Below are 123511 nucleotides of genomic sequence, written 5' to 3'. Positions count from 1 at the left end.
TCTCAAGGTCGCACTGCACTCCGAGAGAGCATCCGACCACCACAACCAGAAGAATAACGAGTCGAAGGAGACGAACAACACAACTATACAACAACAACAAAAAAACACAAATCACTTCGAGACCGTGGTGGAGTCCACATAACACTTTCGGTTTCATTTTCGATTCATTCAAAGCTCGAAATGAGATTTCCAGAAGTTAAGTAAAGTTAAGGTAAATTAGTAAACATGATTTCCTGCCGTGTGGAGTGCTCCACGCACGTTTACACACGCTCGTAAACAATTGTGCAGCGTGGCCGGCGTGTGTAGGTCTAGGTCAGTTAGAGGATCGTCATTCGCCGTTTGTCGTTGTTTGTTGTCGCTCGATCGTCGCGGCGCAAACAAGATAGCGACGAGCGCGCACACGACCGAGCGACATTTACATTAACATAACATCGCATCGTGAATGAGCGTGTATGTTGATTAACATTTGTCATACGTCGGTTCAACACTTTTGTTATTAATCACATACACACACATACATATACAATTTGTTGCATGACCTACGACAATGCGTGTTTGTATTGACTGAGTCTGATGTTGTGTTTCTTTATATTATTTTATTTGTTTTCGCCGCGTTCATAATGTAATCGCGTTTTTATTTTCGAGCGCTCGCTGCTGCGCTCATCCTTATTGATCTGAGACATGACTGAGTCGAGAAAAAAAAAACGAAGGCGTAAAAACGAAACCGGTGTATTGGACTCTCCAACTCGCAACTCACAAGTAAGTATAATACACCACTACTACTTAAGTGCGTTGCGTTTGCGACCTACGACAACGTTACAGCGCATTCACGAATTGTTATTGTTGCATTTTCGGACACACAATAAAACAATCGCGAGCGTGCGTCACAGCAATTGCATCACATAATTATTGTCTCAGTTTTGTCTCTCGGATTATTTCGACGTTGTTGATTGCTTTTTTCGAATGTCTGCGGTTGTGAAAATTATTAATATTATATGCATATTGCTCTTATTTTCGTAGAATATTTGTTTGTGCAGTATTTTCGACTTTATTGTTAATCAGTAGAAATTAATGCAATAATTGTCTGGCGAATTACTAATAAAACACTATATTTAGCTTAAAATTCCAATGCAGATAACATAATTGCAACATAATATTGTTATTTTGTCTTGATTTTATCACAATATTGTTGTTTGGTGTTGTTTAATAGTAGAAAAATAAGGTTATGACTGTCAAAATTAAGATCTGCGCTTCTTTGACATTTCCTAACCTCCAAAACCACAAATTTGGGAAAAAGGAAGAGTTTTTGAATGTTTACAAGTATAATAAACAGAATCTTTCTGTTTGTGTGTTTGGTACTCTTGGCATTGACGTGCGTGCATGCCGGTCGTCCTTTTTGCCTCTTTCCCGAATTGCCCCCCGAGCAGAATGAACATTAAACGTTCGCCGGTTTGTTGCTTTAACCTTGCAGGCTCGATGTGCGTTTATTTCGCGTTTACATGCACTCGTACTCGCATGCGATCGAATTGAATTCGTGCAGGCATCACACGAGATGCACACTCCAAGATGGATGATACGTGTGTAATCGTTATCACTTATTAGGAACTTGCTTCTGCACAACATGCAGCAGCAGCAGGTTTTCGCAATTTTTCTATCAGCGCATCGTTGTTATAGGCTGGGTTATATCTAAGATTAGGCTAGATTTGCAATTTGCAACTCGATACAGTTTCTTCGCGTCGCCGTGGTCGCTAATTATCCGCGTTGGGTTTCCTACTTCTCTCCAGCGCATGTTAATTTGCCGCATTAAACGGCATTCGTAATGACCGTCCGCGAAATAAAATAAAACATCAATTTGCGCAGCCAGCAGAAGCCTCTCTCCATCCGCCGCATCTAGTGCTGCATGTTGCATTGTACGTGGCTGTCTTTTATTTCATGCGTATTGATGAGTTTTGATATTTCGATGGCGTGTAGATGGTGCCGTTCGTCTCTCTTGCTGCGCGCAGGCTCATCCCACTTGACCACTTTAATGATTGATCCGCAATCATTACGTACGGATGGATGCTTCGTATAATGCACACACGTCCGTCCAGCAGGATGCAGAAATATTCATATCTTGTGTGTTGCGCCGTTTCTATCGGGCAGGAGGCATGAGAGATGGATGGAGCGAGGCATGAATTAAAATTGGAAAAATGCTTAATAACGAGTCGAGAGGGACTTCTGTGCCTCACACAAACATACCGAGTGTTACATTCTCCACTAGAATCTAAATCATCAAAATAAAATTTTGCCTTGTATACGAAAGGGTTATAATAAGTCGTAATAAGTTCAGTTCGTGCGTTCGGTAGTCAAGTCTTCGAGTTGGCTGGCGTTTCATCGTAATGGGATGCTCGCTGTCAGCCGGCTAAATGCACGTTACTTTGTTACTTTAGTGACTATTATAACCAGTAAGGAGCTACCATAGTGACTGCGAATCTAATTCAGCTGTTTCATATGTGTCACTGTCAATTGAACACTGAAACATTCAAACAAATTTATTTTTCTATAAAATAAAAATTGTTTATCTTTTCCACGCAAATTCCGTAGTGTGACTAATTCAATTTATTAATTAACACCGTTCCGCACGCTTATTTTCGCTAGTTGTAAATCAGAATCCGCACGTATTTCGCGCATTGATGGCTACAGATCAGACGAACCGTAATTGTTTGCGGTTGGACTCCGCCCGCAGATTTCTCGGTGCATCAATGGGAAAAGCAACGAAAATGATCAAAAACAACCGAAAAAAAAAACGTGGTCAGACATCGACTGCGGTTTTCACGCATTACGATTCTTCATTTCGCAGGGAAATAAACTTTAAGCTGTAAACCGTTAAGTGCAATTTTTCGCGCATATTTTCAAATGTTCCTATGATTAGGTGTGTAACAAGGCGCATAAAGCTGTAATAATTAACTATGGTGCTTTAGTCGTGCATAGTTAAATAGTTGAACATCTTGAACACTTAGCAATTAGTACTAGTTGAAGTTGCATGCTAAAACTTGACGAACTTTTGTGCTGCGAGTGCGAAAGAGAAAAACGCATGCCATTCAGCGGTTAAAACCAATAAAAACCCATCGTTCAATACGCGAATGCACGAGTAATTTAATAATTTTGCGGTGCAATTTGTTCATTCATAGATTTGCAATGCGTATAGTTTCGTAGTAAATCGTAGAGTAGTGTAAAGTGATAAATAAAAACATGGCGGATGTTTAGCGCAATGAATTCGTTTTGTTTCGAGGATAATTCTTGTTATTCGGCCGGCGTTTGCAAATTTGTGGCCTTGGAGCTCCGCGCACACTGCGTCCGGTTTCTTTCCGATGGCCAGCCTCTCTCAGCGTCGGAGAATTATTATACGTGGGTCGCGGGTAGACGCCTGTGCCTGACCGCTAGCCCCCGCCGCCGATGGGGACCGGCGATAAATCAACGCGACCTTCGCGCCGACCGCACACCGGTGCATGTTCGAATTTACGCGAAATGCACTGCGCACAAATTAGGTTAAGACTGCTTAAGTAGATTTTGATGATCGATGCCGGGACGCTTTAGACAGGCCAGTCCCAGACTAGGGTTTATGCTCGGCGTGTTTTTGCGCGCGGCGGCTGTTAACGGGATTGATAGATAGGAGCATTAGACGCCCGAAGGCGACGTTTTCCCGATGACGTAAAGAGAGCTGCGCTACGCGTGCTAGCCGGTCATCGACACTGCTATGAGTCGTGGGGGATGAGGGTCTGTCGCCGCCCCCCACAACCCGCGATGCATGCGCTCGCTCGTTTATACCTTCGAAAAATGGCATGCGATATCGGTTTGATAGACAACGGCTCGCCTGGGGTTCAGCGGGTGGTGCATACGTGCAGCTGAAAAGAAAAAGAAGCAACCGAACGAACGGTCAGTTTGGATGTGTTCGGATGGACAGCAGCGCTATGGAAGCGCGGGTTGAGGGCGGGTGCAGGAGGCGGCGCGCCGGGAAATTCTTTCCGTCTTTTTTCGCGAAGCACACGAATTCGGTGCGGGTGCATTCGTGCTCGGTCGCCAACCCAAGTCCTCCGCCGGCGCTGCCACCGCCGCCTCCGCCTCCGCGCGCTCGGCACGGTCGATATACGTGTGTAGTGACAGTAGTTTTTTTTCCTCCTCGGAGCGCTGCACACGATAATTTTTCATTCCCCGGGTTTCGGCCCGCATGCACATGCACACACAGCTCAGACCGGCGAGAAGGCGACGTTGCCGCCGCCGACGCCGACGCATCGATTTTTACCGCGCGCGCTGCTCCCCGCCGCGGGGTGTCAATATGCGAACAGAACTGCAACACAAGCCGGGGCTCAAGCAACTCTTCTTTTCCGCGCTCTTTTACTCCCCGGCCCCAGTCGTTACCTCACCCCCCTGCCGCCGCACCGCCGCCGGCGTCGATGCACCTGATCCGTATCGAACATGCACAGGCGCCGCTGCACTCTCCAGCCATCGCTCAACATCTGAGTGCTGATCCCTATTATTCATCGTCATGTCATACCACACTCTATGCATCCAGGCATCATTTTTCATAATTGCGCATATCAACCGCCCGCCGCAACCGGCGTTATTGGCAAAGTCTTAAACTTTGCGGCTGTGGCCGGTGTCATTGTCCCGCTTTTGTACACACACATTTCGCGACGTGCGCTGCAATGTTAATGAACTACGGGCGCGTAACCGCAACGTGCGTGTACCGACGTCGTCGCCGACCAACCCCTCTCGCCCGTCCCCTCCGCCGCCGCTCGCGTGGTGCGTATTACGCGTCGCGTTCGCTGTGATTCACTTTTAAATAGTCCGGCGTCGGTACGCGCCGCGCAAAATTTTGCGCCGGCTAGGGCTGCGTATTTTTAGGCGCGCGCGAGGTCGACAATCGCGACTGCCAGCCAAGACCAAGGGGGCCAAGGGGCATCGTCGTGTGTAACTAACTATAGATGAACGCACTCACCAGCAGCACGCATTCGTAATTTATGTTTTTTTTTTTTTCATTCTCGTTTCCCTTTTCATCACAATCCACCCGACGTAAAATAGTGATGATAACTTTTTGCCGATTATTAGCCAGATTTAAGTTACATTTTAGTGCCGGTTCAATCCACTCGGTGAACCTTAAATGCGTATCGAATAACGCGCGGCTGGCATTGTTTACGTGACGAAAAATCCAGAAATGCGCATCGAGCGTCAGGCAAATGAGCAACGACGCAACCGAACGCATGGTCGCGGTCGGGTTGTTATTGTTTGGACTTTAGGGTACCCGTCTGGCGACGTGCGGGGGAGTGTGCAGCCAGTGCACAGCGGCAGCATAGTCTGGTAAAGTTCGCGCGGCGGTGCGGTGCGGGAAGGGGGCCGAGGAAGGGTTATGCTGCGCGCCGGCTTGCGGAGGAACTCGAAACCCTTGAGAAGGTCGCGGAGATTGCACGTCGCGATTGGATTTTCGAAGCGGCGGGCTGCACTCTCTCGCATCTTCAAGACTTCCATGTCTAGCCTTGCTGGCTAAAAAGCTTACAAGAGAAAAAGAACGCCAATTGTGTCGTTCATGTCGTTTATATGTGAAAGCGCAGCGCTGACGCGTTCTTCAATGAAATGACATTATTAACGATTTTTTCCCTTCATGTCAAATATCAAAAAATAAAATATTTGAAAGTTTGTTGGTTTTGATGTGACTTTTGAGAAAAGTGTTGAGGATCAAGTAAAAGTGAGAACAATTAGAAGGGAAATCGAATTAGAGGCGAAGTTGAGCCGGCACGGTGCGGCTCGCTGGCGGCGGCACGTTTCCCGGTTCAATCTCAATGTCTCGGCGGCGGCGAGAGTAAGCGGACGCGGTCGTTTTGTATCTTATTTGCTTCTGATGTTGAGGGTGGAAATTGTGTCAAAGTTTCGTTGCAAGTAGTGCGTAGGTCAGCAGCCTAACGGCAGCCGGCATTGCGTTACTCCGACGGCGGCGACGGCGGCAGCGGCGGTGGTGGCGATCATGTAAGACAAGGAGAAGCTAGCTGCATTCGGTCCTTTCAACTCGAAAGTCGCGCGTCGAGTGCACCACAGTCTGCGCAGACGGAAAAAGGAGGCGGTCAAAGTGTGTGCGCGAGTGAGACGGCGGCGGCGAAGGCGGGGGTGGGTTGTATAGTTCGGATAGCGGAAGGTTTTTTGTGATAACGTGTGATATTGATTCGGGTGCAGCCGGGGCCGGGCGCGCGCTCTCACTTCCCACTGCATGTGCATCGCGTCCGTCGCGGGCTGCTGCTGCTGCCGCGCCGCCCCGCCGCCCCGCTTCCTCTTCTTCGTTCCACGCCGTCGTTCATCTCGCGCCGCGCCGGAGAGGACCGAGAGAGAGTCTCGCGGGCCGCCGAATCGGACGGACGGACGGATCATGTCGCGGTCGCCGCGTCGCGAGCCAGTCGTGCAGCGAGCCTGAGCCACCACCAGCCAGCAGCCTGGAAGCGGGAACACACCACACACGCAAGAAGCGCACCGGCGCGCGCGGGCCGAACGGAAAACCACCCAAGCACGCGGGAAAAACTCGTACTAAACCACACACCAACTACCACCCCCTACGATTCAGAAACAAAGAACAGTTCGTACACTTCTTTGCACCGACTTGCATCATTTCGGAGTGAAACTATTTCAAAAGTGTTTGGCGTGAAGTTGTGCGGTTGCAACTAAATGGAGTTGCGTGTGCCGAGTGCGGACGAGTCCTCGCGCAGTGCGTTGAGGCAGGACAGTGTACGGTGTGTGAGTGTGTAAGGCAGTGCCATGTGGTGCGTGAAGTGACGCCGCCGCGCGTACGCACCGACGCACCCGCACGCAACAGGAGCGCGTGGGCCACGCGGTCGTCGCCGCCGTCGCCGCCGCCGCCACCCCCGCTGCTTCATTCACGCGCGCCCTACCAGTCATGGCGATCAACTTTTCGGCGTCGTTCGCCGCATGTCTGGCCGCCGGCCTCAAGGTGCCCAGACAGATCATGTACTGCATTTCCCAAGGTAAACGTCTTTGTGCTGAACATTTCCTGCATACACAACGACCACCCCAAGAAGGAAAACAAGTCGATGAAGAAACACGTCGAATTTTGCGCGACCAATTTATTTTCACATGTTTGAGAACAAAGAAATGAAAAAAGAAAGAGCGCGCGCGGTGGTTCGATAATAAATTTCCCGGAGCGTTCGCTGCTGCTTTTTTTCTCTCGTTTGGCGCGCGCTCACTTGTCTTCCTGCAGTTTTTCCGACGGGCGTTTGTTCGCTCGATGTTGTTTTTCCTAGCTTCGCGCCCGATCGCCGCCGGAGTCTCGCAATCGTGTTGTTTTGCTGGCCGCGCGCTGACGTGCAATTTTTCGATGTAGATCTCGGGGTAGATAGCGCAAAAATTCGCCCCCAAAACTCAAGACGGGGGAGGGGCTTGCATGCACATGCGATTTGCAAATTTGCATTACATTTTTTATCGCCTGCAACGAAATTATTTTACATTTCATTATTATGCTGAAACTCAGCATGAATATAATTAAATTATTTTGTGCACAAAATTCGATCGAAAATTGAGCGAATTTAGCACATTTTGTTAATGAGTCAAATGTGTGCGCGCGCGATACCAGCCGCGCTGTGCCGTTTTCTCGAATTGTTTTGTTAATGGGTGTAAAAGCGAGTTCAGTAGGTTCTTCTCGCGGTTGGCTCGACGGGGCAAAAGAACCTTGAGTCTCAGTGTTGGGCGCGGGCAGTCGGGCACGAACCCGGCGACGAGATTCGCTCCGCGGTCCAAACGCGACGCGGCGACGCGACGACTCGCCGAACCTGGACCAGCACCAACGCCGCCGGCCGCTGCAGTCTGGCCGCGATGACTAAACCTTGACCTTGCGTCTACTAATCTTCCACAATATATATTTTTTATCCGTCGCTCCGTCGCGCTCGATCCCACATACAACCGCACCATGCATGTGTGGCGCGGATGGCCCAGACCGGCCCAGACGGTGCGCGGTCGGACCTGCCGAACGCTGGCACACACTCGAAAACTGGTTATTCATGGTTTAATCGCGCGCCGCATATGCATGCTCACACAATGCAGCCGCGGCAAAACGATGCGCCCTCCGCGCGCGCCAGCGGCCGGCCAACGCACGTGATTGATAGAATTCTTTCGTGCGCCGGGCATTCCAATAATAACCTAACTCAACAAAACTTACTTTTACTTTCGGAGCCTGCGTCTCGCTGCCCGAGATGAAATAAAACTGGTTTTTGTTTTCGGGTTCATTTCGTTTTCATTGCGGTGCACATTCCTTTTATTTCCAACTACCGGATTGTTTTATGATTCGATTATAACCAAACTTCTGTTGTTCAAAATTCTAGGCAACCCAGTTTACATGAAATGCTACCGTAGAAATGATGAACACTTTCGAATTAAAATCAAACCAAAACAAGTGCGTTTTTCATGTAGATATCGCAAATTTACACAGTAATTCTCCGATAAAATCCTGACCTTTTTGAAATTTTAATGCAGCAATGATAATATAATGATGATGATAAACTTTAACTTGCAAACACACAAAAAGTCGAGATTCGACTTTGACTTCCTGAAATATTTTTACACATCGGCGATAAAATGCACGCGTCTCCTAAAAATAAAACATTTCCAGATTCGAGCGCACCGTACGTTCTCTACAAAGACGGCATTGATCGCACGCAGATGCAGTGGGGCTCGCAGGAGAGCTACGCCACCAATCTTGCCGCCCACCAACAGCAGCAACAGCAACAAGCCGCCGCACAACAGCAACAGCAGCAACAACAACAGCAACAAGCGCAGCAAGCACCTCCGCAACAGCAGACAGCTTCCGGCGCGGCCAGTCCACAACAATCCCTGAATCCCGCCAATGTTCCCCTGGGTGTTGAAGCCGATACAGTTGCACCACGTGACCAAAGCTTACCCTCACCGGCGCCATCTCCTTATCCCGCTACACAAGCAGAGAGCCGAGATGATGATCTCCCCAATGATCAACCGTCAATGGATATGGACACCCGGCCGGCGTCCCAATGTTTCCCACCTTCCGATATTAACCAACAGAGTTATCAACAGTATGCTCGTGCACCTCCACCGCCAAGCGCACCGCCTCCCATGCCGCCACACATGCTCGGCGCCGGTAGCTTCTCAGCGTTACACTATCTTAAACAACCCGGAGTTATGGCACTCACGTCCCTCGGTTCCGACGGGCCGCAGTTGGATCAGTACAATAACATGCAAGACATCCGGTCCGCTGCGGCCGCTGCTGCGGCAGCAGCATCCCTTCCGGACGTTATACAACAGCAGCAACAACAACAGCAAAACGGCATGAAGAACTCTTCTAAAGGATTGGGCAATGAGCTGAGGCTGTTTAAATGTCTCACCTGCGGGAAAGACTTCAAGCAGAAGAGTACTCTGCTGCAGCATGAGCGTATTCATACCGACAGCCGTCCCTACGGCTGTCCCGAGTGCGGTAAACGCTTCCGTCAGCAATCACATCTCACGCAGCATCTGAGAATTCACGCCAACGAGAAGCCCTATGCGTGCGTCTACTGCGAGCGGACCTTTCGCCAGCGCGCCATTCTCAACCAACACTTGCGCATTCACTCCGGTGAGAAGCCGTACGAGTGTCCGGAGTGCGGGAAGCACTTCCGACAGAAGGCCATCCTCAACCAGCACGTCCGCACACACCAAGGCGAGCGCCCCCTAACTTCGCTACTCTTTTTTTTCAATCCGAGAAAAAAGGGCGGCCACTCTTACCTTCAGCCCGCAAAATTTTTACGAAATTTCACTTTTACTGTTTTAAAGTTGATTCCTGGCGTTTAGGGTTTGTGCCGAACGGGCGGTTAGAGTTTGGTCGTAACCTAAACTAAGACCATGCATGATATTTACTCCCACAAGCAACTAACCAACACGTTATTTGTTATATTACTAACGGTATATTCTTTGTTTTGTTGTTTCTACAGATGTAAGCCCTCACCTGGTGTTTAAAAATGGTATTCACCCAACGCTGTGGCCGCAGGATGTTCCCTTCCCGCCTGATGAAGGTAAGGAAGAAGTGGCGTCGACGTACGGAGACGGCGACTCGCAAACGGACCGCGGCTGCTTTTCACCGAACAGCGTCACCGGCAACCTTCAGTACCCGTCGTACTTCAAAGACCAGAAAGGCATGAGCCATTCCGTCTTCGGCACATCGCCCAATTTCGGCGCCCTTCACTATCTGAAGCAACAACAGGGCAATGGCAAAGGACTTCCGGACGTGATACAACACGGCCGCTCCGCCGGCATGCCGCTGTACGTGCGTTGTCCCATCTGTCAAAAGGAGTTCAAACAAAAGTCGACGCTCCTACAGCATGGCTGCATACATATCGAGTCGCGTCCGTACCCTTGCCCTGAGTGCGGCAAGCGTTTCCGACAGCAGTCGCACCTCACGCAGCATCTGCGTATCCACACGAATGAGAAACCCTATGGTTGTGTGTACTGTGGTAGGAATTTCAGGCAGAGGACGATCCTCAACCAACATCTGCGCATCCACACAGGCGAGAAACCGTATAAATGCCAGCAGTGCGGTAAGGACTTCAGACAGAAAGCTATTCTAGACCAGCATACCAGGACGCATCAGGGGGATCGACCGTTTTGTTGTCCGATGCCCAATTGCCGCAGGAGGTTCGCCACCGAACCGGAGGTGAAGAAACACATCGATAATCACATGAACCCGCACACGTCCAAGTCGAGACGCGAGTCCGCCGAGTCCAAACTGAACGTGAATAACAACAGTTCGACGCCCGGTGGTGGCAATGGTGGTGGTAACAATAACGTCCCTACAGGCAATGGCGCGAGCGTTGGCGGTACTTTAGGTGGTGCATTGAATATCGGACGTGGGGCACTCACACCAAGCGCCGTCATCAAACCAGAATTGTACTTCCCGCAGTGCTACGCACCTGGTTTCAATCCTCCGACGAGTCTGGCGCAGTTCCCTTCCGGTACGCCAGAGTTCAAGCCACCGAATGGGGCTCTGCCTGCGCAGTGACCGACTGCCGGTGGTGGTTGACGACAACACATCGATTAGACGAAGCAACACAACATAACGAAAGATTCGAAACAAAAGAAACGAGGGGAAACAAAAGAAACGCAAACAAAACACATAAAAATGAAAGGTAAATAATAACGAACAAACAAAAAACACTATCGTCGACAAAGGGGATGAAAGAATGATAAAAACAGTCACAAATCAAGAAAAGCTCGCTAGCATAGAAAACAATGGCGAATCTTTATTCTGTGTTATCTTTTATTTACTTGACGGCCGATATTTGTTTGTTTTTTTTTGATTAATTAGCCCCCGGAAAGCAACGCAATACTATTTTTACACATTATCGAACGCGAGCAAAGAGTTTGCAAAACTTTGATTTGCGCACACGTTCTAGATTAGTGGATTTTTAAACGTTTTTTAACGAATACGATTTTATTGTTTTTAGTTTTTAACGCGGTTGTACGAGATGAATACATGATGAATAATATGCCCAAAATGTGATCTCTTAAATGTAATATTTGTAATAATCGAGTAAGTTTTAATACGGGATGCAGGCCCCCCGGGTGTGGAATTCACCTTAAAACAAATGGAAATTTTAAATTAAATTTAACCCCCAAAAAGTAATCTCTCATAACCTCACTAAATTCGACGCGCGAAAATGATCTCATGATATGCAGCTCAAATGTTTTTCAATTGAACTTGGGGAGAGGTACAAGACGGTACTTAAATTTTTGTTTTGAACAAACGATACGATTTTACAAAGTACATATATTACTACTTATTGTGCAATTAAATACGATGATACGTTACACAATCAAAACAACAAAAACAAACTTATGAAATAAGTCTAAAAATTGCGCGCGGCCCCTCGTTGAATGTATTTTACACGAACAGACAAGATATGAACACATAAATCGTATACGATTAATTTTTATAAATGTAAATGGATATTTAACGGTTGATTATTGCGTGTGTAGGCGGGGATAAAGTGACACTTTTTCGGTTTTTCGACAGACGAGTGAATTTCCAAAGCGTATACATAAACGAAAGACGATTTATATATAAAAATTATATATAAATATATTTAAACACGTAAATTACGAGAATTATGAATGTAGTCCAATACGACTGTAAGGCACATAAGACACACACGTCTGAATTAATTTTTATCTCATAGTTTATTTTTTATTTTTTAATGCAACTTATTAATTGTCTCGATTTCTCTCTGTTTTTTTTACATAGTACTTGTAAATTTACCCTATACATATTATGCATATTGATTTTTGATTATTATTTGATAACTTTTTTTGTAAAACCTATATTTAGCCGTTAATTAATGATGGTGTGAAACGATATTATTTGTTTTGTTTTTCTTTTTAATTTTCTTTTTCTGCACTTTTTTCGATTTCTTAGCGATACACACACACAGCAATTATACGACGTAAAAGGTAATATTTTAAATGGTTACTGTTTTGCGGATAAACCAGAAACAAACGATTGATAGCGTTATTTTTCTATAAATGTTACGCAGTGAGCAAATCTTTGATCACGACGCCATTTTCTTATTAATGTTTAACTAAATAATCACTGATTCTTCACCAAGCTAATAACAAGAGAGTCTTCCGGTGGTTTTAAACTTTTATTTTTGCAACAATTCGCAATAAAAAATAACTAATTCCCAACTGGGAATTATTAAAAACACTTTTATTTTGTTTGTATATACATGGTTAAAGCATAGAAAAGCAATTTTCGTGTACTAGTGCAAAAATAGACATTTTGTACTAGTGTGAAGTCTTCAACATAGATGGTTTAATTTAATTTCATGTTAGTAATTTAAAAATAGCCAATTTGCCGCCGTCGCCGCAATAGCAATTACAGTGTCTTCCATAAACTGCATAAATAGTTAACGTAACGAAGCAGATACAAATGCAAATACTACAATACTTGAATTTATATTTACAATAAACAGTTGCCAGATGACAGATACAGATTTAATTGTTCCGCTATTACCGATACCGGCTATTTTGTTGACAAGTTTACAGATTTTACAAGAGGTAGCATAAACAGAATCAATTGCCATAAACAATAAGACAGACGTTGTGCGTGTGTCATTTGTTTGTTACATACATAAATAGGAAACGAAACAATGGATTAAAGATAGAAATAGAAATAACCACAGCGCCATCGGGAGACTACTCGCTACTGAAAACTGATAATTAAACAAACTTGTAAGCTTTGCAATCCCTCCAAAGCAGTCTTACTAACATTTTCCGTTTTTTTTTTAACTATAAATTTCGACTTTTAAGATATTTAACACGTTTTTAAATTATTTCTTTAGTTGTTTATCAAAATTGTATAAAATTTCAAAATTGGAAGTAAAACAATTAAATTGGAGCTAAAAGACTTATCGAATCGTGATAGCATTTAACTTTAATTATTTTTAATTATAATAAAAAATGCGGTTAAGGAATATGTATTTACTCTTTGGATATTTGGCAAGGATGAAGAATATGGGTCTAAACCAGAATAAAACAATGTTTTTTTTAGTTATTAAAACATTTAAACACTAAAATTTAAAATTTTAGATTAGATTTTAAATTAATTGAAACAGAAACTTTTAATTCTTATTAAAATTGCTGCCTAAATGCTTTTAAACTCGTTTTTTGTTCGAAATTTATCTGGTTTATGACACTTTGACTCTTCCTATGTCAAAATATGATTTCTAAATGTTTGAATAAATTGTCCTAGACAACCCAACACAGAGAAACAGGTAATCTTCGCAGAAGATCAGTTCTCATAACATTTTTCATCGATCATTAAAATCTACGGAAATCTAAGCATTAAAATAACTTACAATCTAAGAATAAGCTGCAAGCTATAAGTATACATAAAGTGAATAAGTGAAAGAATACTTATTATTAATAACAAATTGCAATTATTTCTACTATATCTATGTACATAATATACATAATATTATATTCATATACATACATTTAAAGATAATTATAATTGACAACTACAACTAACGATTGATCACACGCATTTAAGATTACAAAAAATACATGTACACACACATTCACACACACAAAATTACTATACCTAAAATAAACAAATTCGTCGCATATATTATACGAATATATACGATTTACATTACGAGATTTAAACGTTCAAAAATAACAAGAGATACGATGATGATGCGTGACACAAAGACAAAGTGATTATGAAACGTGTGCAATGCAAAATGATGCTGATATACAGTGTGAGAAACGAATAGAGTTAGGTTTTAGGTACGGATAAGGAGAGATAAAAGATTGCTTTCTATCATGTTGTTATCCGTATTGTTTCATTTATACACGCAGGACATTACAAGAAGTCACTAGGAAAATCAAATTTTAATGGTAGTTCTTGTAACGCTCTGTATAAATGTGGAAATTGATAAATTGACAAAGCAAGCGTTCGGATATTGCTTCGAGTTGTGTGAGTTTTTCGTTTCTCTTTAGTTCAGTATGGAAAATTTAAAATTAACATTCGGATTTTACCTTCTCATTCATATTCTTATTCTTAAATCTTGTTATACTTTGACTGCGCGTAAACGAATTTATTAATCTCTCATATTTTTACACAATACAAGATAATAAACGTATTGCAACAAACTACAAGTGCCATAGAATCTTAAGACGTTTGATTTTCTACAATTGTTGTTTCTGCAATATTTTAACGATGAATACGAAACGAACAAACATTAATAGTTGATTAAATGAATAAATAGCGCGAACGCGAGTAAATATTGAACAGATTCTTAACTCAGCGGTGTAGGTGAAGTAAAAGTGAGTAAAATTATGAGTTTTGTTTATTTTATGTTTATTTTTGCGTAATTTATTGGTAATAATATAATCTAAGGTTATAAACCGTTGTTCTTCACTTATACCATATTATAAAATTAGTTTCCAATGCATAACACGTATTTTGGCAGTAAGTTTGGCGAACATAACTAAAAAAACAAAAACCTTTCGAATGTATACGAGTGTATACGAAAATTCATACGAATCATACGATTAACGACGGTCGCAATTATGATCAGCTGTGAAACCTATCATTTTCTTGCCATTTTCGAACATTCGAAGGAAGATTGTTTGTGATATATTCGACGACGTGCGATTGTTCCGATGTTCGTTTGTGTTCTAATAAACCGCTAGCGCTTGTTTTTCTGGTAGTGGCGGTGGCGAGCGGTGCGAGGAAAAGTGTTTTTACAACTTGCAACAATGTTTTTTCAAGACGCGCGCGGCACCGTTTTCCTTTGCGCTATTTTCCGCGTTTCTGTTATTCTTGCTCCCGCGCGCGCGTTTCTCCGCAGATGGAAATTGGTTCGACGTAAAAACGCAAAGAAAACACCGACATAAAACGAAAGGAGCGCCAGGGAAAATGTAAAGAAAAGTGCTGGGAAACTCGAATAAAACGCGATGAAAAACAACACCGACAAGCGCCAACTAGGCGAGCTGAGCGTGTGTGTGTGTGTGAACGAAATAGGAAAAGCGGAAAAGGGGTTGTTGTCATACGGTCGGTGCTGTCGCCCCGTGTCGTCTATTTGTTGTTGTTCGCGCTTGTAAAACATAAAAACATAAAATTGCGAAAGGAGCGAAAGCAAAAATGCGCATGGCATTTTCGCCGCTTGGGGAGGACGCGCAAAGCCGGAAAATTCGCGCGTCGGTATCGAAGAAGTGAAGAAAACGAACACACGGACCTCGGAGCACCGCAAATCGGAACACGTGGGAAAACCGTTCGAAGGAATAAATAAAATGTAAATAAATAAGACTGGCGTATAACTTTGACAGGGTTGTTGTTCTAGGAACTAAGAAAATAAGCAAACAAACGAGACGAGAAACGAAAATGTAAAAATGAGTGTCTGAATGAGACAAAATTAAATATAATAAATATAATGCAATTTGTTTAATTCAGACACTTGAAAAATGGCAAGATTCTTATTAAAAAAGAAATCAAAAGAAACTATTGTAAAACAATTTATTTTTGGATGAAAGGTAAGAAAGCAACAAAAAAAGTAAATTCACTGAAAAAACACTAATACTATTATCTTATCATTTAACTTCTCTTCTATCTGTTTTATTATAACTTATTGCATAAACCGCGCTCATTTGTTTCGTGCGGTTTGCCACCAGAGTTACAAAACTAACCAATTACAAATAAACAATAAACAGAGAATAGCTTTTACATATTTAACTACTACATACAACAGAACAGTGAACCTCAACACGTTGCCATTAACTCTACCGAATGTTACTAAATGCTCAAATACAATATTTATTATTACAAGAATAACAATTAACAATAGGTGCGTTACATACATACATACAGATGAATACAGTTTTATAATTGATAAAATGCAAATATACGAATACCAAGGACCGTCTACGAACTGGAAATGTTATCGTTAACAATTCGAAGGCGGGTCATTTTATATTTTCCATGTATGTTTGCTCAAGAGTACAAATAATACACTTGAATTTAATTAAAACGGCGGAAACGAAATTTTTAACTTCTTCAAACTTGACATGTTATCTGATTGATGTTTTTCAATGCTCAAATATCCTTAAACAAAATGTGTACTACTTAATTTACGATGTTTGATTGAATGTAATTTGTTTAAAATTGAACACGAAAAGAAAACACTGTTTGCGATATGATTTCCGATCGATTTGTAAGATTACGATTTCGGCGATCGTACGCTGTGAGGATGATTGCTGATTACGATGATGATGATGATGATCGCGGTGAAGGCGAAGTGGATCATGTGGCGATGGTGATAAATTATGAATACGTGGAGATGAATATGATGATTTTGAATCTCTTTGTAATATCGCATATTTAAAAAATAAATATGAATGTATTTGTTAATTTACTGTCCTATGTGAAATCCTACTAAAATTTATCCTGTGGCAACATAACGTTGTTTTTGCATTGTTGGAATTATGGATTTAGGTAGTGGTGATATTATTAAATAATTACGAAGTTTAATTGTGAACGATTGCCGTATATTCAAAAATGAGAGTTTTCGGAAGTATGTCTGTTCGATTTGATGGCTCGAAACGAACTAACTACATACAACTCTGTATGTCAAAGTTACTCTAGTTGTAGACTCAGCATCTTGTCATATTTGATTTAAGCGGTCTACACTGCCCTTTATTATACCTAGATTTATGACTCTTAGCTTGATTATATTTTCTCTACTTCCTCGAAATAAGAAAAACCTTCTACATGGCACCAAATATTACCCACAAACAGAAAACTTAATACGTGAGAGAATGAATTTTGTCGACGAACTCAAACTTCAACATGCATGTTTTGGTCTTTTAATGCCTTATATTGCATCTTTGTAGCGAGTTTAAAGTGTTTAAACTATTGGTAATGGTTTAATATTAAATGAACTCGCATTGTAGTGGACGTAAAGGTAGGTTACGAGCACCAAAATATTCCTAAGACGATTTTAATGGAGTGCATTGACAGTGATGTGACAATTAACGTTGGTTTATGGGCGTTTAGAACATCCTCCTGAGTTTAGCACTGCATGCTTATTAAGAACCTGCAGCACCTGTAATATGCACAACAGTTTTGTCTTAATAATTTTAATATTCGTATTGTGGTATGTTATATTTATTACGAATAGAACAATAATAAACATAAATTTATCTTCTTCGTTGAATTTTTTAAATAAAATTAAAGTCATGTTTTCTTCTAGTGTCAAAAATTAAACATAATTCTAAATTGTCTAAAAGTAAATTTATATTGTTATGGAATCGGCTATTATTTATATTTATTACCAATTGCATATTCACATTTCTTCTACATTGATTGATGATTGCATATCATATCAATCATTGTGTTTTTATTTTTATGTTGTGTTTCTATTTCTTTGCAAATTGAATTGTAATGTATTATAAACTTCATATAAATCATAAAATCGGAATCTATAAATGCGACAGAATTTTTTTATGTGCTATTGATCAAAACGTTTTTCTTCTTCACAACTATTATAATTAATTATTCGGAGTTATATCGCTGCTGAACTCATACAAAATTGCCATGTATGTAATCACCGTTCCAAACATCTAAAAAGTGAGAAAATACTATTTAAATATTTAGTATGTGTTTTCAGGCAATACTGTATGCAACCCAAGATGCATTACATGTTGCTTCCTGACACCTCAGGGTGGTGATACCAGCATTTTTACCCTTATATCTAGTTTTAAATAAAAGAAAAAAGAAAATTTGTTCCTAGACTATTTATCTCACGCACAAACAAATTAATTAAGAAATCAGGCAAGTGCATCAATTTGTCAATAATTTACCTAAACTATAAGCACACTGTTAATTTGTTGCTTCTTGATACAGATTACTAAAACTTAGCGTGCATACGTCTACTATATCGAAGCACCTTGTTATTTAGGTTTATTTTTCTTTTTTCTTTTCTACTTACCGAAGCAAAAAACTGATAATCGATAACGAACCATTTGTTGTAACTGTAAAACTGCACATCGACGGGGAAGCGCAGTTCGCCGACGACCTGCACACGAAAACGGGTTTATTAAATTAATTAAGCGCGTAATTAATTAATCAACTAATAATCCGCTTTATCTGCGTTGACGTTGTGCATATGCTAACATCCGCACAAGAAATGCAAGAAGTGAGGACTTAATTAATAAACTCAACAACGACGTACGAAATTTAATTATGCATTTACAATATTCTAATAATATTGAGTGCATGTAATTCCTAAGCGAACAGCTATATCTCTTTAAATATCATGCTTGAATAGTTGAATACAAAAGAGACTTACAACGTAATTTTCCGGCCTTGCCAAGATGGCGGCACATTTGTCTGCTTGATATTTACATTGTGGTGGTTTCGCCACTAAAATGGCCAGTTTTAAGCCATGTAAAAACATCCCAGGCAGGCATCGAGAGAAATCTGTCACTTTTGTACTCGGATTCTCTATCCAAACTTTACAGAACATATATGCATCGAATGTGGTCCATAAAAAGACGAAAATTATTATAGCTGACACATTGATGCGATGATGTCGATCTAACTTGTAGGCGTATGCACTTAACCGCAAAAAACGATGCCTTTTGATATTTGTAACTTGCCTTACGGTGTTCTTGTTATTTTGTTCGTAATAATATTGATTTTCTTCCATATCCTCAATAAGTCGCTTGTATCCTTCCTCCAGTAGCTGCATCCGTTCGTAATATACCAACGCATCCAGAAAAGAAACCATTTCAATAAACGTTTCGATTGCAAAGTTGCTCAGTCGTGAGTACCAACTTATATGCACTTTATAATTAATGTAAAATAAAAATACAACAATCATCAACAGAAATAAAGACTTTCCAACATTTTTTACTTTGTTATTGTGATTATTTGATCTTTGAGTAGCGTTAAGATTATTTATGAGTGCGACTATTTTGTAACGTCCAGTATAGTTTTTGATGGTTTGCGTGCATATGATGATTGTTGTCAATGCTGAATTCGCAAAATATATATAATTTTTCAGTGTCAATGATCGATTTGGGTTTTCTGCAAGAAACTTACTTCTTGCTTTGTAAATTCGGTTATAAAACGATAAAATACAAAACATAAATAATAAAGTAAACAAATGCAAACGATGCCATTTTGAATTTCGTACAGTAGCAGTTGATTTGAAATCATATGGCGAAAATCCGAATAATTTTGACAACAAGTGCATTAAATCAACGCGTTGAGAACACATGATATATTCTGCAAGTAAAAGTGAAATTTACTTAAATATTTTACTTAGTTGTTTGGTTATTGATGTAATTGGACCGGAAATTGGATATTTCTTATTTATTCTAAGTTATAATGCTAACAAAATTGGTATTTATTTGGCTGATTATTTATGTAATGTTATTTAACATCAGTCCTTCTCAAAGGACTTATAACTGAGTAAACCGATTAAAATATATACTATACTATAGTATAGTCCAGTCCAGTAAACATGAAATAATTTCATTGCTTATTTGTATGCTTGAAAACAGGACCAAGTTTGTTTATACTTTATTGTGCTCGAATAGCATAATCCTATCTATATATTAATTTGAGGAGAGAAATTTTAAAAATTTTTCAAATTATAAAATTTCTGTTGCTGAACATAATGCTAAATATTATATTATTTTATAAAGTAAAATAAACCTATTAGATATTTTAAGTATTATTTATTATGAATTACAAATTGATTTTGACTTGGTGTAATAATATAAACTTGTATTTATCGCTGAGTGTGTGGATTTAAACAAATGCACTGATAACCAACTCACAAGTCACCTTCCTTTGTGCATTTGCTGCATCAGCACCCCGATACGAAGCAGGTTTGTACATATACAACGCGCTGTAGATTCTACAGACAGTTCAACCAAGTCCGTTTTTGAGGTCGGATAGTCCGGGTGTTATTGTCACGTTTACAATGATATTACTCGGTAAAGTGTACGCTGATACGGTTAATTGTTAAATGCAATTCAAACAAATGTTTATTTGCGAATACTAATGAACACAGGACGTCATGAAAGATTTAATAAATATAAAATATTATGTGCAAACTGATTAAACAAAAGACAACCATATTCCAGAAGAAAATCGGTCGAATTCCAGTGCAACAAGGATCCAAATATTACAAACATGGATGAATTTTTGAGAATGGCACAAGAAATTGAACTCACAAACTAAATGATTTAATAGTATCTACTTTACGGTACGATAACCATTCTTTCATCAGATTGTAAGTATAGAATTTCTTTTCATTTAATTTTAATCATTTTCATTTTTCATTTTGTGTTGTTGTTGTTGTGATTGCAATTTTAGCACTTTCGGTCGCGTTTATATATTATTTACCTCATGAAATTAAATTATTTGAAATTTCCATCAGATAGAGAATTTTTCAATTTACCATAATCTATCTTGCTTGATAATCTATCAACCTTTCGACCTTTTACTGTATCTGATAGAGAATTTTCCAATCTTTCATAATCAACAATTCGTTAGTAGCTATCGCTTTTAGTTTAAGAGATATTAATTATCAAAAATCGTCAAAAAAGTATCAAGCACCCCCTTGGCCATTTTTCTTAAGAATTGAAATTTCATTTCACAGACTTCCGTTTTAACTATCCTACCTGATAGAGAATAGTCCGTAGATTAAGACGCTGCGATCAGATCCTATTTATCTCTTTTAGTTTACGAGATATTCGCGATTGAATAAAATGGGCAAAAATTGAGAAATGTCACTTTTGAGCACTTCTAGTCGCGTATTTCGACCTCTTACTGTAGGAAATATAATTATGTTATATTTTTATCTGATAGAGAATTTTCCAATCTTTCATAATCAACAGTTCGTTCGTAGCTATCGCTTTTAGTTTAAGAGATATTAATTATCAAAAATCGTCGAAAAAAGTATCAAGCACCCCCTTGGCAATTTCTTCTTCAGAATTAAAATTTTATCTCTCAGATTTCAGTTTTAACTAACCTATCTGATAGAGAATAGTCCGTAGATTAAGACGCTGCGATCAGATCCTATTTATCTCTTTTAGTTTACGAGATATTCGCGATTGAATAAAATGGGCAAAAATTTTTTGGGATTTTTGGGATTTTGAACCTGATCCATGCATAACACAAATACCATTCTTCGTCAGATTGTAAGTATTGAATTTCTTTATCATTTTCATAGATAACTTGTGTAATTATCACACGAATTGACCCTAAAAATTGCATTTTTGTGTTCCAAATGACTAATTTTTGATGATTTTAGGGATTTTGCACCTGATCTATGCATCGCACAAAAACCATTCTTCTAACGGATTGTGAGTATTGAATTTCTTAATCATTTTCATAGATAACCTGTGTATTTATCTCACGAATTGACCTTAAAAATTGAATTTTTGTGTTGCAAAGGACTAATTTTTGATGATTTTAGGGATTTTGCACCAGATTCTTGCATCGTACGGAAACCATTCTTTCATCAGATTGTAAGTATTGAATTTCTTTATTATTTTCATACATAACTTTTGTGATTATCTCACGAATTGACCCTAAAAATTGCATTTTTGTATTGCAAAGGACTAATTTTTGATGATTTTAGGGATTTTGCACCAGATCCCTGCATCGTACGGAAACCATTCTTTCACCAGATTGTAGGTATTTAATTTCTTTATCATTTTCATAAAAAGCTTTTGTAATTATCTCACAAATTGACCCTAAAAATTGCATTTTTGTGTTGCGAAGGACTAATTTTTTATAGTTTTAGGGATTTTGCGCCTGATGTCTGCATCGTACAAGGACCATTTTTGTACCAAATTATAGGTATTTAATTTCTTTATTATTTCCATAAATAACTTTTGTAATTATCTCACAAATTGACCCTAAAAATTGCATATTTGTGTTGCAAAGGACTAATTTTTTATAGTTTTAGGGATTTTGCGCCTGATGTCTGCATCGTACATGGACCATTTTTATACCAGATTGTAGGTATTTAATTTCCTTATCATTTGCATAAATAACTTTTGCAATTATCTCACAAATTGACCCTAAAAATTGAATTTTTGTGTTGCGAAGGACTAATTTTTAATCGTTTTAGAGATTTTGCGCCTGATCTCTGCATCGTACAAGGACCATTTTTTCACCAGATTGTAGGTATTTAATTTCTTTATCATTTTCATACATACCTTTTGTGATTATCTCACGAGTTAACCCTAAAAATTGCATTTTTGTGTTGCGAAGGACTTATTTTTTATAGTTTTAGGGATTTTGCACCTGATGTCTGTATCTTACAAGGACCATTTTTGTAGCAGATTGTAGGTATTTAATTTCTTTATTATTTCCATAAATAACTTTTGTAATTATCTCGCAAATTGACCCTAAAAATTGCATTCTTGTGTTGCAAAGGACTAATTTTTTATAGTTTTAGGGATTTTGCGCCTGATCTCTGCATCATACAAGGACCATTTTTTCACCAGATTTTAGGTATTTAATTTCCTTATCATTTGCATAAATAACTTTTGCAATTATCTCACAAATTGACCCTAAAAATTGCATTTTTGTGTTGCGAAGGACTAATTTTTAATAGTTTTAGAGATTTTGCGCCTGATCTCTGCATCTTACAAGAACCATTTTTTCACCAGATTGTAGGTATTTAATTTCTTTATCATTTTCATAGATAACTTTTGTAATTATCTCTCGAATTGACCCTAAAAATTGCATTTTTGTATTGCAAAGGACTAATTTTTGATGATTTTAGGGATTTTGCACCAGATCCCTGCATCGTACGGAAACCATTCTTTCACCAGATTGTAGGTATTTAATTTCTTTATCATTTTCATAAAAAGCTTTTGTAATTATCTCACAAATTGACCCTAAAAATTGCATATTTGTGTTGCAAAGGACTAATTTTTTATAGTTTTAGGGATTTTGCGCCTGATGTCTGCATCGTACATGGACCATTTTTATACCAGATTGTAGGTATTTAATTTCCTTATCATTTTCATAAATAACTTTTGCAATTATCTCACAAATTGACCCTAAAAATTGCATTTTTGTGTTGCGAAGTACTAATTTTTAATAGTTTTAGAGATTTTGCGCCTGATCTCTGCATCGTACAAGGACCATTTTTTCACCAGATTGTAGGTATTTAATTTCTTTATCATTTGCATAAATAACTTTTGCAATTATCTCACAAATTGACCCTAAAAATTGCATTTTTGTGTTGCGAAGGACTAATTTTTAATAGTTTTAGAGATTTTGCGCCTGATCTCTGCATCGTACAAGGACCATTTTTTCACCAGATTGTAGGTATTTAATTTCTTTATCATTTGCATAAATAACTTTTGTAATTATCTCACAAATTAAACCTAAAAATTGCATTTTTGTGTTGCGAAGGACTAATTTTTTATAGTTTTAGGGATTTTGCACCTGATGTCTGCATCGTGCAAGGACCATTTTTGTAGCAGATTGTAGGTATTTAGTTTCCTTATCATTTGCATAAATAACTTTTGCAATTATCTCATAAATTGACCCTAAATATTGCATTTTTGTGTTGCGAAGGACTAATTTTTTATAGTTTTAGGGATTTTGCGCCTGATGTCTGCATCGTACATGGACCATTTTTATACCAGATTGTAGGTATTTAGTTTCCTTATCATTTGCATAAATAACTTTTGCAATTATCTCATAAATTGACCCTAAATATTGCATTTTTGTGTTGTGAAGGACTAATTTTTTATAGTTTTAGGGATTTTGCGCCTGATCTCTGCATCATACAAGAACCATTTTTTAACAGATTGTAAGTATTTAATTTCTTTATCATTTTCATCCATAACTTTTTTATTTATCTCAAAAATTGACCCTAAAAATTGCATTTTTGTGTTCCAAATGACTAATTTTTGATGATTTTAGGGATTTGGCACCTGATCTATGCATCGCACAAAAACCATTCTTTCATCACATTGTAAGTGTTAAATTTCTTTATCATTTTCATAGATAACTTCGGTGATTAGCTCACGAATTGACTCGAAAAAATGAAAGCCTGGCAAATGTTATCTAGTTACTACCAGAATTTGAAAAATAATTGAAATATGTACATTTATAATTATATAATAACTATATAAATATGAATTGTCCGTTAGTCGCACTAATAGTAAACTGAATTGTTTTTAAAAATTTTATTTGCTTCCGAAAATGGTCTTCATCTTGCAATTAATTAGCTGTAGTTGGAAGCGCCGTAGAAATACTGCCTAGTGTGCTAGCTGTGACAATATTACACTGTTATCCAGGTATAGTTTAGATAGAAGAATATTTGTATGCATGTAAACAATGAGCCAATAGCAACACCGCGTGGTCGTTTCAGAGCGCGCATTCAGTTCCATTCCAGTTGCCGAGCGAACCACGCGTGTTCATCGCGACTAGTTTTATTTCTCCCTATTATAAGTTGATCGTAAATCGATTTGTATTCAATAAGCAATCGACGACATTTATTAGAATTGCGCGTGAACGGAATTTCGCCAGATAATAAGCACGAGTGAACTACTGTCGGCCGTCGGAGATTATTTTTCGCGTGTGGATTATACTGTACTCGTGTTGGCCTGCATGTGCACGGCGTGCATGCCGTCGGCTGTCGGTTATCGCCCACAATAACTTTAATTTGTTTAATTCGAATAAGTAGACAACGGATGTGCCCAGAGAAGAAGTTTACACTTCCAACAGCCTTGGAGTTCCGAATATTCATCGCAGAAGAGTTGCAAATGTGCGCATATTGTAAGGCAAGTGTTCCGCGGCATTTATTATTTGTCGATATTTTTCTATATAAAAACTGTTTGTATTTGTAAATGTTGTCAATAAAATAAACTTAATATAAATGAATATCAAATTCATATTTGTTTATGGTATCCTCTTTGCCGTTTTCAGTATATGAGCGTTTCACACATATCGATATAGATATACGAGTACGCGTGGAACGAGTGCAACACAGCTAAGGCTTGTGTTGTTGTTTTTAAAAACATGATAAAAATAGAAACATAAATAGAAGAATCAAATATTAATGATAAAAGCACTCGGTGGTCGAGTGGAGACGTGCACCTGTTGGCATGCTAGCAGACACGGATCGAATCTCAGGTATAGAAGGCATTTTTCTCAAATATAAAAATATCAGGTGTAATTTGGGTTGCATATATGAATTGCAACGAAATACAAGTGAAGGCAATATGAGAAATAAGAAAGCAGCAAGTGGAGAAACGGAGAACAGAGAAATAGAAGAAGAAGGAGTAGTAGAGAAGATAGAAAGAAGAGAACAAATAGTAGAGTAGAGAAGAGGAGGAGATAGAAGAAAGAGCAACAGGAGTAGATCAGATTTTTAAATTTTTTGGCCCGTGTCGTTAGACAGTCTAAGGTCGCTCTCCCAGAGCGCCGAAGGCGCTCTGGTCGATCGCCCACTGCTTCGATGCGTCCATTGCTCCCGGCCCATCCTACAGCTACGATGTCTCTGCGCTTCATCCCCGAAATTATCAGGCATATCAACAATTTTTATGGTGGGGGATCACCCCCAGAGAGAGGGAACTCCTTATAAGGACAATCCTTATAAGGTCTTGTTCAAATATTTCTAAGTTTTAAGTCGCCTCAGGAGAGGTGACACTTAAAAATATTCTTACAAGTTCTGACCTGTAGCTGAAATGAAAGAAGGAGCACACAAATCACACAAGATACCTTAACAATTTTTATAGTGGGGATCATCCCCTGAGAGAGGGAACTCTCTTAGAGACCTGTTCCTGAAATGATAGAAGGGGTACATTCAAAGCATAAGACATAATATTTCTTAACACTTCTTTATTATAATATTCATAAAATTCAAAACTTGAATACACAATTCTTACAAAATACATGTCGACATTTTGAAACAAGTCTTACAACTAGCATACGCCGGTAAATACAGACAAGTACGACAGGAACCGAAATTCACAAAGGAAAACACATAGCAGTCCCAAGTGTTCTCATCTTACGTAAAACAACTCTACAGGGTGTTAAAAGAGCAATATTATTAAAAAAAAAACTATTCAAAGATCAAACAGGAAAACATATATTCACTACTGTGGAAAATTTATATACAGGGTGTTTCAAAAAGAAAGTACTAAAATTTTATAGAAAAAATCACAGTGCAAGTAAAAACATATACAGAGCGTTACAAAAAGATATTATTTTAAAATAAAACCAAAAGTGCAAGAAGAAAAAACATATGTCATAGCCACCTTTTATGTGAGCGCACAGAAAACTAATATACAGGGTGTCACAACAAAGCACTACATTACAAAAGAAACTTCCAAGTAAGACGAAAAACATTCGAAAACAATAAACTGTTCTTATATCGAAAGCTAGAAGAACAAACATACAGGGTGTTACGAAAAGTAAATTACTATATTTATAAATACAATCACAAGTAGGTACTAAAAGCACACTAAAAGAAAAACACGTAGGAACAACAAATTTGGTCATTTTTCATTCAAACGCAAGAAAAGTAATTTTGCGCCCCAATCTTTAGAGTGTCGCACACGCAAACGCGGAAGGATATTGAAATCGTGTTTTACAAATAATATACAAGCATCAATTAATTGTGACTGCTAAACGCGTTAAAGCTAGTATAGAATTAATATTACAAAAAGAAGAATGTGAGCTGAACCATCCATGAAAACCATTTTCAACATCGAGACCGTTAACGCAGCCGACGCGACAATTTTGAGTTATAATCGTACGCTCGGTTAAAGACAAAATGTGGCAATGCATTAATAATATTTACAAACATGCTAATATAGCGGGCAGGTCAAGAAAGTACTGAAACAGAAAGAACACGGGTGTTAGAAATCGCACTATGCTGAGCACACTGAGGAGAATTAAGTCCATTCTGTCGGTTAATGGTCTTGCATTGCAAACGATATTTTGAAAGACAATGGACCGATCTTTGCGAGCAAATAGACATGCATAATTGCAAGTGAAATCCGGTCGGGTACCTATATACGTTAATTACACTCACTCAAAATAACAATTGTAAACATATTTTCATTTCTACTTCTCGGCATCGGAATAATCCATTTGCCGACGGGTCACAAACACTCAAATGAAGGCACAAGTTTTATAATTATTTCACGCACAATTCGCATCGTTAGAAGAGCACTAAACACGATTATTGTCATTAAGTGCCCGTATTTATGCCGATTTATAACAATAAAACTAATGCAATTAAGTTACTTTAAATGAAAGAAGGAAAGTGACGAGCCACGTGTAGATAAGAACAGACTGAAGCGTTCGAACATTCGTAGCGCTAGCGCAGCATAGAGCTGGTTCAACGCGATAAAAAAGTTGTTTATACACAAACCCCGATAACCGTGAATTGCATCGAAACATCTTTCGACCGAAAATAATTGTATGGTATAAATTCGACCTTGTCTTTCAAGCAAAATTAATTTTATCGAATTAGTTTGACCCTGTCTTTCGACCAAATTAAGAAAACTAGTGAAATAAATAGCTAATTCGATTGGTCATTTAAAGGCACATCTGCGGAGTTTAAAAGGTCAAAAAGGAGCATACATTGAAAAGGGACTCTATCATATGACAGTAAAATATCCTAAATTGTTCAATTATTACAGGAGATACCGACTGTTTTCCATTCCCATTTTTAGAACTTTAACAGAAATATCAAATTTTAACCCGCATTTTAAAGCACTTTCCAAGGATTTAAAGGAACGAGCAGGTACAGACGTTATAAAGAAACTGTAAAACTATCATAGGAACTCTAAATAATCTAAAATTTTCAATTGCTGCAAGAGATATGGGTCGTTTTACACGCCTACTTTTCGAAGTTCAAATAGGCAATTTCGAGTTTAAATAGGCAAAAAGCTGCGGATGTTATAAAGGGAGTCTTAAACTATTATAGTACCATAGGACAGCATTAGTTGTTCCCTTGTTACCGGCTGTTTTCCACTCCCACTTTTATAACTGTTGAAGTAATATTAAATTTTGACCGATATTGTGCTTAAAGGGACGGGAAGGTACACAGATTACAAACGAATTCTTAAACTCTCAAATTTAGACTCTAAATTGTTCCATTACTACTAGAGATACGAGCCACCCATCCACACCTACAGAAGTTTTAAGCAAATATTTCGACGGACATTTCAGAACTCTTCCAGAAGATGTAAACGTAAAATAACATAGATTTTAGAAAATTGCACCTGAAAACACGGCGCACCTTTATTGAATTACTTATATGCATAATCTACAACTTCTTTTTACGTTTGCTGCTTGCCCTCGCACCAATTTACACACACAACGCACCACGCTTGCGTTCAGCGCGCCCGCATTGATCAACAATAACAATCGAATCGGCTAATTAATGAAACATCCGATTCACGATCAATTAACATTAACAAAACAATCGATTCATGGTAGTGTTGTTAATTGTTCCGCATAGTCGCGCATGTATTCTTTGACGTATGTTTTTTGGCAATGTTCAAGTTGAAAAAAATGGCACTCACTTTAATTCTCTTGGTAACGCTCAACTTAAAAAAAGTGCCGCTTTGTTCAATGACTTAGAGTCGATTAGAAGTACACATTACACGTGTTGTTAATTTTTGGGGACTCGTCATGACTAGTGTGTGACTTTGTACATTAGTTATTGCGTGTTTTACACATATGTAAATGTATATTGATCTCACGTCGTAGCGCCCTCTTTGTACATGATATTCGCATGTGAGATATACGAGAACGAGTCTTATATAAAAAAGAAGTAGATTCTCTCACTAAATATTTCCACTACTACGAAACTTACTAACGATAAGAAGATACACATTTTGTTGCGTCATGTCGAAAAACTATCAAACTATCGAAACTCAAGTCTACATGCTATAAAGGGAAGAAATGAGGGTGAATGCCACGTCACTTTGAGAATAATCCAAGCTTAAGGGGATGAATTGGTCTGGACTGCAGTAATTGTAGAGAACGCCATCATTCGGCGGCCGCCACCTCCTGGGGTGTAGGAATTGCTGGTGTGATGGGTAATGTAGTCGGCGCAGCGGTTGCATCTGATTCAGGAGTCTCTTCGTTTTGCTGCTTTTCAAATTCCTTCTTAAAGTTTTCGATATCTTCTTGGCTGTAACACACAATGCATTAAAAGACCGTTCGAACAATAAATTTAGTATGTATTGAGCGAATGATGAAAAAAAGGACATGATCTTGAAATGTTGTTGATTCTACTCGTAGGCAAGGTCAATATACAGGAATACATAAATGCACATTGCGGGGAACTGCATAGACTTGACGAAAATGCTCGTCTTCAGAACTAAAAACCCGATACTCTAAAATATATCGCGGCAGCAACCAAAAACTCACCTGATCTGAACGAAGAGAATTCCATTGATGACATTCAACATATCCAGAACTGAGCCCATCGATGGCGGCTGAATTTGAATTGGAGGAAGCGATGCACCATTCTTTCCAGTATAAATCTCGTTCATCTTCTTCTGCAAGACGACAGCTTGGTGCGTGAGATGTTTGAGGCATTCGGATGATTCCTTAGTCTTTTCATGCGAATCACCCAACTGTTGCTTGTAGATAGCATAAGCTTCCTTTTCATTAATCAACGCCGTTCTAAAGTTGCCCATGCAGCTCTGTGTCCGTGCTACTAGATGGTAACTCACCGCAACTTTCAGAGACTTGGCACCAAAATATTTAATATTCAAAGCTAGCGCCTTCTCCAAGAATCTTAGCGACAATTCATACTCGCCCACAGCGTGCAAGATCAAACTGATATTGCTATCCAAAAGTGCCACTTCCGGATGATTTTCACCTGCGACAATCAGTGCTAAATACCTAGCACGATACAGGAGTTTTAACGCAGTACTGACTTGACTGTTAGCAAAACAGTATAAAGCCAGATGCAAATACTCAGTTATAGTGTACGGATGATCAATGCCATTAACACGCTCAGACATTAACACGGCTTTCTGTTGATAGGCCATCGCCTCGGCGTGATCACCCATGATATAATTCAGTCTGGCAATCATACGCAAACACTGCGAGATCTCAGGGTGCATCGCGCCGTAAACATTGTTTAACAAATTCAACGCCTCATTAATCAACTCGTAACCATCCTTGAGATAACCTGCTTGAATCTTATTCTGACCCGTGGTGTAAAAATTAAACGCGTCAGTTGCTCTGGGATTAATATGCTTAACAATTGGGAAAATGTTGACAATATCTTCCTCATAGAAAATCTGCTTATTTTTCGATTCGAAGTTGTAGTCTCTCAACAAGATTTGCACACCTGTTTTAAGGCAGAATGAGCGCAACATTGAAGCTTTTTGCAGGGTGTATACTTCAAGTGTGCTTTCAATATCATGTGATGTAAGGTCGTAATCAAAGTAGGCTTTGAGTTCTTGTTTGAGCGAAATCCACAGCGATTTCTGTGTCATCATAGCCCATTCATTACTATCAACACACTGGAGCGGATTGTTGCGGCCTTTGCGCTTGTTGCGTTTTTTGTTATTCTTCGATTGAAATTCGTCTACGCTGCCTTGAAGAGGATTGGCAAGTGCACCCGAATATAAGAGACAGTTGAGAAAATGTGCGATCGCCACTGAAAGGTTCATCATTTCGGCGCCTTGCAAGAAAGTTGTGAAAAGATGCTTCACAGAGCGCATAATAATTTCGTTCACGGCAATGCTGTGTAGATATTCGAGTTGCTTCACCTTCGAAAGTAAATTGCATACTTTACCAAGATAACGAATGTTGATTCCGCGATTATGTAAAGTTTCGGAAAGTGTGGCGCCATCCATGGGGGCGGAAGAGTGATCCAAACAATCGCGGATAAACGTCGGAATCTGCACTGTAAGCAGAAATTCGGCTGCTTCTTTAACCAATTGCCGCTGTTTGGCAAGCGGGGGGTCAACATCATCGCAGTGGCGGATGCCGGGCGAGTAAACATCCGGATTGAAGCGGATGTCAAACTCGGTGTCTTTCAAGGAGCCAACTGCCATTGACGCTGTCTTGACAATGTTTTTGGTGCTTTCTTCCACTTCACTATTGTCTGTAATACTTTCGACAATCTTTTTAGCTTCATCCGCTTCAATCTGTTTAGTTGCCTTTTCATCCTTTGCGTCTTTTTGTGCTTCGGCGTTGACTTCATTTTTCGCGTCTTTATTGTCAACTGACTCTGGCTTTGTCTCGCCATTTTCGGTAAGGGCTTTTGACTTATTGTTATTCCCTTCGTTATTCTTACGCTGATTCAGCTGCTGTAGGTGGAAGGCGGCGTATTTGATGAACATCATGTATCGCGAGTCGGCAAAAGCGTCAATCAATTCTTGACGCAAGCAGCACAACTTGTGTTTGTGCTCGATCGGAAAACCTAGCAGCTTCACTTCTTTGTTTAGATCTTCATCAACTATAAATTGAAAAAAATATATATAAATGTCATGTTTCTGAACTATCAAAAGTATTTAAATATCTTACGTTTTAAAAAGTTAACATCTGGCGGGAAAGTCCTCAACAAATCCAGGATATAATGCCGTCCATCATTACCGATAATACCCTTGCACTCCACACTCGAACATAGTTCAATCGACTCATCCTTATCGTTCTTCACATGATGCGGCAGAATCCTCAACTGCTGCCCAGCTTTATTCAACAGTTCCAAGTATTTCGGATGCGAGAGAACCGTTTTGCCGAAATCAATCGAACCGTAAACAACAGATTGTTCCTGCTCACGCTCCAAAATACCCGGTATAATACTCTGCGCTGTCACGCGATATCCACGATAATCTATGACGACTGTGCCCAGAGTATACAAACCAGGCAGGTCAACCGCGCTGTACACTCGGACACCTTGCAGATCATTTCTCTATACAAATAAACATAGAATAATAAATTATATTCAAGATTAAATATCTGCACATACCGGTGCCACAAACGCAGCAGCATCACCTCCCAGCTCCTTATAATGATCACGCACGTCAAAACCAAGCGAGAAAAAGATATTGTTCCAGATAAACATCTGCATCTTAGCTTCCTCGCCGGGATTAATGGCCATCACGTTACCGTCAATCACGGCCATGGCACCTCTAGTTGCAGCGGCCACAAAATCGCTGTGGACTTTAAAAATAGCGCGTTCGCGCAGCAAACGCTCGGGCAGTGTTTTGCGTGGCAGTTCGCGCGTAGTCTGCAGTTCTTCGTTCCAGTCGCGGGTTTGACCCGGGATGTGTTCTTCATAGCCCAGTTTCGATGAGAAGGCTAACAAATAAAAATGATTAATTTCACCTGATAACAAAATGAGTCAATAAATAAATACTCACTATCTTCCGCTCGAATAGCATCTACAGTATGTTCCATAGTAGGAGCCGTCCAAGCATACAACTGATACGGCGTAGCAACACGTTCAAATGGATGTCGTTGATTACGCTTCTTTTGGAGAACGCCAAAGTGCCGCTTGAACATCGGGCTGACCTGACTCAACAGCTCAATCAACGAATGACACAAATGACTTGGCGATGACGGTTTCGGATTAAAGTCTTCATCCGATGACTGGTTGATATAGAAACCTCTGGAGCACGCTGAGATATGATAGTGCTTCTCTTCGAGAGTAACAACGTATAAATACATGAGATCGCCATGTATCTTACGGTTGCCTGGCGGTGGATTCCATGCAGAAGTTGTCAGTACTTTTACGCACTGTGGAGCTTTCTGTTCCTTGTTGATTGGCTGTAGTGCCGACAACGGCCTCTCCTTGCTATCAGGCATGATGTACTCTGGCGGAGTACAATCCACGCTCTCAGCTCGCATCTTCTTCTTTTCGAGAATATCGCCCTGCGTGATTGTGTTGAGGAAGCTGAGCGAGTTGCATTCGACGCCATTATACGCATCGGCCGGATCAAGACTCTTGAGTAAGTCACGCACGTGTCGAACATGGATGCGTGCTTCGCGCATCGTGTACGGTTCTTCAACGACCTTGATCGTTGATCCTTCCTTTAAACCTTCCACATTTTTCAACTCCGCGAAATTGTCCAAAGTGTTGCCGTCCAGTTGTAGTGAGAAACACGTGCGATGGCATGTGTCTTCGCGATCCATTAGAAGCTGGTGGATTTCTTGTACTAATTCCATACTAGACACTTGAATATCAAATGGTTCCATTCCAGGGCAAACGATTTTTACAGAAAAACCGACATCTTGGATGAAAATGACTTCGTCTTTAGTTTTACCCTCTGACTCGGATTCGTCTTTCTCTTTCTCTTCGACGTCGTTAGCAACTTTTGTTTCCTTGCTATCTGGATCCGCATGCCCATTTTGTTCTGTCTTAATGACATTTTCCTTCATTTCTGAAAAAACAAAACATAACACATGTTTTGTAAATAAAACAAATTCTAGTTTTCAAATTATATTTCGCGTACGGTCGGTTGCATATAGTTGCATTCAACTTTGCACACATTCCAATAAGTACAAAGTCCATGCTTTTGCCATGCATGTTTTCCAACTTAGAAATACTTTACAAACTCAATAAAAACAAGTAGTGTCTTTTAAGAACCAGACTAATAATATAAATCAAGATTTTATGTAACATAATGCGGCCGAGTGTCTGCCTCTCTCTGTTGGGGTCCAAGTTCAAAGATAAATGTTTGTCAGTTAATTAACAAGTTGCGGTGCTTTCTAAGCAACACTAAGGGTGTCTGTCCACGCCCAATATGCAAGACACTCAGACGCGTACCCGTCCAGATGCCATCTCCGAAATAAACTCCGCGGAAATTATTTTAAAATCGGCATCATCGGCACCATCCGATTGGCTGCGATTGAGGTTAACACGCGTTACGTAATGCAAGGTCGCAAAGCGCGTTGGAAGATTTACGCTGCCGTTAAAGAAGCTTGTCGGTGCAAAAGGTTTGTAATAATAAGGGTTGGCTGTGGTGGCACTTACCGTCAGCCTGTTGTTTAGTGTCTTTCGGCTGATTCTCGCTGTCGGCGTCGCGCTGCTTGCGCTCCTGAGCCATGACACAGTCTTGCTGCAACACTGCAGCACTATCCAATGACGTCGCGAGTTCCCTGAAGATCACTGGCGTCTTTACCCTTGGCTAATAGCCACTGATCAAACTCCAACACGGGATGAATCAGGCTAGGAGAACGCGTGCGGCGCGATTTCAACTGGTAGGGCGAACCGCTGCAGGAACAGCGAGCATTTTCTCTAAGCACGTGCTTCCCTCGGACGGTCTCTCCCACTAGTATTCGTTGATCTTCTGCGCATGCGCTTTGGCACAGCGCAATGCGCACTACTCTACCGGTTTCAAATAATTGTGGACAATTTAAATTTACTATCAATTAAGGCTGAAATCAAACTTATTGTATTGCATAAGTATCACACTTAGAAATTTTCTCAAAACCTATTTAATAAATCAGATACAGCGATGTTTTGGCGCGCACAAAAGTTCCATCAATTGCCATATAAGTTAATATTTTATTCCGTAGATGGCGCCAGCAATTACAACAATAGTTAAATTAATCTTTAGAAAATATATAAAAGTGAAGAATTAGTAGACTTGTCGCATCAATGCAGTGTAAGAGTATGCCGCTCGTAAAATCTAAAAAAACACAAACAATTAAACTTAATACTAATAACAAATATTAAATATTGATAAATTTACACTAATTGCGGCTGATGTAGACATATAAAAAAATGCTCCAATATTTAACAATAATGGCTTTTGAGATCTCATCATAACAAACTGGAAATCTTTCTTAAATTCTTCATCGTAATTGTACCAATCACTGCAGATAATTGTTTCTGCTATATTTTGGCTCTAAAAATGAAATTAAGTTACAAAATAAAAGTAAGTATGGTTACAGCGTACTTCTAAAAGAATTTCATTGGCATGCCAGTAAAATAACATCATTTGGATTAGTATTCCTGCTAAATATTCAACGGCCGAGAACATCATGAGTTTTTCATTACCAAACTAAAATTATGAGTGTTTAAACTTGCTTCAATAAATTTCAAAGATATAGGTAGGTATTACGAAGAGAACTCGAAGAACTGACGCTCCGATTTGTGCAGAACAAATGAAGAAATCGATTAGCATAAGGAAATTCATAGCTTGGTCCAGATTATATACAAAACTAGAACCAAATTAATATATGCTACACAAAATACACGACAAAAATAGTTCAATATTGTTAACCTTAAAATTATAAATTAAAACAATACCTGATAATAGTTTTATGTAACATTATGCATTTGTTAACAACAAGTCTCATTGCTTGTCGTTGACTCATCCAGCCATTCACTGCCATAGTTGCTTTAACATGATTAGTAATATTTTCAATTTTATACTTCAAAATTTCTAAATTCATCAGCGCAAAAGTCATAAAACTCCACAAGAAAGCATCCGGAGCAACAGTTATAGTAGCCCCATAAGTCCCACCCATAAATTGAATAAAATACGCAATCCAATAATGATTTCTCCAATCAAACGGAAACCAAGAACCAAATATCAACGTTCGTTGATAAATCTCGTTTTCATCGCGCTCAGAATAAATCCAATCGAGATAATTCAAAGCAGGGTTAACAAACCACAAAACAATCGTAAAACTCCAAGAAATAGAATCAAAATCGACAATTTCTGATTGTAACTTCGATATTTCTCAAATATTGTCTTCATTGTCTCGTCTTCTCCTTCAAGGATGACTTTTTCAACAGCGCGTACATCGTGTACCAAATATTTGATACGTGGAGCCATGAGTGTAAAAAATTTAATACAACTGCTAATGTATAACAGAGTTACAGAGAGATTTTCGATGAGATGCGAGTAGCGCTTTTCCATGTAGACGATAGGAATCTCGATGATTTCGGAGAGATTGAAGCAGAGGAAAAATATAAGCACAGCGTATTTGTATGCGGTATAGCAGCGACGTTTTAGGGGTGTTGTGAACTCAACGTGAGCTAGGCCCAAGACAAATAGACCCCACATTGCTGCACGCATGTGCTGGTCTTTGATAATTGCCATTTTGTAAGCAAAGTGATTATTACTGCGAGGTATACAGGTTAAAGAGCAGCAGATAGTGCTTGGGGCTGTTATAGGCGCGTCATGGCGGCACAAATTCAATTAAAAATAAATTGAACTGTTGTAAAGTCAAAGGAATCTGATCAGTTCACATATCAAATTTTAAAATCAGTGTGATTCAGTTGGTTTATTGAATATTTCATTGTGACTTTATTGATTTTTCCTAAATTTTTATGATTTTCATGTAAAGACGTGTTCGTTAATGAGAAAAAACATTAATTAATCATTTAATTTGTTTTTTCAAGAGACATCTTTGCATTCAATAAATAATATTTAATTTTGATTTCCACGCAGTATATTAGTACTAAAAATTATAAATTAAATCAAAATATGTTAATTTCGGAAATATTATATGTGTAACATGTTACAAAATATGTCAACATCAACAGTTCCTTTTTAGTGGTAACGATCGTTTCGTAACTATTGGCATAACATGAAATAATATCAAACGCACTTCTGAATAGGTGCAAAACACAAAGTAAATGTAATTAATTGCACACAAATATAATTTATCATAAAGTGCTTAAAAATATAAAAATAATTTCCCACATACTTCATACATTTAAAATCATACAGCCTAATATTAATTTTTTTAATATTAAATCTTTCAAAATCTCGTTTAACTGTACGCTTGACGCATCAAAGCAACATACGAATACGCCGCTTGTAAAACCTGAAATTCAATTACACAATTATTCTGCACTTCAATTTTAAAACACGTCTGTCAACTCACCGAAAGTGCAGTTGTAGTAGACATCGCATAAAATGGTCCAACATTCAAAGTCAATGGTTTTTGCGCTCGCAACATAACAAATTGCAATGATTTTTGTACATTTAACGGATACGAATAGACTTGTCCTTCCCAAATTGCAATAGACACATCTAAACTCTACAAAACACAAATTTTACAATACTAACTATACAATAAACATAGTACAAATACTTACTTCAAGAATTATTTCATTTGCATGCCAATAAAACAAAAATAACTGCCCCATTATACTTGACAAATATTGAAGACTAGAAACCTGTGCAATGCCAAATCCACTCTAAAAACAAAAATTCACAGAAACTTTTTTTGTTGCGCAGAAATTCTCCGCAATTTCGAAATACTTACGACGATAACTTGAATTCCAACCACGCTAATTAACATGGAGCAAATTGCAAAATCCATCAGCATCAACGGCTTCATCAAGTCGTCTACATCCGTTACGTAACTGTTAATATAAAATTACATAACAACATAACGCATATATGATATTATACCAACATACTTGATAATAATTTGATGTAAAATGATACATTTCTTCATGCAATGGTTAACGGCTTCATCACTGCTCATTTTACTCTTGTCCATTAGCGCCAGAGCATGTTTACCTAAATTTTTAAACTTGTACTGTAAAATTTTGATTTGTCCAATGGCAAAAATCATTAACGCCCAGTAAAAGATATCTGTAGTGCCAGTGAGGAATCCACCCATAACACCAGCAAAGAAATGAAGTGTAAAACTAGTTCCATAGTAGTAGTTTTTATCAAATGGTAAATAACTGCTGAATGGTAGTGGTTTATCAACTGTACCATTGCGAACTTCTTCTGATGTGAATAAAACAATTAAAGGATTTATAAAAAATGGCGCGAGGGTAAAGAAAACTATGATTATGAAAGCTTTGCTAAGTTTATCGTTCCATTTAACGTGGTATCTGTAGATGTGTTTTACTGATTCGTCATCACCATGAAGAATTGTTTTCTCAATCGTACGGATTTGTTCGACGATTTTACTCATTGCAGTGCTGCGTATTATAAACGTCTTGTAAAATGTTACGGTGTATAACAATGAAACTGAAAGGTTGTTCACCAGATCGAAGAAGTTTTCGTTGATGCGTTGTCCAATGTCAATGTATTCAGTTATGACGAATACGCCGAAGTAAAGAAACATTACTCGGCTGTATAATGCGTGTAGATATTCGAGTATTTTTGCGTTTTTGAATTTTAAAGGCCACGAACCGAACACTACCAGACTTCGAAGACATATCTTCATGTGTTGATCATGTTCCATTTTGTCTGATTGTGATTTGTGAGTGGGTACTTTGCGAATGAAGCAAAATGCGTAAAATAATTCGGTGTTTTTATAGTTGTTGTGGGATTTTTTTTAGTATTTATGCAAGTGTGAAGAAAAAATTGAAGACAGGTGCGAATTCAAATCCGTTGGTAATTATCGCGTTGAAGTGGATTATTTATTAGACAAATGAGGAAGTTGCGTCAAGAGAATATTAGAGAGTATAAAAAAAATGTTATAAATTTTGAAAGAGTGTGTTATCGTATGTGTATGGACTGGATTGAAGAGAGGTGTGGTATTAAATGTAATACTGAAGAATTCTGGGAAATTATGTGGGATGAGTAAAAGATAATTGGGCAACGCTTTATTAATTTTGACCTTCAATAGGTTCAAAGTAAAGTTCACGGTTCATAGAATCTTTTCAAATTGGTGAAAAACTATTGGTAGGAAAATAATACTTTAATAAGTAAAAATGTAATTTTGCGAAGTGAATAGAGAAAATAGCGTGGGAATGAAAATTATTAACGTTTCTCGGAAATTTTATTAATTTTGCGATATTTTGCCGCATTTTGCGATTATTATTGTAAATATTCAGTGCATAATATACCCTGAATAGAATATTTTCTATATGTTGTTGCAAGTGATTTTAATATTTAAATTCTACTTGATTGCACTTTTTTCTACTTTAAATCTATATGTCAATCTAATTATATACTTGACGCATTAATGCAACATAAGAATATGCCACACGCACAATCTGAAACATTTAATACTCTCAAATATTTCATTATTACCTGTTTTACAGCACTTACAGAAATTGCAGTGGTAGTAGACATAGAATAAAAAGGTCCAACCTTCAAGTTCAATGGTTTCTGCGCTCGCATCACCACGAATTGCAGCGATTTTTGCACGCGCAACGGATATTCATAGAATTCTCCTTCCCAGATTGCTATTGCAACATTGGAACTCTATAAAAATAAATAAACATACTTCTTAAACTGAACAATTTTTAAAATTAATAGAAATGAAAATAAATGCTTACTTCTAGAATAATTTCATTGGCATGCCAATAGAACAAAAACATCTGCACCAACATCGCCACTAAATATTCCAGAGCGAATAATTGAGCAAAACCAAAACCAGTCTGCGTAAAATTGAAATTATTTATTAATTTATAAAATTATTTTTATAAAATTACGACTAATAAGTAATTAATACTTACAACAATGACTTGGAAACCAATTACGCCAATTTGCATTGAACAAATACCAAAATCCATCAACATTAACAACTTTAATTTGTCATCCACACCAGTTACATAACTGAAATTAAAAATAAAAAGATCAATAACAAAACACACAATAACTGAATTCAACAATAAATAATTTCTTACTTGATAATCATTTGATGTAACAAAATACATTTCCTTACACAATGACTCACAGCTTCATCCTTATTCATTTTCTCTTTTCAACAAAGCCCTGAGCATGCACACTCAAATTTCTAAACTTATATTGCAAGATTTTCATTTGTCCAATCGCAAAAATCATCAACGACCAGTAAAATATATCAGTATCACAAGTTAAATATCCACCAACCATTCCAGCGAATACTTGCATTCCATAACTCCATCCATAGTAATAATTTCTATCAAAAGGAAACCAACTACTAAACGGCAATGGTTTATCCATAGTATCATTCAAACCATCAGGCATAGTCATCAGTACAATAACAGGATTAACAAAAAACGGCAAAAGTGTAATTCCAGTAATCATAATAAATCGTACACTCAGTTTTGAATTCCAACTAACATGCGATAAATAAATCTGTTTAATTTCTTCATCGTCACCTTCAAGTATTATCTTCTCAATTGTACGGATTTGTTCGACAATTTTACTCATTGCACTGCCTCTGATAATATAAACTTTATAAATTGTTACTGTATACAATAAAGACACAGATAAATTGTTTAAAATGTCCAGAAAATTTTCGTTCATACGGTTTGCAATCTCAATGTATTCGGTGATAACAAAAAGATAAAATATATAGAAACTAAAATAGTGTAAAGAAAATGTAGATGATTTAGTATTTTATAAGTTTTAAACTTCAACGGCCATTGTCCGACAGTAGCAAGAGCACGAAGGCAAATTTTCAAATGCAAATCGTTTTCCATCTTGCCACAAAAACAAAACAAGAGCAAATGTGTCCTAAACTATCCTGTGCAATATATAAGCCAAAGTAAAATAAGTAAGAAAAAATAGAAGAAGAAAGTTTTATTCTTAATTGCACAGCGTCGTATATAATTTGCTGCTGTAAACAAACATAGCAAGAATAAAAAATTGACGATAATGAACGAGTTGGAAGAAGGGTTGAACCGTGTTGTTTCTTTCAAAACATTTTAATTGAGCGTCTTGCTTGTGATTATTAATATTGCAGAGTTTTTGGACGTCGTTTGCTTCAACAGCGTGTAAAGACTCTGAGTAGATTAAGTCACCGAATATTTCATGAGATATTAATGGAAAAAAAGTTACTAAAGGGTTTAGATATTCTTTTGGTAGATTATATCAACTTACTTTGATTTTTGTCGGTGAATAAATAAGTTTTAATGTTACAAAAGCAGCAGGTATCTTAAAACGTTATTTTTGTGTAATGTTGGTTGCCTATATTCTGACTATAATATTTTAAAGAGTTATTTACATATTTCGCTGATTTTTGTAAGAAAAAAATGAGCAAATCATTTAAAATAATCTTTAAATTAATTTCGTATGTATAATAATAATAATTAATTACATAAGACACCTACTGACTTAAAAAAATGAAGTGTCACTGAACAGTTTTGATTAACTTGTTTCAGATTAATATCCTCTGCGGCAATTAATTCGTATATTAATTAATGAAATAATAGCCTTATGAAACTGAGAGAAATATAAATACATCGCGGTGGCATCGTCAAAGTATCAGTGTGACCACATCCAGCACGAAAACGCAACAGTCGATCTTAGTCAACATTCAAAAAAGTTTGAAAATGGGTTTCCTGAAAGCACTCCTCATCTGCCAAATCTTCTTCGTCATCGGCATGGCCTCCACCTCTGAAGCCTGTAAATAAATCAATCTATAATCAATTACTTAAACTATTAATAACTGTTTTGTCCTTTGTTTCTGCAGCGATCATCAGAGCAGGCATTCAGTTGGTTGTCAAGCCAGCCATTCGCATTGTCAGGTTCTTCCTGACCTTGCCAATCAGACTAATGATCAGAGCATTCAGAATCTTGGTGAAGGTGGTCGTTGGAACCCTGCGTGGAATTGCTGAACTCACTGAATCATTGTTCTCCGTTGGCCGCCATCGTCCACGTCGCTCTTTGCCTGATATGCCTGCCCAGCCCAGCGAATTGGCCGCCACCAACAGCAAAGTGAACCTTCTTGGCCCCGGCGGTATGCTCGTAGCCGCCAGCAAGTACGTCGCCTAAGATGTGTGTTTTCGTGCGATACCATGATCACCACCCCCCGGCACGCTCAACTGACCTCCGTCCACCAATGGCACTGCTTTCTCTTTGATTCTTTTAATTGTTAATTCTTTTCCTGTTTTCTTATGGTTCTTTCGATTCGTTGTAATTACTTCACAGCGAAGTGTTATGGATTTTAAATAAACTAACTGCATGTTGACTCTGAAATTATTATTTTTATATTTTTGCCTGAGTATTTGAAGAATACATGCAGGGTTAGTTGCATATCACAATTATATTAGAGCAGTGAGTAAAGGTTAATATTCAATTTTCTGGTAAATGAAAAATATAAAAGTCTTTTTAAAGAATAATAAGTGGATTTTGTTAAAACTGGCAATATCATCTTTCTAGGAATAATAATAAAGCATTTATTGATGTGAATATAATCTAGTTTGATGCCTGCAAGTCAAATATATAAATTTATTCCTGTTCCAGAAATACGGAAAAAGTTTAATAATTTGAAATAATTTTGAAAAATTGAAAAATTTTGCTATACACATACAATTACTTTGAGAAATAAAACTTTCTCAGTTTTTCTCACATTAAAATAGGATAAAAGTTTCTTAATAAATACAATAATAGTTTTTTAGTTTATATTTTGTCTAAATAATCACATATATTATTCATTTCCGTATTAACTCCGTTTGATATTACGATGGAAATAAATAATACTTTTTGTTATACACTTGATAAAAGAAACTAAAATATGAATATGCAACCAACTATACAGGCATAGCAATTACGATGTAGCCTATATTCTGTATTTCACTTAATTTCGTTTGTTTCATTTGGTAATTAAATTTTATTTTATATTCATGTACAGTGATATGCAAAAAAATCAATAAAGACAATTAAATTCCAATTAATTAAATACCAATATTAACCCGTCATAACTCAACAAAAGTTTAATTATATAGTTAATAATAATGTTGTTAATGTGTCACGCTCTACCGACTAGTACCTATAACAATAATCATAAATTGCGAAGTCGTTCCATTGCCAGTGAGCTTTAGTTTTTGAGAAGTCGTGCACGTTGCTATATTTTCTTACAACGAAATATCAAGATGAATAAGTACGTCTTCGTGTTCGCAGTCTTCTTATTCCTGACATTGGCTACGCCTTCAGGTATTATTATTATTATTATTATTATTATGTTATAATATTTATAATTATAATTTTAGATGCAATTTTCTTCAGATTATTGAAACCTCTTATTAATTTCTTCGGTGGAATTGCCAAAGCAATCGTTATGTTCGTCTCAGGTTTGATAAACGTGTTTCTGGGATATTCCTACGTTAAGGGCATAGACGGGTAGGAAACTTTTTTAAATATTACCTGAATTAATGTGTTTGATGTGTTTCTTTTTTTGTATTTTACAGAGCCAGAACTGTGAACTATAATTAATGTGGTTTCGGATATAAACAACGATTTGATACATATTTAAAAAGTGTATTAGTATGTATAAAAGGATTGAAGTAGAAAATCAACACAAATAAACATATTATATTAAATTGTTAAGGAGTTAAATTAATCTGATCCAAATTTAGCCACTTTCATAAATCCCTGTGTTAATACAATATTGCTTTCTTGACAAAAAAGTAAAAAAATTGAGAAATAATTCTGAATACTGAGAAATTGTGATCGAAAATTATTTTAAAAAGTTTAAACTCTCGGCCCTGTTGAAAAGCTTTTAGTAAAAACATTTTAATAAAATATTATAATTCAAAAACAGTCAAAACATTTAAAAAACGGACATTATCATTCCCAATGGCACAAAAAAGTAATGTGTGTTGCCTAGCATTGTAGAAAAAAATTGTACGTGAACAATAATATTTCCTGAAATAAAAAGATTTTTACCACCTGATGCAATATTTGCATTTAAAGAAAATATAGTTTTAGTTCATGAACTCTCTGATAAAATTATATATTTAAATTTCCTCAAAATATTAAAAAAATATCAACTGTTTCTTTAAAGATTAAAAAGAAAAGCAACTCCTAAGCCGTCTTAAAACCGTCGCCAAAGTTGTCACTTCACCCCACATTACCATACGCCGCCATCTTGAAATCCACAAATTAAACTCCTGCGCAGCGATGCATAGACAATATGCTCGGCTCTGGTGTAACAAGTTAAGTTTCTCACACGGAATCCAAGCGAATTTTGCCAAGTCACCGATTCGTCGTTAAGCCCGCCGAGGGCGGCATTGAATTGATTAAAACCACCGCATAATCGCCCACTGTTAATTAGCATAATCACCAAATTATTGTAGAACATTCAATAACCCACATTAAAACAATAAATAACACTAAAATTCAACTAATTTATGATGCGATTATGACCATACATCGTGTAATATGCCATCATGAATACATTTAATTCTTAATTAATTAAATCAACTCATATACCACAGATAATATCAAAAAAGCACATTGAAGTTAATCATTCGATCTGTATTCATCAAGACGAGCACATCATTGCCAAAAAAGATCGAAAATGTTGCTCGTTGTTGGATTAGCTATTTTATTAGCAAGCGGTAAAAAATCATAAAATTAATTTCCTAAAAATGTAAAATTGTAAAAACTTTTAAAATTTATTTTAGCGCATGCGCAACCAGTTGAGAATGCGAAGCAAAGTACTGGGAAAGCAGAACTGAAACCACTGATCATGCCTACTGCAAGACCAAAGATAAATTTTCAACGTCCGAAGGTGCCGGCGCCTCCACCAGAAGATTTTACAGACGATGACGGCGATGTACCGAATGATGTCGAGTTTGATTATAATAACAACCCTGACAGTGCAGAGAATAAAAATTTAGAACAAGCACAACGTAGGATCATCTCACCATTACTGAAAAATGTCAGCCAGATGATAGGAGCTGGAACGGTGACTGCCGGAGTAATATCAAGCGTTGTAAAACCTCTCACAGAGGGCCTTGTTGGTAAAATGATGGACTACGCTGTCAGTCAGATGAATTCAAAGAAGCCTGTTAGTCGCATGCTGGTTTTAATATTGGAAGCGTCTAAGTTTATTATGGAAATGATGGACTTTTTGACAAAGCGTGGTAGTTTGATTCAAAAGATCATCGTGGTCATCTTGAAGTTGTTAAGCGGAACATTGGGATCATTCAAAAATCTTAAAAATTAATTAAAACGTTAAATGTGAAAGAATCTGTATTTTACTCCTTGGTGTATTAACACGACCATCTAAATAATTCAATTGTTTGTATTTCATTGTTTTTCTGGTTAATTACCAGATAATAACCTGATTGTTTCACGCTTTTTGTAAATTATACTGATAAGATACTTTTGTATAAATAAAAAAGTATAAGTCATGAAAATTCATATTTGTTGTAGACTATAGACAATGGCGATGTCTTATTTCTTAACTTTGACATTTGTTTTGGGGGTTTTAAATGTTTTCTTGGTGGATAAAGCTGAATGTATGTAAAATATAATGTTAGGCAATGTAGGCAACCAATATTATACCATAACCTGTTTTAATATAATTAGATGGGATAATTATTTAATTATTTTTAGGCCAATATGGACACTATGGACAACCGCAACCACAAGTGGTTGTTCAGCGAGTTGTTACGTCATCATTGGTCAGTCCGCAGACCACCGAGTTGATAACAGCGGTTTTGTTTCCGTTGCGAGTATTATGTTATATTTCGAAGGTTATTGCTCGCACTTTCTTAGTTTAACTTGTTCAAATGTGAAAGGTTTTATTGATTAATATGGTATTTATACGTGAATAGCTTTGATAATCACAAAAGAATATTGTTTGGTGTGAATTTAAGAAATAAAGCTAATGCATATAAAGAACTTATTTACTTATACTTTGATGCAAATTACTTAAGAATGCATGTAAAACATGGTTCCTTCTGTTTTTCGTCCTTGAACTTGTATATCTTTTGAAGTTAACAAATTATTCCGCTTTTATTATAATGATTATAAAATTAAACTAAGAATATCAGACAAAATTTAATCATAACCTAATTTCAGTATATTAGGTTACGTTTCGAGTTAAATATCATAATAAACTAATATTAAATATCTGTATTTGATATTATTGATTAGTAAAAACAAAAACATCAAGCAAAAAGTAACCAAATCACACACTGTGATTGATAACATCCATAACCTCAATTAACCTCAATTACCAAATACCCGCAGTCTCATCATGTTAATTGAATAATTTTATGCCTCATTATTATGACGCCTGTGTAATTACGCTCGCAAATATGATATAAATCGTGCACAATGCATCTTTATTTACAGTTTACTTAATTTTGTTGCTTGGTGTGTTAGGAGATACTTGGTGCAGCACAATGGCGAAATTTTTAAGTCTTCTTCACACCGTCGTGATCTTGGGGCTTATGGTTCTCATCTCAAGAACACAAAGTAAGAAATTAATATAAACAATAATACTTTCTAATAAATATAATGTACTTTGATAAATTTAAGGCCAAATGATACCAGCATTGGGGTATCCAGGTCCCCAACAGCAAGGTATGTATTCGCAATAACTGTAATAACTGTAACAATGCTTAATACAAGTTATCCAAGGTTATCCAAATCCTCAACATCAAGCTATGTATCCACCACAACCTGCACCACCAATGAGACTTCCCCCACCACCACCAGTGGCAGGAGCAATTGGACCTCCCCTGCCACCAGCACAGGTGCCGCCCCAAACATCTTGGTTACCAGTGCCGCCACCTACGGATCTTTTGAGCACTTTTCTTTTTCCATATCGATTGATTTGGTTTGTCGCTAAGCTCCTGATGCGCACTTTCCTTGTTTGATGAATAATATTATAATTAAATCATAGCAATAAATGGAATCTTTGGATTTATTCTTGTTTTGGAGATTTTTAATATCGGAAATTACCAAAACAGAGTTTTGACGTGTCGTAACCTAACCCAACTTTTAAAATATTAAATTTGACCTCTGGCACTTGAGTATAACTTCATTGTTCATTGTGTAGATTTTTTGACGTTTTAACAACAAAATCAATGTTTATTTATTACCATATAATAAATTCATTATTTTTACTTATTCAACTACTTTTCCATTCTGAGTGCTGTGTATGCAACCTATAGGTACTACACAAATCACACTAGTTGATTAATAAAATATGTATAACACTGTAGAAAACAAAAATGCTAAGAATGATGTAGAAAGTAAGATCAACTTTGCGACATCATAAATATATCCAGTAAAACGAGTAACAAAAGAGCTCGATTTAGGTTTTAATGCTGTACTTCCAACTACAGGCGGAATTTTTTCAATTGTTGGGCTATCTGGTATAGTTGCTAACGAAGAATCAGATGAATCAACAGATTCGACAACAGTTGGTGTTACACCTTTTCGTGTATTAGTTACCCATGGCCACAATAAGTTTGGAAGCTTTGGAAGCGCTAAAAAAGAAAAATTATTTACATTTTTACATAATCTAGGCAACATAATATACAATATACAGTATTCATTAGGTGTAATAACTACTATTATACATTTTACTGTTTGCGTAAGACACAAAACAACCACACAAACAATCACCACTTTTGTTAATGGTCTTAACATCTTGTACAAAAAGAAACGAATGATTAAATAAAATCGGAAATGGAGTGTGTACAGGTTTAAATAATAAGTATAATTAAACAATTAAAAGAATTAAGCGTGAAATTGTCAATCAATGTAGTGCTGTTGATTATTCTAGTTTATGACTATCTGCGTAGGTGTTGCTTTTACTCACTGGCAAATTTATCTCAGCACAAATTTAATTACTTAACATTAAAAATTCGTAATTTTCCGCGATTTTGAGTTGGATATGTTTACATCTGCCACATTGCATTTCATAATTAATTTCACAACAGACAAACTATTCCGGTTGAATTGCGATGTAAATATAAATAGTATATTTATTGTGCGTCTAACTTCTCGTATTATTTACATAGAAATTTCGCAAAATTTCAAATGCAAATACAAACACACAATCCACCCACAAAGTTAGATGGGAAAATTATTATTTTCTCAAGAAGAACGAACACGCACTGCACAAACATTCCCTGCGCTCAAAAATCGTGATATTACTGCATACCGCAGTGGAAGAATATCAAATCGCCGAGGGACGATGCTGTTTGCACTCGTTTGTCTCATTCAACAGCGCAAAACAACCGAAACAATCTAACAATCGCCCGAGGCAGGTTTGATATACTCGTAACCTACAATAAATCTAAAATTTAACTTTTTAATACTTTTAAGTGTATTTCAGTGAGTTAATAACTAAATAAATTATTCTGTTTTTTTTTTAATTCTTAGAAATGTGTATAATTCAGGTCTGATTATACGAATTAATCAATTTTCAGGCCGCCCTCGGGGACCATTCGCATTCATTCCGGAAGTGAATTGCGTTTCGCACTTGAACGCATTCATTATATCACTGAATCCAACTGCAAGGTTGCAGCTTGTATGCTAATAACGTCACAACCAGCGCGTTACAGCCCTATCAATCGTGAACGCATAACATGCGTGTATCAATAAAATCGTGACGATTGCGAGTGTTAAATTTATTGTGTAGGAGTGTTACGTGCCAATGACGCAATAATAAACATACTGTTTTTAAGAACTACTCTGGAATATCATATTTAAGTTTATATTTTGATTCTCAAAAATGCCAATAAGATACGTAGGTTATTTGTGAGTTTGAACACTGACAAAAATTTTGTTAGAAATGCTGATAGTTACATGACAATTGCAATGAAAAATGTTGGTATAAATGTGATGTGACGTGTCTTTTTCAAGAATAAAAGCTAATAATAGTTATTCTTCTTCTTATTGAATGAATAAAGTAAAAATGACCCAGAAACATAAACAAATACTGATTTATAATTCTATTTCTAGAAAATACAGTATAATGACTACAAATACAGAATGAACTACAAGGGGATTCTTTCTCGTAATCTGATTAGGTTTTTGTTGCGCAAATTACGCAAAATACTCAAAGACTCAAAAGAAACTAACAAAATTATATGCGCATATGATTGTAATATTATCGCCTAGTTAATATCGCGATTAATTTTGTTACACACCATAATTCCGCACTAAAAACACTCGTAATCCTGCAATACTATACGCGTGTGCATATTGTTACGGTTGTAAAATATCGTATACAATAGAAGTATCAAACTATCACAAAAACCTAACCTAATACACCATAAAAACAACACTATCGGTTGCTAGGGTTATTTTAGGTTACGGTTAGTTGAAATGTAATACGTGTCTCTACAATTAGCACCCAGTGGTGCGATTGTATAACCTCCAAATTACGTATTTATAGCAAGATACGTAATTTAGCACTACAACAATATCAGTTTACATGCTGGAGATTCGAGTAGCTGAAATTAACTAACAGAGGAATTAATATGACAAACTTGTACTTTAAAAAATACTAAACTATCTTCTAGGCCTCTGAAAGGATAATTTTTATAAAGAATTAAAAAATTTTCAGAAATTAGCCATAGTTAACCCAAAATTAAGTCCCGTAAGTAATGGTTGATGACAACCCACGCGAAGAGCGACGACGTCGACGATGACGGAGGCGGTAGCCGCGGCGGTGGTGGCAGCGGCGGCGGCGCAAGCATAAATACGCCAGCGTCGTGAAATTCGCGCGAAAAGTTTCACCCGAGCGCGCGCCGCTCCACACATCGCATCAAGTCGCCATCGGTGAAGAACTAACTCACCACTCGACTGACTAGTGCACATCAAACAATTCCTGGCGCATTCAAATCTTCATGATACTTTGAGGGTGAGTACAACAATTAAAAACTAATTAAAATATAAATAAAAATTAAATTAAGCGTAAAATTTTGCACGAAATTAGTTTTCATTCACTCACACACCGTGCTGATTTCCTCTGCATGGGTAATTTTCATTAAAGTACCTATCTTACGGCTTCCGGTATTCAATTTACAGGCCTTTAGTGTTTAGTGTTTTGCACTTAATCTCCCGACCCGTGTTTGACACCGTTTTGCATGTATTTATTACGCTTACATATTATACACTGGTTGAAGATGTGAACGCGAACACCTTGACTGTCTCCGCCTCAACTTGTTGCAACTTGCATTAGACACTAACTGGTTGAATGCGATTTCAATCTGGATTTTCTCGCGTCGGAAAACGGCGCTGCGTCTAGTCAAGAAATTTCACATTAGTTGATTAATTAATTTCCAGTTTGTTACGCTAATACGTACCAGATTACGACAGATTCTGAGAAGTGCAAAAGTGTAAATGTCTAAATGTCTTCAATTTGAGGCGTAAATACTTTTGGTGTAATGTTGGTTGCCTAAATATATATCTTATTTTAGTCGGATTATGAAACAATTTGTATTTATTATTGTTTTGTCGCATCGTTCCGCTTGTCGCATTAGATTAAATAAAACAATTTTTCTTACTTGGCCTCCTGCCCCCTCGTGTGTGAGTTATCATCCCAAGATGGATTCGCATTGCGATGGTCATCGTGGTTGACTATGATTGATCGCAGCGGCCCGCGAGATGACAAACCGATTTCCACAATCTATTTGTAATCGATGACGTTAACAAGCTTCCAAAAAAAATACACTAAACAACACGAGACAATAAATAATTGAATTTTAGAGTGGTGCTGTTTTGTAATACAATATTTAGTACATATTAACGAAAAAAATTTTTATAACAAAAGAAAAATTAAAATAAAACAAATAGAAAATGGCGGTGTGTGAAAGTGTGGCACGTGGCTACGTGACAAACGAGAGAAACGCTGGAAAAGATAGTTGGTTGAAACCATTGTTGATTCTGTTATTTCCGTTTGGTTTTAAATCATTTATTGCAATTTCAATACGTGCGTGCATCGAGATTTACATAGTTTTCAATTTTCATTATCTACCTGCGCCTTCAGTTTTATCTATAAATTTTAAATAGAAATGATTTTTAATTTTAATTAAAATAAACTCATTCATAAATTTAATTAATATTTTAACATCCAAGTTGAAACAATGACGTATATTTCTTTTAATCTTTAATTAATTAATAATGACGTATCAATTACTATTTTTAATCACTGCTGTTGATTACGCAGTAGTATATTTTCAATAATCTTAAATTTTTACGACTGACTGATAATTTTTTACGATTGCACATTACAAAATTCAAGTTGAAGGTTAAATCAAAGTCGATTAAACAGCGATCAGCTGCAAATATCAACGAAACAAAGCATGAAATTGTGCCTGATAATAATAAATGAATGTAAATATGCGTGTCGTGCCGTTTTCGCTCTTTAGGGAGCTTATCCGCGTCGCGCACGAAACGCGAAAAACTTTGCGTGCGATTAACCATAAAACGTCTACAAGATGTGTGTAAGTGTACCGAATCATTTCCGTAATTTCATTAATATGATGATTGTAATCAACATTATCAGGCGTTTGTTTTAATCAGAATAATGAGTTAATTAAAACGTTACATAAGCTGAGATGTTTAAACTCAAACAAAGTTTTAGCGTCAAGAGGCAAAATTCAAATTCATTTTGCGATAATTTTAATAATTAATATCACGGACGATCTGCGCAAACATTTCGCCGTTCGTTTCGTTTAACTCTCGACCCACAGCGCGAGGAGATAATTTTTTTTCTTTGCGCTTGATCTTGGAAAGTGAAGAAGCTGAATTTGTTTCCGGACACTTAAAGGCGCAAGAAGTTCCGATACGTAGAGTTAAAAATATTCAAAGTTGAAAAATTATAATTTATTGATCGCTGTTAATCTAACAAGTGTACAACTTTGTTTGCACTTAAGAAATTAGTATTCATTTTGATAAAAGTGATAATAATTGAAATTAATATTTTATTTCTTGACGAAAAATGTAATTTTAACTTCAATTTTCTTTTATTTTCTTGATTGTATTCAGTACAAATGACATTTTTAACCTCAAATTAACTCTGAAGTCAAGATTTACAAGATATGCGCAGTTAATTTATCGTAATATAATGAATAGTTAATTAATTTATTAAGTAAAGATCTGCATGTATAAATAATGCAGATTTTATACATTATTCAATCTATTACCTAGTTTATATTTAATTTTCATGTTTCTCTTGATTTGTGTTAACTTGGTGGCCTACAACATTTGACGCTGTTCCCCTTCTATTTACATTATGTCTTGCGTCGCATACAATTTCAATATAAAAATACGTAGAAATATTAGATTGTGAAATGCACATTCGTAATAAATTGAAGTTTCATCCAATATGCAAATATTGTGCTTGGCGTCTTTGGCCTCCACGTGAAGAAATTGATTTCGATGAAAGCCAACGACGAGCGAATCGCAAATGCCCAACAAAGTGCCGCAACATGCATTTTCTTTGTTTTGCATTTCGATTTACATTTGTTAGCCGCATGCAGCAATGTGTATGTAAATTATAGGCATCTGCCAATCTGGCCAATTGTTGTCTAGTCTACGCTGGATATATCTTAAATTAAATGAAGCCCCATCACGGCTAAAATATTAACTTGGTTAAATATTCATTTTAATTTGGAGATACGCGATGTGTTTACCTGGAGCGACTTTCATCTCAAAGTGTGTCTTGTTCTTGTTTCTGGGAATTTGTGTGCGTGTGATAAAATCAGGTGATGTCGTTTTTCGGCTGCTAAACTAGGATGGCAAGCGATAGACAACAATCAGCCACCCTCGGCGACACGCTCAATATGTTTCGGCTTTCATTAGGGGTTCATTTTCCGTCAACATCGCTCATATTCATAAATAAATTTACTCATACACATATATACTACATAAATACATATTAATATTCTATATTTAGTGTGTATAAATACTGTTTTTTGTAATTTTTGACATTTTGGTAGCTATAATGTCTATTAACCTCAAAATTATACAAATTATGAAAAAAATTGAAACGTAACCTCTTTTAGTAATGTAATATATGAATATTCAAATGCATTCTATAGTAAATAGTATGCATATTACATGTAAAATGAAACTTTTAGACACGTTGAGTGAAACATTGTGCACGAGCCGCAGGCGGGCGATACATCACTCCGAAATGCATGCCAGTGCAACCCAAAACGACAATTTTTGTGAACCTCTTTTGAAATTTGCCAACTTTACGAAAGAACTTTGACAGTAACTCATTTTGAGTTATTTATTTGACTTTCTTTGTTTATTTCTTTCGTTTTACTGGTTTATTAGTTTGAATTTAATTTACACAACCTCAAAATTATAAAAACTTTAGTTTTATAACCACAAAAATCACTTTTTTTTTTAATATGTAAATATTTAATAATATACAATAGTAAATTCAACATAAAAAAGAAGAAGAAAAAACCAAAAAGTTGTAAATTAAAAACTTTTCCACCCTAAAATCCACGCAAATAAAAACATCGTCTACGGCGTGATGTTCAGGCAGAATTCTGTTACTTCGCATTCGATTCGCGCATTGTAAGCATGTCCAACATGCCATCTCCCTTTTTGTTTCTGATTTTTTTGTTCGTATAATTTAAATTAACATTGTTAATATTCCGATGATCTTCTCGGACTCCCTCGCACATTCGAATGTGTTTTCGGCGCATTCCAAACCCACGAGAATTTAAATGAAAAAAGATTCATTCGGAAAATAAACACGAACAGCACTGAATATTTTATTAATGTGCAAATGTCGTTATTGTCTCAAAAATACGTCGGATATTTTGTAAATAAATAAATAAATAACATAAAAAATAATTAATTGAAAAACAAAACTCAATTTAATTAGTTTTTGATTAAATTTATTACGTGGGCAGATACATCGGCACTCAACTTTCAATCGAAATAATTGAAGTAATTAACTGTGTTCGAAAAATGACAAACAAACACTATATCCGCTACTATATTGCTCGTAAAATATGTAATGCGCATACGAGAGTGCGTCCCTATTGAGTTAGTCAACGATGACCCGAGCCATTATGTTAATTAATTGAATAATTCAAATTTGTAAGCAAAGCTCATTTTATAACCTTATATTTATTATAGGCAACCAATATCACACCAAAATAACAAACAGTCAAAAATATATATATAAATATAATACAGAAAATAGATTAAACTTGTTTCATACTTGTTTATTAATAATTCGGTGGTGGTGTTTCTGCGATGTCGCGCAACCGCGCAACTAAAAGCTTTCCGCAACTTTGCACCGCGCGCACATTACACCCTTCTAATGGCCGCGGTCGGTTGACGTAACGAAGCAATATCAACGAGGTTAATGAGAGGTTAATATTATAGAATAGAAAAACAAGTTTACTACTTAGAGTTGAAAACATTGCCTACCCACCGGCACAACAGATGAATTTATTGAAAACGTACATTTATTGTTCCAAACTGGATTAGATCGCGCTGCCGCGAGGTGGAATAATAATCTCTATGGAGCATCTTGAGCTCCAATTAGAAGTTTACCCAGCGGATAATGTCGATTTGCATTGCATAGTGAAATTGCGCGCAACTGTATTGTCTCAGTCAATGCCCAAAGCGCCCGGAGGTTATTAATTAGTCAATTTTGAATAATATATTAATATTTGCAGAAAAATTCGCGCAATTTTCAATAGAAAATTCGCACTTTTTGCGGTGATTTTACGTTGCATTTGCATAAAACATTGAAATAAACAATGCGCATAAAAATGCACTCACCTAAGATGCAGTTGCACTGTCCGCAGATAACCATAATCATAAAAATGCGCATCTTTTACGTGGCATCTTATTACAACTCACTCTTCAGCATTGCGTACGTTAATAAACTTTTAATTAAAGCAGTTTACGCATTTCCTCACTTCTTCATCGACACGGACATTGTATGCAGCGAAATCTGATGGGATTAACTTGAACTTGATCAGTTTCTTATCGGATTGATTAAAAAACTAGACTTTATTAGATCGGTGAGTGATTGGATTGCGAAGAAAAAGCTTATTAGATGCAAAGCGGCCATTTTGCACAAGTATTTGCCCTGGAAGTTTAAATTTAAGGTTAGGTGTGAGATGAATTTTTTAACGTTGTTTTTTCTCAAGTAAATGTTCCTAAAAGCATTCGGTAATTTGATTATGCACCACTTGTGAAGATGCCAACGCGAAATTTTGTAATTAAACTCGAAAAATGTTTTTATCCAGCGCAATTAAGTGTAATTAAGAAAATTTTAGAAGTTAATAGTTACAAAGTAGCTATATATAAATAAATATAGATCTATTTTTTTGTTAAGGTGTGTTGATGACAAAGTTTAATTTTTTTTTCATTGAAACTTTTCACTCTCATCGTTACTCACGTTTCCGATTGCGAGGGAATTAATTAACCGACTTTTGATGTCGACGCAACTTTGATAGATTGTCACCCCTTTTTCTAGACCAAACTCTTTCAGCTGCCTTTTATGTTTGACTTGAACGCATTCCGTCGCGTCGGCGCAAATTAAAGAAATTAACAATTAACGCGCGACTGAAACATCAAACGCGCAACTTTTCGATCTTCTTCTTTTGTTTGTCTTGTGCAGCGACAAATGAAGCCCTTGACATTGCCGAAACGCATGCCTTCACGTAGACGTCTTATTATTTTTGTATAAAGTACAAGATACAAGTGGTGGTTAATATCATAAGATGCAAATATGTACTTACTCTGAAAACGCAATGCATAGTTTCAATGCTTGCAATTGTTTTGTTTGTTTCGCTACCGCGACGCGGCGTAACGACTTTGTCAAAGCCACAACCCACATTACACTAAAGTTTCGGCAAATATGAACTTTCCCAACCCTAATAATAGGACTATTTAACTGTACACATTCGATTCCGGATTAGGTTTCATTCACTTTACTTACACATTACCTACTTAGAAATAAAACGAAAATTAGTAGGTTATTTTGATTATTTTGGTCGGCAACCAAACATACATCAAATATCCAACATGTTTTCATAATGTGCAATAAACCAGAATTATTTTTAATTAAAACTTATCTTATTATAGAATGGCAGTGACAACTACAACAAGCCTCGGCGTGCTGTTCATTGTGGTGGCACTCTCTTTCGCGAGTTGTGCGGGCGGACGACGTGGTCCAGCCGAACACCAGGTGCGTCAAATGCGACCCACGCGCGGTTTCAACGAAATGGAACTGTCAGTGGCGCGAAATTTTGGCAAACGCGCAGTCAATATGCATGTAGTCAACAGGTATGATATTTTAAAACACCGTTTACGCTTAGAAGATTACATTTTAATTGATTGCAGTATTTTGCTGGAATGGTTGGCTCTGGAAAGCAAGATGAAGAATCTGCGACAGCGCGGTAATCTACCGTTGTCCCTGGAGAGCGTACGGAATATAGAAGATAATGCGCCCAGCGATGGCGTTTTGTTAGATGAATAAAACGCGCGTCCCGGCCATTTTGTGTTTGTACCATGCCCGCCCTTACCATCAGCTAGCGAGAGGCTGTAATCGCATAGCTGTGTCATTTATTTATTTGTTGTTCCTTCTCTTGGTTCCATTTCCATTCTTGTCCACTCCCTAGATTACCTTTGACGTAATAATTTATTATTTATATTAAGCTGACAGGAGAGAATGACGAAAATGAGCAGAAAATGCATCGTAACATCGTACTTAGATAACAAATGACTAAATAAATAACTATATATATAAATATGTATCTAATATTGACAAGATGTTGTTTGCTAAATGTTGTACCTTCAAGAAAGATTCTATAATATGAGGAGAGCTAGAAAACTACATTGTTAGAGTTATGAACAAAAAAATAAACGCATTGTTTCATTATGTACAAGCTAATCAAAACTTAATTTAAGATAGTTTTAGTAAAATCTAAGAGAATGTATTTATTGTAGCTGAATATTTATGATCAAAACTAAAAACATTATAGCAAATAAATTATAATGAAGCAAACTATAAAAGAAATTACCTAATTACCGATTGTACTCTTAACCAATAATTTTTGACGCAGTTATTGGCAATATTATCTCGTAAAGGTATGGCACTAGTATTTGATTACATTTTTGTTTTAATTTTTCGTTTAATGTGTTTTGTTTTGTGCGCACTTTCAAAACTTTGCTGCCGAGTTCAATGCGATCGTTGCGCTCTCCTGCTGAATGTTTCTAACCTCACTAAATTGTTAAGATCAAAACTTTATTTTTTAATGTTGTTCACACACAAGAATAAACTTAATATATGATTTAATTGTGTCTTGTCGCATTAAGTAATACACTGTTATTAGATGCATCCACATTAACTAACAATAACTAACAATTAAAATGACTACGTTAAAAAGTGAAGTGGAACTAAACAACTTTTATATTTTCAACTCTGATCATGGTACTGTTGAAGGAGAGGCAGGTAAATCTTTTTGCAACTTTTACCATTTTAAACAAAAGAACTTAATTATCACAGGAACACAAAAAGTTATTATACTACTATCCAAACACAGATCATTTGGATGTGCAAATGAAGACACTGGGTTTGTCAGAAGCAATGATTCAGTTTACAATGTAAATCACTATAAATTCACAAGTAAATGCATATTTAATAATTAATTGTTTATTTTTAGGTCTTTTAAACCAGATGGACCTATTGATGCAATAGGTACTGAAAAGCGAAGGCAAATTTACTTCCAGCCTGAAGATAAATACTGGATGATCATGGTTTGCACTTATTTCAATCAATTTTTAATAATAATCACATTTTATACTTGTTTCAGACATTAAATGTGCCAACAATTAAAAAGAGCAAAGATGGAGTGGACATCACTGAATATTTATCTGATGATGTCCAGAATAATGTCTATCAGAATGTTCTCAAGCAGGCTTATTACATGTATAGATTATTTAATGGAACATTTGAGAGGACATTAGCATCATCAGATGTTTACACTCTAAAAACCAAGCTGGAGCAATTTTTCACAGCTGTGAGTAAACACTATTTTCTTAATTTCTTCTAATTTAGTTCAACAAACACAACAATTAAATTATGTTGTTGTAGTACTTGACAACAATCAGATTACAACATTGTGATCTGTTAAATGTATTCAACGGTATGCAGTTTCTTCCATTGAATCGTCAGACATTCCTAAATGTACAATGCTTTATTAATTCACTGGAATGCAAGCATCCCATAATTAAACATTCGGCGTTCATGTACAATGAGCATTTAGTATGGAGCGGAATTGAACCTGCTGATATGCAGGTTGTTTATCAGTATTTGATCACAACACTTTTACCTGCACACGTGTCTTCTGAATTGTTGTGTGGATCCATGCCGCGTAACGCAGCGTCGCCATTTGCAGCATCTGCGTTACATCATGGACGATTTATTACAGGTCCAGAGAATTTAAAAACTTCGAAGAATATCGGCAAAGTACCTACTGTTTTATCTATACACAAGATAAAAAGGAACCAGATGAATATTTTCTTGTGGTTTATAGAGCTTTAAGTGCTTCTTTGTGTCTATTTATTAGTGGTAAGTTTTCGTTTCGTATAGGCAACTAGTATTACAGTAAAGTTTATGCGTTTATATTTGTATCAGCTACTGAAGAATTAACTCTGGAATTATTCCAAGAGTTGGATGAGTTTATCGGTCCTAATTTAACTGAAGTAGTGTCGGAAATCGCCGAATATTGCACAAAACAAACACCGACGCAAGCAAACATCGCGTCTGAAACAACACCGCGTTTTATTTATTTCAACAAGTTGAACTTGGCGTACAAAAGTACCGTGCATTTGGATAATAAACAAAATGGAAACTTATCCATTACCAAAGACTGCTGTAAAATCATGGCGGATTTGAATGAACACAAAGATGCTATGGGTTATGCAGGTGAAATCATCGTTAAAACGATGAAGGATTATTGGGTTGTTGCGAAAGTTAGCAACCTGCGTGAGTTTTACGTCGGATTGCAGCAAAAACAAGCAAATTTAATTGATATTAGTGGTAAGTTCCACAAAAAAAGTAAAAGAATACCACTGAAATATTTATTTTCAGATGAAGTGGAAAAACTGTGTGAGAATGAATTGAAGGGTATATTTTTCCACACGGTGTGATAGTCAAACAAAAGTTTTATTGTAAAATAAATTAACGTTTTAAGTACCTATAAAAGAGTATATCGTAATGTATTAATCAGATCAAAGAGAATTCGAAGAAAACCCCTGTGAAGAAAATTATTTAACAACAATTGGAACGAATGTGATATCAGTGTGGTTGTAGGCGAAGAGCAGTTTCAGCTGTGAGTCCATGCCGATGTTCTCCACTCGTACAACGTACGAGTCATTCGATTTCGGCTCCTTGCGGCACACAGCAACACCGCAAATGTTCATCAAGTGCTCCTCGCTATCCATGCACGCCAATCGTACATGACACATAACATCAACATATATACGCTTTTCAATCGCATAATGCCCAGGGTGAGATTCACTGGGCACGCGCTCCATACTCTCCTCTTTCTGTGCCATATCAGCGCGGAAGACTGAAGCATCTCCCAGTCTTTGTCCGTCGCTTGTAACGATCGCAAAACGCATACCGGTGTGCACAGCGCGCGGTTCTAAGCCCAAACCATCTGGATGCGAGTCAGACCAGAGGTAGTTGTCAGGCTCAAGAAGCGAGTCCGGCTGAAAGGTGAGTCGCTTAGCATAACCCATACCGATGCTAAGAAGTTTCAACGTGCGCCCGTCGAAGAGTCGCTCGGAGCGATCATTCGGTCGCACGCGGTAATGGAAACCAGGCACGACTCGCGCATCTACATACGTGCCTACCACTGGGATTTCGCACGCCTCCAGGCCGGCCATTGTGTACTTAGTTGGCACATCGCCTAAATCAGCGCCGCGTACAGTCGCACGGCGATGTTCCTTTGCCACTCCTGGCAATAGACTGTAACGGTGGCCTTTAATCATCACATTGCTTACACGTGTGACTACTGCATGCGGGGTGCGAGCTTGTTTAATCGCTACGGCTACCCCTGTCACCGGTGTTGGTTTCGCCACGCCAGTCTCGAAGAACTCCACCTTGGCGATCAGCTTGACTCGCACGCGCTTTTCCACCGAGTGCGCCGACATGCTGCCGCTAATTTCAACCTGTGGTCCCTGAAAGAGTGAGTTATGTTATAGATTTGAGCTCGGTTGGGGTGCGCGCGCGTCGTGGCGGATGCGATCGTGCGTGAGATTGTACCAACTTACGGAGGCGCCCTTATGCGCACACATGGTGGAAGCGGATGAGAGATAGAGAGCCCAGTCGTGAATCCTTCAGGCGTGCGGATTCAACAACCTGTGCGTGCACTGCTCGGCGGCGGCTAACAACAGCATTTGGAATACTGTGATGATACGAACAACAATTTGCGGGATTGATTTCGAGGCGAATGAATTTCATTTCGTTTTTTATTTTTGTTTTGAACTCATGCGGGATTGCTGTGAGCGAATGGCTTCATTTAACGATCAAAATGATGAAAAGGCACAACAAAAGCCCGTCTGAACGTGGTTGATGCATGTGTAGTGAAAAATGTCCCTGATTTGTTCAAACAAATGTCGATGCACGTTCATTTTGAATAAAGTGTTTCGATCGACATTTGCTTCAACACGCTTCAAGCCAAATAAGTAAAAATAAAAAATGTTACCTCTCTGTAAACCTAGTAATTATGATTATCATCCGTACACATCATGATCAAGCACACTTTTCACTCACATGCTTGCTTTGGCACACGCAAACAGCAAATCCCCAAAAATTAATCTTTTCTCTCTATCAATGAATGCCGAATTTAAATCAATCCCAATGTCTCGTCGGTATACGAGTATATAAAGCATGAAATGTACTTATGGATAACTTACTAACCTCGAGTTTGACGACTTCCAGCGTTCCCTGCGCCTCGCGATTTGCATCGAAGATGGTGAACTTGTCGCCTTCGCTGATTAACTCCAATTCAAATGCATATCCTTCAGGGCGGTTGTCGCTCCAGAAATAGTTGTCGTTGTCATTCAAGTGATTTTCGTCCGCTTCGAAGGTAAAACGACGCGCGTAACCACGTCCGATGCTTTGAAGGGTGAGCGCACGCCCACCGAACATGCATGGTAAGCCATGTTTGCGTTTTACTACCTCTCCAACCGCAGGTAATGGCCGCACGCGATATTTGAAGCCTGGAATTACTCTGTTATCAATGTACACGCCGCAAACGGGGAACTGATGAGCCTCAACAGGTGCGATGATGTAACGTGCGGGGAAATCACCGCATTCTGATGCATCCAATAACAGGGACGATGGTTTTTCGGTGGATTTGCGGTGAGGGCGCTTTGTGGTACCATCCTGAACAGTTTTTACTTCCTACGGACACAGAATATTGATATAAATGAGTAAATTACCTAAATTTCCGCCACTAGCAGCCGCCATTTTGAATTATTCAGTTGGTTTGTGTAAATTGTTTAAGTGTTTGGTTTTGTTTCAGTAAACTTACTTGGAATGTTTCATTAAACTCCTGTCCGTAATCAGCGCACAAAGCAGGTGTACAGGGAGGTGGTGACGCACACTGTCCTCTAGTGATTAGACCACCACAGGAATTCTACAAAGATTGTTAAATATTCTAATTGGTTCTTCGAAAACGGTCTGGGTTTTTTTTCTGTTATTTCTAACGAATTCACATGCCATGAATATTAATGACGACTCGGGGTTAATGTTTCAACAAGTTGATGATGAGCGCGATTATCGATCGGAAACGCGACGAGATGTATGTTTATTTACGCGGACGCTAATTATTCATAGGCGAGTCGGATGTATTTGTTTGCTTGCCGTTATTGCAATTATGGATGTTTAACCTCGATAGGTTATCACTCATACTCGATCGGATTGAAAAATATGAAAAATATTTGAATTGACGTAAATGCGGCGAAATTATCAATTAGTTTTTAACATTAATAAATTTATCGAAAATGCAACAAAGTAGAAAATTAAATTTTTGATAGAAAAACTAGAAAAACAAACTTACTTTACTTTGAAACCAGTTGAACAGTTTCGACAACGATTTTAAATAATCAACTTTTAATTCTTGGCTAAACTTCATATTAACAACTTTGAGCACTTATTAAACTCGACTAACCTTGTGAAAGTACTTGTCTCTTCTATTTTATGTTGTTGAGTAAAAGTAGGGAAGTAAGCAAGAAGTGGAAACTTTATTATGAGTGGAAAAATTACTGATTTGAAAAATTCCACAACTTATTATTGCATTTTGCATTACTTATCTATGGAGTAAGTAAGTATTGTTCTAGCAATTGATGCAATTGATAGTATTACAAACAATTTATGCGATAAATTTATTACGTCAGTAATTTATTTAAAATTACAAAGAAAAAAACTAAATAAAATATTATTGTCATTTGTAAAAAATATTAACTTAGCCGCCATTATCCGCACGAAAATATTTATTATCTCTACATAATGAAGCAAAATATTTAAATCTCACGTACGGGAGTTTCTATTCTATTAAAATTTTAAATATTATCATCCCTGAGGCAACAAACGCGCAAATATTATTCAAGAAGTTAAATATCCGCGTCATAAATTAATTTTTCGAAAATTTTCAAACTGCGCGTTAGTTTTTTATTGTTTAATTTAATGAATGCACTTTATTGTGCAAAGATATTAACACTATTGTTTGCACGCTAATATTTATTGTCTCGATAATCATGAAACGTGCTCAGATAATGAAAACAGTGATAGTCTACACAACGCATGATAACGAACACCTACGGTTCCATAATGTAAAACAATATGATGTAACAAATGACTCAGATGTGTGTAAATGTGCAGTGTTGAGTAGTGATAATGTAGTAATGTAATAATGCATTTGTGATGATTCAAAGAAAAAGCACTCACCTGTCGTGGCAGGGCGAAAAGTTCACGCTCAGCATCTGCGTCCTCAAAAAAGGACATTGTAGTCGCACGACGAGATGTCTGCCATACTCGCTGCATCGCGTCCAATTTGGCTTCCTCTTGTTGAATATGCGACAACATTGTTGAATCAAAAATGATTGATTTTGTCAAAAAGCTGCAAAAAAATACAAAAAAAGAGATATTAAACATCCTGTATATGTATTATACATTGTGACATATTTATTCAATAGTTCTGAAATGCGTTACGACGATAAATACTAACAGATAACTGATAACTCATAACGAAAACTATATACATTAATGTAACACTAGTAGCTTATGTGTGTACTTGGAACTGACTTTTCTAGGGCAACAATTTACCTGCTCTAGTATTACTAGTACAATAGCTAATAAGAACCCAAAACTGTCAAGGGACTTTTGTGTATTCTGTCCCTTAGGTCGTTAAATATTTCATTGAAAAGAAAACCAGTTGTGCAGGTCAAAAAGGGACTTTATTTTAATCTCCAAACTCGCTCGCACAGCATGAATGAACTTAACATTCTAGAATGTTGATGCAACCCACAACCATTTCTCACGCACAGTGCAATGCACTTTGATCTCAAAGAACCACAACTCAAAAAGCTGTTATATTTATCAACTACAAAACTATAATATTAATTTATATCTATCGGAAGTTTGTGGTTTTGTAATTGCTATTAATACAACGGCCTCATGAACACAGATATAAAAAGCACTCACCTAAAAATATCTCTTCTCCGGATACTGGGGATGTGTGGAAGACGCACTAACAGATTCAAAAACCTTGTGCACGCTAAAAAAACTTTGCTTTATTTTGTTGAATGGTGTACTTGACCGTGTCGAATTGTTGAATATGTGTGATGAGTATTAATGCACTTTGCAGATCAATTCTCGTAGACTGAATGTGTAGACTGAAATGGTCTGGTCTGCGCACTGGTTGCACGTGGAATGGCGGGCGGACGCGACTCGAGCGGGAATAAAAGCGTCGCGGGGCGTGCGGGATGCGGGCGTGGGGCCGACGAACCCGCCCTCACGATTGGACCCACCGCTCCCAAGCGGCGCCTATGTCTGGCTACGTAGACGCACACCAATTGCGAAACATGTAGTATATTTTTGTCTATTATTTGTGCATGTTATTTACTGGGTTCTACGTTTAGTTTAATTGAGTTAATTTCACGCGGGTTTTTTATTTTCCTTTTTATGTTTTTTTGTTGCATACTTTGTGTTTTGCACGCGTTTAGCACGTGCTTAGTTATAAATAATTTAATTTTGAGGTCAAATGAATACATTTCAAATTCAACGATTGTGTGCATCCAAGATTTCTGTTTTGGTTCTCTCTGGAAAGTCGTTGGACAGGTCGGAAGTGTGAAATGACCTTCTTTCTGCACTGGCATTGCCTTGAATCTCACGCAATGATATAATCCACGTACATGCGTGTAATAATACTATACAAAGTCCTTTAATCTAGAGACTTACAAAATCGGGTACTTCAAATAGACTAGACTAGGTGTAATTGATAAAAATGGTAATTTTTGTGAAAGCCTTGAAGTTTTGAATGACATTTTGATAAAAATAGAATAATAAAACACAAATTATAAATTTAGGGGAAAATATTTAATAAACTGCCGGTTTATAGCGCAAAATACATTAATATGCTTTCAAATCTCATCAATATTTTAGTTTTTTCATATTTTCGTTATAATTTTAGGAGAAAATGAGGTTTGAATACATTTTTCTTAGAACACATTTTCTTGACACATTACATGATTTTGAGGTAACTTTTTATAAACTGCAAGTTTATAATGCAAAAACGTTAAAATACTTTCAAATTCAATTAATATTTTAGTTTTTATTTATAATCTTTGTGATAATTTAAAAAAAGTAAATTTTAAATATATTATAGTCTAGATTGTCAGTAAAATTATATGATTTACGTAGATTATAGGTATTTGTACTTTGATTTCGAGTAATTTGCGATTACAGTTCGTAATTCAATGAATTTGCTGCACGAGGCGCCGACAGCACACGATAGCACAACGCGATTTGTTTGTAAATATTATAGTAACGTAAATGCCTTGCTGCTTTCATATCAAAACCTACGTTATCATCACACGTATTTATTGCGTCGGTACATTAGGTATCACGCGCATACCGCATGCACTAACCGTCTAACGAAAGTTTTATCTCCTCAGGTTCACAGATATGTCAGTAGGTAGCTACTTTTTTGCTGGTGATTAGTTTAGTCATTGGTGGACTTTCTACCTCGGTGTCATTTGCAACCGAATACGAGTGGCTACATTTGAATGCATTCCACGATTAAAATCGCATAGCGTAATTAGAATAAATATAAACAGGTTGCATGCAAAGTGTCAATTAAAACAAACAAATCGTGTTACTCACTTCTGAAAAACGCAGAATATAAACATAGGTATTTTGTGTTGTGTGTTGTTTATGGTTCAAAGTATAATGTATGTAGGTATGTTGTTGTATCGTGGTTTTATTGTCATCTGCACTTAACTCGTGATTTATACTGTGTTAAATTATAGTTATTTCGTAATAACTTCAAATCTATCGTGATTTTACGCGTTTTTCTTTCGAAACACAATTTAGTATTAATTTTTCTATCGTACCAAGAAAGAATTTTTGAGATTGGATTGTTACTCAAAAAGTTATCCGCAACTAAAGTTAAACATTGTGAAAATTTACAAATTTGACATAAATTCGCTAGTACCTTATCATAAAAGCTTATAATATTAATTTTTATGAATAATTTGATGTAGAATTTTATTCTAAACAAATATTTAATTACAAAATTAAAATATCTTGATTGGTGTTTGAGATATGAATTAATAATTGAAATAATTCAATCACTTTTGTATAGAGAATTATTATAATAGTGAAAATAATTATATCATCCATCTACTTGCGTAGTTATGATCACTTTTTTAAACCAATCTTAAATATTAATAAATTATTAATTGGTTTTGCGTGCATCTGTCAAGAATTCATTGATAATCCAAACCGTCAATGGTTTTATAACAAACAACTTTGACAGCTCCCCAGATATGAATCTATTTTGCACTCTGCCCAAATAAAATACCATTGACGCAGTTGCTTCGTTAGTGGTGCTAATCTTTTTGCATTTAAATTTTGTGTTTATGATTATCGGAGTTTTTTGGTAAATTGGAGACAAGTTCCGCAAAGTTTGCACGCGTCCAACGCGTGTTTCGCGAGTGACTGTAATCGTGCGCTATTTTAAACATTTGCGAACTAATAAACACAGCCTGAGTTATTTTTAAACACGTCTGGGACTGATCACGGAACAATTTGCTGTCTAAAGAGGACAGAAGACTTGTGTTTCAAATTATGTTTATTGTTTAATTGCGCATCTCAGGTGTTGCCTTTAAATTGGCAGCAATTATTGTTATTATTTATATATTTTAATACAGCGTAAATATAAACATAAATAATATAGTTATATTCTTAGCTTGAGAGAAAGTAAGGTTGGGTGTAAAATATATACCAAACCATTAACAATATTGTTTTTTTTTAACAAAACATGTTTTCATAATTCCTGAAACATATTTTTTGACATGTTGCACTAAAATTGCTAACAAACAAAATTCTTTGTCATGTCTCCTTCGTTAAAACATAATTTAAGATCGCGTACTTATTTAAAATGCATGTTTATGATTTTGGTATGAAAACACTTTTTTTCTTTCAGAGATAAGTAACTATTAAATCAATGTACTATAAATCTACATAGCAAAATTGTCACCGTTACTCAATATTTTTGAGGCCATAATGCAATTTGCTCCAAATCTAATTCACTTTACCATAACTTCTTCGTTTTAAACTGAAATGAAACCAGTTATTGTCGGTTTAATACTTGGACTATAACAGGAGCTAACAAATTGATTGCTTATTAACTGTATTGATTAACTGATAACATTCATAACCAGTTAATATGCGTTTCCGAACTAGTTAACACCAGAATTTGTTAGATTCCTGTGTCAAGAAGTCACTTAAAACCCAATATTAACTTTAAAAGTAGTAATCAGCAGCAAGTGTAATGAGAGCCAATGCAATGTCAGTTGTTTACAATGACTAATCAAACAAATATGAGCCAAGAAACTCATTTTTTCGATAATTTGGCAGCGATTTCAAGAGTACAAACAATGTTTCGGAGCCAACCTTCCTTCTTGGCACACGCCATCAAAAAACTACTACTTTAGAGTTTCTTTCAGATGCTTTAGGAAAATAAATATAAATTACAACCGTAGAATGTAATATTTAAAGAAAACTTGAAACGAAAATCGCAATTGAACTTGAACTTCAAAACGTGAAGTGCATCCAAAGTAACCACTCATTTATTTTGAGATAATGACATTATCCTACTGCAGTTCAAATTCTACTAAGATATATTACTCGAATTGCTATTTCCTAATGCATTTTTGGCTTTGCAATATTATGATTTCTTATAGTGGGCATTTATCCAAAAAAGATTACTTCATTCTTTTCATCTTTCTATGTATTTTTCTTGTATTAAAATAGATTTACTAACATCGTAGTTACACACGCCTCCGATCTTTTCCAATCGCGGGAAGTACATTATATAAATGAGCAATTATTTAAATAACTCGTGTTGGACTAAAAATAATAAAAATCATCTCGGCCAAAATATCATGCGCATGTCGCGTGCCGCATGCCGCATGCATTGAATTGCGACTTAGATTATTTCCACTCGTGCCTTATTGTAATTATAATTAGATTAGATAATAATTTCGGAGTTTATAAACCACTTCAACGTTATATCAAATCCGGTTTTACCAATTATCTTCACTGATTGATTGATTGATTGATATAACAAAAAAGAGTTTTTTGTCTGGAATATAATACAAACACATCATCATTGTATTTTGGTGAATCCATATACAAATCGGTAATTAAATATCAAATGGAGGTCACGAGAAGTTGTACTATATATTTTTTGTGATTCGTTATGTTAACCACGCAAGATTTTGGATTATTTTCGATGGATACGGGTTAAACGATTGAATAAGCACCAGCTGCGATATAAAACACGCTGATATGACCTCCAATGTTTTTATAAATAGAATTTATTTACATGATCGCTGCCATTATAGTTTTTCCGGCCACCTGTAACAAAAAATCATTTATTTTGTGGATTTGAATTAATCTTTTGTAATAGATGAGTTGGTAATTAATTGTTTTATTGTGTAAACATGCAAAAAATGTATTTTTGTTGAAAATGTCGTCAACATTGGTGTTTTGAGTCATTGAACGAGTTCATATTCAGGGTTACAACCTGAAATCACTGCTTTTTATGTCAATTACACACTTTTATATGAAATGCTTTCATTTATAACGTACAGTTATGAAAACAGTGCATAAAATACAAACACAATAAAGAATGGCACATTTACATGGTCAATAATGAGAAAAAATTATAGAATAATATAAGTATTTATATATTATGATGATAAAATATGAAGTTGCAATGGAAAGTTATAAAAATTAAATTAAACAATTTGCGGAACCTTCACTTTTATCAGAAAGTTGTTTGCATGTAAGTAATTGCAAAAATATAACAAACAACAAATATTTAAAACTATAGATAAAAACATAAATGATGAAATAGGCACTTATTTCTCAGTCAGTCAATCACTGAAAGAGATCGGGTAGCAACAATAGCCCACCAGCAGATTCTCCCATGAAATAGTTAATAACAGAATAAGTTTATCTTGTTTGCGTCAATTTCAATGCGAGATGAGCGATTTAATGACGTCAATGTTCTTGCTTTCAAAAAATATTCCTACAAACTTATCACTTATTTTTCAAATTGATTGATCTTAGGTTGTAGTAATGATTATCACTAAGGGAGATGAAAGTAATTAGCCAACTGTGTATTTTTAGAATGTTTAATTATTATAAAGAAATTAATCTAAGCCTTACAAGTTCTAATGAAATTAGCAACACTATTTGTGTTTGTTGAGTTGCCTAGCTTAGAGTTAAACACAACCTCTAAGTTCATCCATACAAAAAACTTATATTGATTGATTCGTTGAATAATATCACGTACATAATAAGAAAACTATCCAAAAACAAATGATTGCCACAGTAGCATTTAAACATTATATTTATACAAAAAAAGGTCAGTACATTGCATTACTCTTCGTTTTTCCCGTCTTTTGCGTTATTCTTCGGTGTTTTCGATTGAATTCGGACAAATCCTCTTCATGGAGTACGCATCTTCACCGTCAGCGTAATACTTCGGTTCGATCTCCACGGTTTCGAATTTGAGTGAATTCTTATAGAGATTCAGCGCGGCTCGATTGCTTTTACGCACGTGTAGCGATACATATTTAGCGTCAAAGCATTCTACCATTGCTTCTGAAGCTTGATCCATCAGTTTCTGCGCCAGGCCGAGACGACGATGTGAGCGTTTGACAGCGAGTGATGTGATATGCCCGTGTTTCATCTCTTCATTGTCCTCCTCCATTTTTGCAAGTACATAGCCCACAATATTGCCCTTATCATCTTCAGCTACATAGCTCAACTGTGGCCAGCTCAAGCCATGATAAAAGTAGTATTTCATCTGATAGTTTTCTGGTAAACATAGCAAGTTGCAATGTTGCATGTTCATGAGATCTTCGGGTTTTGCACAGCGAATATTCATCTTGATGTATTGGTCTAGTCTCTTCTGCTTCTTTTGGGTCTACTTCTTGTATCTTTCTCGCGCTCTTGCTGCTCCTCGGTTGAACCGCCCCCGAGCAACTCTCTAACAAACTTGAACCGCGACAGAAACAGCTTCCAGACGATGTACCAACCTGAAAAGAAAATACGCACATAAGTAAACACAATGCGGGTGCATAACCTAAGATATTTTTAATAAGAAAAAGGCTGCATACCGAGAAGTATAAGAAACAGAACAAACGCCAGAGAAGTGATTATGCTCGCTACGGCTAACAGGATTTCTATCATTATAGTCACATGAAATGAACGCAAACAAAACTACATTTAAAGGACGTATTCTACGAAAAGGCAGTGTGTTGTTGAGGTGAGTGCGCCATTTTGTAAGTGAGAAGGAAGGGTGGCGTAGCGATTGAATTATGCAATCTTTCTGGACTGCATTCGACATACAAAGGCCTAATTTAACAATTTTCAGTACGTACCAAATGCCAATTTTTAAGCTTCTCAAATCTAAGAAAAAAATCGGTAATTAGAGTGATCCCAGTGACGTTCATTCACATGTGATTGCCGGTTATGAATAATATTCATTCTACAGATGGCGTTAGAGGTTGTATTGTAGTTGTAAGAGACTGCTGTAGGTAGCACTCTGATTAAACACTCAACTAGTGTAATGCGCGTTGCATATTCAAAGGGGTATATTCAAGCATAACTTTGCTGATTTTACGTTAAAGTTCGTTACGGCTTATCGTTTTATAATGGAAACTGAGCAGATTGCTGATGAATTGCAAAAGAAGGGTCGTGTGCGCCGCAAACAAACACTTAACACAATCCTGAAACAAATGCACTTTTACTTCAGCGACTCTAACCTATCAAAAGACCGCTTTTTGGCCAACAGACTACAAGAATCTGAATGTAAGTTACTTACTACAATTTATGATAAACCAATATAACTAATAACAAACTTTTCAGATGTTGATCTAGATGTATTTTTAACATTTAACAAAATCTCTAAGCTGACATCATCAGTGGAAGAGATTGCTAAAGCATTAAAAAAGTCTGATTTACTTGAACTAAATGAAGATTGCACCAAAGTCAAAAGAACCACACCACACAAGATAAAAACCAATGAAGATGAATGCATTATTTATGTGCAAACCATACAACCTGATACAACACATGAATGGCTAACAAATGTGTTTTCTGAATTTGGCAAAGTTGAATATGTATCCATTCCAAAGTATTCACATAATAAATTTGCCAAAGGTTTTGCTTTCATTGAGTATGAAAATGTAGAGCAAGTAAAGACTGCATTAGAATATTTTGAGAGCATTGGGGCAGGATATCATCACAAATTAATTCAGAAGAATTGTGCAGTAATAAAACTTATGAAGAAGGTGGTGATGTTAAGTTGGAGGAAGAAAATGAGAGTGAACCAAATGAAAAGAAGAGAAAACATGTGGATGATGAAGAAGGGGATGTGGAGGGTGACAAGAATAAAAAAATAAAAGCAGAAACACAGGAGGAAGAGGATAGTAAACAGAAGAAGAGGAGCACCAAGAGGAAAGCATTAATCAAAGAACATGGGCTTCAAGTATTAACTAAGTAAGAAAATAAGTTTATAGTTATACTGAGATTCATTAAAACATTAATTTAATTATGTTTAGATTAGAATGGAAGAAACTCCGCAATCGTTATTGGGAAATGCAACGAAAAAAGATGAAACAACTCAAACAGCATCTGTACAAACATCGTTTGCATCAAAATAATTATTTAGATATTCAAAATCAGCATGTGAAGACACACAGTGAAGTAAAAGTAGGAAAAGTAAAAACAGAAAATGATGGAATGCACGATTATACACCTGGGATTATTGTCAAGCTAAAATTAACTGAACCGTGGGCTGAAGCAAAGATAATTAAGGTAAACACTATCAATTTCAATGCTCTCATAAATTTTATAAATTAATTTATTGTTTTATTAGAATGAACTGAAGAGTTTAAACAATACCATTCAGTATGTAGAAGTGCCAGTAACACTCGCTTCTGATGAAGTTTATCTGCGTTTTGTTGCGCCGGAAAACGCGAATGAGTTTTGTGCGTCAAACCCTAAAGGCCAAGGGATTGTACTCACAGGTGAGGAAGAAAAGCAGTACTGGGAGAAAATTAAAACTAGTCGTGACGCGCGCCTAAATAAAGACGTAAAGAAACAACGTGGCAGAGACAAACTGCTGAAACGAGCTGAGCGTGAACTTGGGAAACACATTCGGTTTGATGACACTGACTAGCGATATTATACAGGTAATATTATATTTTTGTAAGTAAAGAATACAATCAATTATTGTTTCCATAAAAAAATAATGGAATATTGTAATTTAAAAAACTAATCCTAGATGTGCATTACCATCTATTGCCGCCACCACCACCTCCACTGCTGTTTCGTCCGAATCCTCCACCGCCGCCTCGTCCACCTCCACCTCCTCGGCCGAATCCACCGCCGCCACCTCCACGACCACCGAATCCTCCTCCACCGCCTCGGCCACCACCACCGCGTCCAAAACCACCTCCTCCTCCTCCACGGCCTCCAAATCCACCTCCGCCGCCACGACCACCGAATCCTCCTCGGCCGCGACCACCGCCGCCTCCTCTACCACCTGCACCTCGTCCTCCACGTTTTTGTACACTGCCTGGCGGTTTCGGTAAGAATCGTTGCAAAGGTAAAAGTTTTGCAGGGTCAATATACAACTAAAGAAGAGAAAAATAAATAAACATTACATATATAAATATAATAAGCAAAATATTACCTTTTGATTCTTTTAAAACTAGCAGCTTTCATGTCATCACCCAATCTAATTGATACTGAATAATCTCTGAGATTGCCAAAGATTTCGTCAATTTTGCCAACTTGTTCTTTATTTTCTAGATAAATCGGCGCATTGAAGAAGGGTACATCTTCAAGCTCCACTTTGCAGATCAATTCATCCTGACAAGGATAGTCAAAGAAACCTAATTCAACGACGCGTTCTGGCGGTCCCTGGTCAAAATTTCTGCCGCCGCCGCCGCGTCCTCCACCAAAACCGCGTCCGCCACCGCCTCGACCACCTCCGCGTCCTCCGCCAAAACCACGACCTCCGCCGCCGCCTCTACCACGAAACGACATTCTGAAAATACAAATACAGTGAGTAAAAATTAAATTATCATTAAAAACGCACGTGCGAACTTAAGGTTATGAATTGTTTTGGAAATAACACTGGTTAATACCAGAACGTACCTTTTATTTTATTATTTAAAGAGGATGGAGTCAAAACACTAAAGTTGGGACAAAATGCAATGTACACGACATAAATTACAGGTTACAACTAAACACCACGTGCGTTACTTTCAGCGTCGAGATACGCTTATTTTGTAAGGTTAGCCGCAAACAAAATACAACGACAGATGTCGCGCGCAGTCAGAATTAAATTTCAAAATATTTATTAATCAAATGTTTTACATAGAATTGGTTTTACACATTTATATCATTCTAATAGTCTAAACAAGAATTGGGGTATTTTCTGAAGTTTTGGCTGCAGTAGGTTTTTGCTTTTTGTTGGGCGCTTTTTTTGCATTTTTAACTGCTGCTACTTTTTGCGTTGGCGAAGCCTTTTTCGGTGGCACTGCATCACCGGTTTCACCTGCGTTATTTTTACGCTTCTTCGGTACTTTCGGCTTATTTTCCGTGACAATCGCAGGTTTTTCCTCAGAGGAACCTGCCTCTTGTGAATTGACTTTTTAATGTTTTTTCGAAGCGGGTTTTGAATTTGGTTCTTTTTCACTGTTACCGCATTATTAGGCTTCTTTCCTTGCTTTGGCTTGCCAGCCTTTGTGACATCCTCCTGCGGTTCGGCTTTTACTGCCTTCTTTTTACCTTTTTTATTCTCAAGGGCCTCCTTTAACGGCGCCTCAGCTTTCTTCTTTTTCGAAGCGCCATTTTTTTTCTTATCATCATCGCCGATATTCTCTTTGTCGGTGGATTTCTTCAAATATTTACGTTTGGGTGTGCGATCAAACTGCAGGCGTTCGGGTTCCTTCCGGGCGCGAGTCGGTTTATTATCCCAAGCTGCCGCGGCTAATTCCTCATCGACGTTCTCCCTTTTGTGCACTACGACTTCTCCGCTTGCCTTCACAGTTACCTTGGCGTCCATTTCAGTAGACAACTCGTCCTTAACTGAAACCTTGGGGGTTTCTGTTTTGACTACAGGAGTTTTCATAGAACTGATATTTGCTGAAAAATAATAATAAAAAAATGTCATGGTGACAAATACAAAATAATAACAAAAATCTTACCACTAGAAAGATAGAACTGCACTGATTTTCCTTTAGCTGTTTTCAAGAAAAGACCTTTTATGTAAGCAAAGCCACCAGGAAACTTCTGCTTGAGTCCCTCAGCAACAGCCATAATATTATCCACCAACTGCTCTTCCTCCATGCCAGTGTGCCCAATCTTCATTGAAAAGTTATCACCTGCACTTTGTATTTTCAAGAAGCTTTGGGTGAGAACTTCATCAAACAATTTGGGAAGATTGCTTGCATTCAATTTGATGGTACTGTAGGGTTTGTTCTTCTTTCCCATTGTGCTTCCAAGCAGTTTCCTCACATAGCCATCCACTGATCCATCTGCTATAATAAGATCATACAATCCCATCAACCTATTCTGCATTTCATACTCAGTGTATTCCTGCCTCAACTGATGCAATGGAATGATATCTTTGACATCAGTGATGTCATGCTTATCCAGAATTTCTCTGTAATGCTCAATAGTCTTTTCATGATCAGTTTTTGGATCCAGATCTGGTGATATAAGCAAAATATCATGTTGTTTGGGCAGGATACTGTGCTGCAGTTTGATGTTCAAAGTTTTGGTCGGACATTTTGGAATTTTACCAGCTTGGATTTGCAAGAAAATGACTTTATCATCATCAAAAAGTTCCTTACTATCAGTTTGGGTTTCAGATTCTGTCAAGCAACGTGCAACCGCTTTTTCAACAAAGTTTCTTTGAAGCTCAGCATTCTCGCCGTTATCTTCGACCGTTTGTGGTATCATATCTTGTGACACGTTGGGACTTTGCAAATTTGAATTCGCGCCCTTACTTTTCTTCGGCTTTTTAACGAGTGACATTGATTTGCGCGCAACAACAAGACCCAGTTTGGTTTTTTTATCTTTCGCCATGATTACCGAATCGAAAATATTTTGTGTACACCTTAAAAACAATGACGGACTAGTCAGTAATCTTAATGGTAACAAACCACTCTAAGGCCAACGGAGAAAAGAACGATGCGGGAAACACGTGCTGTATGATTACCGTTTATTTGTTGGTTAATGCCGCCAAGAAAAGGGACCAGTAGATGGCATGAGTGACGCTTGAAACTGCAGATCTTCAAGTTTTGCGCAGTTTTGTTATGATCTCTATGCAGTGTTATCAACATTCTCTTTACTAATAAAAGATGCGAACAACAATAACAACACAAAAAACAATTCAGAGATAAATAAACGCAAGTGAACTAACTCATTGTTCACTTTGACAGAAAATGACATCAAAGTCAAATATCGGGCGCCCGCTGCAAACACAACCACAAACAACTGATATCAACAATGTTCAAAATCAAAATCAAATCGCGCAAACAAATCCAACGCGGATTCCTAAAATGACGCAATTACCTCTTGTAAACGCAAAGCAATCGCAGAAGACTAAATTCGTGTCGTGTATTAAAATCAACGGAGTGCCCATTTTACCGCCATTGGTAAGTAGATGCATGCGTTTTACCAAAGCACGCAAAAATCGATGTTTCATTAAACAGATTACACCGGAAAAGCGCAAGGAACTGCGGCGTTTGAAGCGCGAGGCGATAAAGGTCGAGAAACGCCTTCAACGCGAACGTGAACTTAAGCAATACGTTTCAGAGTTGTACAACACATGCACAACTGAAATCAATGATGAACTACTAGTCAATCAAGAAATACAGACATGTATCTCAGACACATTTGAAATCACAGATGATGTTAATATAATTAATGTAACCAACACCAACGAAGTATCAACAAAAGAAGCATCGCCGATTCATGCAAAACGGAAACTTAGTTTCAACGTGCAATGCACACAATATGTTAATGATGCATTTAAAGTTGTTGTGTCTGATGAATGCAAGTCACCAGTATTTTTATTCGAAGGTAATTTAACACCACCGCCAGCTGTACCTAAATTAATTCGCAGTAATTCGTATACACTGGACGCGCCAAGTCCTGCTCTGGTGGAATTTTTCAAACGAAGAAATAATGCAGAAGATGTAAGTGAAGCAACTTTAATCAAAAATGATTTAGAAATTACTTCCCTTGATGCAACACCAAGATCAGATTATTTAAAGAAGCCTGATTGCACATTGCAATCTGAACTAAATACTTCCATAGATTGTTTTGATACGTCTAGAACTGAAACAGAGTTAAAGAATTTATCGGATTGTGAAAGTCATCTTCCGATATCCGAAGGTTTACAAGAGTTTATCGCCAATAATGTGCCGGCGAATAATGCGCGCTGTGATTATGATCAAATGTCGCAAAGGTCTGAGAATGTATCGAGTGAGGCGCACTCGGATTGGAATTCGATTTTAAAAAAGATTCCATCTGCTTACTCGCGTCAGATTCTTGAGATTTTGGAGCGACAACAAATGAATCACGATAATTACGACTCGTGTGATACTTTTGATGATATACATTTGAATCCGGAACAGTATTCCACACCCCAGAACACAACACAAGTTGGAGATACTGTTTATTATAGTGCTGATGAACAATCGACGATTTCAAAAGGGAAGCAGAAACTAACACGTGAACAAGCTGCGAATATAATAACGGCGGCTGCGAAGGGATTTCTTGTTAGACGTTTGATGAAGACCGAAAAGGTTGAGTATTTGATTCAAACTATCAATGAAGCTGTCTTATGCGCCATGCAATTGCATCATGACACGTTAGATCACATTGAAGAAGCTGATGTTGAATTGCACCGCAGATTAATACAACAGGTTTGAAGATTCTGTAACTATTCAAACTGATTTTTTATTTATTGATGTTTTCTAGGTTTCTGCAGCTTGTTATTCGTTTCATAATGTATTTTTTGCCACGTCAATACAAGATCAAATGTCGTTTATCGCGGTCGATCGACAAAAGAAAGCAGAAAAGATGCGTCGCCTTTCTGCCACCAATAGTAACGCTTCCATTAAGTCGCAGCAGTCACAAAAGTCAAGCAGAAGTCAAAAATCACCCGCAAGCTCGAGACAACGACAATTTTCGCTGCGTTCTTAAACTAATTCGTTTCTATAGACTGAATTTTAGTGCCTTAACAAAGAATTGATTCATTCAAGTGCTTGTGGAAACAAACTAATTTTTTACTGGATTGTGTTCAATTAATTTTTAATATTTTATATAATTGCACATTTGTAGGCAACCCAATTTACAAGATTCAAATAACACATGCAATAAAATTGTTTTAAACAATCTTTACAATACGAATATAAGGAATGTAAGTGCACGTAATTGAAATGTGCTTTTAAATGAATTCGGGTTTGTATTTTAAAAAGTTATAGCAAGCTTGAAGGTCAAATTATCACATAACCTTAAAAATTTCGTAACATTGAGTTCTTTAATGTGCGCTTTTGCACGCTTGAAAATAGTGATAGTGATTGTGCATAATTATAATAATTAATGTGTTGTGCCGGGCATAATGTACGAACAACTGAAGGGTACCAAACTGCGGCAGTTTCTAATTCTGCACTGCAGAATAATCTTGTACATATCTGGCATTCACTATCCAAAGTGGCCAAAGTACATTTACCCAATTTTCATGCTACTAAAGTACATAAAACTTAGAAAAGCAAAGACACACTTCAAGTTACATGCCGTGCCGACAAATTTTATTGTCCACACAACATCTAATAATCATTTAGTGGATGCTAACAACTGTATTCTAATTAATTTAATGTATCACAGTGCCATTTTAAATTCAGCTGAGTTTGCTCAATTAAAATTTGGTAATCTAACTAGACTGGTGCAGGTTGTACCCACAGAGGCATTAGAATTAAATTCTAATGAAATCCTGGTGAGTTACACATTGAAACACAATTTGAAGAATATTGGCTGTGATGATACCATGAAAACATGCCAGGTGTTGCCAGTAAATATAAATATCATTAAAACTGCTGCAGAAGTGCATTTGGCTGGTGTAACCTGCCAACAAGTACTAGCAAATTCGGTCACTGACATTATATTGAAGAGTTACTTTAGAAATCCGAAACTTGTCTACAAAAACGATTTGATTCCTATAAGTTTAAAGCAGCATGCTGCTGAATTCCACTATACAAATTTAACTTGCAATGAAGTAGATGAAATGTACTTCAAGTGTCAGCAGATTAGTATTGAAGGTGTTAGTGATTGCATTGATGGATATTTTTGTGTAGTTGGAGGAACTACTTTAACATTGGCAGCTGAAATTCAATCAAGTTTGCCTCAAACAGTCAATATTATGAGACAGAACTTGTGTGATAGTAAACATGACCAACTTGTGATTAATTCATGCCCGTATGGGCTTGAAACGTACTTAAACAAGCTTGAAATTGCTTCAAAACCTTTTTTAAACAATGGTAAGAAACATAAAAGCGATTTTTTGCCGTACAATTCAATGTATTAACTACTTCTAGTGAAATTAAAGTTAAATCCAATGTTTTTAATAACGGGCCCAAAAGGCAGCGGCAAAGCCCAGATTTTATCCAGTTTGAGTCAAAAGTTGGGGATGAAGATGTGCCGTGTTAGCAATGTCGACCTCAGTGCGCAGGCGTACGCACAGACTGAAATTAAAATTAAGAACGCCATGTTTCGCGCAAAAGTTTGCGCGCCTTGCATGCTGGTTATAAATAATTTTGAGGTAAGATATTTTTATTTAAACTTTCTTATCAAACACACTTCATGTGTCATCGGTTAATATCGGCCGAAATAGCTCAGTTGGGAGAGCGTTAGACTGAAGATCTAAAGGTCCCTGGTTCGATCCCTGGTTTCGGCAGCTCTATTTTTATTCTCATTTCTTTTAATTCAAACTTGTTTATAGGAGTTTTGTAAAAACAACGAAGGACAACACGATCCACGCATCATAAATCATTTCAAAACCGAACTTGATCTTCTATTTTCGTCAACTGAACAACCAATTGTTTTAATTTGTGTGAGTAATTCAAAAGAATTACCATCTGACTTGGGGCGCATGTTTTTGGAAACTATCAAAATAAACGCTCCTAGTCAAGAAGAACGCGAATTACTTCTTAGCTGGATTCTTGCCAATGAAAGTTTAACCTCTGATTATGTCAAAGACATTGCTGCAAAAACTCACGGTTTTTTGTTTGAAGATTTGAAGGCGTTAGTTCATTTTGCAAATGGCCGCCAAGTTGTTACTGCAAACGATTTTGAATCCGCGTTAGGTGCGTCATTTCAAACTAATTCGCAAAATATAGTAATAAAAATTGATTTGTAGACATAATGCAAAATAGTTATACTGAAAGTTTGGGAGCGCCTAAAGTTCCGAAAGTGCAATGGTCCGATGTGGGTGGCTTGGAGGACGTTAAACAGGAAATTATCAAAACGATAAATTTACCGCTTAAACATCCAGAACTGCTGAAAACTGGTTTAAAACGTTCGGGTATTTTATTATATGGTCCGCCGGGCACTGGAAAAACTCTCATGGCCAAGGCAGTTGCCACCGAATGCGGTTTATGTTTTCTTTCTGTCAAAGGACCTGAGTTATTGAACATGTACGTAGGACAATCAGAACAAAACGTCCGGGAAGGTGAGTTATCTACGTCTGTTACTTCAGTTTCTTTCAATAAACTTTTCCAGTTTTTGAAAAGGCGCGTTCCGCCGCACCATGCATCATATTTTTTGATGAACTGGATTCCCTAGCTCCGAATCGTGGTATTTCCGGTGATTCCGGCGGTGTAATGGACCGCGTCGTTTCACAACTTTTATCAGAGATGGATGGACTTAATCAAAACGCAACTATATTTGTTATTGGGGCTACAAATCGCCCGGATTTAATTGATCCGGCTTTATTACGTCCCGGCAGGTTTGATAAACTGTTATACGTTGGGCCCTGCACTGATGCATCTGCAAAACTCGGCGTTCTTCGTGCCTTGACTCGCAAATTTAAGTTTTCTGACAAATTGAGTTTGGAAAAAGTCGTCAAGACGTGCCCTGCAAATATTACAGGCGCAGATTTCTACGGGATTTGTTCCAGTGCTTGGATGTCAGCCGCCAGTCGATTAATACGAAAAATCGAAAAAGGAAAACTTGCAGGCAGTGAAAATCTAACGCAGAATGATGTTATCGTCACTTTTAAAGATTTTGACGATGCTATTAAGAGTACGAAACCTTCGGTAAATGCTTCCGACATGGCGTACTTCGAGAAACTTCGGCATGAACTGAGCACGAAATAAAACGGTATGATAATTTTCTCTTTATATATATTAAATTTGCAAATTTCATACGAATTTATCATATTTGCTACGTATACACTATTCTAAATACGTCTGGGTCAAATATCACAAAAGTATCCACATGGCTTTTTTTGGTGTGTGGATTATGTTTTACAGTTAAGTAGAGTCGGACATATTATATCACATATCACAATTTTGCGCGTCGACAGTCATGTTAGTCAGTCCAGTATAAATAAATAAATACGTTTTTAACATTAATTCACAAGTACAAAAAATGAAAGAGAGTAAAAGTCTAAGAACCTTCTGCGCGAGAGGGTTGCGAGTGCGTTACGTCTCTTGGCCGTAGTTCACGTATTCCGTGCACCATTTGTAGACGCCATCTTCTTCGTTGCAGCACATCGGGTAGACGTATTTTGATTTGGTAAATTTTGCGCATTTTTGGCAAGTTTCCTGCTGTTCTTCCTAGAATCACAATCACCAAAATTTACCAAACTGTATCACATGGAAGTTTGAATGACTCACGTTCAATGCGCAGTACTTCTCCTTGAGGGAATTCTGTGGTGATCCTTCGCGAGGGCGAGCGTTGACGTTCGCCAACAGCGAAGCAAGCACAAGAGCTATCAGACAGTAGCGGCAGCAGTAGACAGCCGCTGAGGACTTTGACGCTGCCATCGCCTGGAATTTTGTTTACCACAGTTATTCAGTGCAAATAAACGAATGTAATCGGTTTATAAATAATATTGTTATTGATCGCTGCAGCGCGCGCTCGTTTCGCGCTTCGGGAGATGTGGTTAATTAGCGTGCTAATTAAGGCGAATCGAATAAATTCGCTATCGATTCATCATCAGCACAAATAGCGCGCGCGCCTGCATTTTGAAAATGGGTCAGAAATGTTAATGCACTCGGCGAAAAAAGCGCCCGCGCCGCGCGAGCGCGATTTTAATTAATTGGGCGCGATTGATTTGAACTATTTGATGCTCACTGGGAGATGATTACGAAATATCAGCGTTTACTCCATGCGGGCTTATACTGTTTTTAACTAGTTTGAAATTATGAGAAAGTGAACGAGATGTTTGAAATCCGCATGGCAACATGGTGGCGACATTTTGCATACCTGATTAGTCTATTGCTGAATTCGAAATAATTGGTTAAACTCCAAACTTGATCGGCAACTGGCACACACAACACGAGCAAAATCGATGGTGTGCTCATTGGGCGAGGGTTGATCCAATATGGCGACGATATAGTATTATTATTATTGTACACGCTTTTTTTGAATGTTGACGGTTGGTTGGTTTGCGAGCGCACGAGAGCAAACGTTGATCGATCGAGCCGAGCGCGAAACTGTGCCGATACTAAAGATAGAGACGGAAGCCATTCCGAATTTATATTTATATGCGGCGGCCCGTGGCGCCGCGGCATAAAGTCCACGAGCGCGCCCCCACATTTGCTTAGCGACATATTTTCTCTCTTTCATCGGTCCAAGGAAGTACACATTGCGACAGTTTTGATTGAACGATGTAATAACTGATCGATTACGTATCGACGAAATTCTAAACCTTGACTTTTGTTGCAATAATCCGGAAGTTTCAAGCACATTCGAAATACGTTGTGTGTTTGGTTGCATAACTTAACGGATGTCGCCATTTTGTTTTCGGTGTGACTCACGGCTTATTAAGCGCTATCAAAGTGTAAATAATTGATTACTAATTAAGAAGGGGTTCGAATAAGTGTTGTTTCCATTTGGTTAGTCACTGTGTGGCATTTTTGCCGACGCTAGCCGTAAGTCTTACTGGTCGTTTTGGAATACCTCAAATTCTTGCATCATTCCGTCGCGTGCGCATAAACAAATCGCGAATAACATTGGGGGCACAAAGCTCGGCGCCGTAATTAGCGCGCTTAATCTTTTAAATACCACACAATTAAAACCGAGATTTAGCCGCTTACATAACCCACTGGGGGCAACTAGCAACGCTCGTTAACAAATGACCAGTCACACGCGAAAAGCAATGATTCTAATTAATTAAAACTGGTATGTCTCTTTCGGTTCCGTCAGCACGTGCTACAAAAAATGTACTTTGCTTATTGCGAATGCTATATGCGGACATGGCGAGCAGACAGGATTTTTCCGTAAAAAATATCGTCTACGCTGTTATCAAAATTGCACACACTTCGTGATGAATCCGATCAAAGGTCGCAAGTGACCAGCAAATAAAACCGTTTTTGCGCTAAAAACTCGCATGCGCGGAAGGAAATTGTGCGTGATGCGTGCGCTTCGCGTGTATCTTTGAAGCGCTTTATCAAATGAAAAAAGGACAAAAACATTATCAAGGCTGTTAGACCGAAGCAAACAAAAATGTGTGCTCATTTCCAATGTGTGCTTATTTACAGAAAACAATCGAAGTCGTCCTTCCGAAAGTTCGGGACTTGTCTCGGCTGATAACATCGTATTGCCATGACACAGACGATGAACTCTAGGATTATTCGCTTCGATTGCCATCGCGCTGTTATGTGGCGCTGCCGGAAAGTCCGTTGTGCGCTGTTTACGTCCAGCCCGTCTAGGAAATGCGCTGCAATCGTTGTTGAGTGTTATTATTGTTTTGGATTACATGCATCGGATTGAAAAGCAGTACATTGTTTTGCATTGTTGTTGTTGATCACTTCGCCGATTGAGTGTTTGTTTGATCCTTTCGCGCGACGCGCGACCTCATCGTCGATAAGCGAGGTAATGTATTCGTAATTTCGATGCTAATAATTATTGAGGACGAGAGTCATAAATATTTTGCTAATGAGCTGGTTTAACAGCAGAAGAACATCTTAAAATCAAGTATTTTTAGCGTGTAATACAATTTCAGCACTAGAAATTGAGTATTACTTATGAAAGTTGTTTGGATTTAGTTTTTAGTCGAAGCAGTCGAGTATACCGTGAAAAGATAAGCGACAGAATGAGTAATGGCCGAAATATTTGTGTGAACACACAATATTTGCGATTGCGAAAGTGGCCAACGCCACGCCGCGCCAATTTGCAAGCACGTTTTTATCACGTGTGGCTGTGCTTTTTAATTGTCAGTCAAAATTCTCTGCTGGTCAAAAATAAAATAAAAATAACAGATAAAACGCGCAGAATGAACGTTGGGTTGCATAACCTCGTAGGTACGAAATATTTTTCGAATGTGTGTCACACAAATAAGCGCCCACTGCACCCGAAAATATTAAAACTATGTCGCAGACTTCATAAATATTTTGCGCTTTAAACTCTTGTCAACAGCAGCATCGCGGATGTGTGTTCAATGGTCAATCTAATACAATATTATGTCTATGGTTGCAACGTTCTGGGAAGGGGGAATGAGACGCAAAACGAAGTGTTTTAAAAATGTTTACATTCGTAGAATTAAGAGCCTTAAAATCAACGACGCCGACGTCTGAAAGAACGCCAACACTTTCTTACAAATTAATCACAATATGTCGCCGCCTTTCGTCGCGTTATTAGTATTTTTAGAAAATTTCTACAATAAGGTTTTAGTAAAAAATGTGACGAGGCACCCAAAAATAGATCGTAGCCGGTTGCGAAATTGTGATAATACAATATAAACAATAAATAATTACACTATGCGCATGGTCATTGTGCGTGTTTCAACAAGAATTGCAAATGTGTTTGCAAAGTCTACATTTGTAAAAATAAGTCTGCGCTTCGGTTTTGAATTTTCTTGTGTTAGGTAGTATTCGTGAAACGGTTGAGCTTCGGTAAACAGTGGAATGTCCAAGTCGCTCGCAAAACGCGTCGAGTGAGTGTTATTCCTTCCTGGACTTGCGCTTCTTCACACCGGGACTGCTCTTCTCTGCGGCGGCGTTGTCATCTGAACTTGATTTAACTTCGCCGTCGCCTTCGGATTGACTAGCATCGTCTACCAAATCGTCCTTGATATCCTCATCGGACTAAAACACAAGAAAAATCATTTTACTATGATGTTTAATTAAACACAGAGAAATTTAAAACTTACCAGTTCAACATCACTGTCTTTATCTTTATGTGCCTCACCACCTGCTGATTTTTTAAGATCAACTTTGGCTGGGTACTTTTGCGGGTAGATCAAGTCAATCACACATACTAGAATCTGTAAAACATAATATTTTTACAACTTGAAATCATTTAGTGCAAGACTAACTTACCAGGCCAAGTATTGCACCAATGAAAATTGTCGCGATTGAGAAAATAAGATAGGATCCCCAAGATGGCAGACCATACTCTTCCATGAGCATGTTGTGCACTTGCCTCAACACCTGTGAAAGCTTAAAGAATGTTGAGACAATACCCATCTGGACTGAGTTTGGTGATTGCCAGCTTGGAACAGGCTCCACACTCTTCCATTTCTTCTCTTCCACAAAGGAAATAAAAGCGTCCTTGTCGCGAGAGCCTTTGTACTGACGGAATTCGCCATTAAGTACACTATAAACAACAAAGAAACATTTAGTTATTTTAATATTTGATAAATATACTTAAAAACCATACTGGAAGATTGTTGGCAGTGCAGTAACCATAAATCTGCCGCTAAGACCCGGTGATGTGGTGACGTCTACCTTGGCTACGGAGATGCCAATATCATCGGACCAGGTGGCAAAGTCACGCCAGATACTTTCGAGGCCCTTACATGCGGGACACCATGGGGCGTAACTGGAAAAAGGGCCGAAAAGTCACGCTTGCATGATTGACACGCAGGCGAGTGTACTTACAATTCGACCATCCACTCATTCTGTAGCATTAGTCGCCAGTTATCCTCGTTCAAATCGACGACTTGTTTGCCGGCACGCACGCAGACGAAGGCACAGGTGATGAGCAGCAGGGCGCTAAGGGTCGCACGCCCGCACGCCATGTTTCAGGAGAGTCGTGTGTTGTTTGGGTGCGTGTCGCGTGTGCGATGTGAACGGACGGATCGGACGGATGGACGCCGTACTTGCCGTGCTTATCCGTCGAATGCCGGATGATGTGTGCGTGTTGCGCGTTGCCGAGGTTACCGACACTTTTGTTGCCGCCTCGACCTTGGCGTCCGGCATTCCAGAAAGTGTAATTTTACGCAGATCAAATATATAGAAATTAGTAAATTGCATTGCATAGAAAACCATAGTTTACCAAATTTTTTAATAGTTTTTTGCATATGAAGCAAGGAGTCATAGAAGAAAAATATAAAATTAAATATAAAACATTTCCATTTTAAATATGCGCTATGAAAAGCACGCGTCAACCGCGCTGTCGTGGTGAATCATGAAACTATAAAAAATATGATACCAGTCCTAACCTTAGTTTATCCTCGTGCGTCGTGTTTTGTTTAGCAAATGTTCAAAAATGAAAAGCAATCAACGTGAGTTTGCCAACGATGGCGATTACAACGAATTCTATGAAAAACCGAAATGGTTTGAACAGGTATAAGTTATTTCATAATATTTAAAACTTCACTCAATTATTCTGTCATATTCAGATCTCTGAAGATCCCAAAAAGTTTGAAAAGGTATCTGACCAAGTGCTTATTGAACTCAAGGAGGAAGCCAAGAAGATCTTGGATTCAGAAATTGCCAATTATAATATAAGTAAGTTTGGAAATTCCTTGGTATTGTTTTAATTTTTTTAAATCTATTGTGCTACATTTCAGAAAATTCCAAGATTAACACTGACTACAGATGGATGAAAACTGTGATGTCAAAAGGCACAGTCTCAGACAAAATTGCTGCCTACACAATCCTCATACAGGATAGTCCTGTGTTCAATTTAGAAACAATCAGGAATGCAATAGGCATGGTAAAAGTAGGCAAAAAGAAAGAATGTGTTGCTGTTATTGGTAAGAAAATTTATTAATTCAATTAATAATCAATATTACTAAGGGTGTGTTTTTAAATTTAAATCTGTAGAAACATTGTCTGAATTGTTCCTGTCTGATTTACTACGACCAAATGAAAAACTGCGCTCGTTTTACGATCGTCCATTATCCCAGCTAAGCGAACTTTCATCCGGAAACGCCATCACACGTCGCAAATACCTCTATCATTGGTACTTTGAGGATCAACTTAAAGAAGCCTACAATACCTTTGTACAAGCCCTAAATGCCGCAAGTCACGACACCGTCGACAGCAACAAGGAGAAAGCCGTTGCGGCAATGAGTAATTTACTCTCGGGAAATCCAGAACAGGAAAAGAATTTATTATCACATGTGGTGAATAAGCTCGGTGATCCCTCACAGAAAGTAGCGTCCAAAGCAATGTATTGCTTGACACAAGTTCTCAAGAAACATGCAAACATGCAGGGAGTGGTTCTGAGAGAAATCGAAAAGTTGTTATTCCGCGCAAATATCGGTCACAAAGCACAATACTATAGCTTGTGTTTTATATCACAGTTTTATTTATGCGCCGAGAATCCCGAGGTTGCGCGTAAACTGATAGAAGTATATTTTTCTTTCTTTAAGAAGTGCATCAAAGAAGGTGATGTTGATAGTAGAATGATGTCTGTGTTACTTATTGGCGTAAATCGTGCATATCCTTACGCTAAATTAGAGTTAGGGACGATTTCTGAGCATATTGACACAATGTATCGGGTTGTGCACGTAGCTAACTTCAATGTTGCGCTAAATGCGCTTAGTCTACTCTTCCAAGTATCACAATGTGCGGATAGTGTGAATGATCGCTTCTATTCCGCGTTGTATCGCAAATTATTAGATTCCAAGTTACCGTCGTGCACTAACCAAGCGGTTTTGTTAAATTTGGTGTATAAAGCAATGACGCGAGATGAGAAAACAGAAAGAATTCTTGCTTTCATCAAGCGATTATTGCAAATCGCTATGAATGTTCAACCTAATTTTGCGTGCGGTATTATATTTTTAATATCGCAAATGTTATCGAAAAAAACCGGCTTGAATTTGTTACAAATCAAGTCGGTAGAAGGTAACGTTAAAGTTAAAGAGGAGAATGAGGATGACGATGACGAAGAAGAGAGGTATACTGATGTTAAAGATAACGACGATGAAGGAAACAAAGAGGGTGGTAACAAAGTTGAAGAGGCAACTGTTGGTTGGATGCATCGTGTTCAAAACCCTATAACTAATGTAGAAGTTAAAGTCGAGCGCAAACCTAAAGACTTTTATGATCCGTTGGCACGCAACCCGTTATACGCTAATACGAATTTCTCTGCATATTTTGAACTGTTGGAATTGAAAAATCACTATCATCCATCGGTGCGTCTCTTTGCTGAAAACATTCTTGATGGAAAGAAAATTATTTACACTGGCGATCCATTGAAAGATTTTACACTCATCCGTTTCCTTGAGCGATTTGTATTCAAAAACCCAAAGAAAATCGATGAAGACACTTCAACAACTTCTACATTCTCGAAGAGAAAACATTATCAACCACAAGGAATTCGCTCAATGGCTGTGTTCTCTAATGATTATATTACACAAAATGAAAAGAATATCCCTGTTGATGAACTGTTTCTGTACACTTATATGCAAGAGAGGTACAAGGAAACAAAAATCAAGGAAAACGGCGATGATGATAGCGATCTGGAATCGGTGGCTAGTGAAGAGTTTGAAGATATGTTGAGTAAAATGTCCGGATTCAAGGATGATGATGAGGATGATATTGATTACATGAATGAAGTGGGTGAGAATATGAAAAATAAAAAAGAGAAGACAACTAAAAAGAAATCAGACGGAGATGATGACGATGAAGAGGGGAGTGATGATGATGATGATGACGACGATGATAATGATCTAAGTGATGAAGGAAGTCATATTAGCGATGACGACGAAGATGATTTAGATATGAATGATGAGGATCGTGAACTACTGGGCGATTTGAGTGACGGTGACGATGATGAAGAGTTATTCCTCGATGAGGACGACGAAGATGATATTATGCTTGATACAAAATCATCCAAGAGTAAAAAATCAGCCAAAGCGAAGAAAAAGACAAATACTGGTTCCATCTTTGCTTCGGCCGATGAATTTGCTTCGCTTTTGGAAGATGAAGGCAATTCAAAAGTTGCTCCTGGTTCATCGCAACAATTCGCAAACACTGATAAAGCAGGCAAGTATTTCATTCTCATTCATATTATATAATTTGATATTTACTTTTTTTTTAATATTTAGGTGCCAAACAATTGGATTGGGAAGATAAGCGTAATCGCTGGATAAGTGGTTATAATTCCGCGATGGGTAAAAACAAGGGCAAGAAACGACCAAACTACTCTTCAACACACAAAAATAAAAAACAGAAAAAGTCTCGTTAATAAATGGAAAATCATGTTTATAAAATCACAGTTGCATATTGTTTGCATAATAATTCGTCTTGGAGTTTAGAACGGCTCGGTTGGCACTAAAGTAAACCATCGGCCACATTCACAGCGTTTGCACTCGTTTTCGTGCAACCACATCCAATTGGGGTAGACCGCTTCCTCGTTGCAAATGCAACCGACGATGCGCGAATCGAAGGCGGACTTGATCTGTATGGGATCATCTTGCGTGCCGGTGCCTACCTTGCACAGTTCCAATCCGAAAGGGTCACAGTTACCCGCCATTTTGGCTAACAACTCGCGCTTTTCTATTCCAGTTGCGTGTTCCACCGGGTCGCCCATTGTGATCTTGGTGACGTAACATCTCGGAGCCAAAGTGCGGAATATTTGTGGGCCGCGGCGTGCGGCTCTCAACGCGGAGGAAAAGAGGGACATTTCGAACCACTTTCGCTCTTGCTATGTTTTATAACGTGAAAATGACAGCGAAAAATCGAATTGATTAATTAATTTGATAAACAAGGCAACAAGTATTTTTTCAAATCATTTGTTTTTGAGTTTTGTTGGAATATCAAGATGGCTTAGCCTTCATCTGTTTTGGAATCAATGTTGAAATTGCTACAAAGTTCGTCTCTGATGTTTAAAAGTTGTCTCTGGAGTTCTTCGTTGTTGTCTTGTAATTGCCGGATTGTGTCTTTGTAAATCTCCTCTTTGAGTTTGTATTGTGCAATGGTCCTGACCATTTTTCATCATGACCTAAGTGGTTTTCAATGGGCTCGCCTTTTAATTTGTTAATTTCCATTTGCATCCGGGTGATCTTGTGAGACCATTCAGCGTCTTTGTTTTTATTATAAAGCCGTGCACGTTGCAAATCACGATCGTTTTCATGCAATTGTGATTTCAACGTTGTAATTTCTGAATGTAGCTTTGCCAAAGTGTTAGTTTGTTTTTTATTATCATTTTCTAAGTCATTAATTTGATCTTTTAAGTCATCAATCTTTTTCTAATCAAAATAAAACAATAAAATTAAAAACTAAGGTTTTAAACAATATATAAATCTCACCTCTTTAATTTTTAATTCTTTATGAATTTGTGAGTTCACTATGTTTGCATCTTTTGCTTTTGTCATTGATGTTCTGTACATTTGCACAAGTCTGCTAGCACCAGAAATAACTTGATGTAGCACATCTACTTTAATATTAATAATTGGCAATCCCAAACAATCAAATTCCTATCAAATAAAAATGCATTCTATAGTATATTCCATTGCCCATAAATTATTAAACTTGCCTGTGATAACTTCAACAGTTCTTGTTTCACAATGGAATCCATGCTTATCATATACAGTTACACGCGTATTATATGATTGCATTCAACGAATCAAACCCTATCAACTGACATTTGCAGAATTTCGAATATTTACAGCAATTAGAAACTTGTGACAACATCAAGTAAAGCAGAGACAAGCTTTGTGGTTAAACACCTACTAACGTAATTGTGTATTAGGTTGCATATTCATATCTTAATTCATGTTTTGACTAAACAGTAATGTCATTTAATTGGTTTTTAATCATAGACAATTTGAAACTTGCTTGTAACACCTACATTGATACAGATTTTTTGTATACAACATTGCAAGTCATGCACAACAAAATGCCACGTATTTATATGTTACTATTCCAGAATTTTACCAGCCTTGACTCTACCTTGAGTAAATAATTATTTGTAGAGGTGGGCATACAGGTATGAATAAAACAGGTGACGCCGGCCGGTTTCAAACATCCAATAATCTACTTCTTGCTGTGCGGTGCTCGTGTTTTCAGTTTACAACATTTCTACTGCGTGGTAATTATATTATTTTATTTTACAAGTATTCACTATTGATGTGTAGGTGTATATTTAGTATTAGAATTAATTGTTATTTGTCAAATCATGCCCTAAATTTTCCAGTTGTTGATTAGTTATTGATAAGTGATAAGTGATTGATAAATGACACAAAAATGCCACAGATGGCAGTGGAAAAGTTTACAAAGTTCTTGGGGAACCTTTAGTTCGCTTACATTGTAGTGGAGGTGCATTAATAATAAATTACAAAATCAATAAGTAAAAATAGACGAAAGTAAGCTATAGAAAATATTGTCAGCATATTACGGGTCAGCGAACATTTTTCATTTTTCACGTCACAAACCTAGTTTTTATATCTGAAATAATGTGACCTTGCTGTAGGAAATTAAATCCGGATTCATGACTGATAATTAATGACAGTGCTCAATTGATGAGTAACTTTTTAATGACTGGCAGTATTTAGTTGCATAATATTGCTCGGATTTCAACGACCTGATCGTTATTTACTGGTGCTTTCGCCACTTGTCGGTGGTTTCAAGTGTTTGACTTGGCATTTTTTTCAATTTACTATATCGTGTTGTGACAACGCTTGTTTACAAACGATTGAAACGTGTGAAACCATAGGGACCGTTTAGCAAACAAGACAAGGTAAACATCAGCCTGAAGTTCTAATAGTAATGTAGTATGGAATGAAAATCACAGCAAATAACTTCAATCAGCAAATTTAAAGCTGTTTTTTAAATCGAGTTTTCTATTTTTGTTGAAGAATTAACCATGGCATCATACAAACTTTCTTACTTCAACATCACGGGGTTGGCAGAGCCCATCCGCATGTTGTTGAAATACGGAAACATCGACTTTGTTGATGATCGTGTTGAACGTGATGATTGGCCAAATCGTAAACCAGGTAAAATTCCGAGATAAATTAAAATTCATGCACAACTTATATTTTATAAATTTTTAATTATTTCTCTAGAAATGCCTTTCGGAAAGATGCCAGTTCTCACCATCAATGGCAAACAATACCATCAAAGTCTTGCCCTGGCGCGCTACTGCGCCAAACTAGTAAAACTCGTAGGTAAAGATCAACTAGAGGATCTTGAGATCGAAGGCATGGTTGAAACCATCAATGATTTAAGACAGCGTAAGTGTAGAAAGCCTCTGCTAGAAAATGTTCAATATCAAAATGACCTGTAAATGTTTACAATGCAGATATTTCCATGTACAGCTATGAGGCTGATCCAGCTATTAAGGAATCACGAAAAGATAAACTTTTCAATGAGACCATCCCCTACTTCCTGGAGCGACTTGATAAAATCGCAAAGGAAAATGGCGGCCATTTAGCGTGTAATAAAGTATGTACCTTGAGAAATAATTAATGAAATTGTTTTAACTTATTTAACTTTGTTTAGCTAACATGGGCTGACATTTACTTTACTTCTCTCTCGGATCACATGATTGTTATGACCAACCGAGAAGTGTTGGCAAAGTATGCCAACTTGACGAAGGTGCGCGATACTGTACTCGCCATTCCACAAATTAAGAAGTGGGTTGAAGTGCGTCCTAAACCCTAAACATTGAAAAAACTATGAACAAAAGCATAACATAATAAATTTATAATAAAAACATTTATGAAGTACAAGTTCTTATTACTATTCCGATAACTCTTTTGTTACAATAATGCATAATCGATTGTATTGATCATATGTCGTTTTCTTATCATGTACCATGAAAATAATTCGAGACCAATATGGATCAAAATGTGTTGATTCTAATAATGCCGACTCACTTCGCTGATGTGGTTGCATATGTATGATTACACTTTTGTGTAATGTTACTTGATTTGTTTTTAATTCCTAGCTGATAGGACCTGTGGTTAACTTGAAACTTGAGTATAACGCATACATTGTCATAGATATTTTGTATACAAACACAGCGCATTTAACTTGAAATTCCATTTAAACTCGTTCATGTGTTGATTTTATTAACCTTGAACGATGCGTGTTCTGCGCGTGCGTGAATGAATAAAAACCGGCAACGCCGGCCGGTTTCGAACATTCAGCATTCCTGCGAGCCTGTAGCAACTTGTCGTTCTGCTCAGTTTTCTACATTTCATCTCAGTGGTGAGTTATTTTCAGTACTTATTTTTCATAAACCTGAAGCATTGCGTTTAGAATTCGAACAATAAAAGTTAATAGGATATTTAAAGTTATTAGTTTATTAGTTTATAGGATACTAAAATGTAAATAAATGAAATTCGATATGCAAAAATATGCAGCGGTAACTAACAACGCAGTAAAAAAAAACAATGAAACCATTATATGGGCACACGCCTGTTGCGATTGTTGTGTAAAATAGCGAATTGGGCGATTCAACTATTTCGACCTTGAATCATTTAATTTGACATCCGTTGAGAAGGGGGCACGCAGCGTAACGATTCACAGCTCACTCGCTTCCTCAATTAGATGAGTAATTTTGTAATACTCGCGTGTGTTTTCACTTCAGTTATGTAATATAAATATCTGTACCATACCGGTTCGACAATCATCTTATCTATTTGTAAACAAACACCATAAATTTTATTCCACATGCCCATGACTTTGCACATTTAATTATCGTACAAATATTAATAAATTACTGCAAGTTGTGCTTTCGATTGTTTGATTACACATTTTTCTGAAAGCAGCGATAACGAATGTTTAAAAAACAATTACCATGCATTTGAAACTATGGCAAACATTTGACAAACGGCATAAACAAACGAATTAAAGTATATCCTGTCATAGTTAATGATTCAGAGCGTCGGCGGTGTTCCTATAATTACAGTAGATTATTAAATAATGCAGATGGAAGAAATGGCACTGAAAACAGCTGAGGGGGACGGTTCGCATCTAGAGGACTGTTATGCGATTCATCGCAATCGCAAAGCAATCAATCTTTTCGCGCTCGACGGTGGCCGCCATTTGTGATTTTCGTATTTGTATTATAACGCGTGCCTGCGCTCCGTTTGTTTCAGAATCAGCCATGGCTCCTACATACAAAATCATCTACTTCAACGTGACGGCATTGGGCGAGTCGTGCCGCATGTTGCTGAAGTACGCTAACATCGACTTTGAAGATGAGCGTATCGAGACTGACGACTGGCCAAACCACAAAGCAAGTAAGTTGGTGAGAATTAATATTCATTAATGCTTATTCGGGTAGTTTCTTATTTCGTTTTAATGAATTAATTATCGGAAAATTGTGAGCAGTTTTCAATTAAATTTTCAATTTCAATGAACTTTTAATTGAACCTTGCCTTTATGTGTTAGATTAGTACGTAAAAAGTTATAGTCAATTGAACTTCATTAATTAATCATTTTACAGTGTTTACCTTTGAATTTAATAGCGAATAGTATTTTTTTGTTGATTGATTTTTCAATAGTTTGTGAATTTGTTTCATTTACACTTTGTTATTGTTTTCGCAGAGATGCCTTTCGGACAAATGCCGATTTTGGTAATCAACGGCAAGCAATACCATCAAAGTCTTGCTATGGCACGTTATTGCGCCAAGCAGGCTAAGCTTGTCGGCAAGGATGATCTGGAGGATCTCGAAATTGAGAGCATCGTTGAAACCATCAACGATTTGAGGCTTAGTACGTTCCTAAATTTAAAAAATAATGAATAAGGATTGCTTATATTTATTTTTCCGTCAGAAATTGCTCTGTACAGCTACGAGAAGGATGAAGCCATCAAGGCATCGCGCAAGGCTCCTCTCTTCGAGGAGACCATCCCATACTACTTGGAACGTATCGATAAGATTGCCAAGGAAAACGGTGGACATCTTGCCGTGAACAGGGTACCACAGGAAACAAATTCTTTTAGTTTGGTAGTTTTCTGACTTGTTTTCTTGTTTAGCTTACCTGGGCCGACATCTATCTGACTTCTATATTGGATTACATCAACTTCATGATTGAGGGTGACCTTTTGGAGAAATACAGCAACTTGCAAAAGGTACGCGATACTGTCCTCGCCATTCCACAGATCAAGAAGTGGATTGAGGAGCGTCCCAAGGGATGGTGCTAAACTACAGCTTCGAATAAATCAAAACGTTTGAAAAAACGCTAAACGTACTATATATTTTTCAATAAATGCACTTCTACTTGTAATTAAAATCAGTTTTAATATTCTGATTCGGGTCTTTTGCCGATCCAAGTCGCGATTGCTGGCATCGACCGAATTTTCTTTCTTAGATTGTCCAAGTGGGGGTATTTCTCGGCATTGATTATATCTTCTTTCAATACCCCATTGTTGTAATCTAGTATCGCCACAAAAAATATATCAGCTCACGACAACTGGAAATAGGAGATTAGTTCTATAATTTTTCACAAGTTCATCAACGGCTTGGTAATTCAATTGGTTAACATTTTGATTGTTTATCAGTTGGTCTCTCATGGGTTGAGATCCCAGAGCCGAAGATTGTTGTGTGGTTGAAAGCCCTTATAACCTAGCCTAACTTACTTTGCCATTGGCTACGTAACCCTCCGACGCCATTTTTTCAAAGCGGTTTAAGTAAAACGGTATAGTTTCGTTCAACAATGCAAGTCTAAGCTGTGCACGTGTTTGCGAGCTGTTTGGTAACTTATTATAAGTTGCAATTTCTGTAAAGTTTAGCATCTATTAATAAGTAATCATGTTTTGGATCTTTTTATAGATTATACTTGTGCGTAAGTCAGAAATAGAATCAACTACTATATCGATCTCAAAGTTTTCCCATGCGTTCTTTCCGGATAGGCCCACAACTGCTCCAAGATAGCGGCAAATTGCAACGCTCTGATGCATTACTTTTCCATCAATTTCTAGAAGGGTAATGCCCCAAAGGGCGATTCTATAATAGATTATAGTAATTCTAAGCTTTAAGAGCCTATGATAGACTTGTTACTGTTTTTCTGTGCTTCCCATTCTTCATGGCATAATCGAATGTCCTGAAACTGTAGGCCTCCATAGCTCAATAACCATCTGATGGGCTCTCCAAGGGCCATTACAGTGAAGTAGGTTAATTTATAAGTGGATGAAGTCATCACAATTTCTTTCTATGTTGAGTAGGTTTGACGTTTATTAATTGGTAAAAGCAAGGGGCACAGTATTAAAAGTCAGAAAATACTGTTACCTAGTAACTGTTGCTTGATATTCTATATAAACTAGGAACATTTTGGTGATTTCAAGAAAGAACACTCTCTAACGGTGCCTCCCTCACACGACTGACCCACACAAATTCAAAGGAAGGAAGAGGAATTTCTGCTCCATTCTCATGCTACAGAAAGATTGTGTAAAACCATATTATATTTCTGCCAGTTGTTATAATTTATACTTTTGATACATTTTTGTTTGCGTCCTGTAAATTTTGTAAATCAAGCGAAGTCACGATTCTATTTGCCTTATCAATTGAAAAATAATCATCTTTTCCGGCATCCTCCGGAAGCCATCGGTGCACCAACGGCGACAGTAATCTCTTGTCAACATGTCCCCCATGATCAGTTAGTAAAGAAACAACAATACCAACCGCAATACACACAACACAACCAGTCAAAGCATAGTAATAACTGGCGACTCGATATAGAAAGAAAATATCTGTTGGCGCATCTAAAATTGTTGAATTGTTTTCAACAACAGGCACTTCAAACGTGCACTGCTCTGTGCTTAAATGTGTGGGTATATTTTTGATCATATCTTTGGATCGGTACCATTGCGCCCCTACGAACATCCAGCCGACGAATAGAGTAGAAATTATTACTCCAGAAAATGCACCCTAGGATATCGAATATTATTTTACAATCTTCAAAATTAAACTAAAATTAAAACACTTACTTTTGTATTGGCTCTGGGGACCAGTACACCAAGGGTGAATAACCCAAAGAAACTTCCCGCTGATATACTAGCAACACTGATAGCAAGCGGTTGGATTGGTCCAAGATATCCAACAAGCGAAGCGAGGAATGTAATTAGCACGCCCATTACGACAACGAGAAGTTTTATCGTAATTGAAGTATACTGTTCTTGCTTTGCAAACTTGGGCAGAAACTTTGCAACAAAGTCTTGGTAGATCGTAGCTGAGAGCGCATTCATAATGGCCGATAACGTGCTAAAATATTAAAAATAACAATAAACAATTAACAAAAATAACAACAAAATTAACTAATTTTGATCAAACCTCAGTGCGGTGCAGAAAACTCCCGATAAAAACAATCCAGTCAGTCCAGGCACTTTAGATGCTACATCAGCAACATAAAATGGTACTAATTGATCAATTTTTGAAATGGAGCCCGACATCAACGGGTCACAGTCTTTGTATAACGTAAACATTATCAAACCAGTGATAACAATGATACTCTTCACGCAAATAATGCCAAAACAGAAAAGGAATATCGATCTGGAAGTATTAATAAACTATAAGAAATAATTTTGATTGATGTGATGGTTGTTACTAACTGTTGGGCCTTTTTTAATGTCGGCAAGGACAAAAACTTTAGCACACACTCTTGACTTGTTGACAACATTCTTGTGTATGAAAGAAACCAATGCATCAGCACAGCAAAGACAGTTTCCCGTTTTGTTAGATCTAAGTCAAAACTACGAAGTCAATCATTAATATTACTAGTTCAGGTTTGAAAATATTTACTCACTCAAAATGTAAACGACTTCCTTCCCATGCAGTCTGGAATACATTAGTGAATCCTCCAGCTTTAGTCACACCCAAATAAAAAATTACTACAACCGCGGTTGATGTCACGGAAAACTGCAGTGTGTCAGTCCATACAACGGTTTTCAACCCTCCAATCGTAGTGTAAAACGTGCAAATTGCACAAATTGCCGGAATAATATAATGGACACTCAATCCAGTGGCTAAAAATTAAATATTCACTTTATTTTTAACAATATTTTAGTTTAAACGTCTTACCTTTTGAATACGCTAGAGCCGGAACATAAACCACAATCCCCATAAACAGAAGAATATTAAGAATAAAAAACAGTGAGCACATGGTTCGTATGGACGAATTAAACCGCAGCATAAGATATTCATAGGTACTGTTTAGTTGAAGCTCGTAGAAAACAGGCAGGAAAATATAACTTGTCGCAAATGCACTGACCATAATAGAAATAGTGCTCAGCCAATACATTGCACCAAAACTATACACGTCAGCCGGCACCGCCATTAAACTTACACTTGATATGTGACTGAAAATTGCATCATGATTGAATACGTAAAACATGCGCAATAAGTATAGAAATACCTTGCTACCAAGGAGACGGCGATGGGCATCACTGACATTTTCTTACCGCCCATAAAATACTCATCTGTGATGTTCTTCTTATTGGCGCCTGTTATGCTAAAATATATCCCAATGGCGGTGCTCAAGAACAGCATAAATCCAAAGAACGCGTGATCGTACCATTGGAAATAAATTAATGGCGCGGTACCCGTGATGTTGGCGGCTGGGTTCTCCATTGTTCACGCAATCGTACTAAGCGGTTTTCAGGGAAATTGGTGAAATTTAAGCGAAATCTGATTGTAAATTTCGAATTTGATTATATTTGCATAGCGGGATGATAAGTGCTACTGCTAGCAGCAAATTATCATGACTTGTAAATTTCTTGTTACAAATTACACATTACACATCTTTCCACTTGCTGTTTGCGCTCCTACACACACGCACACTGCCGCTATCAGTGATGTTTGTTCTCAGTTCCAGATAGTATTTTTAGTATTTTTATTTAAGTTCAAATAGTCTTACAAATTTTACTAATAATATATAAACGAGCCTAAGAGTATCTTGTTTACTGCGCTGACCCAGCGATAAGCGCTCCAATTCAACTTGTGGCTTTTTGTTTGTTGGAATCGTATGTGACCATGGTCAAAGCGCGGTCCACAGTGTAATACTGCTTCTTGTCTGGCAGATACCGACGGATTATCGGCGACAAGAGATCAGGATGAACCGGAGGAGAGTCATCCTGGGTAAATGCACTGACAATATTGCCAACTAGTAATGTGATACTAGCTCCGATAAGAGTGTAGTAATAAAAGGAGATTCTAAAAAGCCATAGAACATCATCTTGTGCACGAGGATCAATATTAGTTGAGTTTGCTGGCGTAAACTCAAAGTCACAGGTTTCGGTTGAAACCGGTTTTGAGGTGTATGTGATCAGTTTGTGTGCTTTGTAATATTGCACGGTCACAAACAATGTTGAAATCATTCCTAGGGCTGTGAGGGCACCCACCATTGCACCCTTGAATTACATTGCCATTAAAATATATACAAAACCATTAAAATCAATGTAAACTGATAGTACCTTTGCGTTGGCCTTTGGGAATAGAATACCCAGGGTGAAAATACCCAAAAGTGGGCCTGATGCAACCCCGGTGAAGCTAATCATAATCGGTAGTAGATTCCCAAGGTGTTCCACAACCCGTACCAGTAATACCGATATAACACCAATGCCAATCACCAAACCTTTAAGAATATATCCAACTCGTTGTTCTGTGATATCTTTTGACATGTACTGGGACAGAAAATCTTCGTAGATTGTTCCAGCAAGGCAATTCAATGACGCTGATAGGGTACTTAAAGAAGCGCAAAAGATTCCTGCGATAAACAAACCAGGTAATCCAGGCACAGATCCTGATACATCCATTACATAATGTGGTAGGATTTTATCCGCTTTCGTGATTTGCCCGGACAATAACGGGTCACACCCGAAATATTTAACGTACATTATTAGACCTGTTAATATACAAGTGATTTTTACTGTGACAGCACCTACTACATACCATGCAAGAGCTCTGAAACAAAATTATTCGTGATATGAAGAAATTCATTACCTAATAATTGTATTCATTACTTTTTTGCATCGCTTAATGTTGGCAACGCTAGGAATTTCTGTACGCAAGATTGAGAAACTCCCAACATTGATAGGGAATTGAAGGACCATCCCAAAACAATCACCCAGAAAGAGTCACGTAGTGTTGGGTCCGGGTTGAAGCTAAATATTAATTAATATGTTATTAATTTTGCATTGCTGTTAAGAATAAGATTAGATCATTTACTCAATATGAAAACGTTCTCCTTCCGCTGCTTTATTAAAAACATTGCCTATTCCACCAGCGGATATCAAGCCCATATAAAGAACAGCAATAATGGCGCCGATTGAGACACAGAATTGTAACATGTCCGTCCATACAACAGCTTTCAATCCACCGATTGTTGTATAGAAAATACACACGGAGCAAATTATAGGTGTTATCATGTGTATATTAATATTAGTCACTTGAAAACAATAATAGTTTTGAATTTAGTTAAAAAAAAGTTAAATTTGTATAGATACCTTGTTCCAATGCCAGAGCGGGTACGTATATTACCACAGGCAAGTGTAATAACACGTATAGAGTGAAAAGAAACGACGCCAACATACGGATTTGTGCATTAAAGCGCATTTTTAAATATTCATAAGTACTGGTCATTTGCAATTTATGAAAAACAGGCAGGTAAACATAGGCGTTGATAACTGCAGTCAAAAAAACTGAAATACAACTAATGGAATAATTAATTCCAAAGTTGTATACATCTGCAGGTATGGCCAGGAGAGCCACTCAGATATTTTACTATAAACAAAAGTATACTTTAAATATATGCTAACACAACACTCTGTATAATATAAATAGTATAGTATGTTTATACCTGGCTACGAGTGACATAGCAATCGGAAATGGTTTCATCGCCCTGCCACCAAGCAGGTAATCACTGGCGGTGTTTTGTTTCCGGATGAAACCAAACCATATTCCAATCAATACGCTGAATACCAGCATTGACGAAAAGAGAGCGTAATCATACCAAGTGAAGGTAATTTTTGATTGGATTGTCGCTGAAGATGCCGGCCAGGTAAAACCCGGAACTGTTTGTGAACTTTCCATTGCTTCGGACATTTAACTGCAGTAAATGTACGAATCGTATTGCTTACTGATTCTGTATTGTAACGGCGTTGATTAGTCAACGGTTGTTATATCAGGATGGAAATTTTTCGAGGCGCTGCACGCCACCATGGCAAACAATCTTTGTTGGCGTTGTATCGTAAATCAATTACGGGCTCAAACATTACAAAACTAAATCATCATTTCTCCACGTGTTCAGATGTTCCGAGAATGATTTTTCTGAGGTTTTAGTATAGTGTTTATAAAACGATGAATGAATTTAGGAACGGTAATATAAACAATTTGATTTGTTTAAGTTTCTATTTTTATTTGACTAAATTTTAATTTACATTTGGTTCTGTTGGCTTTTGTGTGATTTTTCCGTCCGAGTTGACTTGATTCTCGAATGTTACCATGTCCAAAGCACGATTTACAGAGTAATAGTCGAGTTTATCGTCACGTAACCATGGTCTGATGACTGGTGATAAAAGATCACGATGTACCGGTGGCGAATCATCTTGAGTCCATAAACTGACTACGTTTCCTACAACTAGCACAATAACTGTACCAATCATGGTGTAGTAATAGTAGGAGATGCGGAAAATGAAATGGACTTCCGGTACATCCACGTCAAGCAAAATACTAAACAAAAATTTAAAAATTCATTAAATCCAATGTAATTAGATGATAATACATTAAATTAACTCACGTGGTGTTCTTTGGAAGAATATCAAACGTACAACCTGCAGTTGATGCTGCTTTTGGCGTATGTGTTATCAATTTCATTGCTTTGTAATATTGCACAGTAATGAATAAAGCAAATATGCATATTAAACCAGTCACAGTGCCCACCATTGCACCCTATAATTACATTAATTTAAATCACGTTATTACATAAAATTATGAACAAATATACAAATAATACCTTTGCATTTGCTTTGGGAAATAACATTCCAAGAGTGAATAGTCCTAAAAGTGGTCCTGAAGTAACTCCTGTGAAACTGATCACAAGCGGAAGCAAGTTGCCTAGATGTTGAACAACATAAACCAACAACATGGACACAATCCCGACGATAGTAACCAGCCATTTTAGAATATTACTAACAGTCTGTTGTGTTACACTCTTTGGCATGTAGTGCGAAATGAAGTCTTCGTAGATTGTTCCGGAAACGCAATTCATTGACGCCGAAAGCGTACTGAAAATATTTTAATCAAAATCAATAATTTTGTTGTGCATTTGTATTAATAAACTATACCTTAATGATGCACAGAATATTCCTGCAATGAATAAACCAGGCAAACCTGGAATACCAGCTGATACATCCATTACGTAATACGGTAATATTTGGTCGGGTTTGGTGATTACACCGGAAGTAATCGGATCGCATTCGGCATACATTGAATACATGATTAATCCTGTTATAACACATGTAGTCTTAACAAGAACAGCACCAAAGATGTACATTGCAAGCGCCCTAAAAATATTTACTTATTAACATTAAATTTCCGGTTTTCAAAGTCAATATTAAATATACAGTCGGGCGTCGTTTAAAGTAGGCACAGCCATTAATTTTTGTACGTAATGTTGTGATGTGGCCATGTGGGCCAGGTTATTCAAAGACCATCCGACTACAATTACCCAAAATGAATCTCTGAGTGTGGGATCAATGTCAAAACTGCAAAATAGTAAAAGTGGTTAATATTTGTTTATATTATTTTAAATAATGAAGTATTATTACTCGATGGTAAGTCGGTCACCTTCTGCTGACTTCCTGAATACATTTCCTAACCCACCGGCTGACACTAGTCCCAAACAGAAGACAACAATCATGGCGCCGATTGTCAAACTGAATTGTAACATGTCTGTCCACACCACAGCTTTAAGTCCTCCGATAGTTGTGTAGAATATGCAGATTGCACATATTACAGGTGTTATTAGATGAATATTGATATCCGTCACTGTGGGAGATTTAGTTTATAGTTTCGTGTATTTTTAAGTAAGCAGAGCTAATATCTTGACCTACCTTGTTCCAGAGCAAGCGCCGGTACGTAAATCACTAGAGGAAGGTGCAATAGCACACCTAAACCAAAAAGAAACGAAGCCAATACACGAATCTTGGTGTTAAAACGCACTTTTAAGTATTCGTAAGTGCTGGTAATCTGCATCCCGTGGAATACGGGTAAGAATACATATGCATTGATGATGGTGGTCAGGGCGACGGAAATACAACTTATCCAATAGTTGATACCAAACTGGTAAACGTCTGAAGGTATTGACAACAGGGCCACACCAGATATCTGACTGCAAGTATTGATTTCGTTTTTTTACAGTTTTTGTTTTGTTTAGATTTTACTTACCTTGCTACTAGGGACATAGCAATTGGGACAGGCCTCATCGTCCGGCCACCAAGAAGATAATCATTGGCGGTGGCTTGTTTTTTAATAAAGCCAAAATATATTCCTATCAGGACGCTGAATAACAACATTGATGAGAAGAGACTATAGTCATACCAAGTAAAGTTAACTTTGGCATTTCCGGAAGTGAGTACATGACCAACGCCTAATGTCACGCTGTTTTCGGTGGTATTCACCAAGGACAGATTAACCATCGTGCTGAACGAATTACAATCAAATAATTGGTGGAGTTTCGAGTTTTGGAATTGTTTGCCTCTTTGCTATACATTTCGTCGTACAAACAAAGCGAGTGCTGTGTACACAAATGTCTGGTTTAATTTACTGAATATAAATCAATCGCTATCCAAATGGAAAGAAGCAAATATAAAACTAAATGAGACCATAAAAACTGAGCTATCTCGCGACGCTCATTCAGAATAATCAAACGGGGACATTGTTTTCTGATAGCGCGTAAACAATTGAGACGGGCAGTAAACACCAGATCGAACAAGTGGAATTGTTTTATTTACATCAATGACATCAAAACATATTTTTAATTGATTGAACTTTCAATGTCTTCACCGAAGGTATAATGTTCTATTCTACGCATTAATTTCGTTGTTCTTGGCTTTTCTACGCACAATTAATATTCATAACGTAAAATTTTATTAAGTGAGACGTCATTTTGATTATTTGCCAAGATGATACTGAAAACACGTGTAAATACGCATACGTGTAAGTCTTATCTTCAAACGTAATAATTTATATTTTGCCACAAATATCTGTGTATGTACAAAGTTAACAAAGCTAATACCTAGGAATCTAGATAATACAAGAATAAGTGGTTATTTTTGGTTCACGACTATTTGGCTGGCTTTCGCGACACTGTAGTATTCAGGCAGCACTGTTTTATCCAACGCCCAATGCATTGCCGGACTGATGAGATCTTTGGAGACGGGTTTTTCTTTTCCACTTCTGGTCATGTAACTGACTGGAATGCCAATGAGAAGTACAAGAAGGCAGCCCATCATGCCGTAGTAGTAATGAGTGATTCTATAGATAAATGGAGGTGACCACGTTGGCTCGGGTGGAAATCTAAAAAAAACGCATAGAAATTAAATTACTGGCTAATTACTTTATGTGGTGAGGTGATTGCTTACTCTCGAAATGTTGTGTTTGCCGAATACATGCAATCCACGGTTGATACTACTTTGGGATGGTCAGTGATGTATCCCGACATCTTGTAATACAATTTCGTGAAAATAATCCAACCCATAATGAGCATAGTACCAATAGTTCCTGCTAGTGCACCCTTTGTATTGGCTTTAGGTACAAACATGCCCAAAGCAAATAAGCCAATTGCTGGTCCCTGAGTAAAACTGCCAAACGTCAAACCAATTTCTAGAATTGATTTGAATTTTTGCACTACAAACACCAAGGCGGTGCAGACAACTCCGACTGCTATGACAATTGTTTTAAGAATTAAATTGATTTTTCGTTGAGAGATATCTTTGGGTAAATGGGCCAAGATAAAGTCTTCGTAAAGCGTGCATGATAATGCGTTCATTGCAGCGGAGAGTGTGCTTAGGGATGCGCTGAATACACCCGCAATGAATACACCAGGCAGACCCGGAATGTTACTCGTCACTTCAAGTATGTACAAAGGCAAGATCTGGTCGTAAATGTTGATTTTCTTATTCATGTACGGATCGCATGTTTTGTACCTGGCGTACATCATTAGACCAATGTAAGTGCTGAAGCTGAAAAACGCGATGATACCAATGCCGAACGCAATGTACGCGTTGCGGATTTTACGAGAATTGGGAAGTGCTAAACATTTCTGAACACAACCCTGACCAAACGTGATAATTCCATTCCATAAGAAAAACATTCCAAGGATTATCGTCCAAAGAGTATCACGTTTTGTTGGGTCTACATCATAACTGAAAGAAAATTCAACCTACATTATCAACAAATAGATTTTATTCAAGTAACACTTACTCTAAGTCAAGGCGTCCGCCATCTTGGGCGTCACGCATGACAGCCCCAATGCCTCCTGATGCAGTTGTCCCAACATAAGTTACCACTAGGGTTGCTCCAATCATCACAACAAATTGTAGTGCATCTGTCCAGACTACTGCCTTGAGCCCACCAACTGTTGTATAAAATATACACACACCACAAATAAGAGGTGTGATATGATGTATATAAAAGCCGGTCCCTTGCGCTAGGGCCAATGCAGGGATGTAAATCACAATAGGCAGGTACAAAAACATAGACATGGTAAACAGTAACGATGAGATACCACGAATGCTTTCATCAAATCTACTATTTAAGTATTCATAGGTACTCGGGGTTTTCAGTTTGGTAAACACCGGAATCACGCACAAGTATGAGAAGATCAAAACTGCAGCTGCTGAGAATATACTCAGCCAATAACTGAAGCCAAACCGGTAAATCTCCGATGGCACTGATAATATTGTTATTCCGGAAATTGTACTGGCAATCAGAGACATGGATATCTCAAACACGCCCATTTCTTTTCCGCCAAGAAGGTATTCATCTGCACTGTCTTCTTTCTTCTGGAAGAAACCAAAATATACACCGATGGCGGCGCTGAGCAAAAGCAGGATAATGAAGAACAAATAATCGTGCCATGTGAACTGTGGCATCTCTTCCAAGATGGTGGTCGCAATGGTGGTGGCATTCATTCTTGCACCGGCTACCGCTGCAACACACTATTTATTCCCAGTGACACACTTGCGCGTGTCGTTTATATCAATATTGTTATAAGTCGATGAGAGACAACAAAAACAGCCACAGTGAGATATCCGTCGAATGACGCGGTGGGTACCAATCTGGACGCGTCGCGGTCGTCTATCGACAGTTTTGTACTCGTGCGAGTTTGTTGCATTGTCACGATAATTATGTACACAACTGGGGACAAGTCTACACAGGGCTTTTGTGTACTTTGGATTAAATGATTAACGTAATGATACTGCCAAAACTGAAGCAAGCGCGAGGCGGTAAACTTCTACAAACAAATGGTAAATCTTCATCATTGTCCTTGCTAACGCTTATTGTAAGAATTGTTTGATTTAGTTCAGTACCCTGTGTCTGAGATAGATAACAACCAGAAAATATAAATGGCAGGCTTTTAAATATATCAACCGTAGGTTTTAAAATAACTGTACAAGTTCATATCACGTTTTGTTTGTACTTATATTTTATTTGTAACAGTCTACGTTGCATTCGTTTGTTTTTCTGCATGTGTTACCACTCCTAGCGCTTTGTTTACTTCATAATAATTTCCCTTTTCAGGTTTTTCTAGTCCAAATTTGCTTGACACCCAATAACTGAACGGACTGATCAAATCCGGATCCACCTTTGGATCGGTAGGTTTCCGTGTCAGGTACGACACGACAACTCCAATTATAACTGTAGCCAGGGTACCCATAAAACTATAATAGTAGTGAGTTATCCTAAATAGAATAAAGACGTCGCTCTTATCAACGCTGAAAGATAATAATATTGGATTACAAACGAAATATCAAGATGATTTGAAATGTACCTTGAATCTGGTAAATTAGGCAATAATATAGTGCCGTTGCCACATCCTTCTATAGATACGGGTCTCCCAGCATACTCGTTCATGACCTGATAGTATTGACTACCAATTATAATAAAAGACATAAATGCAATGCCTCCGAATCCACCATAAAGCGCGCCCTAAATGTAGTTAAAATGATTAATTCATTCAAAAATCAGTTAATTATTATTTGTTAGCAGACCTTGTGATTTGCAACTGGAAATAACATTCCAAGAGTGAAAAGTCCCAGTAGGGGACCATTGGTAATACCGCCGAGAGCGTAGTTGATCGGCAAGATACTGCCCATATGTTCAATAACAAAAACCATGGCGGTACTTATAATTCCGATTATCATAACAAGTAATTTTAAAATATTTGACACTTGCTTCTGTGAGATATCCTTCGGCATGAACGGACTTACAAAATCTTCATACACAGATCCAGCGAGGCAGTTCATGCACGCTGATAGTGTGCTGAAATAGGTCATTGTGATTACTCGCAAAAATACGCCTCTGGTTATTTGTTTACCTCAACGCTGCACTAAAAATGCCAGATAGAAACAAACCGGCTAGTCCAGGTATTGTCGAAGCAACATCCATGACGTAGAACGGTAATATCTGATCGTGTTTCGTGATTTTTCCAGCTGTGAACGGATCACATTCGTAGTAGTGCGCGTACATAATCAAACCAGTTAACACCACGAAGGTAATGATTGCAAACATTCCAAACATAAATAAAAATAAAGCCCTGTTGAAGGAAAGCACGTAGAATATACGTTTCGAGCAGATAAAATGCTGACTCACTTTTTGACGTCTTTTTTAGTCGGCATTGAGAGGTATTTCTGCACAAAACTTTGACCAATACTCATGTAGCTCAGACAACCAAAAAGTGTACCTACCATTGTGGCCATCACAGTGTCCCTTTTTGTGGGATTTACATCCAAGCTGAAAATATATTTCAGTTATATGTAAGTAAGAGTTTTCTATATGATACTGTAATATTTACTCAAATTCTAATCGTCTACCAGCAGCGGCCCGAGACCACATTTCGTCAAAACTTCCAATGGCGTCCAAACCTTTATAAAACACCGCCACAATTGAACCAATCATTACAACAAATTGTAACGTATCAGTCCACACAACGGCTTTGAGTCCTCCGATGGTGGTGTAGAAAATGCACACACCACATAGAACGGGTGTCACAAGATGCAAGCTAAATTGAGTTGCTACGCCAACAAGAGATATAATTTCTTTTATGAAACTGCCAGATGTAACGAACTTACCTTGAGTTAGAGCTAAGGCTGGAATATAAACTACGATCGGCAGGTAAAGTAGAGTTGCCACAGTAGATAAACCAGAAGTGAGAAGTCGAATTTTCCTATTAAATCTCAACATCATATACTCGTATACGCTAACCAATTGTAACTTGTAGAATACCGGCAGATATACGTAATATGTGATGACATAAACTGGAATCAACATGCTGACATACATGTAGTACGTACTTCCGAATCGGTAGACATCGGTTGGGACGCCCAGAAGCGTAATTCCAGAAATATTACTGTCAAGCAACAAGGGTCATGATAAATTGATAAATAAGGTGAGTTCTTTTTTATATACCTGGCGACTAGCGAAATCGCAATCGGTACCACCGACATTTCTTTTCCTCCAAGTAAATACTCATTGATACTGTCTTGGTGGCCGCAGCAACCGAAATATAATCCAATTAGTACGCTTAGCAACAACATGGCGACGAACAGGCCATAATCGAACCACGAAAATGTGACCGGCACATTATAAAACACATCGGTAGCGTTCATGATATCTACACGTGTTGAGTGATGAAATTTAGGCGACTCTTACCATCCCGACATTTACCTCGTTTAAGTACATTCATTTATTTAACAAAATATATTCGTCTGTTAAATATTTGTCTGATGGTTGGCAAATACGAAAAGTTTGGTGTTTGCAAGACGAGAGCATTGCATAATGTACTGAATGGAAAGTAATCTGGATCATAAATTATGACGTCACATCGTGGCGCAACCACAATTTAAATTTCCTTTGTCTCAAAATCAATCCGTACTGCAAGATAGTATATTGATAGAAATATATTTAAACGTTTAACAAATTCTTCGTAATGAAACAATTGTTTTTCAATTATAATCTATACATTGCCATATTATTAATTGTCGGATAAGCAGGCCGCCTCGCGCCGTCCATTTCAGACGCCAAAGTATTGCCGGAAGTGAGCGTATGACTTGTGCCGCCGATAGTTAGACCACATTCGGGGCATTTTGCCTCCTCCATTGCACCACCACACTCACCAATCGCGTAAATGTGCCCTTTCGCACACTTAAACCAATGTCCAGGAGATAAACCAATCGCAGCGACAATCTCCCTTCGTTCAATTTCTGTGATCGCCAATCCGTTGTTAGCCGCTTTATTCAACGCTTCTAAAGCGCTTTTCACAAGAGTGTCCTGTGTCGCATCGTACATTTCAAATGTGAATATCAGGCGGTAGCAAGGCTCATATTCCTTCAACTTTTCAACTGCTGGATTCATTATCATGGCTCGCGCAAGATTCATGATCCGATTAAAGCGCAAAACTTCGATTTGGAACTCTTGAATCTGATATTGGTTGATGGAGACATCCGGCGAAATGAGTTTGCCGAACAAAAAAGAGAGGTAATCATCAACGAGTTGTTTCACCTTCGGACTACTCAAAGGTATATAATTAGGCATTGTGACGCCGTAACGAATAGTTGCCAGCTCTAAAAAGATTTTCACGCGTGCACGTAAAGATATCAAATTGGATTTAGAGTGGTCCTGGCGTTGATTCTTCTTGTTGGTAATTTTTATTTTATCTTCAAAGAATTCCAACACTTTTGTACAGACATGTTCACCTGAAATTGTCAAATACCAAGCCATGAATCACATGATAACAATAATATTTTAGCAGCTTACCGTAAACTTTCTTTGCGTCTTGAATATCTTTCTTCAACGCTCTGTTAAGTTCTGTGAGTTCCCTGGGATGCCCGCCGAAGTAGCGCTGTTTGATTTGTTCCACATTCTTGTGAGCAGCCTTAATATAATCGCGATAACGCGGCACCTGCACGTTAGCAGTGCATTTCGGACAACGAGGAATCTTCACCTCCTGCACATCGTTATCTTCGTCTGCTCCAAAGCACCGATCCAATCCGGAGCTTTCCAGCGTATGATTACAGTGCGCGAGGTATACAAACCTAGCATCTTCTTCGTCTTCAGTTCCAAAGAATACCTCAGTCACTTCATTTTTATCGCAAATACGACACAGTGGTGGGCAGACATCGCCGCAGAATCCGATACATTCATGTAAACAATCTAAAAGTTTGGGGCATGGCTCCTTGCACGGCTGCACGTCGCAAATTTCGCCGCATGTTCTCGAACACCTTTGATGAGGACAATTTCTATTACACTGTTCGGAACAAGGCGTACACGGGACACCGCACTGTTTCGTGCATCCACTATGTTCGCATTTATACTGACAAGGGCGTGCACGGTTTGCAATTCTCTACGCAGGGTGTAACACAGCCATGACCGCAGATGAGTGTCTTGTCGCATTTCTCGGCGCAAGCAACGTGGAAGCGCCCTTGAGCGCATTGTCCACATGTGCCTGGACAAGTATGCGCACACTCCAGCACAGCACTGCATTTGGCAGTGCAGAAAGAGAGAAGTTCATTGGTGATGACTGTCTCCGAGCGCATATAGCAAGGCACCTTGGGAACATGGCCACATGGAGCATTCAACATCACTGGCACAAGAATCTTGCATACTGCAGTGGAACACTTCTGCTTGCAAGGTAGTGGGCAAGGATGTCCACAGTCAAGTATCGCCGGGCACGCTTTATTCTTGCAGTTAGATTTGTCAGGCTGTTTGCCACATTCCCATTGAATGGTATGTCCGCATTCGGATATAATTTTGGGTACCTACAAAGCAAATTTGTAGATTCCAAGCGTTATTTGGACACAAATTCATTTAGGTTACTCACTTTAACTTTACAGGGTCCACATGGGTCTTTGCAGATATTCGTACAGTTGTGCTCGCAAAGCAACTTACGTTTGCAAGGGCGCTTGCACTGAACATCCTCAACGTCAGCATGACATGGCACATCATAGTAGTGATCGCAACTGCGTCTCTTCTTGACCTCCACACAACATACATCGCAGGTCTCAAAGCAGCGCTTCTGACAGGGATGCTTGAATTCATCTGGCATGGTGCAACCATTGTTTGAATTGACGCACTGTTTGCGACACATATACTTTTCGTGATTGGGATCTTTGCGAACATGACACAACATCGAGCAGGAGTGTCCGCAAGGCTCTACGCGCGCTTCGCAGGGATGTGGGCACCTAAACGATATCGGGTCTGCGTGGCAGGGCTTTTCGGCTTGATGACCGCACGGCAGCGTAGTTGGTACCTTAACATCACACAGTACTTCCTCAGGCAACTGATAACAGGGTATGTCCCTACTGTGCCCGCACGGCAGCGCGCTGAATTTGGGCACTTTGCATTTATCGCATTCCACAAAGCATTTGTCAGGGCAGATGTGCCCGAATTCGCACAGCACTCTGACAAAACAGATATTAAAAACAAGAATTTCAATTGAGCACCACAGAAACTTACTTTGTGCATGGCTGATGGCATTTGTAGGTATCGTGTGAGGTGCTGTGACACAACTTTGCGCACTTGTGACCACACGCCAAGCCCTTGGCACAGATCTTGAGACATCCTCCTTCGGGCACCTTATCGAAGTCGGCTGTGTCGCGAAGGTGAGTAACGTTATCTGGATGGTTTACACAACGCACCGTGAGATATGGACCAAGAGCGTCGTATTTTTCCAAAACAGTAGACACTTCGCGCCAAATCTACAATAAAAAAATGTAAAGAAAAAGAGCGTCATAAAAGATTCCAATAACAAATTTACCGGACTGCCGTTGCACAGTTGCGGCATATTGCCTAGAATGTACATTCCGTGCTTGGCTCTGGATAAGGCGACACATATGCGATTCTCCAAGTTCAGGAAACCGTTCTTTCCTGCTTCATTATTCCGCACTAGAGAGAGCAAAATAATGTCATTTTCTTCGCCCTGGAAATTGTCCAGAATGCAAATACGCATGTCGCGCAAGATATGATATCTCTTTTTGAGAGCACGCAGAACAAACCACTGGCCTGAGTACGCCGCAATTATAGTTATTCTAGAGGCATCATAATTGTTTAGCGTCAAGTACCGTGCCAATAGAATAAGATACTCTGCCTCGAACTGATTCTCTTTACTGCGGTCCTGCGATTCTGTTTCACGATGGTCGTGTGTGACAAAGTATAGTGGCGCGTCAATGCCGCGCACATCCGGATACAGCTTCACCGAGTCATGATTATGCAAGACCTTGTAGATTGAAGGGCACACTAAGTTCGCAATCTCAGGACGCATGCGATGCTGTACATCGAGCGTGTGGCAGTGCAAACCGTTCATCACCATGCGTTCGAACAGACTCACGCCGAGATTGTAGTCCCTAGTGATCGTGTAGTCGGCAGTCGACGGTTTGAGCTGTTTGTGGTCACCAATGAGTATTAGATGCTCACACTGTGGGCTAAGTGCGGTAGTGATATGCGCTTCCAGAACTTCTGCCGCCTCTTCAACGATTACGATTGGACAGCCCAATGCCTGGAGTGTCTTATGAAGGCGCGCTGCACCCGTTGTGGTCATGCCGATAACGTCCACATTCTTCAGCTTATACAAATCTAACATGTCCTTGACCTCGGTGAATTTCGCATACAACTGACGATATTCCACGTCTTTTTGAAGGTACAAATCCATTATTAAGTTCTTGTAGCGGCGCACCCAGTTGCCATAGAGTAGCCAACGGTCGTTCGCCGGCATATAAGTGGGGTTCTCGTAGTCAACATAAATGGTTGCTTCGCCTTCCTGCTGCCTTAGCATCCGCAGTTTCTGACAGACGTAATCATAATCGATGCGCAGCTTGATCATCTTTCGCATAGCTGTTAAATAATCAATCGTATTCTCCAAACCAACTGCGCTTAACCGATTCATCTCTTTTGCCAACTCATGCATATTCTCTTCCGCCTTGCGCACGTTGAATAAATCCTTTTGTTCGACATCGTAGCGAATTTGAAGGTCTTCGTCGCGGTCAATGTCTAATTGGTTTTGCTTTATTTGGCCATTCAGGGGGTCATCAGTGGTATCATCATCCTCCACATTAGCATTTTGATTGTCCTCGATGTTTAACTTTTCTATCATCTGTTCAACATTCAAAACACATATTATTCAAAGGACTTGTAAAAAACCTATTTAGCTACCTGTGTGACGGCCTCGTAGTCAGCAAATTTAACTTCGTTTCCATTGTTTGGTTGATACAGTAACCACTCCAGCAATTCTGTTGGTTTAGCACGAGCAAACCAGGATCCTCCAAATTCCGGATCCACATCAAAACGGTTAAATGAAGAAAATCGTAACACGCTCGTGTATTCGTTAATGGCCTGTAGGATGCTGCCGTACATGCTCAACCCGCGCGAGCAATTCGCTACCTCAAACTTGCTTGCACGCTGTGCGTTGAAGTAATCACCAGGTACATTCTTCACTCGTAAATTGCGCAAGTTGAAATTCTTCAAGTTTTCGTTTTTGCACTGCCCGCCGACCCGTACCAAATTCTGCGTATACGGCAGCAGCCCCTCAAGAAACTGATCCAACGCATGGTTCGTGTAACAAATGACGAGCATTGGCGCCTTCATCCAGTTCTTCTTGCGCTCCAACAAATCACGCGCCATCTTTAAGGCGAGGTAAGTCTTGCCAGTGCCTGGCGGACCTTGTACAATGCAAAACTTGCTCATCATAGCGGCTTCGTAAGCAGCGAGCTGGCTGGGATTCAGTGAATCAGTTTCATGCCCTAAATCAACATGACTTCCAGCAGGAGATAGCCCGGCAACTCAGACTCCGTACGCACTTCAACTAGGTATTCTTTAAGAGGAAAGCGCTGCTCGTCCATTTGTTTAAGTGCTGTGAGTACCTGATAGTAGGGCTCAAAGTAAATACTGCATTCTACCATATCGTACATTCTATTAATGTCTAATTCTACGCCCACATCAAATCCCAGTACAAGTCTTCCAATATTGAGATACTTCATGTCTCTGTCGATAATTTTACCAAATATAATGGTGGTGAAATTGTCCGGTGTAAGGCACACCAGTGACCCGAACATGAATCGCTTCGTGTGCTCGAGATTCCGGATGGACTTTGGTTTGAAAGCCTGCACAAGATAACCGACCTGGTTGACATTTGGTACGACGCCTAAACAGAGCACGTCCTTGTATATTTTGATGCTAGATAATTTTTGTTTGCGTCCATCTGAAATCCACAACAAATGATAACAAGCTCAGCCAGGATTAATTTTGTGCTTACCTTTAATCATCTCAAAATATTCGCAAATACCATCCCTCAATGGCGCAACAAAATCTTCGCGCAGCAAGCGATACTGTACATCAAGATAGTGATGCACATCTTGATAGGCACCCTTGATAACGTTTTTGCGTAGATAATTTGATGTGCGAGTGGTGATTTCCAAAGCTGTTGGATACACGTCAATGTCGTGAAAATCATTCGGCGGCGGTTCTTCCTCCTCGGTGTAGCCTAAATTCTCTTTCTGCTTCTTTTTCTTGTCCTTTTTCTCGACAAGTTGCAACAGTTTCAGTTGCAAATCTTCGTACGCAATGCCCATCTCATTGGAAAATACCAGCCGATGATCAGTTTCAAGATTCGGCTGGGTGTACAGAACTGCCTTTACAATTTCCGGTGCAATGTCCAACGCTGTCGTCGGAAGAACTTCCACGAAAGCGTCTAGAATCAGCGCTACATTGAGGAAAAACTGTTCGGGATCGTTCCAGAAGCGCCGACCTTTATTCTTCTTAGCACTGTCTGCGAGCGGCAGCTGCATAATGTAACTTTTCATCGGTTCAAAAAAATTAATGCGAAAAATTGCGAGCAGAAGTTGTGCGACGCTCTCTGCAAATACCGACTTTATCACATTGGCAAGCACCTCGACTACTAACACAATACTATCGGGTGATATTTCAACGCTCTTGAGATAGTTGTCCACTTTCTCAATGTTGCTCAGAAATGTCATGAGCGCTTCCTCCGGGTTTTTGGTGAGAAGTTCTTCCAATTTCTTGAATCCAAAGAAACCGACTCTAGGACGACCATCCGGACGACCATCAGGACGACTGTCGGTGTTCGGTAAGCGATTAGAGCGAAAGTGATCTGGGCGCCGTCCTCGAAATCCATTGCTATTACTTCCTTGTCCTTGTCCACGCCAGTTGTGTCTTAGCTCATTATCGCGAACATTAACACTCTCCATAGAGGAAGCATTGCTTAAATTTCCTCTTGGATTATGACTGTTAGGCAGACGCCTGCTCCATCTGCGAAAATTGTCGTTATCATTATTGACATTTTCCATTGATGATGCATTGTTTAAAATCCTCCGTGGGATACGTTGGTTATTTGGACCTCTGCCCCGATCTGCTGGAAATCTCCTTGACATCCCTCTTCCAGCAAAATTAATATTGATTGGTGCTAAAATACCTCAATAATAATCCATTAGATAATAAGAAATTAATGGAAACCAAACTAATATGCTTACTATCACCAACTCACATTCTTATGTTGATCCGAATCATACAATTTTCCGTCTTACTTGCCACTGCTATGTATTAACTGTGTCTGATGCAAGTGGCATTACTGAACACTGCACTTGCATAAGATGTGCACCCAGGATATTTTAGTATGGATAATATAGTCACTTGAAGTATAATTTGTAGTTGTTGCTAAAACAAATGGAATCAATGTTATACGATAACAATCTCAAATTACTGATAAATGTAATCAGATACAGTGAATAAAGAAAAATGATCGAAAGGGAACTCTATTGGTTGGCAATGAAACATAACTAGCAAATTATTTATCTTTGAAGAATAAAGCATATTACTAGTTAATGCAAACAAAATCTTTTGCGATACCAAGAATGCAAACGCTGCTGAAACATTACACAATGCTACACAATTCTATCTCTGACCTATAGATGAGTCTAACCTCGCCATTCACATTTAAGTCATGTTCGTGTACCTCCTAGCTGAGTATAATAAGGTGGCTTGCGCAGAAATCTATGTGGTACCACTCAAATAAATAAGAATTTTGCAATTACTCACCCTGTCGCGAGAAATTTAGTAGACCACTAGCACGCATTTACTCATCGGTACTAAACATGTGTTTGGAAAAGGCAACGTTATCCGTTTTGGCTGATGCAATAATCATAAAACTCAGAAGGGGGGACACTATACATACACATGTAAATCCCAGAAGAGTGACAAGTACGAGCGGTAACTTGGCGCAGCAGTCATTTATTTTATGTTAATCGCATGCGCCATCATTTAACCACGTTTTAAACTGTTTCTGCATAGATTAAGTATATAAATACGAAATGTACAAGGACTTATTTATTATGGTGCATATACACCCAGAAATTACAAAAGATGGTTCATAATAGAAAGACGTGGTTATAACGCATATGTTTTAATGTTAGCAATCGCGATGCTTCGTGGTACTTTCGTGTATTACGCGCACGCGCTTTAAACCTGGATTTAAACAGTCACGGTACACACCTGGTTGAGATAGCATGACAACTCTAAGGACAACTCTTGGGGCGCAGGTTGTAAGGGCGACCGATGGCACTTGGTGTTTTGCTGGTACCGTTGATTACGTTGGGCGTTCCATGCAGCGTCACATCGTTACGCTAGAGAAAAGCGGAGTCCAAGGTTATACATACGAACGATACAGGTTATGCACTGATTTATTTCTAACATTGCGAACAATATTTACAAATGTATGTTTAAGAGTGTCATAACCGCGGTCATTACCCTAATCGGCTTGAAACTACTAATACTGCTTGATAATATTTTGTAGTATTTTAGTATTAGGGGTCTTGCAATTAAATGTGATCTTGCAGATTCTTGCTTATTTTCATTTATTGCTTTTCTGGTTTTGGGTACTGGATATCTAATTTTGGATTGTTTTAGGATTCTAAGTATTGAAATTCTTAAAGATGTAACCTGGAATCTGGCAAGTGAACCCAATCTCTGACTAGGAACCAATCTTGGGTGGTTTTGGGGATCTGTCAAATGAACCTGACCTCCCATGATACTGATGCCAGCATTAAATTGTAAGTGCAGAAATTCTTTATCATTTTCATTACTAACATTTGTAAGTAACACCTGTAGATGCCACACAAATGCAATATTCATGTATTGAAGAACTAATTTGGAATGGTTTTAGAATTTTACAATCTATTCCCGGGACATCACACAAATGGATTTTTTCTCATATGGTAATTGAGTTTTTGTTCATTCAAATAATACATTAATTCAAATTGTATTAACAACTGTTATACAGTGTTACACATTACAGTTGAACTGTGGTAATCCGACAATCACTTTGCATGTAAGTGTCGGATTAGGAATTTGTCAGATTAAATAGGACTGCCTAAGACTCCTACAGTCCTGAATTTTTACGTAAGAGTACCTTGTATTCCGACAAATTGCAAATCCAATAAGATCCTATATGTTATATACAGTGGAGTCGGGGTAATCCGGCTCCTGTCTAATCCGGCACCCTTTGTAATGACATGGTCATATGTCATATGTTTGTACATATAGGGGTTTTGCGCCTGATGTCTGCATCGTACAAGAACCATTTTTTCACCAGATTGTAGGCATTTAATTTCTTTATCATTTTCATAGATAACTTTTGTAATTATCTCACAAATTGACCCTAAAAATTGCATTTTTGTGTTGCAAAGGACTAATTTTTTATAGTTTTAGGGATTTTGCACCAGATCCTTGCATCGTACAAGGACCACCTTTTTACCAGATTGTAGGCATTTAATTTCTTTATCATTTTCCAAGATAACTTTTGTAATTATCTCACGAATTGACTCTAAAAATTGCATTTTTGTGTTATGAGGGACTTAATTTTGATGACTTTAGGGATTTTGCCCCTGATCCATGCATAGCACAAATACCATTCTTTCATCAGATTGTAAGTATTGATTTTCTTTATCATTTTCATAGATAACTTTTGTAATTATCTCTCAAATTGACCCTAAAAATTGCATATTTGTGTTGCTAAGGACTAATTTTTCATGATTTTGGGTATTTGCACCAGATTCTTGCATCGTACGGAAACCATTCTTTCATCAGATTGTAAGTATTGAATTTCTTTATTATTTTCATTCATAACTTTTGTAATTATCTCTCGAATTGACCCTAAAAATTGCATTTTTGTGTTCCAAATGACTAATTTTTGATGATTTTAGGGATTTTGTACCTGATCCATGCATGGCACAAAAACCATTCTTCCATCAGATTGTAAGTATTGCATTTCTTTATAAGTTTCATAAATAACTATTGTAATTATCTCACGAATTAGCCCTAAAATTGCATTTTTGTGTTCCAAATGACTAATTTTTGATGATTTTAGGGATTTTGCACCTGATCTATGCATCGCACAAAAACCATTCTTTCGTCAGATTGTAAGTATTGAATTTCTTTATAATATTCATAGATAAATTTTGTAATTATCTCACAAATTGACCCTAAAAATTGCATTTTTGTGTTGCAAAGAACTAATTTTTGATGATTTTAGGGATTTTGCACCTGATCTATGCATCGCACAAAAACCATTCTTTCGTCAGATTGTAAGTATTGAATTTCTTTATCATTTTCATAGATAACTTTTGTAATTATCTCTCGAATTGACCCTAGAAATTGCATTTTTGTGTTGCAAAGGACTAATTTTTGAAGATTTTAGGGATTTTGGACCTGATCCATGCATTGCATAAAAACCATTCTTTCATCAGATTGTAAGTATTAAATTTCTTCATCATTTTCATAGATAACTTCGGTTCACGAATTGACTCGAAAAATTGAAATCCTGGCAAATATTATCTACTTACTACCAGAATTTGAAAAATAATTGAAATATGTACATTTATAAATATATAATATCTATATAAATATGAATTGCCTGTTAGTCGCATTAATAGTAAACTGTATTGTTTTTAAAAATTTTATTTGCTTCCGGAAATGGTCTCCATCTTGCAATTAATTAGCTGTAGTTGGGAGCGCCGTAGAAATACTGCCTAGTGTGCTAGCTGTGACAATATTACACTGTTATCCAGGTATAGTTTAGATAGACGAATATTTGTACACATGTAAACAGTGAGCCAATAGCAGCACCGCGTGGTCGTTTCAGAGCGCGCATTCAGTTCCATTCCGGTTGCCGTGCGAACCACGCGTGTTCATCGCGACTAGTTTTATTTCTCCCTATTATAAATTGATCGTAAATCGACTTATATTTAATAAGCAATCGACGACATTTATTAGAATTGCGCGTGAACGGAATTTCGCCAGATAATAAGCACGTCGGCCGTCGGAGATTATTTTTCGCGTGTGGATTATACTGCACTCGTGTTGGCCTGCATGTGCACGGCGTACATGCCGTCGGATGTCGGATATCGCCCACAATAACTTTGATTTATGTTTAATTCGAATAAGTAGACAACTGATGTGCCCAGAGAAGAAGATTACACTTACAACGGCACTGGAGTTCCGAATATTCATCGCAGAAGAGTTGCAAATGTGCGCATATTTTAAGGCAAGTCTTCTCGTCTTCTGCGCCATTTAATAATTGTCGTTATTTTTCTATATAAAATATGTTTGTATTTGGAGATGTCAATAAAATAAAATTAATATAAATTAATAACTCATTCATATTTGTTTTTGGTATCCTCTTTGCCGTTTTCAGTATATGAGCGATTCACACATTCAATATAGATATTATACGCGTGGAGCAAGTGCAACATATCTGATACTTGTGTTGTTGTTTTTAAAAAGTTGATAACAGTAGAAACATAAATAGAAGAATCAAATATTAATGATAAAAGCACTCGGTGGTCGAGTGGAGACGTGCACCTGCTAGCATGCTAGCAGACGCGGATCGAATCTCAGGTATAGAAGGCATTTTTCTCAAATATAAAAATATCAGGTGCAATTTGGGTTGCATATATGAATTGCAACGAAATATAAGAGTAATTGAAATACAAGTGAAGGCAATATGAGAAATAAGAAAGTAAGTGGAGGAGCGGGAACAGAGAATTGGAAGAAGAAGAAAGGAGTAGCAGAGAAGAGTAGAAGACAGAAGGAAGAGAACAGAGTAGAGAAGAGGAGGAGATAGAAAAAAGGAGAATAGGGGTGACGGAATTTTTAAATTTTTTGGCACGTGTCGTTATAAGACAGTCTACGGTCGATCTCCCAGAGCGCCGCCGGCGCTCTGGTCGATCGCCCACTACTTCGGTTCGTCCATTGCTCCCGGCCCATCCTACAGCTACGATGTCTCTGCGCTTCATCCCCGAAATTATCAGGCATATCAACAATTTTTATGGTGGGGGATCACCCCCAAAGAGGGGGAACCCCTTATAAGGACAATCCTTGTCTTGTAAAAATATTTCTAAGTTTTAAGTCGCCTCAAGAGAGGTGATACTTAAAAATATTCTTACAAGTTCTGACCTGTAGCTGAAATGAAAGAAGGAGTACACAAATCATACAGGTTACCTTAACAATTTTTATAGAGGGGATCATCCCCTGAGAGAGGGAACTCTCTTAGAGACATGTACCTGGAATGATAGAAGGGGTACATTCAAAGCATAAGACATAATATTTCTTAACACTTCTTTATTATAATATTCATAAAATTCAAAACTAGAATACACAATTCTTACAAAATACATGTCGCCATTTTGAAACAAGTCTTACAACTAGCATACGCCGGTAAATACAGACAAGTACGACAGGAACCGAAATTCACAAAGGAAAACACATAGCAGTAACAAATGTTCTCATCTTACGTAAAACAACTCTACAGGGTGTTAAAAAAACAATATTATTAAAAAAAATATATTCAAAGTTCAAGCAGGAAAACATATTCACGACTGTGGCTAATTGGCATACAGGGTGTTACAAAAATAAAAGAATAGAATTTTGTAGAAAAATTCACAGTACACGTAAAAAATATAAACCTTTAGTATAATGGAAAATCGATATACAGGGTGTTGCAAAAAGAAAATCACAAAATTTTATAGGAAATTTCACAGTACAATTAAAAAACACATAAATCTTCAGCACGGTGGAAAATCTATATACAGGGTGTTGCAATAAGATAATATTTTAAAAGGAAAGGTACAAGTAGATAAACATATATCATAGTCACTTTTCGCGTGGACACGCAGAAAATCAATATACAGGGTGTCACACAAAAAAATAAAATCCAAAATTCCAGAAGATGTATTACCCGGAAACGAAAATGTGTCTATTTTCACTGGACGCTAGGGGACATTTAGATACAGGGTGATACAAAAAGAAAAACTATTCAAGAATGGTGTTAAGAGGGCCGGACAGAACATTCTATCTATAATAAAATACTAAGTTCTACCAAATAGTTCTACTAAATATCAGAAATTAAAAATGTTAACAATTTTCCAACTGGAAATAGAAGAACACTGCAGACAATTGACAACAGAACATTTAAAAAGAGACCCTAATTCTCCTGGATATCAAGGAACAGGGATGCGATTTTATTACAAACATAAAACACAAATACAAATTTAATTGTACATCATGTAGCACAATCGGCGACCAGCATGTAAATGCCGGCAGCAAGATCCGAGAACGCAGCCGTCGGCATGCGACCATCTCGAACTATTGAAAGATTTAACGCGATTAATGGCAAAATTCGTGAAGCAATCAATGGAAAAATGTAAATATGAATATATAATACAACTAATAAAATGATTCCGAACTTACAGTAAGACCGCGTTCGCGTGTTATACAATTCCTAGCGCAACAAGTACAAGTGCGTATACACACAATTATAAATATAACTCGCGTTACGGAATTTTCTCGCAATAAATTTCGATACAAGGAGATACAGAATTAAATTCCACATCTAATAAAATGATTCCGAACTTACAGTAAGACCGCGTTCGCGAGTTATAATAAAAAAATAACAATTCCTAGCGCAACGAGTACAAGTGCGTATACACACAATTATCAATATAACTCGCGTTACGGAATTTTCTCGCAATAAATTTCGATAAAGGCAGATACAGAATTAAATTCCGCATCTAATAAAATTATTCCGAACTTATAGTAAGACAGCGTTCGCGTGTTATAATAAAAAAAACTACAATTCCTAGCGCAACTAGTACAAGTGCGTATACACACAACTATCAATAAACTCGCGATACGGAATTTTCTCGCAATAAATTTCGATACAAGGAGATACAGAATTAAATTCCACATCTAATAAAATGATTCCGAACTTATAGTAAGACCGCGTTCGCGAGTTATAATAAAAAAATAACAATTCCTAGCGCAACGAGTACAAGTGCGTATACACACAATTATCAATATAACTCGCGTTACGGAATTTTCTCGCAATAAATTTCGATAAAGGCAGATACAGAATTAAATTCCGCATCTAATAAAATTATTCCGAACTTATAGTAAGACAGCGTTCGCGTGTTATAATAAAAAAAACTACAATTCCTAGCGCAACTAGTACAAGTGCGTATACACACAACTATCAATAAACTCGCGATACGGAATTTTCTCGCAATAAATTTCGATACAAGGAGATACAGAATTAAATTCCACATCTAATAAAATGATTCCGAACTTACAGTAAGACCGCGTTCGCGAGTTATAATAAAAAAATAACAATTCCTAGCGCAACGAGTACAAGTGCGTATACACACAATTATCAATATAACTCGCGTTACGGAATTTTCTCGCAATAAATTTCGATAAAGGCAGATACAGAATTAAATTCCGCATCTAATAAAATTATTCCGAACTTACAGTAAGACCGCGTTCGCGTGTTATATTAAAAAACTACAATTCCTAGCGCAACGAGTACAAGTGCGGATACACACAACTATAACACAAATATAACTCGCGTTACGGAATTTTCTCGCAATAAATTTCGATAAAGGCAGATACAGAATTAAATTCCGCATCTAATAAAATTATTCCGAACTTATAGTAAGACAGCGTTCGCGTGTTATAATAAAAAAAACTACAATTCCTAGCGCAACTAGTACAAGTGCGTATACACACAACTATCAATAAACACGCGATACGGAATTTTCTCGCAATAAATTTCGATAAAGGCAAATACAGAATTAAATTCCGCATCTAATAAAATTATTCCGAACTTATAGTAAGACCGCGTTCGCGTGTTATAATAAAAAAAACTACAATTCCTAGCGCAACGAGTACAAGGGCGGATACACACAACTATCAATATAACTCGCGTTACGGAATTTTCTCGCTATACATTTTGATAAAGGCAGATACAGAATTAAATTTCGCATCTAATAAAATTATTCCGAACTTACAGTAAGACCGCGTTCGCGAGTTATATTAAAGAAAAAAACTACAATTCCTAGCGCAATAAGTACAAGTGCGTATACACACAACTATCAATATAACTCGCGATACGGAGTTTTCTCGCAATAAATTTCGATAAAGGCAGATACAGAATAAAATTCCGCACCTAATAAAATTATTCCGAACTTATTGTTATACCGCGTTCGCGTGTTATAATAAAAAAACTACAATTCCTAGCGCAACGAGTACAAGTGCGTATACACACAACTATCAATATAACTCGCGTTACGGAATTTTAAAACATACAAATATGTTCTTCATAGGGTGGAAGTGAAAAAATACGAGAACATACCTTAGCGCAATATAAGATTTTCTTTTTGGAAATCCAGTATATGATGTAAGCAGATGTAATTATGCATATAGTAGCATCGATGAAAACACTAAATTGATTAGAGGCAACGCGAAGTTGATAGAGTATCCGACGGCCGACGGTACATCACACATACAGAGGTAAATCTACGTATGTTCAATCC

At 37.6% G+C, this 123511-nt stretch overlaps 24 protein-coding genes, 4 long non-coding RNA genes, 1 other non-coding gene and 1 pseudogene across 34 annotated transcripts; 14 read left to right on the top strand and 16 right to left on the bottom strand.

Moving 5' to 3' along the window:
- The first annotated feature begins 5772 nt into the window (after positions 1-5772).
- Positions 5773-12387, top strand: LOC135793832 (zinc finger protein 502-like). Of its 3 annotated transcripts, none has more exons than XM_065304944.1 (3): positions 5773-5836; positions 8642-9697; positions 9969-12387. In XM_065304944.1, the coding sequence occupies exons 2-3, from the start codon at positions 8692-8694 to the stop codon at positions 11030-11032; spliced, it is 2070 nt and encodes a 689-aa protein (XP_065161016.1). In that variant the 5' UTR covers positions 5773-5836; positions 8642-8691; the 3' UTR covers positions 11033-12387. The 3 variants fall into 3 exon arrangements, with proteins under 3 accessions (XP_065161016.1, XP_065161015.1, XP_065161014.1); XM_065304943.1 differs by lacking the exon at positions 5773-5836 and adding an exon at positions 6368-7004 and having other exon boundaries at positions 8642-9613; XM_065304942.1 differs by lacking the exon at positions 5773-5836 and adding an exon at positions 6368-7004.
- Positions 12388-20807: 8420 nt separating this feature from the next.
- On the top strand, positions 20808-25347 carry LOC135793352 (uncharacterized). The gene is made up of 17 exons (XM_065304282.1): positions 20808-20837; positions 21861-21912; positions 22026-22077; positions 22191-22246; positions 22350-22411; positions 22515-22572; positions 22686-22741; positions 22845-22902; positions 23010-23071; positions 23175-23232; positions 23346-23401; positions 23505-23562; positions 23676-23731; positions 24000-24057; positions 24165-24226; positions 24330-24386; positions 24500-25347. The coding sequence occupies exons 6-17, from the start codon at positions 22535-22537 to the stop codon at positions 24553-24555; spliced, it is 675 nt and encodes a 224-aa protein (XP_065160354.1). The 5' UTR covers positions 20808-20837; positions 21861-21912; positions 22026-22077; positions 22191-22246; positions 22350-22411; positions 22515-22534; the 3' UTR covers positions 24556-25347.
- A 3455-nt stretch (positions 25348-28802) lies between these two features.
- Positions 28803-34908, bottom strand: LOC135793351 (clustered mitochondria protein homolog). The gene is made up of 6 exons (XM_065304281.1): positions 34545-34908; positions 32932-33951; positions 32538-32869; positions 32093-32480; positions 29975-32024; positions 28803-29735 (listed from the first exon to the last, which is right to left on the bottom strand). The coding sequence occupies exons 1-6, from the start codon at positions 34615-34617 to the stop codon at positions 29591-29593; spliced, it is 4008 nt and encodes a 1335-aa protein (XP_065160353.1). The 5' UTR covers positions 34618-34908; the 3' UTR covers positions 28803-29590.
- Positions 34909-36973: 2065 nt separating this feature from the next.
- LOC135794647 (odorant receptor 30a-like) lies at positions 36974-40334 on the bottom strand. The gene is made up of 10 exons (XM_065305983.1): positions 40131-40334; positions 39960-40059; positions 39780-39881; positions 39550-39705; positions 39453-39494; positions 37956-38827; positions 37799-37898; positions 37629-37730; positions 37415-37570; positions 36974-37354 (listed from the first exon to the last, which is right to left on the bottom strand). The coding sequence occupies exons 1-10, from the start codon at positions 40196-40198 to the stop codon at positions 37301-37303; spliced, it is 1752 nt and encodes a 583-aa protein (XP_065162055.1). The 5' UTR covers positions 40199-40334; the 3' UTR covers positions 36974-37300.
- Positions 40335-41673: 1339 nt separating this feature from the next.
- Positions 41674-42408, top strand: LOC135793835 (uncharacterized). The gene is made up of 2 exons (XM_065304946.1): positions 41674-41835; positions 41903-42408. The coding sequence occupies exons 1-2, from the start codon at positions 41763-41765 to the stop codon at positions 42202-42204; spliced, it is 375 nt and encodes a 124-aa protein (XP_065161018.1). The 5' UTR covers positions 41674-41762; the 3' UTR covers positions 42205-42408.
- An 818-nt stretch (positions 42409-43226) lies between these two features.
- LOC135794544 (uncharacterized) lies at positions 43227-43751 on the top strand. The gene is made up of 3 exons (XR_010548914.1): positions 43227-43365; positions 43422-43551; positions 43620-43751. It is a non-coding gene; the product is annotated as an uncharacterized lncRNA (long non-coding RNA).
- An 864-nt stretch (positions 43752-44615) lies between these two features.
- On the top strand, positions 44616-45454 carry LOC135794144 (uncharacterized). The gene is made up of 2 exons (XM_065305309.1): positions 44616-44771; positions 44838-45454. Exons 1-2 carry the CDS (start codon positions 44732-44734, stop codon positions 45380-45382), a joined length of 585 nt encoding a protein of 194 aa, XP_065161381.1. The 5' UTR covers positions 44616-44731; the 3' UTR covers positions 45383-45454.
- A 1074-nt stretch (positions 45455-46528) lies between these two features.
- LOC135793670 (nematocyst expressed protein 4-like) lies at positions 46529-47095 on the top strand. The gene is made up of 3 exons (XM_065304706.1): positions 46529-46641; positions 46705-46749; positions 46807-47095. Exons 1-3 carry the CDS (start codon positions 46569-46571, stop codon positions 47043-47045), a joined length of 357 nt encoding a protein of 118 aa, XP_065160778.1. The 5' UTR covers positions 46529-46568; the 3' UTR covers positions 47046-47095.
- A 133-nt stretch (positions 47096-47228) lies between these two features.
- LOC135793672 (uncharacterized) lies at positions 47229-47843 on the bottom strand. The gene is made up of 2 exons (XR_010548686.1): positions 47754-47843; positions 47229-47660 (listed from the first exon to the last, which is right to left on the bottom strand). It is a non-coding gene; the product is annotated as an uncharacterized lncRNA (long non-coding RNA).
- A 2079-nt stretch (positions 47844-49922) lies between these two features.
- Positions 49923-57183, top strand: LOC135793671 (uncharacterized). The gene is made up of 3 exons (XR_010548685.1): positions 49923-50047; positions 56260-56460; positions 56518-57183. It is a non-coding gene; the product is annotated as an uncharacterized lncRNA (long non-coding RNA).
- Positions 57184-57372: 189 nt separating this feature from the next.
- On the top strand, positions 57373-59383 carry LOC135793519 (vacuolar fusion protein CCZ1 homolog). Its single transcript, XM_065304517.1, is given in 8 exon segments — positions 57373-57624; positions 57683-57780; positions 57840-57933; positions 57990-58196; positions 58271-58657; positions 58660-58747; positions 58814-59218; positions 59270-59383. Coding segments are annotated over 8 exon segments (1416 nt in total). The 5' UTR covers positions 57373-57546; the 3' UTR covers positions 59329-59383.
- Positions 59326-64136, bottom strand: LOC135793518 (uncharacterized). Of its 2 annotated transcripts, XM_065304515.1 has the most exons (5): positions 63893-64136; positions 63137-63308; positions 61722-61826; positions 61106-61591; positions 59326-60363 (listed from the first exon to the last, which is right to left on the bottom strand). In XM_065304515.1, exons 2-5 carry the CDS (start codon positions 63272-63274, stop codon positions 59446-59448), a joined length of 1647 nt encoding a protein of 548 aa, XP_065160587.1. In that variant the 5' UTR covers positions 63275-63308; positions 63893-64136; the 3' UTR covers positions 59326-59445. The 2 variants fall into 2 exon arrangements, with proteins under 2 accessions (XP_065160587.1, XP_065160588.1); XM_065304516.1 differs by lacking the exon at positions 61722-61826.
- A 5253-nt stretch (positions 64137-69389) lies between these two features.
- LOC135794646 (N-alpha-acetyltransferase 10-like) lies at positions 69390-69872 on the bottom strand. Its single transcript, XM_065305982.1, has one exon. It carries the CDS (start codon positions 69870-69872, stop codon positions 69390-69392), a length of 483 nt encoding a protein of 160 aa, XP_065162054.1.
- A 769-nt stretch (positions 69873-70641) lies between these two features.
- On the top strand, positions 70642-72170 carry LOC135793933 (la-related protein 7-like). The gene is given in 5 exon segments (XM_065305057.1): positions 70642-70798; positions 70856-71218; positions 71221-71488; positions 71551-71806; positions 71868-72170. Coding segments are annotated over 5 exon segments (1347 nt in total).
- Positions 72171-72175: 5 nt separating this feature from the next.
- Positions 72176-73293, bottom strand: LOC135793937 (H/ACA ribonucleoprotein complex subunit 1-like). Its single transcript, XM_065305062.1, is given in 4 exon segments — positions 72176-72627; positions 72687-72697; positions 72700-73043; positions 73154-73293. Coding segments are annotated over 3 exon segments (699 nt in total). The 5' UTR covers position 73043; positions 73154-73293; the 3' UTR covers positions 72176-72282.
- A 46-nt stretch (positions 73294-73339) lies between these two features.
- LOC135793931 (ribosomal L1 domain-containing protein 1-like) lies at positions 73340-75091 on the bottom strand. The gene is made up of 2 exons (XM_065305056.1): positions 74209-75091; positions 73340-74146 (listed from the first exon to the last, which is right to left on the bottom strand). Exons 1-2 carry the CDS (start codon positions 75089-75091, stop codon positions 73503-73505), a joined length of 1527 nt encoding a protein of 508 aa, XP_065161128.1. The 3' UTR covers positions 73340-73502.
- Positions 75092-75464: 373 nt separating this feature from the next.
- LOC135793929 (peroxisomal ATPase PEX6-like) lies at positions 75465-83017 on the top strand. The gene is made up of 8 exons (XM_065305054.1): positions 75465-75663; positions 75721-76938; positions 76994-78552; positions 78610-78833; positions 79014-79377; positions 79431-79742; positions 79793-80392; positions 82780-83017. Exons 3-7 carry the CDS (start codon positions 77637-77639, stop codon positions 80386-80388), a joined length of 2412 nt encoding a protein of 803 aa, XP_065161126.1. The 5' UTR covers positions 75465-75663; positions 75721-76938; positions 76994-77636; the 3' UTR covers positions 80389-80392; positions 82780-83017.
- Positions 78896-78968, top strand: TRNAF-GAA (transfer RNA phenylalanine (anticodon GAA)). Its single transcript has one exon. It is a non-coding gene; the product is annotated as a tRNA-Phe (tRNA).
- Positions 83018-83751: 734 nt separating the features above from the next.
- On the bottom strand, positions 83752-85396 carry LOC135793934 (thioredoxin-related transmembrane protein 1-like). The gene is made up of 5 exons (XM_065305058.1): positions 85120-85396; positions 84899-85060; positions 84559-84835; positions 84390-84503; positions 83752-84324 (listed from the first exon to the last, which is right to left on the bottom strand). The coding sequence occupies exons 1-5, from the start codon at positions 85257-85259 to the stop codon at positions 84181-84183; spliced, it is 837 nt and encodes a 278-aa protein (XP_065161130.1). The 5' UTR covers positions 85260-85396; the 3' UTR covers positions 83752-84180.
- Positions 85397-85592: 196 nt separating this feature from the next.
- Positions 85593-88685, top strand: LOC135793928 (CCAAT/enhancer-binding protein zeta-like). The gene is made up of 5 exons (XM_065305053.1): positions 85593-85807; positions 85863-85971; positions 86034-86219; positions 86290-88458; positions 88521-88685. Exons 1-5 carry the CDS (start codon positions 85730-85732, stop codon positions 88658-88660), a joined length of 2682 nt encoding a protein of 893 aa, XP_065161125.1. The 5' UTR covers positions 85593-85729; the 3' UTR covers positions 88661-88685.
- LOC135793940 (uncharacterized) lies at positions 88657-90305 on the bottom strand. Its single transcript, XR_010548749.1, has 3 exons — positions 89951-90305; positions 89724-89891; positions 88657-89663 (listed from the first exon to the last, which is right to left on the bottom strand). It is a non-coding gene; the product is annotated as an uncharacterized lncRNA (long non-coding RNA).
- Positions 90306-90350: 45 nt separating this feature from the next.
- Positions 90351-92147, top strand: LOC135793936 (glutathione S-transferase-like). Of its 2 annotated transcripts, XM_065305061.1 has the most exons (6): positions 90444-90505; positions 90887-91153; positions 91272-91412; positions 91482-91649; positions 91718-91860; positions 91918-92147. In XM_065305061.1, exons 3-6 carry the CDS (start codon positions 91280-91282, stop codon positions 92077-92079), a joined length of 606 nt encoding a protein of 201 aa, XP_065161133.1. In that variant the 5' UTR covers positions 90444-90505; positions 90887-91153; positions 91272-91279; the 3' UTR covers positions 92080-92147. The 2 variants fall into 2 exon arrangements, with proteins under 2 accessions (XP_065161132.1, XP_065161133.1); XM_065305060.1 differs by lacking the exon at positions 90887-91153 and having other exon boundaries at positions 90351-90505.
- Positions 92148-92472: 325 nt separating this feature from the next.
- On the top strand, positions 92473-94659 carry LOC135793935 (glutathione S-transferase-like). The gene is made up of 5 exons (XM_065305059.1): positions 92473-92628; positions 93522-93665; positions 93973-94140; positions 94201-94343; positions 94403-94659. Exons 1-5 carry the CDS (start codon positions 92526-92528, stop codon positions 94568-94570), a joined length of 726 nt encoding a protein of 241 aa, XP_065161131.1. The 5' UTR covers positions 92473-92525; the 3' UTR covers positions 94571-94659.
- Positions 94507-95672, bottom strand: LOC135793938 (glutathione S-transferase-like; annotated as a pseudogene).
- Positions 95673-95809: 137 nt separating this feature from the next.
- On the bottom strand, positions 95810-100500 carry LOC135793930 (sodium-coupled monocarboxylate transporter 2-like). Its single transcript, XM_065305055.1, has 12 exons — positions 100219-100500; positions 99866-100142; positions 99588-99807; positions 99383-99523; positions 98834-99323; positions 97777-98770; positions 97443-97720; positions 97168-97387; positions 96974-97114; positions 96696-96914; positions 96353-96626; positions 95810-96293 (listed from the first exon to the last, which is right to left on the bottom strand). Exons 6-12 carry the CDS (start codon positions 97989-97991, stop codon positions 95850-95852), a joined length of 1791 nt encoding a protein of 596 aa, XP_065161127.1. The 5' UTR covers positions 97992-98770; positions 98834-99323; positions 99383-99523; positions 99588-99807; positions 99866-100142; positions 100219-100500; the 3' UTR covers positions 95810-95849.
- LOC135794633 (sodium-coupled monocarboxylate transporter 1-like) lies at positions 98354-100463 on the bottom strand. Its single transcript, XM_065305968.1, has 4 exons — positions 100219-100463; positions 99383-99523; positions 98834-99323; positions 98354-98770 (listed from the first exon to the last, which is right to left on the bottom strand). The coding sequence occupies exons 1-4, from the start codon at positions 100461-100463 to the stop codon at positions 98354-98356; spliced, it is 1293 nt and encodes a 430-aa protein (XP_065162040.1).
- A 250-nt stretch (positions 100501-100750) lies between the features above and the next one.
- LOC135794848 (sodium-coupled monocarboxylate transporter 1-like) lies at positions 100751-103186 on the bottom strand. Its single transcript, XM_065306304.1, has 8 exons — positions 102807-103186; positions 102473-102750; positions 102188-102407; positions 101984-102124; positions 101705-101923; positions 101374-101644; positions 101158-101309; positions 100751-101090 (listed from the first exon to the last, which is right to left on the bottom strand). Exons 1-8 carry the CDS (start codon positions 103055-103057, stop codon positions 100790-100792), a joined length of 1833 nt encoding a protein of 610 aa, XP_065162376.1. The 5' UTR covers positions 103058-103186; the 3' UTR covers positions 100751-100789.
- A 159-nt stretch (positions 103187-103345) lies between these two features.
- On the bottom strand, positions 103346-105747 carry LOC135794851 (sodium-coupled monocarboxylate transporter 2-like). Its single transcript, XM_065306307.1, has 3 exons — positions 104844-105747; positions 104003-104785; positions 103346-103937 (listed from the first exon to the last, which is right to left on the bottom strand). Exons 1-3 carry the CDS (start codon positions 105551-105553, stop codon positions 103688-103690), a joined length of 1743 nt encoding a protein of 580 aa, XP_065162379.1. The 5' UTR covers positions 105554-105747; the 3' UTR covers positions 103346-103687.
- Positions 105748-106050: 303 nt separating this feature from the next.
- LOC135794850 (sodium-coupled monocarboxylate transporter 2-like) lies at positions 106051-108479 on the bottom strand. 2 transcript variants are annotated; one of them, XM_065306306.1, is made up of 8 exons: positions 108051-108479; positions 107714-107991; positions 107437-107656; positions 107235-107375; positions 106960-107178; positions 106634-106904; positions 106414-106571; positions 106051-106357 (listed from the first exon to the last, which is right to left on the bottom strand). In XM_065306306.1, the coding sequence occupies exons 1-8, from the start codon at positions 108248-108250 to the stop codon at positions 106084-106086; spliced, it is 1761 nt and encodes a 586-aa protein (XP_065162378.1). In that variant the 5' UTR covers positions 108251-108479; the 3' UTR covers positions 106051-106083. The 2 variants fall into 2 exon arrangements, with proteins under 2 accessions (XP_065162378.1, XP_065162377.1); XM_065306305.1 differs by having other exon boundaries at positions 107437-107991.
- Positions 108480-108513: 34 nt separating this feature from the next.
- Positions 108514-115834, bottom strand: LOC135794847 (NFX1-type zinc finger-containing protein 1-like). Its single transcript, XM_065306303.1, is given in 11 exon segments — positions 108514-109336; positions 109398-109966; positions 109968-110398; positions 110461-111040; positions 111096-111337; positions 111397-112728; positions 112788-113395; positions 113398-113832; positions 113887-115053; positions 115135-115304; positions 115686-115834. Coding segments are annotated over 9 exon segments (6078 nt in total). The 5' UTR covers positions 115022-115053; positions 115135-115304; positions 115686-115834; the 3' UTR covers positions 108514-108590.
- Positions 115835-123511: the final 7677 nt, after the last annotated feature.

Source organism: Atheta coriaria, unplaced genomic scaffold (assembly GCF_025399875.1).
Source record: "Atheta coriaria isolate IRGN ID8LTWV9N9 unplaced genomic scaffold, Caltech_Dcor_3.1 hic_scaffold_6_pilon, whole genome shotgun sequence".
In the NCBI taxonomy this organism is placed as follows: domain Eukaryota; kingdom Metazoa; phylum Arthropoda; class Insecta; order Coleoptera; family Staphylinidae; genus Dalotia; species Dalotia coriaria.
This window is presented reverse-complemented; position numbering and strand designations above follow the sequence as displayed.

Excerpts from the sequence above, each read along its gene's own strand:
- LOC135793931 (XM_065305056.1), bottom strand. The coding sequence starts at position 75,091 with ATGGCGAAAGATAAAAAAACCAAACTGGGTCTTGTTGTTGCGCGCAAA. Across the intron at positions 74,147-74,208 it reads GCAGTTCTATCTTTCTAGTG|CAAATATCAGTTCTATGAAA; the intron begins GTAAGATTTTTG and ends ATTATTTTTCAG.
- LOC135794144 (XM_065305309.1), top strand. The coding sequence starts at position 44,732 with ATGTTGCTCGTTGTTGGATTAGCTATTTTATTAGCAAGCG. Across the intron at positions 44,772-44,837 it reads AGCTATTTTATTAGCAAGCG|CGCATGCGCAACCAGTTGAG; the intron begins GTAAAAAATCAT and ends AATTTATTTTAG.
- LOC135793930 (XM_065305055.1), bottom strand. The coding sequence starts at position 97,991 with ATGGAGAACCCAGCCGCCAACATCACGGGTACCGCGCCATTAATTTAT. Across the intron at positions 97,388-97,442 it reads GGCTCTAGCGTATTCAAAAG|CCACTGGATTGAGTGTCCAT; the intron begins GTAAGACGTTTA and ends TTTAATTTTTAG. Across the intron at positions 96,915-96,973 it reads ACATTAAAAAAGGCCCAACA|ATCGATATTCCTTTTCTGTT; the intron begins GTTAGTAACAAC and ends TAATACTTCCAG.
- LOC135793352 (XM_065304282.1), top strand. The coding sequence starts at position 22,535 with ATGTCTGCATCGTACATGGACCATTTTTATACCAGATT. Across the intron at positions 22,742-22,844 it reads ATTTTTTCACCAGATTGTAG|TTTTAGGGATTTTGCACCTG; the intron begins GTATTTAATTTC and ends TATTTTTTATAG. Across the intron at positions 23,233-23,345 it reads AACCATTTTTTCACCAGATT|GGATTTTGCACCAGATCCCT; the intron begins GTAGGTATTTAA and ends TGATGATTTTAG.
- LOC135794848 (XM_065306304.1), bottom strand. The coding sequence starts at position 103,057 with ATGGTTAATCTGTCCTTGGTGAATACCACCGAAAACAGCGTGACATTA. Across the intron at positions 101,645-101,704 it reads ATATTCTGTGCATCATTAAG|TACGCTTTCGGCGTCAATGA; the intron begins GTATAGTTTATT and ends AAATATTTTCAG. Across the intron at positions 101,091-101,157 it reads ATTCTTCCAAAGAACACCAC|TATTTTGCTTGACGTGGATG; the intron begins GTGAGTTAATTT and ends ATTTTTGTTTAG.
- LOC135794633 (XM_065305968.1), bottom strand. The coding sequence starts at position 100,463 with ATGTCCGAAGCAATGGAAAGTTCACAAACAGTTCCGGGTTTTACCTGG. Across the intron at positions 99,524-100,218 it reads GCTATGTCACTCGTAGCCAG|CTTCAACCCGGACCCAACAC; the intron begins GTATAAACATAC and ends ATTAATATTTAG. Across the intron at positions 98,771-98,833 it reads TCCCAAAGGCCAACGCAAAG|GGTGCAATGGTGGGTGCCCT; the intron begins GTACTATCAGTT and ends ATGTAATTCAAG.
- LOC135793929 (XM_065305054.1), top strand. The coding sequence starts at position 77,637 with ATGTACGAACAACTGAAGGGTACCAAACTGCGGCAGTTTCTAATTCTG. Across the intron at positions 78,553-78,609 it reads AAAACCTTTTTTAAACAATG|TGAAATTAAAGTTAAATCCA; the intron begins GTAAGAAACATA and ends AACTACTTCTAG. Across the intron at positions 78,834-79,013 it reads TGGTTATAAATAATTTTGAG|GAGTTTTGTAAAAACAACGA; the intron begins GTAAGATATTTT and ends ACTTGTTTATAG.
- LOC135794647 (XM_065305983.1), bottom strand. The coding sequence starts at position 40,198 with ATGAATAAGGATGAAGCTGTGAGTCATTGTGTAAGGAAATGTATTTTG. Across the intron at positions 37,899-37,955 it reads TTACATCAAATTATTATCAA|TTACGTAACGGATGTAGACG; the intron begins GTATGTTGGTAT and ends TTATATTAACAG. Across the intron at positions 37,571-37,628 it reads CAAATGAAATAATTCTTGAA|AGTTTAGATGTGTCTATTGC; the intron begins GTAAGTATTTGT and ends TGTGTTTTGTAG.
- LOC135794850 (XM_065306305.1), bottom strand. The coding sequence starts at position 108,250 with ATGAACGCTACCGATGTGTTTTATAATGTGCCGGTCACATTTTCGTGG. Across the intron at positions 107,992-108,050 it reads GCGATTTCGCTAGTCGCCAG|TAATATTTCTGGAATTACGC; the intron begins GTATATAAAAAA and ends GTTGCTTGACAG. Across the intron at positions 106,358-106,413 it reads CCTAATTTACCAGATTCAAG|CGTTGATAAGAGCGACGTCT; the intron begins GTACATTTCAAA and ends ATTATCTTTCAG.
- LOC135793832 (XM_065304942.1), top strand. The coding sequence starts at position 6,917 with ATGGCGATCAACTTTTCGGCGTCGTTCGCCGCATGTCTGGCCGCCGGC. Across the intron at positions 7,005-8,641 it reads CATGTACTGCATTTCCCAAG|ATTCGAGCGCACCGTACGTT; the intron begins GTAAACGTCTTT and ends AAACATTTCCAG. Across the intron at positions 9,698-9,968 it reads GCACGTCCGCACACACCAAG|ATGTAAGCCCTCACCTGGTG; the intron begins GCGAGCGCCCCC and ends TTGTTTCTACAG.
- LOC135793835 (XM_065304946.1), top strand. The coding sequence starts at position 41,763 with ATGGGTTTCCTGAAAGCACTCCTCATCTGCCAAATCTTCTTCGTCATC. Across the intron at positions 41,836-41,902 it reads GGCCTCCACCTCTGAAGCCT|CGATCATCAGAGCAGGCATT; the intron begins GTAAATAAATCA and ends TTGTTTCTGCAG.
- LOC135793351 (XM_065304281.1), bottom strand. The coding sequence starts at position 34,617 with ATGGCTCAGGAGCGCAAGCAGCGCGACGCCGACAGCGAGAATCAGCCG. Across the intron at positions 33,952-34,544 it reads CACTAAACAACAGGCTGACG|AAATGAAGGAAAATGTCATT; the intron begins GTAAGTGCCACC and ends TTGTTTTTTCAG. Across the intron at positions 29,736-29,974 it reads ATTCTCTTCGTTCAGATCAG|CCAAGAAGATATCGAAAACT; the intron begins GTGAGTTTTTGG and ends TGTGTGTTACAG.
- LOC135793936 (XM_065305060.1), top strand. The coding sequence starts at position 90,406 with ATGAATAAAACAGGTGACGCCGGCCGGTTTCAAACATCCAATAATCTA. Across the intron at positions 90,506-91,271 it reads TACAACATTTCTACTGCGTG|AATTAACCATGGCATCATAC; the intron begins GTAATTATATTA and ends TTTTTGTTGAAG. Across the intron at positions 91,650-91,717 it reads CATCAATGATTTAAGACAGC|ATATTTCCATGTACAGCTAT; the intron begins GTAAGTGTAGAA and ends TTTACAATGCAG.
- LOC135793934 (XM_065305058.1), bottom strand. The coding sequence starts at position 85,259 with ATGGCGTGCGGGCGTGCGACCCTTAGCGCCCTGCTGCTCATCACCTGT. Across the intron at positions 84,836-84,898 it reads GCACTGCCAACAATCTTCCA|TGTACTTAATGGCGAATTCC; the intron begins GTATGGTTTTTA and ends TGTTGTTTATAG. Across the intron at positions 84,504-84,558 it reads TTGGTGCAATACTTGGCCTG|ATTCTAGTATGTGTGATTGA; the intron begins GTAAGTTAGTCT and ends TATGTTTTACAG.
- LOC135793928 (XM_065305053.1), top strand. The coding sequence starts at position 85,730 with ATGAAAAGCAATCAACGTGAGTTTGCCAACGATGGCGATTACAACGAA. Across the intron at positions 85,972-86,033 it reads AATTGCCAATTATAATATAA|AAAATTCCAAGATTAACACT; the intron begins GTAAGTTTGGAA and ends GCTACATTTCAG. Across the intron at positions 86,220-86,289 it reads AGAATGTGTTGCTGTTATTG|AAACATTGTCTGAATTGTTC; the intron begins GTAAGAAAATTT and ends TTAAATCTGTAG.
- LOC135793935 (XM_065305059.1), top strand. The coding sequence starts at position 92,526 with ATGAATAAAAACCGGCAACGCCGGCCGGTTTCGAACATTCAGCATTCC. Across the intron at positions 94,141-94,200 it reads CATCAACGATTTGAGGCTTA|AAATTGCTCTGTACAGCTAC; the intron begins GTACGTTCCTAA and ends TTTTTCCGTCAG. Across the intron at positions 94,344-94,402 it reads GACATCTTGCCGTGAACAGG|CTTACCTGGGCCGACATCTA; the intron begins GTACCACAGGAA and ends TTTCTTGTTTAG.
- LOC135793670 (XM_065304706.1), top strand. The coding sequence starts at position 46,569 with ATGGCGAAATTTTTAAGTCTTCTTCACACCGTCGTGATCTTGGGGCTT. Across the intron at positions 46,642-46,704 it reads TCTCATCTCAAGAACACAAA|GCCAAATGATACCAGCATTG; the intron begins GTAAGAAATTAA and ends GATAAATTTAAG. Across the intron at positions 46,750-46,806 it reads TCCAGGTCCCCAACAGCAAG|GTTATCCAAATCCTCAACAT; the intron begins GTATGTATTCGC and ends AAGTTATCCAAG.
- LOC135793518 (XM_065304515.1), bottom strand. The coding sequence starts at position 63,274 with ATGTTGTCGCATATTCAACAAGAGGAAGCCAAATTGGACGCGATGCAG. Across the intron at positions 61,827-63,136 it reads TTTTCGCCCTGCCACGACAG|AATTCCTGTGGTGGTCTAAT; the intron begins GTGAGTGCTTTT and ends CAATCTTTGTAG. Across the intron at positions 60,364-61,105 it reads TGGAAGTCGTCAAACTCGAG|GGACCACAGGTTGAAATTAG; the intron begins GTTAGTAAGTTA and ends TCACTCTTTCAG.
- LOC135794851 (XM_065306307.1), bottom strand. The coding sequence starts at position 105,553 with ATGAATGCCACCACCATTGCGACCACCATCTTGGAAGAGATGCCACAG. Across the intron at positions 104,786-104,843 it reads GGCGGACGCCTTGACTTAGA|TTATGATGTAGACCCAACAA; the intron begins GTAAGTGTTACT and ends ATTTTCTTTCAG. Across the intron at positions 103,938-104,002 it reads GCAAACACAACATTTCGAGA|ATTTCCACCCGAGCCAACGT; the intron begins GTAAGCAATCAC and ends CGTTTTTTTTAG.
- LOC135794646 (XM_065305982.1), bottom strand. The coding sequence starts at position 69,872 with ATGAATATTCGCTGTGCAAAACCCGAAGATCTCATGAACATGCAACAT.